Consider the following 101,530-nt stretch of genomic DNA (forward strand, 5'->3'; position numbering starts at 1 on the left):
GCAATGCATCGCGTGGTTGCAAGAATATTCACCACACATGATTACGCCTCTCTACCAGCCACCACAAATTCACACCTGGCAAAGATAAGCTCCTCCGACCCATCACATTAACCCAAAAGATAACAAAAATCGATGCCAACCATTAAAAAATAAAAAACAAAAGATAACCATCATATGAAAGTGCACTCACCCATTCATTGCTTGAATCTTGGAGCAAGCAATATCATCCTTGTTGGGAGGAACAACATACCTCTCAGATCTAGAACATTTGGATAATTGGATTTCTCATCAAGGCATTTGTCCATCTACGATGCGGAGGCAAGGGATTGCAGGGGGAGCAAACGTGGAGGAGTAGGCTGTGGTGGGGTGACATGGCAATAAACTTTTGTCATCATTTTTTTAATAGCCTGTCTTCTTCTTATTGGGCCAGAATAAAAGGTCAGCTTGCTGACCTTGTAGTCTAGGACTACCTAATAATTTTTCTTAATTGTGATATCATTATAAACACTATTTTCATATTAGTTTGATAGGGACACAAAATAAATCAAATAATTTTTGACATATCAAAAAAATCTCATTGCCAATTACATGACTTACGGGGGATTGAGCATGTCAAGGAAATCCCATTAGCAATTATCAAAATTTAACGAATTATTTTGCTTAATTTTTTAATTAAGGAAATAAATTAGTAGATAAAATCATGGTTCATCAAATAAATCAATATTAAACTTGAAAATCATATGCAAAATAATTTCTTCGAACTAAATATTGAATGAATCATCATCAAAAACAAACATAGAATGCAAATTTTAAAAGATTGTCATTAAAAGAAAAAAAAATAATTATTAACCTATTATTATTATAATTAACATAATCGCTAAAGTATAATAGTAACTCTCGGTTTTGTATAACATAATATTTATTACAAGTATGTTGTATTATTCTTTCTATGGTATAATAATGAAAAAAAAAAAAAAACTTTCGGAATGCATCAATATCTTTTCAAGAAAAGCTAGAATCACAATATTTTGTGCCACAACTCTAGCAAGTGACCTATAGAAAAGTTCTTTGATCCTCATACCACAAATGCTTTCTTCTACAAGATTCCAATTCTTAGGGCTAACCAGAGAAACCAATTCTTTTTGGCTTTCTTTAGTTGGTGGGGTTACACGAATGCTTTTCAACCTAAGTAGCAACTAGCAACAAGCAAGGAAGAAAACTCTTTAATCATTTCTTCTTTATTTTTTTTCAACATGCAAGGAAGTAATATGTTTTTACCATTTCTTTCTTTTTTAATGAATAGTTCATTTTCTTTTATAATTTCTTTTGAATAAATAGTTGAGCAATGCAAATGGCTCACACTTCATCGGTATAAAATTTGAATAGTGTGATTGTTTGGGCTTTGTTTATAGATTTTCAATCCATATGATATGGGTCCTTAGTATGAAGTTTTTGATGAAGAATGATTTTAAGTAGATGATTTACCCTGTTATAACATTGTATTGTTATAACCAAATACAAGCATTGACGGACTTTTTTTGCATGAATCTTTTGTTGCTGCTTTATGCCACTATTGTCAAATTATATCAAGTTAAAAATATAATGAATAGAGAAGATTTGTGCAGTATAAACACTTTTTTGGAGATGCCGTGTGAGGTTGATGTGTGTAATGTGGAGGCATTGGTGTTTAGCGGCAGCGAATAGCAAGTTACTATTGACACTCCAGAGTACATGTTATTTTATAATTATACTATGAAAACAATGTACCGAGGGGCTATATACACGAGCACAACTTCAGTGTCATATATAGGGGTTGGTTTTGTTGATAGAAATGTATAGGGGTTGATTAATATTGCTTTTCCCATATGTTGTGGTAATTAAATCCCAAACTAGTCATTAATCCGTACGATACATGGGATAGTTGAATGAAAGTTATACACATTCACCTTTATTGGTACAATCATTTGAAACAATTCAAATTTGATAATTCTAATTCAAAATAATTGTTGAAGATATGTATAAATATATTAGTCAAATAAACAACATTCATCTAAAAGCCACAATGATATGGTTCAAGCATGTTCCAATAAAAAACCATTTCAAATAATTACAATATATCAATTTCTAGAAAGAAACCGCATCCCCAAGAATAATGAGCTATCCACATCAAACATTGTATTACTTTCTCTTTTTTAAATTTTCCACATAAAAAAATAAATAAATAAGTAGACTCCATACTACCTAGAGATCATCAACAATTATCACAATAAAAAATGATAGGACTGAAAATAAATGTGGATAAATACTAACAAAAATATATAATTCACAACAATGAGCTATTATACATTTATAGGATTTGAATACCACATGATTTAAAAAGAGGTGGAGCTTAAGAGTAAAATGGTGATCCTAGACCAATTAAATATTTTATTAAGCCACTCTACCACTCTCTATGTCCTTAACTTACAAACAAAGTCCATTAAGCGCACTCAATTCAAATTCACTAATTCCAAAGAATTTCCAAATATTATTTTCGATACTAGAAGCAACATATAACGCCTTACCTACTTTTGACTTCCATCAAGTGTAACAATTTATATTTTAATAATTACTAAACAAATGCAAGAGAATAGAATTTTACAAAATATTTCTGCTTGATAAATCTATTGATATTTTTCACTTTTAAAAAATATGAACTATGCAAAAAACTAATCAATTTATACAATGCAAACTATTGGGCTCTCTTAATAGTTAGACAATAAGCTCGCATTTAACTTGTGTAAAGATTCTAATCCCAATCAACATGTGTTTGTTTAAATTATAGACAACTTTCAGCTTATGAACAAGACATCACCTATTCTCATCCCAAACAATATATACGTCCGTAGTCTTGGCATAAATTACAGACAACTTTTAGCCTTTGAACACATCATCATTTAATGTTAGTTGGTATGAGAAAAGTTTTTTGCTTCAAGAATTAAAATCGACCCAAAAAAATTCCCACAAAAAGCATAAATCTAGAAATAATCAAATGATCTACATGAATGTCATATTCCCATTTTCCTTGCCTCTTTGTTTTTCTCTTGTCAACTATGAACTATCATTTGGCCGTACCCTTGCAATTTGAATTACTTCTCTAGTCACCCCTTTCTCTTTTATCATAGTTTAATATAAAGATTATATAATATTTATAATGAGAAAAAAATAAAGATTATATAATATTTACAAAGGAAAAAAAATTAAAGACTATATAATATTTACAAAGGGGAAAAAAATCATATAATGAGCCAATGAGCTTTAGGCTTTAGCTCAAATGACACTTCCTCTTACTGTTAAAGCAAGGTGATGAGTAATTTACCAATTAAAAAAATGCAAATGGAAATTAAATAAAGAACTTGAAAAATATTGATTATTTTTTTGAAGAGAAATTTGTTCATTTATGTTAAATAGAGTTCAATACAACAGTGGCAGTTGGCGTTGTGAGAATGGTGGACTGTGACCAATCCAAAAATTCCTATCAACCAAGTGAACTAAAAATATAGGTAAAGAATGTGATGCTATGCTTGCAGCTCCATGAAAAAAACTTAAACTTTAACTATCTAAACTTCTCAGCTCTCTCTTTATGTCCTCTATAATTGTGTCCCCAATGGGCCATTGAAGCTTATGAATATTTTACAAAGTCGATTACAATTGTCATCCCCTTCAAGTATCACTTGAAATCATCACATATCTCTGGCTAACCTTATAGCTTCCATGGCTGCCATTAATACCTCTATCGTGGTTGAATCCTTATCGTAACACTTATGCTTACTCGGTGTTGCTACTGTTGCTCCCCTTGCATCTCGGATGATTACTCCAAGGCTTCCTTAAAGAGCACTGCACATTAAAGTTTACCTTTACATACTACATTGAATTTATAAGGTTTCCAACTCAAATGGAATTCAATTTTTAAATGTATAATACTATTGATATATAAGAAATTAGACATTACGTGATTTCATTTTTGTGAAGTGTGAAACTGCCTGAAAAATATCTATACCATTTAATCATCTGTTTTAATAAAATTTAGATAGTTAGAAAAATAAAAAAAAATAAAAGGAAGCATTTTTAGAAGGGTTTTTTTTTTTTTTTTTCACTTTCTTTGAATCAATAACCTATTGCCTTATACCACAAAACAACAAAGGCAAAATCATAATAAATAAAGTAAGAATAGCTACAAACATTGAGAGAAAATATGAGTTTCAATTTTAATATATATTTTTCAAGATTGTAGTTTTACTGTTTTAAACAACGCTAATGAGCTAAATCATATAATAACAGGCATAATGCATAACCTAGTAATTGTCAACATTATATTAAAATTAATAAAATATTTAATTAGGATGGATAAAGGAAGCTTGACTAAGTTCCACCTGAAAGCTCTCTCTAGCTTCAAATTGTACATGCCAATTCAGGAAGAGAAATGAATGAGTTGATAGAATAACAAATAATCAAGTCAACCCATCAATTGACTTCAAGTGGGAAAAAAAAAAAAAGATTGAAGAATTGGAGTTTAATAACATATAATGAGAAATATTGCTCACAAAACTATTAAATAATGATCATTTGAAACGCAACTCCTACAAAATGATACTAACTCAACAAAGCAATTAAAGTTTTACTTTTAGTAATATCAGAATTGATGCACAGTTCAAAAGAGTAGCATATATTCTTTTCAATAAGCATGGAGGTGAAAGCTTCCAACTACATACTATATTAAACCTAATTTATAGAAAATAATAGATTTTTATTATGTAAACAACAATGTACAATGGTTCAACAAATGTGCTAAGAAAGGAGGGCAACCCATCCAAACACCCTCCACTTTATCAGCCATATTTGCACTTGACCTAATGATGTATACAAAAGAAATAGTTCTAAACTGAAAATTGAAAGAGTGAATTCACCAACCAAACCAAGGTAAGTGAGAGTCGGGAGATTGCTATCAAAAGCCTAGACTGCTCTTTGATTATCACCTTTACAATAATGTTCCTTAGCCCAGTCTTGATTGCCAATTGAGCTACTCCCCACATCACCCACCCAGCTACCATCATTGCGTCTATTTTAACTGGAAGAGCTTTGTTCATGGGAAATAAAACACACCCAGAGTGATCCCTGGCCATGGTTCCTTTTCTAGTTTATTTTTACCACATTAGCGACACAGCAGAAAGACATATCTAACGATTCCAATATTCTGATAGGTCCTTAGAGTCTGTAGGGGTCATTTCATTGCTGGCTGTAGGTCAACACCCTTCCCCTGCATATGCAGAGATGCAAAGTTTTTTTTTTTTTTTTCTTAAATCTAGAACACCTATAGCAGAAAATTTTATGGGAGAAGAAAACCTAGGAATTTCATCTGACCAACAAAAAGGGAAAGTGCACTCACCCATTCATTGCTTGAATCTTGGAGCAAGCAATATCATCCTTGTTGGGAGGAACAACATACCTCTCAGATCCAGAACATTTGGATAATTGGATTTCTCATCAAGGCATTTGTCTATCTACGATGCGGAGGCAAGGGATTTTGCAGGGGGAGCAAACGTGGAGGAGTAGGCTGTGGTGGGGTGACATGGCAATAAACTTTTGTCATCAGTTTTTTAATAGCCTGTCTTCTTCTTATTGGGCCAGAATAAAAGGTCAGCTTGCTGACCTTGTAGTCTAGGACTACCTAATAATTTTTCTTAATTGTGATATCATTATAAACACTATTTTCATATTAGTTTGATAGAGACACAAAATAAATCAAATAATTTTTGATATATCAAAAAAATCTCATTGCCAATTACATGACTTACGGGGGATTGAGCATGTCAAGGAAATCCCATTAGCAATTATCAAAATTTGACGAATTATTTTGCTTAATTTTTTAATTAAGAAAATAAATTTGCAGATAAAATCATGGTTCATCAAACAAATCAATATTAAATTTGAAAATCATTTGCAAAATAATTTCTTCGAACTAAATATTGAATGAATCATCATCAAAAACAAACATAGAATGCAAATTTTAAAAGATTGTCATTAAAAGAAAAAATAAATAATTATTAACCTATTATTATTATAATTAACATAATCGCTAAAGTATAATAGTAACTCTCGGTTTTGTATAACATAATATTTATTACAAGTATGTTGTATTATTCTTTCTATGATATAATAATGGAAAAAAAAAAAAAAAAACTTTCGGAATGCATCAATATCTTTTCAAGAAAAGCTAGAATCACAATATTTTGTGCCACAACTCTAGCAAGTGACCTATAGAAATGTTCTTTGATCCTCATACCACAAATGCTTTCTTCTACAAGATTCCAATTCTTAGGGCTAACTAGAGAAACCAATTCTTTTTGGCTTTCTTTGGTTGGTGGGGTTACACGAACGCTTTTCAACCTTAGTAGCAACTAGCAACAAGCAAGGAAGAAAACTCTTTAATCATTTCTTCTTTATTTTTCTTCAACATGCAAGGAAGTAATATGTTTTTACCATTTCTTTCTTTTTTACTGAATAGTTCATTTGCTTTTATAATTTCTTTTGAATAAATAGTTGAGCAATGCAAATGGCTCACACTTCATTGGTATAAAATTTGAATAGTGTGATTGTTTGGGCTTTGTTTATAGATTTTCAATCCATATGATATGGGTTCTTAGTATGAAGTTTTTGATGAAGAATGATTTTAAGTAGATGATTTACCCTGTGATAACATTGTATCGTTATAACCAAATACAAGCATTGACGGACTTTTTCTGCATGAATCTTTTGGTGCTACTTTATGTCACTGTTGTCAAATTATATCAAGTTAAAAATATAATGAATAGAGAAGATTTGTGTAGTATAAACACTTTTTTGGAGATGCCGTGTGAATTTGATGTGTGTGATGTGGAGGCATTGGTGTTTAGCAGCAGCCAGAATAGCAAGTTACTATTGCCACTCCAGAGTACATGTTATATTATAATTATACTATGAAAACAATGTACTGAGGGGCTATATACACGAGCACAACTTCAATGTCATATATAGGGGTTGGTTTTGTTGATAGAAATGTATAGGGGTTGATTAATATTGCTTTTCCCATATATTGTGGTAATTAAATCCCAAACTAGTCATTAATCCGTACGATACATGGGATAGTTGAATGAAAGTTATACACATTCACCTTTATTGGTACAATCATTTGAAACAATTCAAATTTGATAATTCAAATTCAAAATAATTGTTGAAAATATGTATAAATATATTAGTCAAATAAACAACATTCATCTAAAAGCCAAAATGATATGGTTCAAGCATGTTCCAATAAAAAACCATTTCAAATAATTACAATATATCAATTTCTAGAAAGAAACCGCATCCCCAAGAATAATGAGCTATCCACATCAAACATTGTATTACTTTCTCTTTTTTAAATTTTCCACATAAAAAAATAAATAAATAAGTAGAGTCCATACTACCTAGAGATCATCACCAATTATCACAATAAAAAATGATATGACTGAAAATAAAGGTGGTTAAATACTAACAAAATTATATAAATCATAACAATGGGCTATTATACATTTATAGGATTTGAATACCACATGATTTAAAAAGAGGTGGAGCTTAAGAGTAAAATGGTGATCCTAGACCAATTAAATATTTTATTAAGCCACTCTACCACTCTCTATGTCCTTAAATTACAAACAAAGTCCATTAAGCGCACTCAATTCAAATTTACTAATTCCAAAGAATTTCCAAATATTATTTTTGATACTAGAAGCAACATATAACGCCTTATCTACTTTTGACTTCCATCAAGTGTAACAATTTATATTTTAATAATTACTAAACAAATGCAAGAGAATAGAATTTTACAAAATATTTCTGCTTGATAAATCTATTGATATTTTTCACTTTTAAAAAATATGAACTATGCAAAAAACTAATCAATTTATACAATGCAAACTATTGGGCTCTCTTAATAGTTAGACAATAAGCTCGCATTTAACTTGTGTAAAGATTCTAATCCCAACCAACATGTGTTTGTTTAAATTATAGACAACTTTCAGCTTATGAACAGGACATCACCTATTCTCATCCCAAACAATATATACGTCCGTAGTCTTGGCATAAATTACAGACAACTTTTAGCCTTTGAACACATCATCATTTAATGTTAGTTGGTATGAGAAAAGTTTTTTGCTTCAAGAATTAAAATCGACCCAAAAAAATTCCCACAAAAAGCATAAGTCTAGAAATAATCAAATGATCTACATGAATGTCATATTCCCATTTTCCTTGTCTCTTTGTTTTTCTCTTGTCAACTATGAACTATCATTTGGCCGTACCCTTGCAATTTGAATTACTTCTCTAGTCACCCCTTTCTCTTTTATCATAGTTTAATATAAAGATTATATAATATTTATAATGAGAAAAAAAATAAAGATTATATAATATTTACAAAGGAAAAAAAAAAATTAAAGACTATATAATATTTACAAAGGGGAAAAAAATCATATAATGAGCCAATGAGCTTTAGGCTTTAGCTCAAATGACACTTCCTCTTCCTGTTAAAGCAAGGTGATGAGTAATTTACCAATTAAAAAAATGCAAATGGAAATTAAATAAAGAACTTGAAAAATATTGATTATTTTTTTAAAGAGAAATTTGTTCATCTATGTTAAATAGAGTTCAATACAACAGTGGCAGTTGGGGTTGTGAGAATGGTGGACTGTGACCAATCCAAAAATTCCTATCAACCAAGTGAACTAAAAATATAGGTAAAGAATGTGATGCTATGCTTGCAGCTCCATGAAAAAAACTTAACTTTAACTATCTAAACTTCTCAGCTCTCTCTTTATGTCCTCTATAATTGTGTCCTCAGTGTGCCATTGAAGCTTATGAATATTTTACAAAGTCGATTACAATTGTCATCCCCTTCAAGTATCACTTGAAATCATCACATATCTCTGGCTAACCTTATAGCTTCCATGGCTGCCATTAATACCTCTATCGTGGTTGAATCCTTATCGTAACACTTATGCTTACTCGGTGTTGCTACTGTTGCTCCCCTTGCATCTCGGATGATTACTCCAAGGTTTCCTTAAAGAGCACTGCACATTAAAGTTTACCTTTACATACTACATTGAATTTATAAGGTTTCCAACTCAAATGGAATTCAATTTTTAAATGTATAATACTATTGATATATTAGAAATTAGACATTACGTGATTTCATTCTTGTGAAGTGTGAAACTGCCTGAAAAATATCTATACCATTTAATCATCTGTTTTAATAAAATTTAGATAGTTAGAAAAATAAAAAATAAAAAATAAAAGGAAGCATTTTTGGAAGGGTTTTTTTTTTCTTTTTCTTTTTTTCACTTTCTTTGAATCAATAACCTATTGCCTTATACCACAAAACAACAAAGGCAAAATCATAATAAATAAAGTAAGAATAGCTACAAACATTGAGAGAAAATATAAGTTTCAATTTTAATATATATTTTTCAAGATTGTAGTTTTACTGTTTTAAACAACGCTAATGAGCTAAATCATATAATAACAGGCATAATGCATAACCTAGTAAGTGTCAACATTATATTAAAATTAATAAAATATTTAATTAGGATGGATAAAGGAAGCTTGACTAAGTTCCACCTGAAAGCTCTCTCTAGCTTCAAATTGTACATGCCAATTCAGGAAGAGAAATGAATGAGTTGATAGAATAACAAATAATCAAGTGAACCCATCAATTGACTTCAAGTGGGAAAAAAAAATAAAAGATTGAAGAATTGGAGTTTAATAACATATAATGAGAAATATTGCTCACAAAACTATTAAAGAATGATCATTTGAAACACAACTCCTACAAAATGATATTAACTCAACGAAGCAATTAAAGATTTACTTTTAGTAATATCAGAATTGATGCACAGTTCAAAAGAGTAGCATATATTCTTTTTAATAAGCATGGAGGTGAAAGCTTCCAACTACATACTATATTAAACCTAATTTATAGAAAATAATAGATTTTTATTATGTAAACAACAATGTACAATGGTTCAAACAAATGTGCTAAGAAAGGAGGGCAACCCATCCAAACACCCTCCACTTTATCAGCCATATTTGCACTTGACCTAATGATGTATACAAAAGAAATGGTTCTAAACTGAAAATTGAAAGAGTGAATTCACCAACCAAACCAAGGTAAGTGAGAGTCGGGAGATTGCTATCAAAAGCCTAGACTGCTCTTTGACTATCACCTTTACAATAATGTTCCTTAGCCCAGTCTTGATTGCCAATTGAGCTACTCCCTACATCACCCACCCAGCTACCATCATTGCTTCTATTTTAACTGGAAGAGCTTTGTTCATGGGAAATAAAACACACCCAGAGTGATCCCTGGCCATGGTTTCTTTTCTAGTTTATTTTTACCACATTAGCGACACAGCAGAAAGACATATCTAACGATTCCAATATTCTGATAGGTCCTTAGAGTCTGTAGGGGTCATTTCATTGCTGGCTGTAGGTCAACACCCTTCCCTTGCATATGCAGAGATGCAAAGTTTTTTTTTTATTTTATTTTTTTCTTAAATCAATCTGGAGGCAGATGTTCATATCTATATAGATATAACAACTATCATCAATTAACCAAATCAACTAACATGTGTAACCCAATTCACAAAGGCCCCTTGCTCATGAAAAAGGTGGGGATGAATACCTTATCTTCTTGCAATAATTGTTTCCCTAGTGAATTAGTGATTCAATTGGAACAATTTATTTATTTCAATACCTTATCTTCCATGCTTAATTTATTTCAATATGAAAAAATTGTATTTTGAGAAAATGAAAAAAAGAAAGAAACAAAAAACAGAGGAAATCTTACTACACAAATGGTGGTAAGCTTTTCACACCCTGCAAATCTCTTAGAGGCATTTGGTCGAACACCTAGCAGATATAGCCATTTCATTTTCTGCACATAATCTTTCTACACAAACGGGTTAAGTTTTTAACACCTGCAATCCATGAACCATAGCATTACAATTAAATGCAAAAGGTTAAATGATAAGATTAAAAAAAAAAAAAAAAAAAATGATGTTTGGAGTTTTATACAACAAATTGAACCTTAAGTTGTAAGTCTTCTCTGGCATGCCACTCCAAATTCCCAACCGCTGTCTTTAAGCTTCTCTTGTCCAACATTATGTGTTGTTCTTCCTGAGCAATTCCACCCACTTCTCTCCATGAACTTGAGCTCAACATGCTTATAAATATAATATGCCAGTTGAAAGTGGAACAATACCATGTTTGTGCTGCAATTATGGGAGATGGGTACAAACTGACTAACTGTCATTTGAATCTCCTTGTCATAACATTGAATTTTCTATGGTTCTACACTTTCAATCCGATTTATTTAATAATAGAAATTTAAGGGCAAATATCAGGACAGGGAAGGACACTGAAAAGGCACAATTAATACTAAATAGAGAGATAAAGAAAGACAGTTACACTGTGGACTTTAAAATGAAGAAAGAAAATAAAAGGTCCAAGTTGAATTTGAGGTAAAGAAAATGGGAAAAAATGAAAAAAGAAAAAAGAAAAAAAGAAGTATGACATGGCCACTGATGTGGCTTAATAGGAGCATAGCAACAATAAATGCTTCGTTTCAGTTTTTAGATATATATATATATATATATATATATATATATATATATATAGATTATAGTATGGTGGGTGCACATAGGCAGTATTGTTATATTGTAAGGTATTTTGTTAATTCAGATTGATAATCAGTACTAAATGGCTTCTCCTTTGCCTTTCATAAACAAGGGGGGATGTTGAAATCATGGGTTTAATATGAATTGTGCAAATGATCTATGTTTTTACCAATTAAAACAGTTATGTGATTTGCTGAATTCTTTTCATGAAAAAAGGGATGGGGAAACTAAGATAGGAAGCTCTATGTTTCAATGGCTACTTGTTAATGTTTAGCCCTTGAGCGCCACTGCTCTGGAAGAGCCAACAAGATGCTTGATGTGAGCCTTATTTTTTTGTATATTTTCTTTTAGCTTTTGGCCATGTGAACCTTTATTTCATATCCTACTTTGGAAGAATTTATGTAGAAGACTGCGTTAGTGAGCTTTATGTTATTTTCAAGTCACCTGGTTACTTTTATACCTAACTAATTTTATACGCTATAAAAAAATGTTGATCATCTTTCATTAGTAAGAATTTGAAGAAAAAGAGCGTTCCACAGAATTTGAGTTTCATGACAACAAATTTACGGCTTTGCTATTCCTGAACTTGAGTCATCCAGCTACTTATATATCAAACTAATTGTGTATTCATGAACCTGCTTCTTGCATCTGAAAACATTTTACAATGAAACAAATGAAGCCTTTTTTCTTTTTTCTTTTTTCCTTTTTTTTTTTTTTTGAGAAAGAACAAATGGAGCCTTAAACAATGTTGTATTGATTTTATAAATAAATAAAAAATTCATAAAGAAAATATTGCTTATGGTCCAATATTTGGAATGATAGGAAACAATAGATTTCTTTGGTAAATTTCGGCCTACCATACTAGTAAGTATTGAATAGTAATGAAAACTTTGATTAAGATCCAATCAATTTTAGACCCACGACAAGCTCTCAAGGAATTTTTTTGTTCGTCTTGCCCTTTTAATAGTAGGATTATAATTCGTTCATATAATGTGGTGTAAGATTTGAGGGCTGAGAGGCTAGAAAAGCAATGCTTTCTGTTAACAAATTTGCTCAATCAAGTGTTGGGTGAACATTAGGCGAAACATTCAAACCAACAACTTTTTGAATATGCTTGATTTCGTTCAATTGATCCTCACTTCTTGACCATTAAACTTGCACGGTGAACAATTTTCTTGAGACTTCAACCTTCTTACTCCAAATTATTACAATGATCTTGAAAAACAATTACAAAGAAACTTTTTCCTTACAAAGAAAATTTTGTCATAAAATTTAGCCAACACCTAAAATCTTAACAAACAAATATCATTGATTATATAAGATTCATGTGCCTCTCAATGATCCAAAGCTTATATAAGAATAAACTACTCCACTATACATTAACTAAACTGAAGATTTAAATTCACGTAATTGAGAATTCATTGCAACATAAAAATATACACTTAATAATGATGCACAATTATAAAGTCATCTTATTGATGCCCAAATTAACCTCATCTTTTAGTATAACAATTATTTTTACTTAGAACATCTATGTTGCAATTAGGAGTGTGCATGGGTCGGGTTGAGAGAATTTTTTGACCCAACCCACCATGGTGGGTCAAAAAAAAATTCGACTCAACCCAACCCATCACATATGTCCAACCCAACCCACGTGGGTCGGGTTGGGTCGAGTTGAACCCATGGGTTGAACATTTTTTTTAAATATTAAATTGAACCCATATTTTTTTTTATTAATTATATAATATATTTAAATATATATTAAAGAAAGTAATATGATTTTATATTATATATGTTTGTAGGAATTGATGATGTGCTCTACAGTTGGGTTTTAACTTAAAAAAAATATTTATTAAATATATAATATATTTTAAATATATATTAAAATATGGGTGGGTGGATCGGGTCGGGTTTGGCGGGTTTGTAATTTTATAACCAAAACCCAATCCGACCCGCTACAAAAAAAAAAATTATAACCCAACCTAACCCGCCAAGCCCTAAAAATCGACCCAACCTGGCGGGTTGGGTTGGATTTGGCGAGTCGGTGGGTTTTCTGCACACTCCTAGTTTGGGTTGGGTCGAATTTGGCGGATCGGTGGGTTTTTTGCACACTCCTAGTTGCAATGTTGCGTGCCATACAAAATGGTATTTCTATATAGTACGTAAAGTACCACCTTCATCCATCTATAAATTTTTATAAGCTCTATTTATACCATAAACAGTTCCTTTTGGATTGGACTTTGGAGCCAGTTCTGAACACGAACCACGGTACTGTCTCTAGGTTTCTGAGGCCCACAAGGCTAAACAATATTGGACCCATCAAGTCCAGTATGTCCTACCACGTCCCTCATTGCATACCTATTGTTGGGGCGATTTGTTTAGCCCTCCAATATTGACTCAGAAATAAGTAATAACAATGAATAAAAAAATGAAACAAGATAAATAAAATTAAAAAATAAATATAAAAGATTTAGAAAATAAATAAAATAAAAATACATATAGTATATGTGCAACATATGTTGGGGATTTCAATTTTAAGGAGTAACAATGAAAGAAAAAAATGAACACAACAAGTAAATAGAAATTATGATTGACATGGAGGCACAATTGAATATTATTCATAGACAATATTTGTCCCCATACACAAGTTGCTAAAGGGTTACTATAAATTTGTCTCCAAGAAATACCAAGTTTATTAGGTTCCTACAAATAGCAATTTTGAAAAACATTCACAAAATTTCTTGTATATTGTTAGGTTTTAAGTTTGTAGTGTTGGCAAACCATGACAAAAAGTAAGTATTATTGAGTTAGAATGGTGTACTTTCAAGTCTAAGACAAAAAACTCAAGTTCAAGATAGAAAAAAAAAATTGAGTTGCAATCTGGTCATCTCGATTCCTATTCAATTGTTGTTCAATTCCTTTCGATTGATCGGAAGTCGCATATCAGCAAAAAATTAACAAACGTAAAAAGCCCATAACTTGTCCATTTAAAGCCCAAATTACAATATATTTTTTTAATATTTAAAGGACATTACAAGCTAACCTTAGATAGGGTTTCTAGAGATTTTTAGAGAGAAAAGAGTGTATCTTGTGCCTCCAATTGTAAATCTAGGGTTTTTGTACCCAAAGCTCTCTAAAGTCTTCTATCGGCAATATTCCTTAAAGAATCTCAAGATTCGGTGTTGTAGAAGTTGCTGCTACAAAAATCAACAAGTGAAGGTGATCTGAAACCTTTGAGTAGGATCTCAAAGTCACAAGTAAGGGTGTTTGTGCTAGTGTAAATCCAAGAAGAGAATGAGTTTGTAAATTCGGAGCTTGCACTTGGTCGTGTCAGTAAGTTACTACACGAGGTAGCAATAGATTTATGGTTAAATCTGATTGTAAAAACTTCAATTCTCTTATAGCAGATTTGATTTGCCTTAAGGATACCAATGTTAAATCCTCTCCAGGTTTTTACCTTGAAACGATTTGTTTCATTGGTTTTCTTGGGTCATCATATGGTGGTGTTATTTACTTTTCCGCATCTTTGTATGATATGATTTATTTGTGTTTAACCTAGATCTAAAAATGAATATAAGTATTCACTTGGTTAATATATTAGGTTAAACAATTTGGTTTAAGAGGTCTAAATGAACATACATGTTTCTTGTAAACTAACTATTTGAGGGAGAGAAAAGAATTAGTCATTAAATGAACATGAACCACTTTTTATACCCATAGGGTTATAATCCTTCAAAAGGTACCAATAAAAAGTTACATATTTTATAAAATTGTTCACAAGGCTCAAAACATTTTCAAATGTTCAGAATAGTAACTAGAAATTCTGCAGAAATTCAATTTTCACGTGTCTCGATCAATCGAGAGGAATTGAGTATTAATCAAAAGTTCTTTTCGATTGATCCAACAGGAATCGAACATCGATCGAGTCAAGTAGAAGCTCCAGGATTATTTTCCTTATCACTTCGATCAATCAAGCAAAAATTTTGACTGATCGAAAAACCTGAATTTCAAATTTTCACTTAGAAAATTTCAGAACTTAAATATTCACTTTATCACTTAACACAAATGAAATACTCTTCAAATTTAGATTATTATTACAACCTATCCTTATATACCTATATATACAACATTTATAGGGAGTATTTTAGGTTTTGATTCTTTCACTCTGATTCTCACACAAAAATCAGACAAAAGCTAATTATTATTATTAATATTATTGTTGTTGTTGTTGTTGTTATTATTATTATTATTATTGTAAGTTGTAATATTAGAATAAAATTTATGATTTATAGTTAGAAAATATCTTAAGGGCTTATGTGTTTTGGGCTTATTCAAAATTTGTGTTTGTTGGAATTCGTTGTTTTTGGTTGGAGATTTTTGTTCCATATGTTTTTTCTGGTCCTTGGGCTTATTTGAGATTTTCTTCCATATATTTCGTGGGTAACTGAAGAGCATAGTCGGGGGTGTGTTTGGACCAGTCCACCTGATCAATGGGTAAACCTTATTTTGTCTCTGTGGCAAGATGCTGTGTAACAGGCTTAAATACACTTTTAAACCTTACATTTTAAGATCATTTCTATTTTGATCTCTATATATTTATTCTACCACTTTTAATCTCTAAAACTAAAAACGTATATCATTTTGGTTCTTACCGTCACTCACTTAAGAGAAATATCTTACGTAGCAAATGGAGTGTATCATTTTCGAGCTCTACCTCCTTGCTCATCGCTACCGCCACCACCACGACCACAACTAGTTGTAGTGCTTTTTTTTCTTTCTCTTACTGACCCATTCTCTTTATCTCTTGATTTTGCTCAAACCCAAACCCAAATGCCTCAAGCTCCTCACTCAGATCGGTGCTTTGCTCTCTCTCTCTCTCTGTGGCTCAGATCGATGTCTTTCACTCTCGGTGGGTCTCTCTGTCTCAGACCGGTGTCCCTCCCTCCCCGATTCCCCTTTCTGCTCGCCCCTCCTTGTTTCCTCCCCTCTCCACAACCTTCCATAGCTTTGATCTGGGTTTAAAGAGAGGCTGAGATCGGTGTGGTGGACAATGAATATATTAAATCCGAAATTTCACTGCAATAGAACCACCAAGGGCTTAAAAAACCCAACTTTCCACCCACTTCATGAAACAAACCCCATTTTCTCAGCTTCCAAAGTGAATTTCTCTAGAACATTGAGGACCCACTTCAGCAAAACCTTAAAAACTGAGAAAACAAAGGAAGTAGAACAAAATGTGCAAAAGCAAAGAACCCTTATTTTCCACAAAAAACCCTAACCTTGTGGTCTTGAACAGAGTAAAACAGAGCAACCTTTTTTCCAAGCCCCCCAAAAAAGCAGATGGGTTCTTCTGGCCATAGCCTTGTAAAATGGGCCAAAACAAAGAAACATGTCAGCTATGCTATGGAAGATTCTCGATTCAACTACAAAGTAACATGCCAAGGTACTATTATTACATTTAAGATCCTTCTCCCTCTAAATTAATTGGTTCATTCATGTGATTGGGTACAAATCCAATTTTAAAGGACATTTATGTAAACAAAATCTGAATGAATGAATGAAATTAGTTTCTTTAAGATTAGTTGATTTTTTTTAATGTACATTCTTTATTAATTGGTTGAGTGTTATACCTTAATGAGATAGGGAAACCAAATGTTATGGGATTTGAATACTCTTTCATTGAGCTCTTTCAGTTAATATCGTTCTGTATAGTTTCGCCGTGCCAATTGGTTTTATTATGACTTTTGTTATTCCAATTGGGGAAAGCTAATAATACTCGGTTAAATAGGAGAGGAGGTGTAATGCTTCTGTTAAAGCCGTATGAATAGAAGAAAAAGTTGTAGATATTATTATTAGGCTTAAAATTGAATTTTGAAGAAAGACCTTTGGGTGTCTCTATAGTTGGCCTAATATGCATATGTGGTGCAGTTTATTTAATGTAGCCAAGTAATCTGTAGGATAATGAATTATAAACAAATAAAAATCTTGATTTTGGGTGCTTAATATTCTATAATCAATTACTTTTTATAATATATGCCATAGCCAACTTAGACATGATGAGAAGCATGTCTTATTTTGCAATAGATTCAGTAATTTATCTTTTCTTTGTTGTAATGGTGTCTAATTTTTTCATCATATGGGTAAATTTTAGATTCCCTTTTAGTATATACTTGTAATTTATTGTACATTGAATTAAAAGAGATACTTGTAATTATCACTTCATGTTTATTCTCTTTTCCCTGCTTGTGTGTGTCTTGTGTGCCATTTGTATATACGTTGTTGCAGATTCTTATTTAGTTTAATGGCCTCAGGAGCTAGCTAATCCGATATGTTACGTTAGCCGCTGGTAGCTTGAGTATGGAACAGGATATTGCAGCTATTACAAAGTTGGCTATTAGCTATGAAGCACGGGTGCGTTTCGGGATTCGGGTGCGGGTGCGGGACTCGGGCAATTTTTGAAAAAGTAGGGTGCGGATGCGGGTGCGGCGATTAAAAATATTTTTATTTATATTTTTAATATATTGCTAAACATACTTTTTTCACATTATATAAATATATACCAAATTTAGAGCAATGGTAAATAATAACTAGAATACAGAGAATAGGAGAGAGCCTAGCTGAAGAGTGAAGGTAGAGAGTGGGAGAGAGGCGCAAGAAAAATGAAGAGGGAGAGGGTTGGGTCTTGGTTTTTTTCCAAACGGTGCGTTTGCACCTGTTTTTTTTTTTTTTTTTGAATTTCGGCTGGCATCGGCAGATTTCGGCCGGTATCGGCTGGACTGATTTCACCCGATACGGACCAATTCTGGCCGAATCGGCGCGAATTGGCCCGATTTTGCGCGCGTCGGCCCGAATCGGTGCGAATCGCGCCGAAAAAACTAATTTTTTTAATGCCCGACGCGGCACGAACGCGTAGGCAGCGGCGTCGCTTGCGTGTCCCCGCGTCAGACGCGGGTGCGGCGGCCCAAACGCCACACCCGTGCTTCCCAGGCTATTAGGGAGTGTCTCCAGTATGCAAGTAATTGATGCCATCTACTTATCTTATAAATAATTTATGCATCTACTTTTTGGGTGCATGATGATGCACCTTGTTGTTAGTTCTTCACTGTTTTATGTGTAATTATAACGGTGCTTCAACTTCTCAAAGTGTGGATAGAAGCAGGATCCAGCAAATTTAATAGCTGACATATAAACTTGAGATTTCTTATTTTTTTTTTGAATAAATTAGAAACAACTTATGAAAAGGTATCAAGTCTTCTAGGCTAAGATTTGTAGGCACTAATATGAACCTTGAGTATCAACAGGGACATAATGTCTAACGAGGCAATTTGGAAAAATTAAGATGCCATGGTGCATTCATATAAAAAGGACGTCTTTTACTATCATGAGCAAGGAATTTTCTTTTAGATGTCCAATAGTGTAAATAAGAAAATGCTATTGTTATAAGCCTATTCATATCTGTCCCAAAAAATTACATCAATAATCTGGGAAGTCTAGGGTATGACAAATATAGAGGCAATTGTATTTGCTATAATAGCTACCATGTAGTTCTTTTTTCATGTTAATCAGAAAGTTCTTTGGATATGGAGACCATTTGCTCCTTTATAAATGCAAAGGCTTTCGTTTTAGTATAATATTGTCTCTCCAAATTTTTTTTTCTTTTAAAGAGCTTTCATCTAGTGTTTGATGACCCATTAGGCTGCTTCAACCAAAAAAACATTCTGAAGATATTTCATTAAGCTTGTTCAGTGTCTCTTCCTCCAATGTGTGCATTGTGTGAAGGCTCATTTTCTTGCATGTCATATCATAAATTTTTTGCTTATGTGCAGTTTGGTAAGCTTTTTTACATCATTAATGGGTACTCTATGTGTTGTTTTAAGTCTTTTTTATTTGACAAATAATTATTTTATTGATTGTTCATTTTGTACAATTTGAATAGGTATGCATCTCAAAGTTCCATTATTTTTTCTGCATTATCTCAAATGCTGGTTCTTGTATTTTCTACCTTTTCCTTTATTATGTGATTCTTATATTTCTAAACCTTTTTTAAATTGTTTTATGGCAAATCTGATTTAGACCCGTGTTGTTGTATTCTCTCCAAAAAAATTTATTAGTGCTTCATGACTCGCTAGATATTAGACTGCTTCAATAATAAATAAATAAAAATTGAAGACATTTCAATAGGCTTGTTCAGTGTCTTCCCCTATTGCATTGTGTGAAAGATTTTTTTTTTTTTTTAATGTGTAACCATATAGTAAATTTTTTGCTTATGTGCAGTTTGGTAAGCTTTTTTACATCAGTAATCAGTACTCTGTGTTGGTTTAAGTCTTTTTCATGTGACAAACAATTATTTTATTGATTTTCATTTTTGTACAATTTGAATATGTTCGCATATCAAAGTTCCCATATCTTTTCTGCATTATCTCAAATTCTGCTACTGGTGTGTTCTACTTTTTCCTTTATCAAGTGATTTATTTCTAGCATTTTTTCAATTGCTTTATGACAAATCTGATTTGTACCCCTATGTTGTAGTAGTATTGTCTCTCCAAAATTTGATTCAGGAGGTCAAGGCCTGTGCTTATGGCCTAAGTGGAACCTTCATTGGCTGGGGTATCAGAATTAAAATCTTCTAGAGTTGAGAAATCCTCGTTTACCACATCAAGGTACATGTCCAGATCGTTGGCAGTAATTGTATCAATAACTTGTGTAACATCATGCCAACCCTAAGATAGCATTTTATTTATTTATTTATATATACAAGTACAAACCTTGGATTAACATAAATGGCATCTCCCGCTTTATTAAATCATTAACTAGCAAACAATGATGGAGGTGAAATGTTTAAAAGATCAAGTATACTTGATGGAGATTTGTAATTGAGGATAGTATAAGGACTGATTCAACTGAAAATCTCCAACTCTTCAATACTAAATGCTCCACATGAACTTTGATACAATTTATATGCCCTGCAATGAGTCATTGTCTTAAAGCATAACCCACTCATCTTAAAGCATAACCCTGTGCATTGCAATTATATTATCAATTATTTTGCCACGGATATATTTGTTATGCTATATATTTGAGATTGTTATATTTATTTTAAGTTGAGGATTGAACTGTCACTAATGATATTGATAACTTTCACTTATGTAATCCACTATATATGTAGAGTTGCATCCTTGAGGCACAGGCAATATAACTTTCATTTGACAAAAATAGGGTTGCAATGGCATTGTAACCTACCCCATCTGTAAGTTTACATGGGTAATTGTGTAACATGTTAACTGTTTCAATTATAGTTCCAATTTCCAAAAGCTCGGATTCTAGATAATTAGGATTTCCAGTGAACTATACTTGGCATGTTGTCAAAGGATTATTGATGTCATTAAGGGGTTAATGTAGATGTTCTTATCATGTGTCTCAATCCACACTATATCCTACTTGTTGCTAACTGAAAGGACAAAGTGTTTCACTTTTGAATTTTATACTGTTGATGGTACATCAGGTTGGGACATAGTTTGCATATATTACTACACTAGATACACCTACACCCATGGAACATGCACAAACTCATGCCATATATGCTCTATATTTTGTCTCTTATTATGTGCAACATTGTTCGGCCCTTCCAACCTAAAAGAAATCTAAATCTCCCATGTTGTGTAAATTTCATTAGGGTTTAATTAGATCTGAATCATATCTTACTATTCCGTAGGTGCTTGCAGCTTTTGCATGTTTTGATCTCTTTATGTTATTAGATCTTGACACTATGGTTGATATTAACACTTCCCCTCTTTGTTCAAGATTATTCGTGATCAAAATGGCTTTTTTAAAAAAAAAAAATTGTATCTATTTCTTTGATGATTGCAATTTAGTTTGAAAAACTTGGAGTTCTCTATAAAAAATTTTATTTCTCTTTTGTTGAATACTTTTATGATATATGGGTTTTATTCTTTAGGTGGAGAAATATATTTCAAATCTGAATTAATGGTTAATTTTTTGTCATGATGTGAAATTTGACTTGTTTATCTATGAAGTTGCAGTTTGAGATATGGTTTATCCTATTGGATTAGTCTAAGGAACATTGGGAATATGTGACTACAAAATTTTTCAGTAATATGCAAAGATTCTGGACTTTAAAATGAGGCACAAAGATTGTAAACTTTGAAAATGAGAAATAGATTGAAGACAGTAATCTTTTCTAGTGCTCATTTCTATCCAAAAATGGGTTGGGTAGAACAGGCTATTTGAATAAGTCATTTTTTATTGCCAACCTAGGTTGTTAGGTTACTAGAAGCTTGGATGCATTGAGAAACTTACTTGATTTTAAGATATAAGAAAAAAATTTTGGGGTATGAACATAGGTTATTTGATTTGTCTCACTCTTTCTCATATCATGACTCTAACATCTATTCCATCAAAAAAAAAAAAAAAAGACTTAACATTTATTAGATTGCTATGTTCTTTTTCTTGGTCATTTAAATTCTGTTAGCCTTTATGGTTTACTTCTTTGACCTTTTTATCATCCTCTGGTCCTTCCACTTTAACCTCTATTCTGGGTTTAAGTTCTTTGTGTATAAGGTTGAATTTTGTACTTCAATTAAATGATACAAGTATACGGAGTCTGATATGGCCAGAGTGGCAGGAGGTTTTGTAGAGAATTCATTAACCATGGAGACCATGATTTAATAGTCAAATATGAGCAGTTGGGTTAAGTGGGTTAATTCTGATCCACCTTCAACCATATTGCACCTGGTGGTGCAGGTGCAATGTTGGGAACTTGAGGTAACCCTTCTTTCTAAACTTTCCTTCCAAGTGGAAAGTTGATGGTCTTCTCAAGAAGATAGTGAGAGCTTCTTTAATGCATGATCATGTGATGTAGCTTAGCTTGGTTACCGGAAGAGAATAAAATTTGAAGTTGATTTGGAATAAATGCGTACATCGCGATCATCTTGTAGTTCTTTTGCGATAAGCTTGTTGTGAGCAGTCATCTTATCAAGCGGAGGATTAGGTGCAATGCAGCGGTATGTCCTCATGTTCATGTAATACTTTTTATTTTTAACTTTTTAAATAATAATTGCCCCCAAAAATTTAGGATTTATCTTTGCTTATTTTTTATGATTAAATGTGATTATTGAAGAAAAAGAATGGTAGGGACAAGGTTGGATTTAGGAGTTTCCTTACTATGTAGAGTGGGAACATAGCTGGATTTATATTAGATGATCAGCTACTTTTAAATTTCTTTATGGTTTAAATCTACTGGGCCGGAGTAACCTGGCTTTGGCAGACAACTTTGCAAATGAAAATCTAAAGTGGCATGGAACTTGTTTTATTTGTAAATCTAGAGATTGGTGAAAAGTACTTGCTGGTTGTTAGCATTGGCTTAGTACTACTGCTATTAGTCTTTCCATTTAAGGAGGCCTTTTTAAATGTGGTACAAATAGGGTGCTGGTGATTTTGTTCTTCACAAGTAGCGCAGCTGTATCGAATTTTTTGCTAGGAAAGAGCGTATTGGTTGGAAGCATCAGCAGGTTGATAAGTTTTTGCATCAAACAGGAGGATAGGAGGTTGTCTCTCGAGCAGCAGTCACACAAATATGAAAGCTTGACTAGTTTTTTTTTTCCCCTGATTTTGGTTGGATTGATGTACCTGGATTTTTCCATTTAATTTTTTTTAGTACTCACAGAACAGTAGATTTACTTTTTCAGAGTTTGGTTGGCTCTAAATATGTTTATGGAGTTTATGTGAGATGCAGTTGCTTGTTCTGAGTAGTCGTCTAATCAAGTAGAGGCTTTGCCTACCCAAAAATAATCCAAGCTAGCTTAATCTTGTTATATATGTTGCAGTTCTTACAATAGTTGATGATTCAATTTGAAGTAATGACTCAACCCACGAGAAGATAGTGCTATTTGATTGGCGAGAACCCTCTGGCTTTTTGTAATAATGAATTGATAATAGAAGACATTGCAATGATCGCCTGGAAGCTGGATCATCAGGCCCATCTAACACTTTTCAATTTTAGGCCCACGACATCTCCTATTTTAGGCCTAAAACATATGTTAACAGGTCATCTAGAAGCAGATTATTATTTTGTAGGCAAGGCACACTTTCCTGAATCAGAGTTAAACGAAGAAATTTCTTCCTACTTTCCTCAGGGAATAATTTACCATGGAGTCAAAGATTCTCTTTCTTATTTAATTGGAAGGAAATTGCTTTTCCTTTGCTTTGGAAATGAGTCAGAACGCTACATTAAAAAATAAGCGTGTACCAAGAAAGTGTGAGAGTGAATCAGTATGGAAAGACCTTGGTTACCCAACAACCAGTCTTCTCAGCTTGGACGACCAGTCTTCTCAGCTTCCGCGTTTGGGCCGCTAACTATGAAATTGTATTCTCTAAAAAAGTTAATCAGACTACAAATATTATTTTCACAGTTGACTATTATATAGTCTTCTTGGCCTCAAAACAACAACTAACAGTCAATTTCTTCACTTTGCCATTCTCATTCTCTCTCAAAAATCCATTCAGAAAAACCTCTTATTTTAATTTTCATTCACTTTCCTTTGCCTAATTTTTTCAAGCTTTCTTTCTCCTCTTCCTTTTAGATCTTCTCAAACGTACCATTTCACTATGGCTTTTTTGACAAACAAACGAGCCTCCTCTTCCTTCATCACCCACCAATACAAATATGATGTGTTCTTGAGTTTCAGAGGGGAAGATACCCGCATGGATTTTACAAGCCATTTGAATGGCATTTTGAAGTTGAAGGGTATTCACACCTTCATCGATGATGAACTCCCAAGGGGAGAAGAAATTTCTACTGAACTTCTTGAAGCTATTAGAAGTTCAAGGAGTTCCATAATTGTATTCTCTAAGAACTATGCATCTTCTAGATGGTGCTTGGATGAACTTGTAGAAATTCTTGAGTGTAAGGAGAATGGACAAATGGTGCTACCGGTGTTTTATAAGGTGGATCCCTCGGAAGTACATAACCAAAAGGGAAAATTTGGCGAAACTTTAGCAAAACATGAAGTAAATAATATAAAGAAGGTGCAAAGATGGAGGGAAGCTCTAAACAAAGTTGGTAGCATATCTGGTTTGACCTACAAGGACGGGTATTTAATTACTACCCTTTCACTTTATTTATTTATTTATTTTATTGTTATAATTTTCAATTGTGTGTCTAGTCACTAAATTTTAATTAAATTAACACTAGTTACCACTAATTTTTTTCATTGATGGCTTTATTTTTTTTTTTTGGGTCAAATTATGATAGTATTAATTTTTAATTGCTAATCTAGTTGCTACAAAGATCAATGACAGAAAAATAAGAATATACAATCAAGATAATCTTACCAATTAATTAGGACTTTCTTCTGCAATATTTAGAAAGTTTTCGAAAAAGTACTTAATAATTTTGTAAAAACATCAAAAGTAGGTCCCTTATAACTTGTTTCCTCACATATATAAAATTTATGTAATTTACTTTTTTTTTTTTTTGAGGGTGTAATTTACTTTTATTAACAACTAGTGTTATGCATGTGTGATGCAAGGTATAATAAAAAATCATATTTAAACTAAAAAAAATACTTCAATAATATTTTTAAAAGTGAATTATAAATTAGATAATAAAAATTTACTTAAGTTACATGGTGAATACACACCATGTAAAACCAAGTTTAAGATAGATTATAAAATCATTTAAAATAAATAATGAAATGCGTTCTAAATTTCTTGAAATTTATAATTGACTTTTTATCATAATATTATTTTATATTTTTAAATATTTTGTACTATGGTTTTACTTAAAAGTAAACTATGTTAATAATTTTAATTTATTTATAATAAGCGAAAGGGTGGAATTATATTATGCTACATAGTGCAAACATGACTTGTATAATTAAACTTTTATTATTAAACCAAAAATTTGTGGTAGGCCATTAACATAATATAAAATAAATAATGAAATTTCTTCAAAATTTGAAAAACTCTTCAGAGTAGAATTTTATTTTTTGATAAGTTCGGAGTAGAATTTTAATTGGGTAACTTTTATTTTAATTTTTTTGAAACATTGACGATAGAGTTCAACTTAGAGCAACTATGAAATTGTTATAATTTACTTATAATACACCAAATGATCTAAAGAGAAAAAAAGAAAAAGAAAAATATAAACCAAATAAATAAAGAGGAGGGCATCCACTTAGCACAACTACAATGTAGGATACAATTTTTATTAGTATATAGTAAATGGTATGATATAATTTGGACATATATTATAATTTTTACTTTATTGCAAATTTTTTGGTGACAATAATTACTTGATTGATTATTTTATCATTTTAAAAAATTTATATAGTGTACTAAAGGTTTTATAATTTCACTAACAACATAAATTATACAATTTAATTTTTAATTTATAATTAACTATTTTTTTTTACGAAAATTAACCAAAACTTTTAAAGGCATAGGAACTTGGCTCAACGAGAGTATGTCACATGTTGTAACCACAACTTTTAGGGTTTCAACTTTTGTTATTTACAAGTCATTGATTTGCACAATGCGCATAGAAACAACATTTTTGTTATCAGATGAAATTTTTTTTTATCGAGAACTTAAAAGGTAAAGCATAAAAATAACCATTTCCATATATTATTTACAATATAGTTAGCTATGTTAGAAATTTGACAAATTTTCTCAATATCCAAACTTTATCTCCCTAATATCAAATTTACGGAAAATGTATCTAAAAAATTTATAAGTTAGACAATAACAAAAAAAAAATGTTCAGGACCTAAAATACATCAAAATCTTGATTAAGGGAAAAAAAGTCACCTCTGATACCTAAAATGTAGAAAACTTATCTCAAAATTTTATAAATAAAATAATGTAAATAGCATAAAAAAAATTCCAAAACCAAACCCTTACAAAAACATGATTCAAAACCTAAAAGGACCAAACATATATATATATATATATATATATATATATATATATATATATATATATATATATATATATATAAATTGTTTCTACCTTCCGTCAAAAAAAAAAAAAAAGTGTACATATACAAACACTTTCAAGATCTAAAGTCCAAATAAAAAAAAATTAAAAAATTAAAAAAATCACTTCAACAACCAAATTGCTCTTCAATTTTTCGCCACATGTCCATCTAAGTTTTTAATTTTTGTGACAAGTGAATTATTAGGTATAAAAACCGAAGAGTTTAAAACCAATTAAATTCAAAATTATATATATAAAGCTAATACAATGTAATCTCTTCTAAAAATAATGTATAATTTGAACTGTATAATTGTGATTTTTTAAAACTGTACCCATATATATGCACGGGCTATACACTAGTTAATAATTAAAGCTAACAAAAGCTACAGTAATTGAGGCCATTTTTAAGTTATAAAAAAAAATTGTGGCCATTTTGAGTGTGTATGTATTGTAATTTGTAAGTATTTAAAGAATTTTATTCTCTCTACTTTTAGTTACCACCTTAGTCTCTTGTTTTAATCTTACCAAAAACCAAATATGGATAAAATAATATTAGTAGTAAATAAACATAAATTAATTTGAATATGATAGCTAGGTAACATTATATCGCTAAAACTTAACTTGGAAACTTTTCGGCCATAAGCATAACATTGCTAACATAAATGAGATGTGACAATCAAATCAGCAATAACAAAGAATTTGCAAGCAAAACATAGAATGAATAGAGGGGAGAGATACAAAAGGGGCAATAAGAAATTTAAATGAAAATTTAAAACAATTGAGGAATGGTTGTAGGAAGAATAACGAACTAGAGTTTACAATGAGAAGAGGAAAGGTTAAAAAATAATGTGATGCTAGAATTTAAGAGATAATGCAGGTAAATATTGATTAAAAAATTATAGAGATATAAGTTTTTTTTTTTTTTTTGAGAGAGTATAGAGATATAAGTTGAGAAGTCATATATTGCCAAAAGATATATGGTTTTATTATGATTGATAAGTTACAATGAGATTAGAGAATGTGTAAAGTCATGGTGTACTATTGAATATATATATATATATATGTGTGTGTGTGTGTGTGTGTGTGTGTAAAATGGTGGCGTGGTTGATGATGTAATTTTAACATGAGCATAGAAAAATTAAATTGTACGCTTTGAATTTTATATATTATTATTATATAGATATAGATATAGATATAGATTATATGATATTTTAGTTGTAGTGCACAGACGAAACATCTTGAAGTTAGTCCTTGTTCATGTATTTCTATTTTCTATTCTAACTTATTACATACTTTTTTTGAAACTTATTACATACTTTTTTTGTTGTGTAAATGACAATTGCAGCTGCTGTCAATTTGAATTTATTGAAGAAATTTTCAAAGAGATCTCAAGTGCTCAATTAAATCACATGAAATTATCTGTTGCAAAATATCTTGTTGGAATAGACACTTGTGTAAATGACGTCATAAATCGGTTAATAGATATTAAATCAAATGATGTTCGCATTGTAGGGATCTTTGGCCTTCCCGAAGTGGGTAAGACAACAATTGCAAAAGTTATTTTTAACAAAATTCATTATTGTTTTGATGGAAGCAGCTTTCTAGATAATGTTAGTGAAAAATCAAGGACAAATGATGGTGTAATTCAATTACAAGAGACACTTTGTTATGAGATCTTAGGGTATCAAAATTTGAAGGTGGGGAGTATATCTAAGGGAATCAATGTGACAATTGAAAGGCTTCATCATAAAAGGATTCTTATAGTTCTTGATAATGTTGAAGAATTGAATGAGATAGAATTTTTTCTTGAAAATTGTGATAGGTTTACTTCTGGGAGTAGAATCATTATAACCACAAGAGACAAACATTTGCTTGATACTCTTACAAAAAATAATCATGTAATGTACTACATGGTGAAGGAGTTAAATAAACATGAAGCTCATAAACTCTTTTGTCACGAGGCCTTTGGAAGAAACAATTTCGAGGAAGATTATTCAGAACTGGTCAACCAATTTATAGATTATGCCAAAGGTCTTCCATTAGTTCTAAAAATAATTGGCGCAGATTTGTATGGAAGTACTAAACATGAATTGGAAAGTGCGCTAGACAAATACAAAAGAATTCCCAAGGGAAATATTCAAAAAATACTCAAAATAAGCTATGATGGATTGGACCAAACTCAACAGGGAATTTTCCTTGATATTGCTTGTTTTCTTAAAGGATTCTACAAAGATAAAGTTGTAGATGTACTAAGAAGCATCAATAACCATGATCTGTATTATGATATTAAAAGACTTATTGATAAGTGTCTTATAATTGTTACTGAAGATAACAAATTATCGATGCATGACTTGATTCAACAAATGGGTTGGGAAATTGTTCGACAAGAATCACCAGAAGTGATCGAGAAGCGTAGTAGGCTATTGTGTTATGAGGATGCTCCTGAAATACTAATTGAACATACGGTATGAGTTGTTTTGATTTACTTTTTTCTATTTATTCACAAGGGGATTTAGTCATTTTTATTCCTTTTATTTTTTTTTAATGTTTAAGAAAATATAATTTTATTAGCGTGGCTTTTGTTTGAAGTTTAACAATCTATTATTTTTTGGTGAATTATTTTTACATTGTGGTTTACTTAATGTTGTGTTCAATTAGGGGTCAAATGAAATTCGAGGCATAACAGTGTGCTTGCCTAAACCAAAAAACATGAAGTTGAATCTTGGAAAGATGAGGAATCTCAAATATTTGAAAGTTCGCAATGTAATTTGTGAAGACCTTGGATCTCTTCCCAATGGATTGAGGTTACTTGATTGGAATGAATTTCCTTTATATTCCTTGCCATCAGCCTTTGAGCCTAAAAACCTCGTTGTACTCAATATGCGACATAGCCTCATAAAATTGGACGAGCATTTCGAGGTATGATCATTAGCATTTATAAATTCTTATTAGGATTTTGTTAATGAGTGCTCTTAGGGAACAAGTTAAGGTGCATTTTTTTTTTTTTTTGTGGTTAAAACTAAACCATGCATTTAATACGAAATTAAATAATATTTCTATACATTTCCGATGAACAAAATCAATTTGTGCACTTAAAAAAAGAGTAATCTTACATGCACTACAAGTTTTACTATATTGAGTGAACAAATTGATTAAATTGATGTGTTACCAATCATAAAGAGACAATTCAAATATTTATTTATGAGTTAGTTGAAGCCCAACATTTACATTCATTATTACATTAGTTTGTAAATTTTATTTTGTAATACTTGTAGTATCTTTAGCATTTTAAAAAAAAAATGTTTACAATAATTTGTAATTGAACATGGAGAATTTCTTAATCTATCCTCTTAGCCTATCATTTTTTTTTCTTTTTACTAATAAATTTCAAAAAAATATTTCTTCTTTCTACAGAGGTGTCGATTCAGAACATTGATATATATGGATTTGTCGTATTGTAAAAATATTACAAAGGTACCCGACTTATCACTGATTTCCCCAAACATAAAGGAATTGGACTTTGAAGCATGCATAAATTTAGTTGAGGTTCATCAGTCTGTTGGACTTCTTGAAGAGCTTATATCCTGGGATCTGTCCGGATGCCAAAATCTTAGAATTATACCAAGAAACCTCAAGTTGAAATCTCTTAAAACTTTTTATTTCGACCATTGTGAAAGTCTTGAGCAAGGAACGGAAGCGTTGTTTTCATCAACAGGATATCTCATTGCCCTTCAGACGTTAGTTATAAGTTTAAAAAACGTGAAAGAGGTTCCAAGTAGCATCTCTGATTTAAAAAATCTTCGCAATCTCTATATGGATTATTGTGACAATTTTCCAAAAGCCATGGATACTCCTGATTGTTTCCCCAAATTAGAATATTTAGGTTTCCGTTACAGCAACATTACTACCCTCCCTGAAATCAATATCAGATTTCCGAAATTAAAAGTTCTTTTCTTTCACCACTACTGGAACCTTCGGGAAATTCCAATGCCTCCACCACATCTAGAAGCTTTATATATAGAAGGGTGCGGTTCCTTGGATTCACAATCAAGAAGAAGATTATTGAGTCAGGTCTCTCCCTTTCTCATAGAAAGAAACAGTTTTGTTTTACTTTCCCAAATATAATATATTACTAAATTTGCTAAACTGAAGTTTCTTAAATTTGCATCAGCTTGGAGAAACGTTTGGGCTTCCACAAAATATGGTATGTTCAAGGGGATCATTGCATCAGGACTCTGTTCTTGAAAAGTGTGGGGCACCTGACCTTGCTGATGATGGATTTCAGTTTGACCTTATCCTTCCAGGAACTAAGATTTCAAAATGGTTCAACCATCAAAGTGTTGGAAGCTCCGTATCATTCTCGGTCAGTTCGGAATCTCTAGCATTTGCTTTCTGTGTTGCTTTAAAAATAGAACCGAAGGATATTGTGGCAAGTCGATATGAAAATTTTCTTTCTTCTATCTACATTTTCTTCAATGGTTATAAAAAAGAGTTAGCTTCAGGTGTATTTTGGTTAGATTCATCACCTTTAACGTGGTTTCACTATCGAAGCAATAGCTCATTTGAAGGCATAGTTTTAGAGGATTGCAACAACGTTGAGCTTCTATTTGAAGTTTCAAATTATGATCCAAAAAGGGCAAAAATTACAATAGAAAGGTGTGGGGCCCATGTAGCATGCATCTGTCCTTCTCAGAATCCTGCTGTAGATAAGATGGCCTGCATAAGAATTCATGAAAGTTTAAGAGTGTCCTTTGATGAAAACTTCAAAATGTTTTTACGTAGACTCGTTAATCAAAACCTCATCAGATTCTCAAAAACCCATAATAGCTGAAGATTCCATTTTACATCTATTTCAATGTTGTCCCTATGCCAAAGGAGTGTGGTATGGTGGTAGATGGTGTTTTTGTGTCGAAATGATCCGAGCTCAAACTGTAACGGAATTTGTTGAACGTATAATTGACCCCCCAAGTGAGTTACTCGCAGAAAGAATCACCAAAGATGAGTTCACACTGCGTGCAGTAGTGGCAATGAAAATCCTTTGGATGGCACGAGAGGAAGCTTTGGTTTCAAACACTAAACCCACCATAAACCAATTAGTCCATCGTCTGAAGAAATAGTATGACTTTTACTTGAGACCACTCACCAAAGGGCAAAACAGGGGAAGTGCTTGGACCAAACCACTTGATCAATTGGTGAAGCTTAATTTCGATGCATCATGTGATCAAAACAATGTAGGCTTGGCTGTGATTCTCAAAGGTCAAGACGGGAATGGGAGAGCTATTGGACGTGGCATAAACATCAACAGCAAGATGGGAATGCCATTGGTCAAAGAGGAGCGCAAATTGTGGTAGAGGGTACAAAGGTAAGCATTCCATGTATTTGATAAAATGTTACTATGGGCTGAATGAATGAACTCACCTCTTATTTTTCCAGAGAGGAGTTTCAGTGTGTGTGTGTGTATATATAGATATGGTAAGGATTAAACAATTGGATTGCTATTTCTCTTTCTTTTTTGTAGTCGGATGAATCTCCTCTAGAGATACTCTTTATTTTGTTAGCTTGTTGTTGAGTATTTATCTTCTAGATTGCTCTGTTTGAATTGTAGAAAACTTCATTGTAAATCCAGCTTGCAAGCCAAATTCTGCTTTGGCTTTGGTTTATTCTTCATTTGGTAATCTGGTTAGATCAAGAACATTTGGGGCTTTTTCTTAGGAAGTACATTCTCTCATTGCTTCTTTACCGAGCCAAATTTTGTTAGCTTCATCTCATGTGCTGTCCGCTGGCTGTTTTGTGAGTGCAGATTTTTTTGTGGCTGAGTCCATTGTGTCACGAGCAAAAGATTCATGATCCAGGGTGTGATCAGCCATCAAGCACTTTGTAGAATATGCCAAATGTCAGATTAACAGCTAGAGGCAAACCTTTGCCACTACCGATTGTGACTGCTTTAGTGACACGCATGATCAGCCATCCTGCACTTCATCTCTAAAACTTTGTGTTTAAAATATGTCTGAGTAAGAAGATTTAGAGTATCAGAGCAACAAATGTTCCATCATTTCATTTATTAAAAATTGCATGCTGTGGTTTTTTCAATTTAATTTTCTGTTCATTTCTTTTTACATAATGTCTATGATTTCAACCAAAATCAATGGATAGTGGTTAGCTTAAAAAAAATATTGTTGATTTAAGTCATACTTAAGTATAAACAATTGGTAAAATATGGTAAAGATTAAACAATTGGATTGCTATTTCTCTTTATTTTTGTGGTCAGATGAATCTCCTCTAGAGATACTCTTTATTTTGCTAGCTTGTTGTTGAGTATTTATCTTTTAGATTGTTTTGAATTGCAGAAAACTTCCTTGTAAATCCAGCTTGCAAGCCAAATTCTGCTTTGGCTTTGGCTTATTCTTCATTTGGAAATCTGGTTAGATCAAAAAAATTTGATGCTTTTTCTTGGGAAGTACATTCCAAGCCAAACTCTGTTAGCTTCATCTCATGTGCTGTCAGGTGCCTATTTTGTGAGTGTAGATTTTTTTGTGGCTGAGTCCATTGTGTCATGAGCAAAAGATTCATAAACCAGGTGTGATCAGCCATCAAGCACTTTGTAGAATATGCCAAATGTCAGACTAACAACTGGAGGCAGACCTTCTGGAATTGCCACTACCGATTGTGACTGCTTCAGTCCATCTTCATTTAGTTTAGTCCATCTTTATTGCTAACATTGGGTGATAAATAGAAACTTGTCAAAGTTGAGCTGAACCTTTTATGTATAACGACAAACCCCATGCACTTGTTTTATGGAAGTGGCTATATGGGCTGGCAATTTGAAATTTGAGTTTAGAAGAAGTCAGTAACCCTTGGCCTGCTCTGATTACATTAGACAAGAGTATGGCATTGCACAAGAATCTTTATGATCCAGCTAGCTGGTGGTCCTCTCAAATTCCCTTTTTTCATCAACAGTAAGGGTGGATTCTAAGGTTGATGTTATTTAAAAATGTTTTTCAATTGTCAAGGCACTCTACGATGTTTAGGTGTTTCAGGTCTTGTGATAAGAATTTACTCAGAAACCATACATTTTTATAATTATTATCATTCTCCTGTTGTTTTCTCTAAAGGGTTAGTTTCTATTGTTTTTTTTGTTATCATATCTATTTTGGCTTGCATTGACTGATGACTACCTATGCTTTTGTTCTTTTTCAGTCTAGTATCTCTGTCATCTCTTTGCGTTATTTTACTTTTTCTATTTAATTAGTAATTGTTCTATACTATACTAATCTCATGATGCCATGTTCAAAGTCTAATATGGGAATGGTATCTTATTAAATATTCTCAGCTAGTCAGCTTGAATAACTCTAGTTAATTAATTTTTTTTTGAAAATTAAATAAGTCTATTCAATAATGGTAAGACTATCTCTTGGCAAGGGCCTCTTGTTTGGTAGATGCTATGGAATGACTTAGGGGTTTGTTGCATAAAGTAGCACCTATATCTGGTTTTAGTATGACTCAAAGGATATTATCATCTAATTTTATGTTTTGTACTGTTTTAAGTTTTAACTTTTTTAAGGGCTGGTGTTTAGATCAATTGCTTGGGAATTCAATAAATGTGTCCAGTAGAGTAGCTTGAGGAAATGTATGTTTTCTTTGATAGTGTCATCATCTTTGTTAATGTTGCTTACAAGTTACTACCAAAGCCATTGCCCCCAATTGGTGAGCTTCCTAATGGCTACCTACACTGTGGTCTTCCATTAATCAATGGAGGCATATGTTACATGCTATTGCGCCCTTTTCATCTGTAGCCTTTTACCTTTTCATGCTTGTATTCCAATTGCCACTTTATAGTTTCTTCTTTCTCAAAGTTGGTACCTGTAAGCCATACTGCTCTTCCAAAATTCTATAGGATAAGGCAATTGCAGTCTGTATCTTTTTATGTTTGTGACTGTACTTCTGAATTTTTGTTGTGTTTAAGCTCTATTTGCATCCCAGAATATTAAATTACTCAAGTGATATGAGACTAATGAGTTCACCATGAAACCTTTCTCTTAGTTTCCTATTAGTTTGTATGGCTTCCTATATATGTTAGCAAAAACGTTATGGCTGAGCAAGTGGGTTGATAACCTTTCAGAGTCACTCGTGATTCATGATGCAACCATTATCCCTGAAAGAGAAGAATCAGCATTAGAAAAATGTTAGCATTGCCATTTGACTCAGTTCATCTGAGCTTGATCTCATGATCAGTTCCTTAAATGTTGTTCTTCCCTTTCCCACTATCATTTTATATATGCATCTCATTTCTTATATAATCTGTTCTGGCCCTTTCCATCCTAAATCTTGGGATGCATACATCATGTAGAGCAATACATGTGCTTGCAATATCTGTTCTAGTTCTTCTTTTTATTCTGTATAGCTTAGCATAGTTGCTGAACACAAAAGAAATAAATTGTAAATGTGGCTTATATGCTGGTATCTTGTGTTGGCCCTTTAATGGGGTGTTTTTGATTCCTCAAATCATCAATATATATATAAAAGCAGAGACCTCATGCGGGACTGCATGAGGTCCTGCCATGTGGCGCTCTATTAGAGCTCTATTAGTGTAATTATTGCATTTGACCTTTCACTTTACCTCCTCTTAAAAAGTTAATTCTTACATGCATTTAGAAATAGAAACAATGCAAGTTATTAATTGCTTCAGCAAAAACAGTTCATCTCTTTCTCTTTCTTAACTCTTCAATTCCCCCTTTATATTTAATGCACACTAACGTGTTTCTTTTGAAATCAGTATCTATATCTATCTATAGCCTTTACAACTTGCAAGACACCAAGGAAAATGAATTGGTGTAACACTTCTTTGGAGAATAACCAAAATCCTATTAGATACCTCTATCCTTTCTTCCTCCATTGATGCCAATTTGCTTCAAGTGTTATATCTCCTTCTTAGAGCTATGCTTCGGGTCCTAAATTGAATCATAAGTTAATTCTTCCAATAAAAGATGGGTATATAATCTCTAGAATCTCTCTTAAATCTTTGCTTTATTATTTTGATCTCTTTAAGTTTTGCTTTACTATTTGGTTTGGACTCATGCAACTACATTTTTGTTACGTGCACGCAAGTTGTTTGATAAAATAGCCGAGTGTTTTGTTGTAGACAACAATTAATGTAGAAGCAATTGCTGATCCTATGAACCACATGCCTTTGATGGCCTTGATTGCCGCTGACCTTCTTCTAGGTCTCAATAGGGAAAGGTAAAGGTTCCACTTCAATCTTTGAATTAATATTTTAATTTATTCTCAACACATTTTTCTTTCTTTTTATTTTCTAATTTTAGTTTTAATTTATGATTATATGTAGCTTAGACAAGTAGTGGATAATGTTGGGAAATGAGTAATGTATGGTTGTTGCCTAGAAATGTCTTACGATAGACTAAAACAACACCATACGTATGAAATTATTGGTCTTCATGGATTATACAAATATCGTCAAAATATTGTTGGAAACCACACAAATTGGTTTGCATTTGTCCAAATACAAGTTTTGGTATGAATTTAAAAAATGATCAGCTTATATAAATTTAATTTTAAGACTGTCAACTTTCCTAGAAGTTGATGCCCACTTATGTTAATAGACTATAATTTACTTTTCAGACTTGAGGAAAATTAATCTTTAATTTCATTAATCTAGATTTTGTTGTCTTAAGTAGCATGGGCTCAATGAGGTTCTCAGAGGAATCCAAACATTTTACAAGATTCCACTCAAAGGCATTATTTAAACTTTGCTCTTTGAACATTATTACGTATGATTTGCATTTCCTATTGCATACTAAAGTTAAGGACACTATGCTTTGCATATGAGATTGACCACCTCATATGTTCCGAAAATAAAAACACAAGAACATGATTTGATTGTTATAGTTGCTTTTATTAGTTTAAATTTTAAAGATTATTCTCCATGCTATTACTTTTTGGCTTTTATTATACTTTTATAGAAGTTATTATATTCAGCTGTAGTGACCATGCTAGCTAAATCTGGTACAAATATTTCAAATATGTGATAGAAATTATCATATACAAGGTACTTTCTCCTTTTCTTTTCTTTTCCTTTTCATTTTTCTTTTTATTTTTTAAAATTTAGTGCACATGTCAGGTCTTCATGATATTTAAAATTGCTATATATTTTCTTAGTTCATACTCTGTTAAGAGCATTCCCAACCGCTTATGCAAAAAAGAAAAGAAAGTGTTGTCTCAACAAAAGGCCATTTGATTTATATTACATTACTACTCTTGCAACAGACCTTACATCACATTCTTTATTTTACAATACACCATATTAAAATAAATTTTTACACCTAACACAGGTCATGTGTGTTTGAGTGGCAAAAAAAGAATAAAAAAGGATTGTGTATGTTTGAGAGAAATATAAAGTAAGAGAGAGAATAAAAAAAGGAAAAAAAAAGAAAAGAAAGAAGAATGCATAGGTTATATAGTATCATCTAAAAATACATGATACTATAACAATGTTTTAAAATTTGCTATAGGAATGAGAGACCGGTTATGTAAGGCTCCTTTTTCCTTTTTCTTTTTTTAATGAAAATCCTTACATACTTTGCATTTCATCCGGTTTTAAAGGACCAGATGAGAATGCTTTAATATTCTCTTTATTAAACTATTATTATGTACTGGTAAGAGTGAAATTGTCGTGTCTTGAAGATTTCAATTTAAAATTCTAATCATCTATCATTCTATACCAACTCCACAAACCAATTTGGTTCAAATCAGATAGATGAAAATCAGGATGGTTATCTAGGAAAAAATAATTATTGATATGTTGAATTTTTCACTTCCTTATGGACATTTTTAAGCATGCATTATTGACATAAAATATTGCATTTATATCTTTTTATACTTACAAACATGTCAATATTTTTTTAAGGTTGAAGGATTTCCTGAAAAGCCAAATGAAGAGTATGGTACTTGGATTCTTGACTCATAGAAGTGGGGATGTTTAAGGGACTTTTGGTTCTTGATTGGGTAAGGCTTCATTGTCCATAAGATGTAACTGAAAGCATATGGGTTTAAATAGAAATAATGATTGTAAAAGGTGTGTAGAGGTTTATGCTTTTCTATGGACAAATTGATGTCTGGTTTTGCTATAGGACTTGAAGGCCTTACATGGAACTTTTGGTTTAACTATATTTTCTTGCAAGATATTCACACAATATAAAATTTTTCATGCCTATTTCAATCAAGTGTTCTTTCTCCTTTGATTTTAACTTAGCTCTTTATCAATGTTGATTCTTTGTCGTTTTTTTGGGAGATGCCTTTCATTCCAAAAAAGGAAAAAAAGATATTAATCTTTTCATTCTTGATCAGTTTTGAATGTTATTTGGATGTAGTTAAGCATCAGGGAACTAGGGGAGTAGACCTCATTTTAGTTCATGTGGTTATTAATGAACTTAGTGTAAGACAATGAGTTAAAAGGTCTAAGTTTACATATGCTGAAGAAGAAATTTATACAATCTTCCTTAGAAGGTGGAGCATTCAAACAATGATGCTATAGTACTATAAAGATTGAAAATTTGCTTTTTTAATTAATAATAACGTATAGTTTTAAGGCAAGTACATGCTTATATTTGGCAAGTTGTTAAAGTACAAAATGTTCTATGTATGATGAAAATTTGAAAGTTTTATTGGGGGATCCAAATATATGTGTTTTGGAATCACTTTTCAACCATTGTGGATTCAGTTTGTTAAATGTGCATATTGCAAAAGGCCATATTCATATTAGTTTGGGAGACTTACAAAAAAAAAAAAACATAGTGTTGCCAAATTTGAATTTGGCACTAACTGTAGTCCTAGAAAAATTTATTAATTTTGAGCTTTAATAGGATTTGATCAAACATTGAAATGTGGAGGACAGTGGTACTTTTTTTTAATGCTGATTTCTTTAATTTCTTAGAGATTGTAAATATATGTCTCATTACCCTTCTACAATTCATGATAAAAACACTACACAACAAATGATACCCAACTTTGGAATAAAAAACACGGCTAGAGACTAAGGTTTAGTTTGAATTTAGTTTTACTAGCAAGCTTGGTAGATTAACTATTATGTTAAGGTTAGACGTTTTGAACTTGTGAGTTTTGTAAAGATTGTGATTAACTATGAGTGTTTGAGATGTGTTTTTTTTTGTTTTAGAATTAAGAAGAAAGAGAAAGACACATTTTATATCAACCGTTATTCTACAATATTCCTCTAAAGTTTTTTTCTTATTTCTCATTAATTATAATGAATATGTGTATGCAATGTATAATTATTGCTTCTTATGACGAACTCATTACTAACAAAATTCTATAATAATTATGTCATATAATATATGTACAGCATTCTCTAAAGCCTTCTTACATAAAACATTACAACATTATCCGTGCTTTGCACGGGCAATTTACTAGTTTCTTTAATTGTTGATTTTGCAAATAGTAAAGCTGCAATTATGCACTAATAAAGATATTACAGAAAAATGGGAAAGAAAAATGCCACACCATGCCTAAGAGGAAGCATTGGATTACCAATTAACTGAAAACAATGCTATTCCCATCAAAGGACACAGATTATTTAAAAACCTTTACAAGCTGGTTGTACCATGCCCATCTTTCGTAAGATCTGACCACCCTCAACTTTGGAAACCTCCAAATTCATATTCTTAGAATTTCTGTAGAGAATAGACTTCATAAAATATTTTAAATTTGTGTACCTTATAACATTTCATTCTTTGTTTTCCCTTACAAAGTCTTTGCTTTAAAATGAGGTGAGAGAAATCTCAAACCCTGGGAGTCACCTTGTCTCTCCATGGTTAGTCCTGTTGTTAAAGCTTGTTGAGCCACTTTCCTGGCCCTGCTAGGTTGGCAATTTTACATCATGCTTCACTTCTAGAGCCCAAAATCTTATTGTTGGGCTACAATACCAACCATGTCAATGAATTCCTAATTTATTTTCACACATTGAGGTCAAAATTTCAATGAAGTTACATTGTCTTTAACTATTTTTGCAATTTAGTTTAGTGGCAAGGACATGCAGGGGAAAAAAGGACGATATAGAACTTGCTACCATTTGGATTTGGAAAAGTTATTATAAGAGTTCAAATTTTGTTTCAATATCTTGTGTATTAGAGCAACAAATGGTTTTGTACAAGGCAGTACTAGATGAAATGAGAGAACATTTGTTATATTGAGAGTAACATTTGTCATGAACACATCATATTTGTACAAAACCATTTGAGAGAACACTTGTACAAAACCTATTTTTGGAGGACAAATGTTCTCTCATTTCACCTATTTTTGGAGGACAAATGTTCTCTCATTTCACCTATTTTTGTGTATTAGAGTATTAGAGCAACAAATGTTCTCTCATTCATCTATTAAAAATTGCATGTTGTGGTTTTTTTCAGTTTGATTTTCTGTTCATTTCTTTTTACATAATGTCTATAATTTCAACCAACATCAATGGATAGTGGTTAGCTTAAAAGAAATATTGTTGCTTTAAGTCGGTGGATATTTTTATAAAAGGTTGATGATACATTCTTAAATTACTCTCTTCTTGGTTAGCTGCCTTATTGAGGCCAATTATTTGCATATTTCCAGCCTCTCTAATGAATAAACTTTTTTTTTTCTTATTTTTGTTTATAATATAACTTGGAATTTTTTTTAGGGGGACAATAACTTCTTTATTTGAGGAAAATATATGCATATATTAAATAAGGTATGTCAAAAAATATATTTTATAAGGAAAGTAAAAATTCTCTGATAAAGACCAATCATTTTTCTGTTGTATTATTCATTTTATGTTAATACTATCAAAACCTGTGACTTTTGAATGGAATTAAGTGTTTGTGATATTTGCAAAAACTAAGGGGACTGTTGTATTAAATTAGAAGAATTGGGATGTACAACACAAAGGATTATCTATATACATATAAGAAATATAAAAAATTTCAAACCCATGGGAGGCAACAGCCACCTTGGCCTCCCTTTGCTTAACTTGTATTGCCCCTATTGCCTCAAATAAGGTGTACAGGTTGGGACACATGTAATTTCAATTTTTTTTTAATATTCTACTTAGGAAGAAATAAATCTTCATCTTCCTTTTGGGGTACTGTTGTTCTCTTGCCAGATACTATTCTATCTAGATGTAATATGACCTGAGCATTGTAACAAAACCTTGGGAATTGAGAACTTTGATAATTTCTTCTTGTTTCAGTCTGGTTTATTGACAATCAATCATCTTTCTATACCAATTATGCAACTGATGAAAAGATGGCAGACAATTTCCTATGAAACAAAATAATGTGTTTCTTGTAACTTTTGCATGTAACTGTTTAGTGTGTGCTTTCCCTAAATTTTGGTTATTTGTTGGTTTTGTAATTTGGTTTTGATCATATGGGAGTAATCAAGTGGTCACTTTGCTCCAAGTTTGGTTTACATTTTCTTCATTGTGATTTTAGTTAGTATGATTTAAGGCTCTCCATATTGCTGATTTGTTACATATGACAACATATAAGTAAGATCAAATGTAGACTAATATTATGGTTAGTCAAGTTGGAGCAAGTTCTCTGATTTTCTAAAGTTTGAGTTTCGTAATGAACTTCTCAAACTAATGATATTTATTACTTCTTATCTAGTTGAATCTATGAATTTTATACTCGATCATGTTTATCTTTTATTTCTTCAACTGTATGCCTAAGAAAGTTCAAGGAAGAATGACTTTACCTTTGAACTTTAGTATCACTTCATACTTGGTAAAACAAATAATTACTTCGGAGTAAGTAATTAATTTTTCATAGGGTTGGTCTTATTTAATGAATTGAGCAGGGGATAACTTTTCTTTCTACCATCATGTCATGTTAAAGGCTAGCTCAAATCAGTTTCTTGAATTTATATCCCTTAGTCTTTGGAGCTCCCGTGTAGAAGTATCAAATAGCCTTCTCACTCTTCCTCTTCACCAAAACTCCACTTCTGTTTTCCTCTAAATTCTTTGACTTAAAGTCTTCAACATGGATTATAGATTTCATTGATATTCATATCAAAAACAGCAAGGGCTCCCAGAAATCTTCACAAGCGATTGAGAATTTATATTTTAAATATTACTTGGCTTCCCTCATTGCTTATTTAAAGGCAAAATCCTGTTACATTGGTCTCATTTAATGTAAGGGTGCCTGTTTTGTCAGTGCAGATTGTTATGTTCGACCCAGATTGTGACTAGCCAACACATAATCAACATGCACTTCATAGAATAAGCCAAAGTACAGTAACAACCAGTGACAATATCAACAAGTGCATTCAAATATGTTGGTGCTGCCCATCCCTCAATACATCCACCCTGACAGAATAAGCCAAAGTACAGTAACAACCAATGACAATACCAACAAGTGCATTCAAATATGTTGGTGTTGCCCATCCCTCAATACATCCACCCTGATGTCTCTACTCGCTGGGAGAGCTTCTCAAATTGCCTGGATTGCTTGAAGTTACAAACAGCAGAAACAGCAACAACCAGAATGGCAGCAACGATAATACTCCCACTATGATACTACCCATATTTCTAGCCATGATGTTTGACACCTAAGGCAGAGAGAGTATAGCACAGGTCGAAAGTAAAATAACAGTGGTGTTCTCAAACGCATCAAAGATATAATTGAGGAGCTTTCTACAGGTGCCATTTGGTACTTATTTGCCACAAAAACATTCTTTCTATGAATAAGATTAGCCATATTATCACTAATATCTCCCTTTATATCTGTTTCAAGAATCACAGCCAGTGCTTTTACTCTACCAGAGTGACTCAAAGCCTGAGAGTTCTCATTCCTCACAACGTCACAGAGCCATTTCAGATCAACAATGAGAGAGGAAATAGGTTTGTCATGCAAGGGCTTCTTTGCGTCTCATAAACAAGGGATGGATGTTGAAGTCGTGGGTCTAATCTGAAGTGTCAACAGTTAGTATTTACCAATCAAAATAGCAATGTGACCGCTGAACTCTGTTTATGAAGCAAGGGCTAGGGAAACTAAGATAGGGATCTTTGTTTTATGATGGTTCTTATGATGTTTGGCCCTAGGGTGACACTGTTCTGGACAAGTTAACAAGATGTTTAGTGTGGGCCTCTCTTTATGTGTTCTTTCATTTTTTGGCCATAAGTAGATTTTTATTTGATATCCTACTTTGGAAAAAATTAAACTGCAGATTGTGTTATTGTGCCTTGGGTTATTTTCAGGTTGTCTGGATACTTTTGTACTATATTAATGGTATTCTTATCTAATCCTTGATTCTGTTTGAAAATAGGCTATACAGGAATGTTATTAACCATTTATTTGTAAAAGTTGAAGAAAAAGAGAAAGTGCCCCCATATGGCTTGAGTCAATGAACTCTTAGTCTTACCTTTTTTAAATATCAAATTAATTGCGTACTATTGAAACTTGATACTAAATAAAAAAAGGCTTCTAAACTTGATCTTCATGGCTTGCAGCATTCCTTATGCAGCTTGTTGCATTGTTGGTCTATTGATACCTACAGTGTTAGAGGTTGCTCAATGTGTAGATTCACCTATTTTGCTATCTTGTGGGTTTATCCGAAAGAATCATAATCATCAAATTGTGCTCCGAATTGGTTGTTGAGGTGTCTTATACTTCCATGAATACTATTATATGTTTGACAATGTGGTTGGGGGAAGATTTAATAGTTTTTTTAGGCATGTATTAGAATAAATACTTGGTTATGTGTGCAGGTTTGTTACTCCAAATGTGGCTCAGATTAATGCACCATGGTTTGAATTAATATTCAAGGAAGGCTAAAGCAAGTTGTTTGACTCGTCTTGTTCCAGACTTCTATGATAATTGGGTTGTGCTTCTTCTCAGTCCTTGGGAAATCAAGACCATTGGTCACAAATTTTTACTAGGCAAGCAGATTTTCCTTTGGATTATGCAAAATGATAATCAAATGTAGTTTGCTACAGTTTCCTTTGTAGCCTTGCTATACATATGTGGAATATGAAATATTGCACATGACTTAATTACATTTTCTTTTCTTTCATTACCATAACATCAAAATTTTTGAATTTGCCTTTGCTGTGATCCTTTATGATGATTGGCTTATGACATCTCTATAAAGATTCCTAGCAGTCTATTTGGAGCAGATGTGGTTTAAAATTACTTCATTTTCATCTACTTTCATTTTTTTGGCTCTTCTAGCATTGAACAGAATTCTTAGCCCACTTTGGGGCCATTTGATTTTATTATACAGGTGATAATGACCCAGTGGAAATTATTCCATTTTAAGTGATTATTTTTCAATAAAATCTGTCTCTATAGAATATGCAAGCTTTAGATTTTGAGCACTCCTCTTCTTTAACAAAATTCATTATTTACTTCTTAAAAAATGTGTTTGATTGTTCACTTCCTATGGCTACTCCCGTGGTAAAACAGTTGAGATGAACAAAGAGCATTGTCTTAGACAGGAGTGACTCCTCATCAATTTGAGAAAATGATTGATGTAGTAGACTTTCGAAGTTTTATTGATTTGAGTCTTTTTAAGTTCCTGAAATTGGGTTGATTTTGCATGGCTTAGTTTAACAAAAGTATGTGGAAGATAGATAGCTATTGAGTTAACCTGTGTGGTGCAAGTTTGAGCTTTGTTGGGTTAACTTGTCAGGAGAGCTAGGCCCTTGTTAGAAAGAATCTGATGGAGGATTGCTAGGCTCAACTCTCGCCACATGGGGGGTCGCGGACTTTGGACTCTAGCTTTGTTGGGCCAAGCCCACTGGGTTAGCCTCACAATTTCCTTCTTCAAAAGGCCATTAATTCATTTTTATTATTCGAGATTCTTCTTCAACGTGCAAGGAAGTAATAACTTTTTATCATAATTTCTGTACAGTATAGACTTCTGAATTTTTGTACCTTGTAACATTTCATTCTTTGTTTTCCCTTACAAAGTTATTGGTTTAAAATGAGGTGAGAGAAATCTCAAATCCTTGGAGTCACCTTGTCTCTCCATGGTTAGTCCTGTTGTTAAAGCTTGTTGAGCCACTTTCTTGTTGAGCCATTCAATGAAGTTGCATTGTCTTTAACTAGTCTTTGCAATTTAGTTTAGTAGCAAGAACATGGAGGTGAGAAAAGGATGATATAGAACTTGCTACTGTTTGGGTTTGGAAAAGTTATTATGAGAGTTCAAATTTTGTTTCAATATCTTATGTTCCAGGCTTTGAAATGGAGCATAAATTTCACAAAACTTGTGCATGAGGATTAATGCTCCTTTGTCCTCCAAAAATAGGTTTTGTACAAGGCAGTACTAGTGTTGTATGTTGTGTACTTATATATTTTCTTTTGTTGAGTGTCGTTAGGTGTTTGAGAATTCCCATACATAAAAAACAATGGGGATATTAAAATTTATAACACTAACACTTGAAAAGATGCTATTCTCATTGTTGTCTACCTTGCCTAATTGCTATGAAATGCATCACTTTACAAATAACTCTTTTTCTGCATGAAGATCCATGGCTCTTGGCAGAACCTTACTCTTTCTTTCCATTAGCACTATCAGAAGCTTTCTTTTCACTGTTTACTATCATACATCATGTCCCATCTAGGTGACTGGAGCATTAGATGGAAGCAAACTTTGTCTATATTGAATCATTAGTAGAGCCTCTCGCATGTACTAGGCTCACATGTTTGTAGATCCATTTTCTGAGTATAATTTTTTTGTATGAGAGAATTTCCTCTGTATTGAATGGATTAAGGACAAATTTTGTGTGTTTAAAATCAATTAATAATATTTTATCAAATTAATCAAGTAGATGAGGTGGAAGCAGTAGCTACTGCCTGAGCCTTGGAGTTTTCCCTGGAAGTTGGTATTAACCAAGGTATTTTGCAAGGTGATTCCAAGGTGGTCATGAAATCTCTTGCAGATGAGGCGCAACCATTGGCTTCCTTTGTACTGTTATTAATGCTTATTTGGATTGAGGGGTAGGGACCGAGAGTATACATATATATCGGCCAATAAGTCACATGGTTGAATTTAATTGTCATTGGAAAAGATAACATTGTTTGTACTAAATTGAAATCTTCAATGCAACATGTAATTGATATCTTTTTTTTGGTGAGATAAACATAGAAACGACATGTAGTTGAACTTCAGGTACAACACCTAAGTAATTGTATTTGTACCTAAATTTTGCCCATTATAAAACAATGATATTCCCCATTAAAGGAAAAAGATCATTTAGTAATCCGGAAAGCTGATTGTACCATACCCATTTTTCATAAGATTTGACTAGCTCCTCAACTTTGGAGAACTCCAAATTGATATTCTTAGAATTTTTGGACAGTACAGACCACAATTTTTTTTTTTTTTTTTTTACTTTTGTTCCTTAAAACCTTCCCCCCCCCCCCCCCCCCCACAAAGTATTTTATTGGTTTTAAAATGAGTTGAGAGAAATCTCAAATTTCCATGCTTGGTCCTGTTGTTGAAGCTTGTTGGGCCACTTCCCGGGGCCTGATAAGATGGCAATTTTACACCATGCCCTGCTTCTGGAGCCTAAAGTCTTATAGTTGGGCTACAATACCTAGCATGCCAATGAACTCCTAATGTTTCTTCACACACTGAGGTAAAAATTTGATTAAACTAATCTTTGCAGCTTAGTTTAGTAGCAAGGACAGGAAGGGGGGAAATGGACAATATACAATCTGCTACTACTTGGGTTTGGAAAAGTTGTTATAAGAGTTCAAGTTTTGTTTCAATAACTTTTGTACTAGGCTTTGAGATGGAGCATACATTTCAAAATACCTGTAAATCAGGAATGATGTTCCTCTGTCCTCCAAAATGCCTTGTACAAGGTAGTACTGATGTTGTATTTTGTGTATCTACATGTTTTCTTCTGTTAAGAGTAACCATTAGGTCCTCAAGAACTTTATTAATCAAAGCATGGGGACACTAAAATGAATCACACACTAATAGCACTTGAAAATATGCTATTTTTGTTGTTGTCTACTAGGCCAAATTGCTATTCAAATGGATAACTTGACAAATAACCACATGTAGAGAATTCTTCATTACGTTTCTTGCACTAGCAGAAAGGATTCTTTTCACTGCTTACTATTATAACATGGACTAGGACCATGTTTGGAAATTATTTCATCCTTACAATTATTTGTTTTCTTACTATCTTATAGATTTTATCTCATGTATCAGGTTGAGAATTGAGTGAGACTGGTGATACTTTTTGGTTTTTAGTGAGCTCAATTTTTCTTCTGGATCAAAAATGGTAGATTCTATGTTGATGTGCCAAAATTGTGATCAATTTAGTAGTTATATTTATAAGAAAAGAGAACATTTGTATGTTAACACTCTTAGATTCTGTCCATGTGATAATTTTTTTTTTGTGGATAGGGACCATGTGATAAAAATGTACTATTATAAACTTTAAGCTAGTAATATTGAGAGGAGTGGAAGTATGCTTTTCTTTTCTTTTTTTCTTTTTTGGTTAAAAAAGTATGCATTTCTTTTCTTTTTTCTTTTTGGTTAAAAAGTATGCTTTTCACCATTGCTGTGAGTGGTATATATCCTTTCTGTTTGTTTTCTTGAAATGACACGACAATACATACATTTTTATTTGTGAAAAGCTAAGTAATAGGTCCTATGCAAAATGCTTTTAATGACAGTCAATCTCAATGTTAAAACTTTTCTTTTTTATCTGTATTTGATAACGACACACCATGATATCAAAGATTAATTGCTGAAATCATAATATTACTGGCCCCATCTTTGTACTAAAGAAAGAGGCAGTAGGGCACTTGGATGTGAGAGTCTATTTTGTTATGACTCTATGACCACTTTACAACCCAATTCAGTTCTTTCTTCAAACTTATCTCATTCCTTATTTATTTCATCTTAAATGTTCTTTCCCTCTGCACACCTAATCTTGGTCTGCAAGTCTAAATGCCCTAAAATCATGGATACATATCAGGGAGAGTGGGGTCATTGTGATAATAGATATTTTTTAAGTCTCTTGTCCTTTCATTGTTGTTATTTGGACCTCTCATGGCTTGGCCTACCCAATTATTTCCTTTACATATTGGGAGCTTTAATTTCCTTTTCTCACTCTTTGAATCTCAACCAACAATTAATCTTTTTTCAAAGCTAGAGCTTGGTCCTTGGAATCAATCTGTTGAGCAGCCAATCATGTACAAATAATACGAGTGCTATGTACTCAGTAACTGTATGTCACAAAACAAACTTTATTATGTAATGATGACTTTATTATTTTTATGGTTCGGTTGAATGCTATGCTGACTATTAACTTTTCTTTTATGTAATAAGACCAGCTTTCATTGTCTTCCACCTATGCAACAAAGGTTACATCAACTTGGATAATTAGAAGGATTACATCCACTGGGATTCTGAAGAAGTGATAAAAAATAAGAGGACAATACACGAAATTACAAAATTTCTTGAGCAATCAAAATCCCAGGTAAGTTAAAAATCTAAATAAGTATTTGATTAATGACAAAGTTTCATGTAATATACTAATAAAAAAAATTACTTAGGAAGCGATTTTCTATTGTATGGCTGTCGTGAAAAAGGTAAATGCTAAGAATGGATGACATTATATTTCATGCACTGATTGTCATAAAAAGGCTAAAACAATTGGATCTACATTTTGGTGTGAAAGTTGCAAGAAAGAATTTTCTTTTCTAACAATAAGGTTAGTTCTAGTTTATGAAAAAGATTAAAATATATTACATATAAAATATATATTGTAGAAACTTACACATTTGCCGAAAACTTCAGGTACAGGCTAGAATTACATGTCAAGGATGAAAGTGACAGCACAATATTTGTGGTATTTGACAAGGAAGCAGAGAAAATTGTTCGTATTCCTGCTACACAAGTCTGTACTATAGAAATAAAGGTATAATATTTATAGCTTCATGAAGTTAATGAACTTATCATGATCTTTAAGATTTCCATACATCTTTTGAACATTTGGTATTACGAAAGAATCTTTTGATTATTTTTATGTTGGACTTGGCTTTTAGGCCAATGATGTTTTGTTTCTAGTTTTTATATTAGATTTTATATTGGCTTTTCATAATATGGATATGAAGTTAGTTTGCCTTCCTTTCTGGTTCGGTTACATGTATAATTATTTTTTCTTGAGGTCTTTTTTTGGCGATGATATGGATCCTAGTTCAGTAATATTTGCTTAGATCCATAATTAGTTTGGATTCAGATCCTAGTTTTTTTTAATGCTCAAACCTTTGAATACCGGAAGATCTTATGTACAGTGGTTTGATCAGTACTGTTCTTTCTTTTACCTCAGGTAGTATTAATGGTTAGTTGTCTGTCTGTTACCTTAGGAAAATGCCTCTATTGTAAGAAACGTTATTGGGCTCTTGTGTTTGCAGTTTGCACAATAACTGGGTAACATGTTATTATTGATCAGTCATGATTTATAAGTTGCTTTTTAATTTTTTGGATAGAATTCAAATTAGGGTCTTAGATCTGTTGTTAGAATTTTTCTCATTGGGTGAGCATAGGGATACTGTTAAGAGTTTTGATATGAAGTTGGAAGATTCACTAGCATCAGTGTTACGTTAAGGCTCACGGGTTTGGAAGATTCAGATGTTTGTGTAAAATGCTGCCTGTGAGGAGAATACCAGGAGACAATGCTTGTGTTGCTAAAAAAGACTAGGAGCAGTTAACTGTATGCTCCTTTTGAACCTTAAAGTGAGAGGTGTATCAAAACAGTGAGGAAAAGGGATGCTTATAATGCTGAACTAGTTAGGATTAAGCTGAAAAGGGTGAAGAAGAGTTTGGACGAATGTTCCATGATGATTAATCATGTGTCAAGGGAAAAAAATCAACCAAGAAAGCTTAACAACTAGCTTCAGCCTGTTTAAAACATAAATCAATCTAGCTGGAACAAAATATTGAGCTTGGTGTGACGTTTTGTTTGGGATAAGATCCCTCTTCCATTGATTCCTCTAATAATTCTTCAATTTTGATTTAGATGCAAGACAATGATAGGGAATTGGAGGGGTTTCTCGATAATCTGAGTAGATGTTTGAAAGCAATCACCGGGTGCAACGCTTTAGGTGCTGCACTTTAAGGCTCTAATTTGTACACTTAAAAAATATGCAATGAGCGTGAGGGACAGCAGCCAACACTTACATTGCTTATAATACAATGAAATCAATATGAGAAGGGAAAAACTTGCTTATAATTTCTTAAGTTAACAATAATTATACAACAAAATCAAAATTGCGCCTTTGATTCCAATTCCAAGGCTTCAATTCCAAGAATATTATGTACACCTAAACACCACCTAAATAATGATAGCATGTAATACATGATTCAGAAGTCAGCTTCATCTTCCCCTCTTCCTGCCTTTTCCTAATTGTCCAGATTTTATACCATGTTCCTGTTCTTGAAGGAAAGCTAATGCCTTCTCATACTTCTCTGCTCTTTCTTTTTCCCATAGTGCTCTTTCTTTTTCCTTAACCTCAAGTAAGAAAAATGCGTCTTTCCGCAACTCACGAGCTGCCCCCTTAGCTTCATGTCTTACTTGTTTCAGCAACTTTCTCTTCACAGCCTGTTCACGATCTGGATCATAATCTCTACCCTTAACAAAGCTGCAAGACGACATGACAAATTCTCAGTTCCAACCAGTTATTGTAAGTAACACTATCTATTGGAACAAATTTTTAACACGTGGTTAAGAGCAAGGGAAAGAAAATTACTTCACCTCAAATTTCAGATTCAGCATTTTGATAGGCACTGGCTTTTACTTCTGCATTAGAAATTGCTACCCATTTGAAATTGCTGTCCATTTGAACAAAAAAAATTCTCATTGTTTTGCTTTCCCAACCAGCATCAGCATGAAAAAATAGCCCCTGATCAATACGAATGTCACAATCAATACAAAGACAATCAAATGATGCCATGCAGCTACATATGTAATAAAAATAGACTTCAAAGTTGACTGCAAATACAGATATATAAGATAGTATAATTCAGCCCCTGTTCTCAAAAAAATTAAAATAAAGAGAAACAAACTCCACCATAAACACACTAAAAGTTCCAATAGCAAAGTCCCAAACAACAAAAGGCCCTGCAAACCGAATAAATAACCCAAAATTCCAATCCAGCAATGGCAAGAAAAATCCAAAAAGAGAGAGAGAAAAAGAGCCATAGAGAAGAGAAATACCCTAACTGTTGGCTTGGCCGTACCCGTCGCCGCCACTGTTGCCACCTTGGAGCTAACCTGGAGCCTTTGATGAACTTACTCACGTCTGGGATCACGATGCAAGAGCTGGTTGCAGAGCCGATGTGGTGGTTTGGGTTCATAAGGGTTAGAAAGGCAAGGTTGGGTTCGTGGGTTAGGGAGCTAAGGGCTGGGATCATGGGTTTAGTTTAGGAAATTGAGATTTTCTGTTTGGTGGGGAAACGGTGTCCTAGCATATTTTGTTTGATTTCTCTGTGGGCAAAACGGTGCTGTTTAGCATGTGCCAAGTCATCACTTCATTTCCATTGCAACTGTGTCATTTTGAGCTTATTTGGCCACCCAAAAAAAAAAAATGTCAGCAAGGTGACATGGCAGTTAACAGCAAAAACTAATTGGGGTGATTTACTAACGGGACCAAACGTTGGGGTGTAAAATCAAAGTTTCGAAACGTTGGGGTGTAAAATCCAATCACCCCCAAACGTTAGGGGTGTACTTAGCAATTTACCTTCTTTTTTTTTTTTTTTTTTCTTTTTTTTGAGGGAGAAAAGTAAGAACTTTATTAAATACACTAGAATAGGAAATGAACATTTAATTGTAGGAAAATTATTGTGTAGTCCTAGCCAATAGCATGCCACCAAATCTAATTGTTGCTCTCCTAACATCTGCTAACGTCCTAAAGGTCTATGCACATTTGAAATTTGAAATTAAATTATTTAAACAAATTTTTGAGGTTTGTTCCTTCACCTCTTCACTTCACCCACAAGTTCAGACGTCCACAAAGAAAAGAAGCTCCATGTCCTAAGTCCTAACCCACGAGTTCCTCTATAGTCTATTCCTCTCTCATGAACGGTGGCTCAAGCACTCTATTCCTCTCTCCCTCTCTCATCTCTGTTAACATTGCAGTCGATTGCTATGCGGCCACCTTGTTATTGCCACCTTCGGTTTGGCTTGTTCTCTGATGCCGTTTTGGTTATTATTTAAAACAAAAACCGATCTAGCCCAGGCCGTGTGGTCCGACTTCTTTTTTGAGTCCTGAGTCTCAACAACAACATCTCGCTTTGTGGTCCAACTCGAGACCTCTCCATACTCTTTCTCTATGTGTTTTTTCCTCATCTAATCCATAGCTACAGGCCCCATTGGTGAATGCAATATTTTTTTTTTTTATATTTGTAGAAATTTCATATATACATTACAAGAAAATCATTGTTAATGATTTGAATTGCATATTTTTGTGTTTGAATATACTGTTTGGGGTTTAGGTTGCAATGTGATTTTGATTTGCAATTTTTTTCCTTATTGGGTCTTGCAGTTACTGTTTTGTTTTGATACCACAATTTAGATAGATCTCATTACCCGCACCCTTGTCGTACAGACCTTGTCCAACTTTCTGAGACAAACCAATAAACACATACATTGGTTGGATTGTAAAATTTTTTGTTTCTTTGAGTGAACTAGTGAAGTATTTGTTGGTTTTTAGTGAATCTATTATTGCTTTAGTAGCTTCTTTTTATTTAAAGCATTTCTATACTTGTGAGATTATTACTGGAATTAGCAAGTTGATATTCCACACACGTAAAATATCAAAAGGAGTTGTCATGTTAGGATGATCTTAATCAAAAACAAATTTCATGAATCTTTATTTTATTTTTGGCCGAATAAAAAATGCAGTAATTCTTGAAGATCCCGGCAGGTAGGTGTACAAGCTGTAATTTAGTCTAAACTTCTTGTGGCTTTTGTATTCATGTTAATGTGATGCTGAAATAAGTTGATGGAATGTATTATTCTATATTATGTCAATTAAACATTATTTTTCACTTTTCTTTTCGTCATTTCTGTTTGGATTGTGTTTTATGCTATCAATCTTCCTGGAGACTAGTCTATACTCTCTAAAGCTATTACAACCCCCCCCCCCCCCCGCCCCCTTTTTTTTTTTTTTTTAATCACTATTGCAGCTTATCTTTGTTTTGAGATTTTGATAGCACTCTATGGATGATTCATTCCTGACCAATTATGTGCACTTGCACTAAGTGGTTGGCTTCTATTATGATTTGTGATTTATGATTCAAACAAGTGGTTGTATGCAACAACAGGGGTACTCCATTCTAGCTAAGAATGATGATGAGGATAAATAACATCAATTTTGTGGATGGCGCTTGCAGCAAAAGATGTATATGACTAGCAACGTGGATAAGCATAAAAAGTTACTGTTGGAGTGGTTCCTTATCCAAGGGAGGTGTTGGATTAATATAAGAGTTCAGCCAATAAATTCCTAGTTTTTAGGAAGAGTTACCAGATTAAGTTATCAAGATTATTATATGTCCAGTTATTTTATTTTATTTTTGTCATTGTAATTAAGTTGATAATTAGCTTGTAACATTGTTTTTTAACAATGAGATTTGAATTCTTGTAATTTCAAAATACATATGTAATGTGAATTTGTGTTTTTATTGCCCACTATTATTGAATTTAAATAACACAATAATTCCCTTGTTCATGACTATGAAACAAGACCATTAACCATAATAAAAAGCTGAGGTAGGTTAATTTTAAGCTTCATTGCTACACTGCAATTCTCACCTTTGCTTTCTATACCATTATAAAAAAAAATGCTTTATATACCATTATTGAAAAGAAAAAAAAAATCACCGAATTCAACAAATCTTCTAAATGTATTTGAAGGTTATCATACTAAAATTAAACCATTTCACACCAAGTGTTAATAAACTTAATATGCATTTCCACTAAATGCTTTCAAATTCAAAGAAACTAAATTAAGATAGGGCATCTTTCTTTTCGTTCAAAAAACCTATACACTACAAGATCATCAAAGCTTTTCTTTGGAACGTAAGCATATAAAATTAGTACATAACTTTCAATGGGCTCCAAGTCAAAATGATTACAAAGAGAATAAATATAATAGAAAGTATCATGACAGTTTATTGTTGACACCGTAACTTTCCATGGGCTCTTAAGTAAAATTTGAATAAGTCTGTTAGTACAAAGAGTAGTTTCTTTCAAACTAAAGCTGTCTAAAAACAAATTCACTTTGATAGAAGAAAACCAAAAAGTAAAACAAAGGACTCCTAAAAGAAAGCTAGGCAGCAAGGCTTCAATGTAGAAAGTATAATTGTTTCCACAAATGAAAGCATCATCAGACATATTTTTCAGCTATCCATTGAAATTTCCTTCTGGATTTTTGTAGTTTTGAGACCTTTCTCTCCACCCCTGCTCATTTTGCTTCTCTTAAGTCTGAACTTATTCTGCATGATGATAGAATATCAATACTAAATAATGTATGAATGTATGTACATATATCACACGATTAAAACAAAATAGCATAATTGAAATTTACAGTTATTAATAAACATCACAAGTGAACTCCAAAATGTCTAAGAACTATCAACAACACGTCCAAGAATGAGTCTTGATGATTAAATTAAGCTTTTCTCACGGTAATAAGCAAGTTTCATTAAAGGTCTATACCAAAATTCTTTAAAAATGACATTGTCTTTACATTGGGGAATTTTATCAAACAATTGAGTACAGAATGAACCAGAGTTGTAAAATCCGTTGGCCATGAATTCCAAAATAGCCAGTACAAAAATAATTCATGACACATCGTTCCATCAAATACTAACCATAATCATCAAAGAGATCAACATGGGTATCAAAGGAAATCAAAGAAAAGCAAATACAAAAATTAAATAAATAAATAAATAAATCTAGAACACCTATAGCAGAAAATTTTATGGGAGAAGAAAACCTAGGAATTTCATCTGACCAACAAAAAGGGAAAGTGCACTCACCCATTCATTGCTTGAATCTTGGAGCAAGCAATATCATCCTTGTTGGGAGGAACAACATACCTCTCAGATCCAGAACATTTGGATAATTGGATTTCTCATCAAGGCATTTGTCTATCTACGATGCGGAGGCAAGGGATTTTGCAGGGGGAGCAAACGTGGAGGAGTAGGCTGTGGTGGGGTGACATGGCAATAAACTTTTGTCATCAGTTTTTTAATAGCCTGTCTTCTTCTTATTGGGCCAGAATAAAAGGTCAGCTTGCTGACCTTGTAGTCTAGGACTACCTAATAATTTTTCTTAATTGTGATATCATTATAAACACTATTTTCATATTAGTTTGATAGAGACACAAAATAAATCAAATAATTTTTGACATATCAAAAAAATCTCATTGCCAATTACATGACTTACGGGGGATTGAGCATGTCAAGGAAATCCCATTAGCAATTATCAAAATTTGACGAATTATTTTGCTTAATTTTTTAATTAAGGAAATAAATTAGCAGATAAAATCATGGTTCATCAAACAAATCAATATTAAATTTGAAAATCATTTGCAAAATAATTTCTTCGAACTAAATATTGAATGAATCATCATCAAAAACAAACATAGAATGCAAATTTTAAAAGATTGTCATTAAAAGAAAAAATAAATAATTATTAACCTATTATTATTATAATTAACATAATCGCTAAAGTATAATAGTAACTCTCGGTTTTGTATAACATAATATTTATTACAAGTATGTTGTATTATTCTTTCTATGGTATAATAATGAAAAAAAAAAAAAACTTTCGGAATGCATCACTATCTTTTCAAGAAAAGCTAGAATTACAATATTTTGTGCCATAACTCTAGCAAGTGACCTATAGAAAAGTTCTTTGATCCTCATACCACAAATGCTTTCTTCTACAAGATTCCAATTCTTAGGGCTAACCAGAGAAACCAATTCTTTTTGGCTTTCTTCAGTTGGTGGGGTTACACAAATGCTTTTCAACCTTAGTAGCAACTAGCAACAAGCAAGGAAGAAAACTCTTTAATCATTTCTTCTTTATTTTTTTTCAACATGCAAGGAAGTAATATGTTTTTACCATTTCTTTCTTTTTTAATGAATAGTTCATTTTCTTTTATAATTTCTTTTGAATAAATAGTTGAGCAATGCAAATGGCTCACACTTCATCGGTATAAAATTTGAATAGTGTGATTGTTTGGGCTTTGTTTATAGATTTTCAATCCATATGATATGGGTCCTTAGTATGAAGTTTTTGATGAAGAATGATTTTAAGTAGATGATTTACCCTGTTATAACATTGTATTGTTATAACCAAATACAAGCATTGACGGACTTTTTTTGCATGAATCTTTTGTTGCTGCTTTATGCCACTATTGTCAAATTATATCAAGTTAAAAATATAATGAATAGAGAAGATTTGTGCAGTATAAACACTTTTTTGGAGATGCCGTGTGAGGTTGATGTGTGTAATGTGGAGGCATTGGTGTTTAGCAGCAGCCAGAATAGCAAGTTACTATTGACACTCCAGAGTACATGTTATTTTATAATTATACTATGAAAACAATGTACTGAGGGGCTATATACACGAGCACAACTTCAGTGTCATATATAGGGGTTGGTTTTGTTGATAGAAATGTATAGGGGTTGATTAATATTGCTTTTCCCATATGTTGTGGTAATTAAATCCCAAACTAGTCATTAATCCGTACGATACATGGGATAGTTGAATGAAAGTTATACACATTCACCTTTATTGGTACAATCATTTGAAACAATTCAAATTTGATAATTCTAATTCAAAATAATTGTTGAAGATATGTATAAATATATTAGTCAAATAAACAACATTCATCTAAAAGCCACAATGATATGGTTCAAGCATGTTCCAATAAAAAACCATTTCAAATAATTACAATATATCAATTTCTAGAAAGAAACCGCATCCCCAAGAATAATGAGCTATCCACATCAAACATTGTATTACTTTCTCTTTTTTAAATTTTCCACATAAAAAAATAAATAAATAAGTAGACTCCATACTACCTAGAGATCATCAACAATTATCACAATAAAAAATGATAGGACTGAAAATAAATGTGGATAAATACTAACAAAAATATATAATTCACAACAATGAGCTATTATACATTTATAGGATTTGAATACCACATGATTTAAAAAGAGGTGGAGCTTAAGAGTAAAATGGTGATCCTAGACCAATTAAATATTTTATTAAGCCACTCTACCACTCTCTATGTCCTTAACTTACAAACAAAGTCCATTAAGCGCACTCAATTCAAATTCACTAATTCCAAAGAATTTCCAAATATTATTTTCGATACTAGAAGCAACATATAACGCCTTACCTACTTTTGACTTCCATCAAGTGTAACAATTTATATTTTAATAATTACTAAACAAATGCAAGAGAATAGAATTTTACAAAATATTTCTGCTTGATAAATCTATTGATATTTTTCACTTTTAAAAAATATGAACTATGCAAAAAACTAATCAATTTATACAATGCAAACTATTGGGCTCTCTTAATAGTTAGACAATAAGCTCGCATTTAACTTGTGTAAAGATTCTAATCCCAATCAACATGTGTTTGTTTAAATTATAGACAACTTTCAGCTTATGAACAAGACATCACCTATTCTCATCCCAAACAATATATACGTCCGTAGTCTTGGCATAAATTACAGACAACTTTTAGCCTTTGAACACATCATCATTTAATGTTAGTTGGTATGAGAAAAGTTTTTTGCTTCAAGAATTAAAATCGACCCAAAAAAATTCCCACAAAAAGCATAAATCTAGAAATAATCAAATGATCTACATGAATGTCATATTCCCATTTTCCTTGCCTCTTTGTTTTTCTCTTGTCAACTATGAACTATCATTTGGCCGTACCCTTGCAATTTGAATTACTTCTCTAGTCACCCCTTTCTCTTTTATCATAGTTTAATATAAAGATTATATAATATTTATAATGAGAAAAAAATAAAGATTATATAATATTTACAAAGGAAAAAAAATTAAAGACTATATAATATTTACAAAGGGGAAAAAAATCATATAATGAGCCAATGAGCTTTAGGCTTTAGCTCAAATGACACTTCCTCTTACTGTTAAAGCAAGGTGATGAGTAATTTACCAATTAAAAAAATGCAAATGGAAATTAAATAAAGAACTTGAAAAATATTGATTATTTTTTTGAAGAGAAATTTGTTCATTTATGTTAAATAGAGTTCAATACAACAGTGGCAGTTGGCGTTGTGAGAATGGTGGACTGTGACCAATCCAAAAATTCCTATCAACCAAGTGAACTAAAAATATAGGTAAAGAATGTGATGCTATGCTTGCAGCTCCATGAAAAAAACTTAAACTTTAACTATCTAAACTTCTCAGCTCTCTCTTTATGTCCTCTATAATTGTGTCCCCAATGGGCCATTGAAGCTTATGAATATTTTACAAAGTCGATTACAATTGTCATCCCCTTCAAGTATCACTTGAAATCATCACATATCTCTGGCTAACCTTATAGCTTCCATGGCTGCCATTAATACCTCTATCGTGGTTGAATCCTTATCGTAACACTTATGCTTACTCGGTGTTGCTACTGTTGCTCCCCTTGCATCTCGGATGATTACTCCAAGGCTTCCTTAAAGAGCACTGCACATTAAAGTTTACCTTTACATACTACATTGAATTTATAAGGTTTCCAACTCAAATGGAATTCAATTTTTAAATGTATAATACTATTGATATATTAGAAATTAGACATTACGTGATTTCATTTTTGTGAAGTGTGAAACTGCCTGAAAAATATCTATACCATTTAATCATCTGTTTTAATAAAATTTAGATAGTTAGAAAAATAAAAAAAAATAAAAGGAAGCATTTTTAGAAGGGTTTTTTTTTTTTTTTTTTCACTTTCTTTGAATCAATAACCTATTGCCTTATACCACAAAACAACAAAGGCAAAATCATAATAAATAAAGTAAGAATAGCTACAAACATTGAGAGAAAATATGAGTTTCAATTTTAATATATATTTTTCAAGATTGTAGTTTTACTGTTTTAAACAACGCTAATGAGCTAAATCATATAATAACAGGCATAATGCATAACCTAGTAATTGTCAACATTATATTAAAATTAATAAAATATTTAATTAGGATGGATAAAGGAAGCTTGACTAAGTTCCACCTGAAAGCTCTCTCTAGCTTCAAATTGTACATGCCAATTCAGGAAGAGAAATGAATGAGTTGATAGAATAACAAATAATCAAGTCAACCCATCAATTGACTTCAAGTGGGAAAAAAAAAAAAAGATTGAAGAATTGGAGTTTAATAACATATAATGAGAAATATTGCTCACAAAACTATTAAATAATGATCATTTGAAACGCAACTCCTACAAAATGATACTAACTCAACAAAGCAATTAAAGTTTTACTTTTAGTAATATCAGAATTGATGCACAGTTCAAAAGAGTAGCATATATTCTTTTCAATAAGCATGGAGGTGAAAGCTTCCAACTACATACTATATTAAACCTAATTTATAGAAAATAATAGATTTTTATTATGTAAACAACAATGTACAATGGTTCAACAAATGTGCTAAGAAAGGAGGGCAACCCATCCAAACACCCTCCACTTTATCAGCCATATTTGCACTTGACCTAATGATGTATACAAAAGAAATAGTTCTAAACTGAAAATTGAAAGAGTGAATTCACCAACCAAACCAAGGTAAGTGAGAGTCGGGAGATTGCTATCAAAAGCCTAGACTGCTCTTTGATTATCACCTTTACAATAATGTTCCTTAGCCCAGTCTTGATTGCCAATTGAGCTACTCCCCACATCACCCACCCAGCTACCATCATTGCGTCTATTTTAACTGGAAGAGCTTTGTTCATGGGAAATAAAACACACCCAGAGTGATCCCTGGCCATGGTTCCTTTTCTAGTTTATTTTTACCACATTAGCGACACAGCAGAAAGACATATCTAACGATTCCAATATTCTGATAGGTCCTTAGAGTCTGTAGGGGTCATTTCATTGCTGGCTGTAGGTCAACACCCTTCCCCTGCATATGCAGAGATGCAAAGTTTTTTTTTTTTTTTTTCTTAAATCAATCTGGAGGCAAATGTTCATATCTATATAGATATAACAACCATCATCAATTAACCAAATCAACTAACATGTGTAACCCAATTCACGAAGGCCCCTTGCTCATGAAAAAGGTGGGGATGAATACCTTATCTTCTTGCAATAATTGTTTCCCTAGTGAATTAGTGATTCAATTGGAACAATTTATTTATTTCAATACCTTATCTTCCATGCTTAATTTATTTCAATATGAAAAAATTGTATTTTGGGAAAATGAAAAAAAGAAAGAAACAAAAAACAGAGGAAATCTTACTACACAAATGGTGGTAAGCTTTTCACACCCTGCAAATCTCTTAGAGGCATTTGGTCGAACACCTAGCAGATATAGCCATTTGATTTTCCGCACATAATCTTTCTACACAAATGGGTTAAGTTTTTAACACCTGCAATCCATGAACCATAGCATTACAATTAAATGCAAAAGGTTAAATTATAAGATTAAAAAAAAAAAAAAAAAACAATGATGTTTGGAGTTTTATACAACAAATTGAACCTTAAGTTGTAAGTCTTCTCTGGCATGCCACTCCAAATTCCCAACCGCTGTCTTTAAGTTCTCTTGTCCAACATTATGTGTTGTTCTTCCTGAGCAATTCCACCCACTTCTCTCCATGAACTTGAGTTCAACTTGCTTCTAATTATAATATGCCAGTTGAAAGTGGAACAATACCACATTTGTGCTTCAATTATGGGAGATGAACACAAACTGACTGACTGTCACCTGAAACCCCTTGTCATAACATTGAATTTTCTATGGTTATACACTTTCAATCCGATTTATTTAGTAACAGAAACTTAAGGGCAAACATTAGGATAGGGAAGAACACTGAAAAGGCACAATCAATACTAATTAGAGAGACAAAGAAAGACAGTTACGCTGTGGACTTTAAAATGAAGAAATAAAATAAAAGGTCCAAGTTGAATTTGAGGTAAAGAAAATGGGAAAAAAAGAAAAAAGAAAAAAAGAAGTATGACATGGCCGCTGATGTGGCTCAACAAAAGTGTAGCAACAATAAATGTTTCGCTTCAGTTTTTAGATATATATAGATATAGATTATAGTATGGTGGGTGCACATAGGCAGTATTGTTATATTGTAAGGTATTTTGTTAATTCAGATTGATAATCAGTACTAAATGGCTTCTCCTTTGCCTTTCATAAACAAGGGGGGATGTTGAAATCATGGGTTTAATATGAATTGTGCAAATGATCTATGTTTTTACCAATTAAAACAGTTATGTGATTTGCTGAATTCTTTTCATGAAAAAAGGGATGGGGAAACTAAGATAGGAAGCTCTATGTTTCAATGGCTACTTGTTAATGTTTAGCCCTTGAGCGCCACTGTTCTGGAAGAGCCAACAAGATGCTTGGTGTGAGCCTTATTTTTTTGTACATTTTCTTTTAGCTTTTGGCCATGTGAACCTTTATTTCATATCCTACTTTGGAAGAATTTATGTAGAAGACTGTGTTAGTGAGCTTGATGTTATTTTCAAGTCACCTGGTTACTTTTATATCTTACTAATTTTATACGCTATAAACAAATGTTGATCATCTTTCATTAGTAAGAATTTGAAGAAAAAGAGCGTTCCACAGAATTTGAGTTTCATGACAACAAATTTACGGCTTTGCTATTCCTGAACTTGAGTCATCCAGCTACTTATATATCCAATTAATTGTGTATTCATGAACCTGCTTCTTGCATCTGAAAACATTTTACAATGAAACAAATGAAGCCTTTTTTTTTTTTTTTTGAGAAAGAACAAATGGAGCCTTAAACCATGTTGTATTGATTTTACAAATAGATTTCTTTGGTAAATATCGGCCTACCATACTAGTAAGTATTGAATAGTAATGAAAACTTTGATTAAGATCCAATCAATTTTAGACCCACGACAAGCTCTCAAGGAATTTTTTTGTTCGTCTTGCCCTTTTAATAGTAGGATTATAATTCGTTTATATAATGTGGTGTAAGATTTGAGGGCTGAGAGGCTAGAAAAGCAATGTTTTCCGTTAACAAATTTGCTCAATCAAGTGTTGGGTGAACATTAGGCGAAACATTCAAACCAACAATTTTTTGAATATGCTTGATTTCGTTCAATTGATCTTCACTTCTTGACCGTTAAACTCGCACGGTGAACAATTTTCTTCAGACTTCAACCTTCTTACTCCAAATTATTACAATGATCTTGAAAAACAATTACAAAGAAACTTTTTCCTTACAAAGAAAATTTTGTCATAAAATTTAGCCAACACCTAAAATCTTAACAAACAAATATCATTGATTATAAAAGATTCACGTGCCTCTCAATGATCCAAAGCTTATATAAGAATAAACTACTCCACTATACATTAACTAAACTGAAGATTTAAATTCACGTAATTGAGAATTCATTGCAACATAAAAATATACACTTAATAATGATGCACAATTATAAAGTCATCTTATTGATGCCCAAATTAACCTCATCTTTTAGTATAACAATTATTTTTACTTAGAACATCTATGTTGCAATTAGAAGTGTGCATGGGTCGGGTTGAGGGAATTTTTTGACCCAACCCACCATGGTGGGTCAAAAAAAATTCGACCCAACCCAACCCATCACATATGTCCAACCCAACCCACGTGGGTCGGGTTGGGTCGAGTTGAACCCATGGGTTGAACATTTTTTTTATTAATATTAAATTGAACCCATTTTTTATTATTAATTATATAATATATTTAAATATATATTAAAGAAAGTAATATGATTTTATATTATATATGTTTGTAGAAATTGATGAAGTGCTCTACAGTTGGGTTTTAACTTAAAAAAAATATTTATTAAATATATAATATATTTTAAATATATATATTAAAATATGGGTGGGTGGATCGGGTCGGGTTTGGCAGGTTTGTAATTTTATGACCAAAACCCAACCCGACCCGCTACAAAAAAAAATTTATAACCCAACCTAACCCACCAAGCCCTAAAAACCGACCCAACTTGGCGGGTTGGGTCGGATTTGGCGGGTCGGTGGGTTTTCTGCACACTCCTAGTTCGGGTTGGGTCGAATTTAGCGGGTCGGTGGGTTTTCTGCACACTCCTAGTTGCAATGTTGCGTGCCATACAAAATGGTATTGCTATATAGTACGTAAAGTACCACCTTCATTCATCTATAAATTTTTATAAGCTCTATTTATACCATAAACAGTTCCTTTTGGATTGGACTTTGGAGCCAGTTCTGAACATGAACCACGATACTGTCTCTAGGTTTCTGAGGCCCACAAGGCTAAGCAATATTGGACCAATCAAGTCCAATATGTCCTACCACGTCCCTCATTGCATACCTATTGTTGGGGTGATTTGTTTAGCCCTCCAATATTGACTCAGAAATAAGTAATAACAACGAATAAAAAAATGAAACAAGATAAATAAAATTAAAAAATAAATATAAAAGATTTAGAAAATAAATAAAATAAAAATACATATAGTATATGTGCAACATATGTTGGGGATTTCAATTTTAAGGAGTAACAATGAAAGAAAAAAATGAACACAACAAGTAAATAGAAATTATGATTGACTTGGAGGCACAATTGAATATTATTCATAGACAATATTTGTCCCCATACACAAGTTGCTAAAGGGTTACTATAAATTTGTCTCCAAGAAATAACCAAGTTTATTAGGTTCCTACAAATAGCAATTTTGGAAAACATTCACAAGATTTCTTGTATTTTGTTAGGTTTTAAGTTTGTAGTGTTGGCAAACCATGACAAAAAGTAAGTATTATTGAGTTAGAATGGTGTACTTTCAAGTCTAAGACAAAAAACTCAAGTTCAAGATAGAAAAAAAAAATTGAGTTGCAATCTGGTCATCTCGATTCCTATTCAATTGTTGTTCGATTCCTTTCGATTGGTCGGAAGTCGCATATCAGTAAAAAATCAACAAACATAAAAGCCCATAACCTGTCCATTTAAAGCCTAAATTGCGATTTATTTTTTCTATATTTAAAGGACATTATAAGCTAACCTTAGATAGGGTTTCTAGAGATTTTTAGAGAGAAAATAGTGCATCTTGTGCCTCCAATTGTAGATCTAGGGTTTTTGTACCCAAAGCTCTCTAAAGTCTTCTACCGGCAATATTCCTTAAAGAATCTCAAGATCCAGTGTTGTAGAAGTTGCTGCTACAAAAATCAACAAGTGAAGGTGATCTGAAACCTTTGAGTAGGATCTCAAAGTCACAAGTAAGGGTGCTTGTGCTAGTGTAAATCCAAGAAGAGAATGAGTTCGTAAATTCGGAGCTTGCACTTGGTCGTGTCAGTAAGTTACTATATGAGGTAGCAGTAGATTTATGGTTAAATCTGATTGTAAAAACTTTAATTCTCTTATAGCGGATTTGGTTTGCCTTAAGGATACCAATGTTAAATCCTCTCCAGGTTTTTACCTTGAAACGGTTTGTTTTATTGGTTTTCTTAGGTCATCATATGATGGTGTTATTTACTTTGCCGCATCTTTGTATGATATGATTTATTTGTGTTTAACCTAGATCTAAAAATGAATATAAGTAATCACTTGGTTAATATATTAGGTTAAACAATTTGGTTTAAGAGGTCTAAACGAACATACATGTTTCTTATAAACTATTTGAGGGAGAGAAAAAAATTAGTCATTAAATGAACATGAACCACTTTTTATACCCATAGGGTTATAATCCTTCAAAAGGTACCAATAAAGAGTTACATATTTTATAAAACTGTTCACAAGGCTCAAAACCTTTTCAAATGTTCAGAATAGTAACTAGAAATTCTGCAGAAATTCAATTTTCATGTGTCTCGATCAATCGAGAGGAATTGAGTATTAATCAAAAGTTCTTTTCGATTGATCCAACAGGAATCGAACATCGATCGAGTCAAGCAGAAGCTCCAGGATTATTTTCCTTATCACTTCAATCAATCAAGCAAAAATTTTGACTGATCGAAAAACCTGAATTTCAAATTTTCACTTAAAAAATTTTAGAACTTAAATATTCACTTTATCACTTAACACAAATGAAATACTCTTCAAATTTAGATTATTATTACAACCTATCCTTATATACCTATATATACAACATGTATAGGAGTATTTTAGGTTTTGATTCTTTCACTCTGATTCTCACACAAAAATCAGACAAAAGCTAATTATTATTATTAATATTATTGTTGTTGTTGTTATTATTAGTATTATTGTAAGTTGTAATATTAGAATAAAATTTACGATTTATAGTTAGAAAATATCTTAAGGGCTTATGTGTTTTGGGCTTATTCAAAATTTGTGTTTGTCGGAATTCGTTGTGTTTGGTTGGAAATTTTTGTTCCATATGTTTTGTCTGGTCCTTAGGCTTATTTGAGATTTTCTTCCATATATTTCGTGGGTAACTGAAGAGCATAGTCGGGGTGTGTTTGGACTAGTCCACCTGATCAATGGGTAAACCTTATTTTGTCTCTGTGGCAAGATGCTGTGTAACAGGCTTAAATGTACTTTTAAACCTTACATTTTAAGATCATTTCTATTTTGATCTCTATATATTTATTCTACCATTTTTAATCTCTAAAACTAAAAACGTGTATCATTTTGGTTCTTAGTGTCACTCACTTAAGAAAAATATCTTACGTAGCAAATGGAATACACTGTTGACACAATAAATGCTAACGTGACGAATAAAATAATAATAAAAAATTTTATTTGTTATTTAATAAATGTCAAGTTAGCATAAAATAGTAATTAAAAAAAAAAACATTTTCATGTTTTTTTTTAAAATTCTTTTAAAATAAAATAGGATAATTAAATTTAAAAAAATTTAATGCAAAGCCTTCTAAAACATTCTCCAAGCTTCCTCTCTCTTCCAAAACTCAAAGCTTCCTCTCTCTCTCTTTCAAAAAAGGTGTTCTCGCTCTTCCAAAACACGTTCATGGCCAAAAGCTTCGAGCTCTACCTCCTTGCTCATCGCTACCGCCGCCACCACCACCACCACCACAACTGGTTGTAGTGCTTTTTTTTCTTTCTCTGACTGACCCATTCTCTTTATCTCTTGATTTTGCTCAAACCCAAACCCAAATGCCTCAAGCTCCTCGCTCAGATTGGTGCTTGGTCTCTCTCTGTGGCTCAGATCGATGTCTTTCACTCTCGGTGGGTCTCTCTGTCTCAGACCGGTGTCCCTCCCTCCCCGATTCCCCTTTCTACTCGCCCCTCCTTGTTTCCTCCGCTCTCCACAACCTTCCATAGCTTTGATCTGGGTTTAGAGAGAGGCTGAGATCGGTGTGGTGGACAATGAATATATTAAATCCGAAATTTTACTGCAATAGAACCACCAAGGGCTTAAAAAACCCAACTTTCCACCCACTTCATGAAACAAACCCCATTTTCTCAGCTTCCAAAGTGAATTTCTCTAGAACATTGAGGACCCATTTCAGCAGAACCTTAAAAACTGAGAAAACAAAGGAAGTAGAACAAAATGTGCAAAAGCAAAGAACCCTTATTTTCCACAAAAACCCTAACCTTGTGGTCTTGAACAGAGTAAAACAGAGCAACCTTTTTTCCAAGCCCCCCAAAAAAGCAGATGGGTTCTTCTGGCCATAGCCTTGTAAAATGGGCCAAAACAAAGAAACATGTCAGCTATGCTATGGAAGATTCTCGATTCAACTACAAAGTAACATGCCAAGGTACTATTATTACATTTAAGATCCTTCTCCCTCTTAATTAATTGATTCATTCATGTGATTGGGTACAAATCCAATTTTAAAGGACATTCATGTAAACAAAATCTGAATGAATGAATGAAATTAGTTTCTTTAAGATTAGTTGATTTTTTTTTTTAATGTACATTCTTTATTAATTGGTTGAGTGTTATACCTTAATGAGATAGGGAAACCAAATGTTATGGGATTTGAATACTCTTTCATTGAGCTCCTTCAGTTAATATCGTTCTGTATAGTTTCGCCGTGCCAATTGGTTTTATTATGACTTTTATTATTCCAATTGGGGAAAGCTAATAATACTCGGTTAAATAGGAGAGGAGGTGTAATGCTTCTGTTAAAGCCGTATGAATAGAAGAAAAGGTTGTAGATATTATTATTAGGCTTAAAATTGAATTTTGAAGAAAGACCTTTGGGTGTCTCTATAGTTGGCCTAATATGCATATGTGGTGCTGTTTATTTAATGTAGCCAAGTAATCTGTAGGATAATGAATTATAAACAAATAAAAATCTTGATTTTGGGTGCTTAATATTCTATAATCAATTACTTTTTATAATATATGCCATAGCCAACTTTGACATGATGAGAAGCATGTCTTATTTTGCAATAGATTCAGTAATTTATCTTTTCTTTGTTGTAATGGTGTCTAATTTTTTCATCATATGGGTAAATTTTAGATTCCCTTTTAGTATATACTTGTAATTTGTTGTACATTGAATTAAAAGAGATACTTGTAATTATCACTTCATGTTTATTCTCTTTTACCTGCTTGTGTGTGTCTTGTGTGCCATTTGTATATACGTTGTTGCAGATTCTTATTTAGTTTAATGGCCTCAGGGGCCAGCTAATCTGATATGTTACGTTAGCTGCTGGTAGCTTGAGCATTAATGGCAACAGGATATTGCAGCTATTACAAAGTTGGCTATGAGGGAGCGTCTCCAGTATGCAAGTAATTGATGCCATCTACTTATCTTATAAATAATTTATGCCATCTACTGTTTTATGTGTAATTATAATGGTCCTTCAGCTTCTCAAAGTGTGGATGGAAGTAGGATCCAGCATATTTAGTAGCTGACATATAAACTTGAGATTTCTTAATTTTGTTTGAATAAATTAGAAACAATTTATGAAAAGGCATCAAGTCTTCTAGGCTAAGATTTGTTGGCACTAATATGAACCTTGAGTATCAACAGGGACATAATGTCTAACGAGGCAATTTGGAAAAATTAAGATGTCATGGTGCATTCATATAAAAAAGACGTCTTTTACTATCATGAGCAAGGAATCTTCTTTTAGATGTCTAACAGTGTAAATAAGAAAATGCTACTGTTTTAAGCCTATTCATATCAGTCCCAAAACATTACATCAATAATCTGGGAAGTCTAGGGTATGACAAATATAGAGGCAATTGTATTTGCTATAATAGCTACCATGTAGTTCTTTTTTCATGTTAATCAGAAAGTTCTTTGGATATGGAGACCATTTGCTCCTTTATAAATGCAAAGCCTTTCATTTTAGCATAATATTGTCTCTCCAAATTTTTTTTTCCTTTTAAAGAGCTTTCATCTAGTGCTTCATGACCCATTAGGCTGCTTTAACCAAAAAAACATTCTGAAGATATTTCATTCAGCTTGTTCAGTGTCTCTTCCTCCAATGTGCGCATTGTGTGAAGGCTTATTTTCTTAAATGTAATCATATCATAAATTTTTTGCTTATGTGCAGTTTGGTAAGTTTACATGGGTAATTGTGTAACATGTTAACTGTTTCAATTATAGTTCCAATTTCCAAAAGCTCGGATTCTAGATAATTAGGATTTCCAGTGAACTATACTTGGCATGTTGTTGGAGGATTATTGATGTCATTAAGGGGTTACAGTAGATGTTCTTATCAATGTGTCTCAATCCACACTATATCCTACTTGTTGCTAACTGAAAGGACTAAGTGTTTCACTTTTGGATTTTATACTGTTGATGGTACATCAGGTTGGGGCATAGTTTGCATATATTACTGCACTAAATGCACCTACACCCATGGAACATGCACAAACTTATGCCATATATGCTCTATATTTTGTCTCTTATTATGTGCAACATTGTTCAGCCCTTCCAACCTGAAAGAAACCTAAATCTCCCATGTTGTGTAAATTTCATTAGGGTTTAGTTAGATCTGAAATGTATCTTACTATTCCATAGGTGCTTGCAGCTTTTGCATGTTTTGATCTCTTTATGTTATTAGAACTTGACACTATGGTTGATATTAACACTTCCCCTCTTTGTTCAAAATTATTCGTGATCAAAATGCCTTTTTTTAAATAAAAAAAAAAAAATTGTCTCTATTTCTCTGATGATTGCAATTTAGTTTGAAAAACTGGGAGTTCTCTATAAAAAAATTTATTTCTCTTTTGTTGAATACTTTTATGATATATGGGTTTTATTCTTTAGGTGGAGAAATATATTTCAAATCTGAATTAATGGTTAATTTTTTGTTATGATGTGAAATTTGACTTGTTTATCTATGAAGTTGCAGTTTGAGATATCGGTTTTTATCCTATTGGATTAGTCTATGGAACATTGGGAATATGTGTCTATAAAATTTTTCAGTAATATGCAAAGATTCTGGACTTTAATACAAGGCACAAAGATTGTAAATTTTGAAAATGAGATATAGATTGAAGACAGTAATCTTTTCTAGTGCTCGTTTCTATCCAAAAATGGGTTGGGTGGAACAGGCTATCTGAATGTCATTTTACTGCCAATCTAGGTGGTTAGGTTATTAGAAGCTTGGATGCATTGAGAAACTTAATTGATTTTAAGCTATAAAAAAGAATTTTTGGGGTATGAACATAGGTTATTTGATCTCTCTCGCTCTCTCATATCATGACTCTAACATCTATTCCATCAAAAAAAAGACTTCAACATTTATTAGATTACTATTTTCGTTTTCTTGGTCATTTAAATTCTGTTAGCCTTTATGGTTTACTTCTTTGACCTTTTTATCATCCTCTGCTCCTTCCACTCTAACCTCTAGTCTAGGTTTAAGTTCTTTGTGCATAAGGTTGAATTTTGTACTTCAATTAAATGATATAAGTATACAGAGTCTGATATGGCCAGAGTGGCAGGAGGTTTTGCAAAGAGTTCATTAAACCATGGAGACCATGATTCAATAGTCAAATATGAGCAGTTGGGTTAAGTGGGTTAATTCTGATCCACCTTCAACCATATTGCACCTGGTGGTGTAATGTCGGGAACTTGAGGTAACCCTTCTTTCTTAACTTCCCTTCCAAGTGGAAAGTTGATGGTCTTCTCAAGAAGATAGTGAGAGCTTCTTTAATGCATGATCATGTGATGTAGCTTAGCTTGGTGATAAGCTTGTTGTGAGCAGTCCTCTTATCAAGCGGAGGATTAGGTGCAATGCAGCGGTATGTCCTCATGTTTGTGTAATACTTTTTATTTTTAACTTTTTAAATAATAAATGCCCCAAAAAATCTAGGATTTATCTTTGCTTATTTTTAATGATTAAATGTGATTATTGAAGAAAAAAGAATGTAGGGACAAGGTTGGATTTATGAGTTTCCTTACTATGTAGAGTGGGAACATAGCTGGATTTATATTAGATGATCAGCTCCTTTTAAATTTCTTTATGGTTTAAATCTATTTTGCAGGAGCAGCCTGGCTTTGGCAGACAACTTTGCAAATGAAAATCTAAAGTGGCATGGAACTTGTTTTATTTGTAAATCTAGAGATTGGTGAAAGGTACTCGCTGGTTGTTAGCATTGGCTTGGTACTACTGCTATTAGTCTTTCCATTCAAGGAGGCCTTTTTAAATGTGGTACAAATGGGGTGCTGGTGATTTTGTTCTTCACAAGTAGCACAGCTGTATCGATTTTTTTGCTCAGGAACGACCATATTGGTTGGACTCATATTGGTTGGAATTGACTATTATAACGTTCATTGGAAGCATCAGCAGCAGGTTGACAAGTTTTTGCATCAAACAGGAAGGTAGGAGGTTGTCTTTCGAGCAACAGTCACACAAAGATGAAAGCTTGACTGCTTGTTTCTTTTTTTTCCACTGGTTTTGGTTGGATTATGTACCTGGATTTTTCTACGTAATTTTTTATAGTACTCACAGAACTGTAGATTTACTTTTTTTGGAGTTTGGTTGGCTCTAAATATGTTTATAGAGTTTATGTGAGATGCAGTAACTTATTCTGAGTAGTTGTCTAATCAAGTAGAGGCTCTGCCTAGCCAAAAAAAATCCAAGCTAGCTTAATCTTGTTATATATGTTGCAGTTATAATAGTCGATGATTGAATTTGAAGTAATGACTCAACCCATGAGAACATAGTGCTATTTGATTGGAGAGAATCCTCTGGCTTTTTGTAATGATGAACTGATAATAGAAGACGTTGCAATGATCGCCTGGAAGCTGTATTAGACTGAGATAGATTACAATGAAATGGATCATTAGGCCCATCTAACACTTTTCAATTTTAGGCCCACGACATCTCTTATTTTAGGCCTAAAACATACGTTAACAGGTCATCTAGAAGCTGATTATTATTTTGTAGGCAATATACACTTTCCTGGATCAGAGTTAAACGAAGAAATTTCTTCCTACTTTCCTCAGGGAATAATTTATCATGGAGTCAAAGATTCCCTTTCTTATTTAATTGGAAGGAAATTGCTTTTCCTTTGCTTTGGAAATGAGTCAGAAAGCTACATTAAAAAATAAGCATGTAGCTAAGAAAGTGTGAAAGTGAATCAGTATGGAAAGACCTTGGTTACCAACAACCAGTCTTCTCAGCTTCAGCGTTTGGGCCGCCAACTATGAAATTGTATTCTCTAAAAAAGTTAATCAGACTACAAGTATTATTTCCACAGTTGACTATTATATAGTCTTCTCGGCCTCAAAACAACAACTAACATTCAATTTCTTCACTTTGCCATTCTCATTCTCTCTCAAAAATCCATTCAGAAAAACCTCTTATTTTAATTTTCATTCACTTTCCTTTGCCTAATTTCTTCAAGCTTTCTTTCTCCTCTTCCTTTTAGATCTTCTCAAACGTACCATTTCACTATGGCTTTTTTGACAAACAAACGATCCTCCTCTTCTTCCATCACCCACCAATACAAATATGATGTGTTCTTGAGTTTCAGAGGGGAAGATACTCGCATGGATTTTACGAGCCATTTGAATGGCATTTTGAAGTTGAAGGGTATTCACACCTTCATCGATGATGAACTCCCAAGGGGAGAAGAAATTTCTACTGAACTTCTTGAAGCTATCAGAAGTTCAAGGAGTTCCATAATTGTATTCTCTAAGAACTATGCATCTTCTAGATGGTGCTTGGATGAACTTGTCGAAATTCTTGAGTGTAAGGAGAATGGACAAATGGTGCTACCGGTGTTTTATAAGGTGGATCCCTCGGAAGTATGTAACCAAAAGGGAAAATTTGGAGAAGCTTTAGCAAAACATGAAGTAAATAATATAAAGAAGGTGCAAAGATGGAGGGAAGCTCTAAACAAAGTTGGTAGCATATCTGGTTTGACCTACAAGGACGGGTATTTAATTACTATCTTTTCACTTTATTTATTTATTTATTTATTTTATTGTTATAATTTTCAATTGTGTGTCTAGTCACTAAATTTTAATTAAATTAACACTAGTTACCACTAATTTTTTTCATTGATGGCTTTATTTTCTTTTTGGGTCAAATTATGATAGTATTAATTTTTAATTGCTAATCTAGTTGCTACAAAGATCAATGACAAAAACATAAGAATATACAATCAAGATAATCTTACCAATTAATTAGGACTTTCTTCTGCAATATTTAGAAAGTTTTCGAAAAAGTACTTCATAATTTTGTAAAAACATCAAAAGTAGGTCCCTTATAACTTGTTTCCTCACATATATAAAATTTATGTAATTTACTTTTTTTTTTGAGGGTGTAATTTACTTTTATTAACAACTAGTGTTATGCATGTGTGATGCAAGGTATAATAAAAAATCATATTTAATCTAAAAAAAAAATACTTCAATAATATTGTTAAAAGTGAATTATAAATTAGATAATAAAAATTTACTTAAGTTACATGGTGAATACACACCATGTAAAACCAAGTTTAAGATAGATTATAAAATCATTTAAAATAAATAATGAAATGCGTTCTAAATTTCTTGAAATTTATAATTGACTTTTTATCATAATATTATTTTATATTTTTAAATATTTTGTACTACGGTTTTACTTAAAAGTAAACTATGTTAATAATTTTAATTTATTTATAATAAGCGAAAGGGTGGAATTATATTATGCTACATAGTGCAAACATGACTTGTATAATTAAACTTTTATTATTAAACCAAAAATTTGTGGTAGGCCATTAACATAATATAAAATAAATAATGAAATTTCTTCAAAATTTGAAAAACTCTTCGGAGTAGAATTTTATTTTTTGATAAGTTCGGAGTAGAATTTTAATTGGGTAACTTTTATTTTAAATTTTTTGAAACATTGACGATAGAGTTCAACTTAGAGCAACTATGAAATTGTTATAATTTACTTATAATACACCAAATGATCTAAAGAGAAAACAAGAAAAAGAAAAATATAAACCAAATAAATAAAGAGGAGGGCATCCACTTGGCACAACTACAATGTAGGATACAATTTTTATTAGTATATAGTAAATGGTATGATATAATTTGGACATAAATTATAATTTTTACTTTATTGCAAATTTTTTGGTGACAATAATTACTTGATTGATTATTTTATCATTTTAAAAACTTTATATAGTGTACTAAAGGTTTTATAATTTCACTAACAACATAAATTATACAATTTAATTTATAATTTATAATTAACTATTTTTTTTTAATGAAAATTAACCAAAACTTTTAAAGGCATAGGAACTTGGCTCAACGAGAGTATGTCACATGTTGTAACCACAACTTTTAGGGTTTCAACTTTTGTTATTTACGAGTCGTTGATTTGCACAATGCACATAGAAACAACATTTTTGTTATCAGATGAAATTTTTTTTTTATCGAGAACTTAAAAGGTAAAGCATAAAAATAACCATTTCCGTATATTATTTACAATATAGTTAGCTATGTTAGAAATTTGACAAATTTTCTCAATATCCAAACTTTATCTCCCTATTATCAAATCCACGGAAAATGTATCTAAAAAATTTATAAGTTAGACAATAACAAAAAAAAAAAAAAAATGAAACAACTACTTTCAGGACCTAAATTACATCAAAACCTTGATTAAGGGAAAAAAAAGTCACCTCTGATACCTAAAATGTAGAAAACTTATCTCAAAATTTTATAAATAAAATAATGTAAATAGCATTAAAAAAATTTCAAAACCAAACCCTTACAAAAACATGATTCAAAACCTAAAAGGACCAAACATATATATATAAATTGTTTCTACCTTCCGTCAAAAAAAAAAAAGTGTACATATACAAACACTTTCAAGATCTAAAGTCCAAATAAAAAAAAAAAAATCACATCAACAACCAAATTGCTCTTCAATTTTTTGCTACATGTCCATCTAAGTTTTTAATTTTTGTGGCAAGTGAATTATTAGGTACAAAAACCAAAGAGTATAAAACCAATTAAATTCAAAATTATATATATATATCTAATATATATATATATATATATATATATATATATATATATATCTAATACCATGTAATATCTTCTAAAAACAATGTATAATTTGAACCATTTAATTGTGATTTTTAAAAATTGTACCCATATATATGCACGGGATATACACTAGTTAATAATTAAAGCTAACAAAAGATATAGTAATTGAGGCCATTTTTAAGTTTCAAAAAAAAAAAAAAAATTGTGGCCATTTTGAGTGTGTATGTATTGTAATTTGTAAGTATTTAAAAGAATTTTATTCTATCTACTTTTAGTTACCACCTTAGTCTCTTGTTTTAATCTTACCAAAAACCAAATATGGATAAAATAATATTAGTAGTAAATAAACATAAATTAATTTGAATATGATAGCTGGGTAACATTATATCGCTAACACTTAACTTGGAAACTTTTCGGCCATAAGCATAACATTGCTAACATAAATGAGATGTGACAATCAAATCAACAATAACAAAGAATTTGCAAGCAAAACATTGAATGAATAGAGGGGAGAGATACAAAAGGGGCAATATGAAATTTAAATGAAAATTTAAAACAATTGAGGAATGGTTGTAGGATGAATAAGGTTAGAGTGGGATATAATGGAGGGAGAAGTAGAGTTTACAATGAGAAGAGGAAAGGTTAAAAAATAAAGTAATGCTAGAATTTAAGAGATAATGCAGGTAAATATTGATTAAAGAATTATAGAGATATAATTTTTTTTTGGAGGGAATATAGAGATATAAGTTGAGAAGTCATATATTGCCAAAAGATATATGGTTTTATTATGATTGATAAGTTACAATGAGATTAGAGAATGTGTAAAGTCATGGTGTACTATTGAATATATATATATATATATATATATGTGTGTGTGTGTGTGTGTGTGTGTGTGTGTGTGTGTGTGTGTGTGTGTGTGTAAAATGGTGGCGTGGCTCATGATGTAATTTTAACATGAGCATAGCAAAATTAAATTGTACGCTTTGAATTTTATATATTGATATTATATAGATATAGATATAGATTCTATGATATTTTAGTTGTAGTGCACAGACGAAACATCTTAAAGTTAGTTCTTGTTCATGTATTTCTATTTTCTATTCTAACTTATTACATACTTTTTTTGAAACTTATTACATACTTTTTTTGTTGTGTAAATGACAATTGCAGCTGCTGTCAATTTGAATTTATTGAAGAAATTTTTAAAGAGATCTCAAGTGCTCAATTAAATCACATGAAATTATTTGTTGCAAAATATCTTGTTGGAATAGACACTCGTGTAAATGACATCATAAATCAGTGTTTAGATATTAAATCAAGTGATGTCCGCATTGTAGGGATCTTTGGCCTTCCCGGAGTGGGTAAGACAACAATTGCAAAAGTTATTTTTAACAAAATTCATTATTGTTTTGATGGAAGCAGCTTTCTAGATAATGTTAGTGAAAAATCAAGGACAAATGATGGTGTAATTCAATTACAAGAGACACTTTGTTATGAGATCTTAGGGTATCAAAATTTGAAGGTGGGGAGTATATCTAAAGGAATCAATGTGACAATTGAAAGGCTTCATCGTAAAAAGATTCTTATAGTTCTTGATAATGTTGAAGAATTGAATGAGATAGAATTTTTTCTTGAAAATTGTGATAGGTTTACTTCTGGAAGTAGAATCATTATAACCACAAGAGACAAACACTTGCTTGATACTCTTACAAAAAATAATCATGTAATGTACTATGAGGTGAAGGAGTTAAATAAACATGAAGCTCATAAACTCTTTTGTCATGAGGCCTTTGGAAGAAACAATTTCGAGGAAGATTATTCAGAACTGGTCAACCAATTTATAGATTATGCCAAAGGTCTTCCATTAGTTCTAAAAATAATTGGCGCAGATCTCTATGGAAGTATTAAACATGAATGGGAAAGTGCGCTAGACAAATACAAAAGAATTCCCAAGGGAGACATTCAAAAAATACTCAAAATAAGCTATGATGGATTGGACCAAACTCAACAGGGAATTTTCCTTGATATTGCTTGTTTTCTTAAAGGATTCTACAAAAATGAAGCTGTAGATATACTAAGAAGCATCAATAACCATGATCCATATTATGATATTAAAAGACTTATTGATAAGTGTCTTATAATTGTTACTGAAGATAACAAATTATCGATGCATGACTTGATTCAACAAATGGGTTGGGAAATTGTTCGACAAGAATCACCAGAAGTGATCGAGAAGCGTAGTAGACTAATGTGTTATGAGGATGCTCCTGAAATACTAATTGAAAATACGGTATGAGTTGTTTTGATTTACTTTTTTCTATTTATTCACAAGGAGATTTAGTCATTTTTATTCCCTTTATTTTTTTTAATGTTTAAGAAAATATAATTTTATTAGCGTGGCTTTTGTTTGAAGTTTAACAATTTATTTATTTTGGTGAATTATTTTTACATTGTGGTTTACTTAATGTTGTGTTCAATTAGGGGTCAAATGAAATTCGAGGCATAACAGTGTGCTTGCCTAAACGAAAAAACATGAAGTTGAATCTTGAAAAGATGAGGAATCTCAAATATTTGAAAGTTCGCAATGTAATTTGTGAAGGCCTTATATCTCTTCCCAATGGGTTGAGGTTACTTGATTGGGATGGATTTCCTTTATCTTCCTTGCCATCAGCCTTTGAGCCTAAAAACCTCGTTGTACTCAATATGCAACAAAGCCTCATAAAATTGGACGAGCATTTCGAGGTATGATCATTAGCATTTATAAATTCTTATTAGGATTTTGTTAATGAGTACTCTTAGGGAACAAGTTAAGGTGCATTTTTTTTTTTGGTGGTTAAAACTAAACCATGCATTTAATACGAAATTAAATAATATTTCTATACATTTCCGATGAACAAAATCAATTTGTGCACTTAAAAAAAGAGTAATGTTACATGCACTGCAAGTTTTACTATATTAAGTGTACAAATTGATGTGTTACCAAGTATAAAGAGATAATTCAAATATTTATTTATGAGTTAGTTGAAGCCCAACATTTATGTTCATTATTAGATTAGTTTGTAAATTCTATTTTGTAATACTTATAGTAATTTTAGCATTTTTTTAAAAAATGTTTACAATAATTTGTAATTGAACATGTAGTATTTCTTAATCTATCCTCTTAGTGTATCATATTAATTTTTTTTTCTTTTTACTAATAAATTTCAAAAAAATATTTCTTCTTCCTACAGAGGTGTCGATTCAAAACATTGAGATATATGCATTTGTCGTATTGTAAAAATATTACAAAGGTGCCCGACTTATCACTGATTTCCCCAAACATAAAGGAATTGGAGCTTGCTGCATGCATAAATTTAGTTGAGGTTCATCAGTCCGTTGGACTTCTTGAAGAGCTTTACTTCTGGGATCTGACCAGATGCCAAAATCTTAGAATTATACCAAGAAACCTCAAGTTGAAATCTCTTAAAACTTTTTATTTCGACCATTGTGAAAGTCTTGAGCAAGGAACGGAAGCGTTGTTTTCATCAACAGGATATCTCATTGCCCTTCAGACGTTAGTTATAAGTTTAAAAAACGTGAAAGAGGTTCCAAGTAGCATCTCTGATTTAAAAAATCTTCGCAATCTCTATATGGATTATTGTGACAATTTTCCAAAAGCCATGGATACTCCTGATTGTTTCCCCAAATTAAAAACTTTAGGTTTCTGTTACAGCAACATTACTACCCTCCCTGAAATCAATATCAGATTTCCGAAATTAAAAATGCTTTTCTTTCAACACTGCTGGAACCTTCGGGAAATTCCAATGCGTCCACCACATCTAGAAGATTTACATATAGAAGGGTGTAGTTCCTTGGATTCACAATTAAGAAGAAGATTATTGAGTCAGGTCTCTCCCTTTCTCATAGAAAGAAACGATTTTGTTTTACTTTCCCAAATATAATATATTACTAAATTTGCTAAACTGAAGTTTCTTAAATTCGCATCAGCTTGGAGAAACGTTTGGGCTTCCACAAAATATGGTATGTTCAAGGGGATCATTGCATCAGGACTCTGTTCTTGAAAAGTGTTGGGCACCTGACCTTGCTGATGATGGATTTCACTTTAACCTTGTCCTTCCAGGAACTAAGATTCCAAAGTGGTTCAACCATCAAAGTGTTGGAAGCTCCATATCATTCTCGGTCAGTTCGGAATCTCTAGCATTTTCTTTTTGCGTTGCTTTAAAAGTAGAACTGAAGGATATTGTGGCAAATCGATATGAAGGTTTTCTTTCTTCTATCTACATTTTGCTCAATGGTTATAAAAAAAAGATAGTTTCAAGAGCATTTTGGTTAGATTCATTATCTTTTATGTGGTTTCACTATAGAGGCAATAGCTCATTTGACGGCATAGTTTCAGAGGATTGCAACAACGTTAAGCTTCTATTTGTAGTTTCGCATTATGATCCAAAAAAGGCAAAACTTACAATAGAAAGGTGTGGGGCCCATGTAGCATGCATCCGTCCTTCTCGAGAATCTTGCCGTAGATAAGATGGCCTGCATAAGAATTCATGAAAGTTTAAGAGGGTCCTTTGATGAAAACTTAAAAATGTTTTTACGTAGAGTCGCTACTCAAAACCTCATCAGATTCTCAAAAACTCATTGCCCTCTCTGTGAAATAGCTGAAGATTCCCTTTTACATCTATTTCAATGTTGTCCCTATGCCAAAGGAGTGTGGTATGGTGGTAGATGGGGTTTTCGTGTCGAAATGATCCGAGCTCAAACTATAATGGAATTTGTTGAACGTATAATTGACCCCCCAAGTGAGTTACTCACAGAAAGAATCACCAAAGACGAGTTCACACTGCATGCAGCAGTGGCAATGAAAATCCTTTGGATGGCACGAGAGGAAGCTTTGGTTTCAAATACTAAACCCACCATAAACCAATTAGTCCATCGTCTGAACAAACAGTATGACTTTTACTTGAGACCACTAACCAAAGGGCAAAACAGGGGAAGTGCTTGGACCAAACCAATTGATCAATTGGTGAAGCTTAATTTCGATGCATCATGTGATCAAAACAATGTAGGCTTGGCAGTGATTCTCAAAGATCGAGACGGGAATGGGAGAGCTATCGGACGTGGCATAAACATCAACAGCAAGATGGGAATGCCATTGGTCAAAGAGGAGCGCAAATTGTGGTAGAGGGTACAAAGGTAAGCATTCCATGTATTTGATAAAATGTTACTATGGGCTGAATGAATGAACTCACCTCTTATTTTTCCAGAGAGGAGTTTCAGTGTGTGTGTGTGTGTGTGTGTGTATAGATATGGTAAGGATTAAACAATTGGATTGCTATTTCTCTTTCTTTTTTGTAGTCGGATGAATCTCCTCTAGAGATACTCTTTATTTTGTTAGCTTGTTGTTGAGTATTTATCTTCTAGATTGCTCTGTTTGAATTGTAGAAAACTTCATTGTAAATCCAGCTTGCAAGCCAAATTCTGCTTTGGCTTTGGTTTCTTCTTCATTTGGTAATCTGGTTAGATCAAGAACATTTGGGGCTTTTTCTTAGGAAGTACATTCTCTCATTGCTTCTTTACCGAGCCAAATTTTGTTAGCTTCATCTCATGTGCTGTCCGCTGGCTGTTTTGTGAGTGCAGATTTTTTTGTGGCTGAGTCCATTGTGTCACGAGCAGAAGATTCATGATCCAGGGTGTGATCAGCCATCAAGCACTTTGTAGAATATGCCAAATGTCAGATTAACATCTAGAGGCAGACCTTCTGGAATTGCCACTATCAATTGTGACTGCTTCAGTGACATGCATGATCAGCCATCCTGCTCTTCATCTCTAATACTTTGAGTTTAAAATATGTCTGAGTAAGAAGATTTAGAGTATCAGAGCAACAAATGTTCTCTCATTTCATCTATTAAAAATTGCATGCTGTGGTTTTTTCAGTTTAATTTTCTGTTCATTTCTTTTTACATAATGTCTATGATTTCAACCAACATCAATGGATAGTGGTTAGCTTAAAAAAAATATTGTTGCTTTAAGTCATACTTAAGTATAACCAATTGGTAAAATATGGTAAAGATTAAACAATTGGATTGCTATTTCTCTTTATTTTTTGTGGTCAGATGAATCTCCTCTAGAGATACTCTTTATTTTGCTAGCTTGTTGTTGAGTATTTATCTTTTAGATTGTTTTGAATTGCAGAAAACTTCCTTGTAAATCCAGCTTGCAAGCCAAATTCTGCTTTGGCTTTGGCTTCTTCTTCATTTGGAAATCTGGTTAGATCAAGAACATTTGATGCTTTTTCTTGGGAAGTACATTCCAAGCCAAACTCTGTTAGCTTCATCTCATGTGCTGTCAGGTGCCTGTTTTGTGAGTGTAGATTTTTTTGTGGCTGAGTCCATTGTGTCACGAGCAGAAGATTCATAAACCAGGTGTGATCAGCCATCAAGCACTTTGTAGAATATGCCAAATGTCAGACTAACAACTAGAGGCAGACCTTCTGGAATTGCCACTACTGATTGTGACTACTTCAGTCCATCTTCATTTAGTTTAGTCCATCTCTATTGCTCACATTGGGTGATGAATAGAAACTTGTCAAAGTTGAGCTGAACCTTTTATGTATAACGACAAACCCCATGCACTTGTTTTATGGAGGTGGCTATATGGGCTGGCAATTTGAAATTTGAGTTTAGAAGAAGTCAGTAACCCTTGGCCTGCTCTGATTACATTAGACAAGAGTATGGCATTGCACAAGAATCTTTATGATCCAGCTAGCTGGTGGTCCTCTCAAATTCCCATTTTTCATCAACAGTAAGGGTGGATTCTAAGGTTGATGTTATTTAAAAATGTGTTTCAATTGTCAAGGCACTCTACGATGTTTAGGTGTTTCAGGTCTTGTGATAAGAATTTACTCAGAAACCATACATTTTTATAATTATTATCATTCTCTTGTTGTTTTCTCTAAAGGGTTAGTTTCTATTGTTTTTTTTTGTTATCATATCTATTTTGACTTGCATTGACTGATGACTACCTATGCTTTTGTTCTTTTTCAGTCTAGTATCTCTGTCATCTCTTTGCATTATTTTACTTTTTCTATTTAATTAGTAATTGTTCTGTACTATACTAATCCCATGATGCCATGTTCAAAGTCTAATATGGGAATGGTATCTTATTAAAGATTCTCAGCTAGTCAGCTTGAATAACTCTAGTTAATTAATTTTTTTTTGAAAATTAAATAAGTCTATTCAATAATGGTAAGACTATCTCTTGGCAAGGGCCTCTTGTTTGGTAGATGCTATGGAATGGCTTGGGGGTTTGTTGCATAAAGTAGCACCTAGACCTGGTTTCAGTATGACTCAAAGGATATTATCATCTAATTTTTATGTTTTGTACTATTTTAAGTTTTAAATTTTTTAAGGGCTGGTGTTTAGATCAATTGCTTGGGAATTCAATAAATGGGTCCAGTAGAGTAGCTTAAGGGAATGTATGTTTTCTTTGATAGTGTCATCACCTTTGTTAATGTTGCTTACAAGTTACTACCAAAGCCATTGCCCCCAATTGGTGAGCTTCCTAATGGTTACCTACACTGGGGTCTTCCATTAATCAATGGAGGCATATGTTACATGCTATTGCGCCCTTTTCATCAGTAGCCTTTTACCTTTTCATGCTTGTATTCCAATTGCCACTTCATAGTTTCTTCTTTCTCAAAGCTGGTACCTGTAAGCCATACTGCTCTTCCAAAATTCTATAGGATAAGGCAATTGCAGTCTGTATCTTTTTATGTTTGTGACTGTACTTCTGAATTTTTGTTGTGTTTAAGCTCTATTTGCATCCCAGAATATTAAATTACTCAAGTGATATGAGACTAATGAGTTCACCATGAAACCTTTCTCTTAGTTTCCTATTAGTTTGTATGGCTTCCTATATATGTTAGCAAAAACGTTATGGCTGAGCAAGTGGGTTGATAACCTTTCAGAGTCACTCATGATTCATGATGCAACCATTATCCCTGAAAGAGAAGAATCAACATTAGAAAAATGTTAGCATTGCCATTTGACTCAGTTCATCTGAGCTTGATCTCATGATCAGTTCCTTAAATGTTGTTCTTCCCTTTCCCACTACCATTTTATATATTCATCTCATTTCTTATATAATCTGTTCTGGTCCTTTCCATCCTAAATCTTGGGATGCATACATCATGTAGAGCAATACATGTACTTGCAATACATCATGTAGAGCAATACATGTGCTTGCAATATCTGTTCTAGTTTTTCTTTTTATTCTGTATAGCTTAGCATAGTTGCTGAACACAAAAGAAATAAACTGTAAATGTGGCTCATATCCTGGTGTCTTGTGTTGGCCCTTTAATGGGTTGTTTTTGATTCCTCAAATTTCTTTAATTGTTGATTTTTCAAATCGTAAAGCTGCAATTATGCAATAATAAAGATATTACAGAAAAATGGGAAAGAAAAATGCCACACCATGCCTGAGAGGAAGCATTGGATTACCAATTAACTGAAAACAATGCTATTCCCATCAAAGGACACAGATTATTTAAAAACCTTTACAAGCTGGTTGTACCATGCCCATCTTTCATAAGATCTGACCGCCCTCAACTTTGGAAACCTCCAAATTCATATTCCTAGAATTTCTGTAGAGAATAGACTTCACAAAATATGTTAAATTTGTGTACCTTATAGCATTTCATTCTTTGTTTTCCCTTACAAAGTTTTTGCTTTAAAATGAGGTGAGAGAAATCTCAAACCCTGGGAGTCACCTTGTCTCTCCATGGTTAGTCCTGTTGTTAAAGCTTGTTGAGCCACTTTCCTGGCCCTGCTAGGTTGGCAATTTTACATCATGCACCACTTCTAGAGCCCAAAATCTTATTGTTGGGCTACAATACCAACCATGTCAATGAATTCCTAATTTTTTTCACACATTGAGGTCAAAAGTTCAATGAAGTTACATTGTCTTTAACTAGTCTTTGCAATTTAGTTTAGTGGCAAGGACATGCAGGGGAAAAAAGGACGAAATAGAACTTGCTACCATTTGGATTTGGAAAAGTTATTATAAGAGTTCAAATTTTGTTTCAATATCTTGTGTATTAGAGCAACAAATGGTTTTGTACAAGGCAGTACTAGATGAAATGAGAGAACACTTGTCATGAACACATCATATTTGTACAAAACCATTTGAGAGAACACTTGTACAAAACCTATTTTTGGAGGACAAATGTTCTCTCATTTCACCTATTTTTGTGTATTAGAGTAAGAAGATTTAGAGTATTAGAGCAACAAATGTTCTCTCATTTCATCTATTAAAAATTGCATGCTGTGGTTTTTTCAGTTTAATTTTCTGTTCATTTCTTTTTACATAATGTCTATAATTTCAACCAACATCAATGGATAGTGGTTAGCTTAAAAGAAATATTGTTGCTTTAAGTTAGTGGAATATTTTTATAAAAGGTTGATGATACATTCTTAAATTACTCTCTTCTTGGTTAGCCGCCTTATTGAGCCCAATTTTATGCATATTGCCTTCCTCTGTAATGAATAAACTTTTTTTTCTTTTTTCTTTTTTGTTTATAATATAACCTGGGGTCTTTTTTTGGGGGGACAATAACTTCTCTATTTGAAGGAAACGATATGTATATTTTAAATAAGGTATGTCTAAAAATATATTTTATAAAGAAAGTAAAAATTCTCTAATAAAGACCAATCATTTTTCTGTTGTATTATTCATTTTATGTTAATACTATCAAAACCTATGACTTTTGAATGGAATTAAGTGTTTGTGATATTTGCAAAAACTAAGGGGACCGTTGTATTAAATTAGAAGAATTGGGATGTACAACACAAAGGATTATCTATATACATATAAGAAATATAAAAAACTTCAAACCCATGGGAGGCAACAGCCACCTTGGCCTCCCTTTGCTTAACTTGTATTGCCCATATTGCCTCAAATAAGGTGTTCAGGATGGGACACATGTAATTTCAATTTTTTTTTAATATTCTACTTAGGAAGAAATAAATCTTCATCTTCCTTTTGGGGTACTGTTGTTCTCTTGCCAGATACTATTCTATCTAGATGTAATATGACCTGAGCATTGTTACAAAACCTTGGGAACTGAGAACTCTGATAATTTCTTCTTGTTACAGTCTGGTTTATTGACAATCAATCATCTTTCTATACCAATTATGCAACTGATGAAAAGACGGCAGACAATTTCCTATGAAATAAAATAATGTGTTTCTTGTAACTTTTGCATGTAACTGTTTAGTGTGTGTTTTCCCTAAATTTTGGTTATTGTTGGTTTTGTAATTTGGTTTTGATCATATGGGAGTAATCAAGTGGTCACTTTGCTCCAAGTTTGGTTTACATTTTCTTCATTGTGATTTTAGTTAGTATGATTTAAGGCTCTCCATATTGCTGATTTGTTACATATGACAACATATAAGTAAGATCAAATGTAGACTAATATTATGGTTAGTCAAGTTGGAGCAAGTTCTCTGATTTTCTAAAGTTTGAGTTTCGTAATGAACTTCTCAAACTAATGATATTTATTACTTCTTGTCTAGTTGAATCTATGAATTCTATACTCGATCATGTTTATCTTTTATTTCTTCAACTGTATGCCTAAGAAAGTTCAAGGAAGAATGACTTTACCTTTGAACTTTAGTATCACTTCATACTTGGTAAAACAAATAATTACTTTGGAGTAGGTAATTAATTTTTCATAGGGTTGGTCTTATTTAATGAATTGAGCAGGGGATAACTTTTCTTTCTACCATCATGTCATGTTAAGGGCTAGCTCAAATCAGTTTCTTGAATTTATATCCCTTAGTCTTTGGAGCTTCCGTGTAGAAGTATCAAATAGCCTTCTCACTCTTCCTCTTTACCAAAACTCCACTTCTGTTTTCCTCTAAGTTCTTTGACTTAAAATCTTCAACATGGATTATAGATTTCATTGATATTCATATCAAAAACAGCAAGGGCTCCCAGAAATCTTCACAAGCGATTGAGAATCTATATTTTAAATATTACTTGGCTTCCCTCATTGCTTATTTAAAGGCAAAATCCTGTTACATTGGTCTCGTTTAATGTAAGGGTGCCTATTTTGTCAGTGCAGATTGTTATGTCCGACCCAGATTGTGACTAGCCAACACATAATCAACATGCACTTCACAGAATAAGCCAAAGTACAGTCACAACCAGTGACAATACCAACAAGTGCATTAAAATATGTTGGTGCTGCCCATCCCTCAATACATCCACCCTGATGTCTCTACTCGTTGGGAGAGCTTCTCAAATTGCCTGGATTGCTTGAAGTTACAAACAGCAGAAACAACAACAACCAGAATGGCAGCAACGATAATACTCCCACTACGATACTACCCATCTTTCCAGCCATGATGTTTGACACCTAAGGCAGAGAGAGCATAGCACAGGTTGAAAGTAAAATAACAGTGGTGTCCTTGAACGCTTCAAAGACATAACTGAGGAGCTTTTTGCAGATGCCTTTTGGTACTTACTGGCAACATAAACATTCTTTCTATGAATAAAATCAGCCATATTATCACTAATATCTCCCTTTATGTCTGTTTCAAGAATCACTGCCAGTGCTTTTACTCTACCAGAGTGACTCAAAGCTTGAGAGTTCTCATTCCTCACAATGTCAAAGAACCTTTTTAGATCAACAATGAGAGAGGAAATAGGTTTGTCATGCAAGGGCTTCTTTGCGTCTCATAAACAAGGGATGGATGCTGAAGTTATGGGTCTAATCTGAAGTGTAAACAATTAGTATTTACCAATCAAAATAGCAATGTGACCGCTGAAATATGTTTATGAAGCAAGGGCTAGGGAAACTAAGATAGGGATCTTTGTTTTATGATGGTTCTTATGATGTTTAGCCCTAGGGTGACACTGTTCTGGACAAGTTAACAAGATGTTTAGTGTGGGCCTCTCTTTATGTGTTCTTTCATTTTTTGGCCATAAGTAGATTTTTATTTGATATCCTACTTTGGAAAAAATTAAACTGCAGATTGTGTTACTGTGCCTTTGGTTATTTTCAGGTCGTCTGGATACTTTTGTACTATATTAATGGTATTCTTATCTAATCCTTGATTTTGTTTGAAAATAGGCTATAAAGGAATGTTATTAACCATTTATTTGTAAAAGTTAAAGAAAAAGAGGAAGTGCCCCCGTATGGCTTGTGTCAATGAACTCTTAGTCTTACCTTTTTTAAATATCAAATTAATTGAGTACTATTGAAACTTGATACTAAATAAAAATGGCTTCTAAACTTGATCTTCATGGCTTGCAGCATTCCTTATGCAGCCTGTTGCATTGTTGGTCTATTGATACCTACAGTGTTAGAGGTTGCTCAATGTGTAGATTCACCTATTTTGCTATCTTGTGGGTTTATCCGAAAGAATCATAATCATCAAATTGTGCTCCGAATTGGTTGTTGAGGTGTCTTATACTTCCATGAATGCTATTATATGTTTGACAATGTGGTTGGGGGAAGATTTAATAGTTTTTTTAGGCATGTATTAGAATAAATTCTTGGTTATGTGTGCAGGTTTGTTACTCCAAATGTGGCTCAGATTAATGCACCATGGTTTGGATGAAAAGCAAGTTGTTTGACTCGTCTTGTTCCAGACTTCTATGATAATTGGGTTGTGCTTCTTCTCAGTCCTTGGGAAATCAAGACCATTGGTCACAAATTTTTACTAGGCAAGCAGATTGTCCTCTGGATTATGCAAAATGATAATCAAATGTAGTTTGTTATAGTTTCCATTGTAGCCTTGCTATACATATGTGGAATATGAAATATTGCACATGACTTAATTACATTTTCTTTTCTTTCATTACCATAACATCAAAATTTTTGAATTTGCCTTTGCTGTGATCCTTTATGATGATTGGCTTATGACATCTCTATAAAGATTCCTAGCAGTCTATTTGGAGCAGATGTGGTTTAAAATTACTTCATTTTCATTTACTTTCATTTTTTTGGCTCTTCTAGCATTGAACAGAATTCTTAGCCCACTTTGGGGCCATTTGATTTTATTATACGGGTGATAATGACCCAGTGGAAATTATTCCATTTTAAGTGATATTTTCCAATAAAATCTGTCTTTATAGAATATGCAAGCTCTAGATTTTGAGCACTCCTCATCTTTAACAAAATTCATTATTTACTTCTTAAAAAATGTGTTTGATTGTTCACTTCCTTTGGCTACTCCCGTGGTAAAACAGTTGAGATGAACAAAGAGTATTGTCTTAGACAGGAGTGACTCCTCATTGATTTGAGAAAATGATTGATGTAGTAGACTTTCGAAGTTTTATTGATTTGAGTCTTTTTAAGTTCCTGAAATTGGGTTGATTTTGCATGGCTTAGTTTAACAAAAGTATGTGGAAGATAGATAGCTATTGATTTAACCTGTGTGGTGCAAGTTTGAGCTTTGTTTGGTTAACTTGTCAGGAAAGCTAGGCCCTTGTTAGAAAGAATCTGATGGAGGATTGCTAGGCTCAACTCGCGCCACATGGGGGGTCGCGGACTTTGGACTCTAGCTTTGTTGGGCCAAGTCCACTGGGTTAGCCTCACAATTTCCTTCTTCAAAAGGCCATTAATTCATTTTTATTATTAGAGATTCTTCTTCAACGTGCAAGGAAGTAATAACTTTTTATCATAATTTCTGTACAGCATAGACTTCTAAATTTTTGTACCTTGTAACATTTCATTCTTTGTTTTCCCTTACAAAGTTATTGGCATAAATGAGGTGAGTGAAATCTCAAATCCTTGGAGTCACCTTGTCTCTCCATGGTTAGTCCTGTTGTTAAAGCTTGTTGAGCCACTTTCTTGTTGAGCCATTCAATGAAGTTACGTTGTCTTTAACTAGTCTTTGCAATTTAGTTTAGTAGCAAGAACATGGAGGTGAGAAAAGGATGATATAGAACTTGCTACTGTTTGGGTTTGGAAAAGTTATTATGAGAGTTCAAATTTTGTTTCAATATCTTATGTTCCAGGCTTTGAAATGGAGCATAAATTTCACAAAACCTATGCATGAGGATTAATGCTCCTTTGTCCTCCAAAAATAGTTTTTGTACAAGGCAGTACTAGTGTTGTATGTTGTGTAGTTATATATTTTCTTCTATTGAGAGTTGTTAGGTGTTTGAGAATTCCTATACATAAAAAAAAAATGGGGATATTAAAATTTATAACACTAACACTTGAAAAGATGCTATTCTCATTGTTGTCTACCTTGCCTAATTGCTATGAAATGCATCACTTTACAAATAACTCTTTTTCTGCATGAAGATCCCTGGCTCTTGGCAGAACCTTACTCTTTCTTTCCATCAGCACTATCAGAAGCTTTCTTTTCACTGTTTACTATCATACATCATGTCCCATCTAGGTGACTGGAGCATTAGATGGAAGCAAACTTTGTCTATATTGAATCATTAGTAGAGCCTCTCGCATGTACTAGGCTCACATGTTTGTAGATCCCTTTTCTGAGTATAATTTTTTTGTATGAGATAATTTCCTCTGTATTGAATGGATTAAGGACAAATTTTGTGTTTAAAATCAATTAATAATATTTTATCAAATTAATCAAGTAGATGAGGTGGAAGTAGTAGCTACTGCCTGAGCCTTGGAGTTTTCCCTAGAAGTTGGTATTTTGCAAGGTGATTCCAAAGTGGTCATGAAATCTCTTGCAGATGAGGCGCAACCATTGGCTTCCTTTGTACTGTTATTAATGCTTACTTGGATTGAGGGGTAGGGACCGGGAGTATACATATATATCGGCCAATAAGTCACATGGTTGAATTTAATTGTCATTGGAAAAGATAATATTGTTTGTACTAAATTGAAATCTTCAATGCAACATGTAATTGATTTCTTTTTTTTGGTGAGATAAACATAGAAACGACATGTAGTTGAACTTCAGGTACAACACCTAAGTAATTGTATTTGTACCTAAATTTTGCCCATTATAAAACAATGATATTCCCCATTAAAGGAAAAAGATCATTTAGTAATCCGGAAAGCTGATTGTACCATACCCATTTTTCATAAGATTTGACTAGCTCCTCAACTTTGGAGAACTCCAAATTGATATTCTTAGAATTTCTGGACAGTACAGACCACAATTTTTTTTTAACTTTTGTTCCTTATAACCTTCCCCCCCCCCCCCACAAAGTATTTTATTGGTTTTAAAATGAGTTGAGAGAAATCTCAAATTTCCATGCTTGGTCCTGTTATTGAAGCTTGTTGGGCCACTTCCCGATGCCCGATATGATTGCAATTTTACACCATGCCCTGCTTCTAGAGCCTAAAGTCTTATAGTTGGGCTACAATACCTAGCATGCCAATGAACTCCTAATGTTTCTTCTCACACTGAGGTAATAATTTGATTAAACTAATCTTTGCAGCTTAGTTTAGTAGCAAGGACAGGAAGGGGGGAAATGGACAATATACAATCTGCTACTACTTGGGTTTAGAAAAGTTGTTATAAGAGTTCAAGTTTTGTTTCAATAACTTTTGTACTAGGCTTTGAGATGGAGCATACATTTCAAAATACCTGTAAATCAGGAATGATGTTCCTCTGTCCTCCAAAATGCCTTGTACAAGGCAATACTGATGCTGTATTATGTGTATGTACATGTTTTCTTCTGTTAAGAGCTGGGAAGCACGGGTGCGGCATTTGGGCCGCCGCACCCGTGTCCAACGCGGGGACGCGCAGGCGACGCCGCTGCCTGCGCGTCCGTGCCGCGTCGGGCATTAAAAAAATCATTTTTTTGGCGCGATTCGCTCCGATTCACGCTGATACGGTGCCGATTCGGGCCGACGCGCGCTGATTCGGCCCGAATCGGTCCGTATCGAGCGCAAACCGATACCGGCAAATTGGCCGATACCGGCCGAAATATGCCGATACCGGCCGAAATATGCCGATACCGGACGAAATCGGCCGATACCGGCTGAAATATGCTGGTACCGGCCGAAATTCAAAAAAAAAAAAGTGTAGTAGAGAGAATAGGTGCTGTTGAATGGCTCTGGAGCATGTTGTTGGACTTGGATTGGCGGGAAGTATTTCTTCAACTTGCAATCTTAAATTTGATCAATCTTAAATTTGAGCAATCTTCCACTTCCATATCCTATTGTTCTTAAATTTGGTATATATTTATATAATGTGAAAAAATTATGTTTAGCAATATATTAAAAATATAAATAAAAATATTTTTAATAATTTTTTAATCGCCGCACCCTACTTTTTAAAAAATTGCCGAGTCCCGCACCCACTCCTGCACCTGCACCCGAATCCCGAAACGCACCCGTGCTTCATAGGTTAAGAGTAACCGTTAGGTCCTCAAGAACTTTATTGATCAAAGCATGGGGACACTAAAATGAATCACACACTAATAACACTTGAAAATATGCTATTTTTGTTGTTGTCTACTAGGCCAAATTGCCATTCAAATGGATAATTTAACAAATAACCACATGTAGAGAATTCTTCATTACGTTTCTTGCACTAGCAGAACCCTACTCTTTCTATCAGCACTAGCAGAAAGGATTCTTTTCACTGCTTACTATTATAACATGGACTGGGACCATGTTTGGAAATTATTTCATCCTTACAATTATTTGTTTTCTTACCATCTTATAGATTTTATCTCATGTATCAGGTTGAGAATTGAGTGAGACTGGTGATACTTTTTGGTTTTTAGTGAGCTCAATTTTTCTTCTGGATCAAAAATGGTAGATTCTATGTTGATGTGCCAAAATTGTGATCAATTTAGTGGTTATATTTATAAGAAAAGAGAACATTTGTATGTTAACACTCTTAGATTCTGTCCATGTGATAATTTTTTTTCTTTGGATAGGGAGCATGTGATAAAAATGTACTGTTATAAACTTTAAGCTAGTAATATTGAGAGGAGTGGAAGTATGATTTTCTTTTCTTTTTTTCTTTTTTGGTTAAAAAAGTATGCTTGTCTTTTCTTTTTTCTTTTTGGTTAAAAAGTATGCTTTTCACCATTGCTGTGAGTGGCATATATCCTTTCTATTAGTTTTCTTGAAATGACGTGGCATTATATACATTTTTATTTGTGAAACACAAAGTAATAGGTCCTATGCAGAATGCTTTTAATGACAATCAATCTCAAGGTTAAAACTTTTCTTTTTTATCTGTATTTGATAACGACACACCATGATATCAAAGATTAATTGCTGAAATCATAATATTACTGGCCCCATCTTTGTACTAAAGAAAGAGGCAGTAGGGCAATTGGATGTGAGAGTCTATTTTGTTATGACTCTATGACCACTTTACAACCCAATTCAGTTCTTTCTTCAAACTTATCTCATTCCTTATTTATTTCATCTTAAATGTTCTTTCCCTCTGCACACCTAATCTTGGTCTGCAAGTCTAAATGCCCTAAAATCATGGATACATATCAGGGAGAGTGGGGTCATTGTGATAATAGATATTGTTTAAGTCTCTTGTCCTTTCATTGTTGTTATTTGGACCTCTCATGGCTTGGCCTACCCAATTATTTCCTTTACATATTGGGAGCTTTAATTTCCTTTTCTCACTCTTTGAATCTCAACCAACAATTAATCTTTTTTCAAAGCTGGAGCTTGGTCCTTGGAATCAATCTGTTGAGCAGCCAATCATGTACAAATAATACGAGTGCTATGTACTCAGTAACTGTATGTCACAAAACAAACTTTATTATGTAATGATGACTTTATTATTTTTATGGTTCGGTTAAATGCTATGCTGACTATTAACTTTTCTTTTATGTAATAAGACCAGCTTTCATTGTCTTCCACCTATGCAACAAAGGTTTACATCAACTTGGATAATCAGAAGGATTACATCCACTGGGATTCTGAAGAAGTGATAAAAAATAAGAGGACAATACACGAAATTATAAAATTTCTTGAGCAATCAAAATCCCAGGTAAGTTAAAAATCTAAATAAGTATTTGATTAATGACAAAGTTTCATGTAATATACTAATAAAAAAATTACTTAGGAAGCGATTTTCTATTGTATGGCTGTCGTGAAAAAGGTAAATGCTAAAAATGGATGACATTATATTTCATGCACTGATTGTCATAAAAAGGCTAAAACAATTGGATCTACATTTTGGTGTGAAAGTTGCAAGAAAGAATTTTCTTTTCTAACAATAAGGTTAGTTCTAGTTTATGAAAAAGATTAAAATATATTACATATAAAATATATATTGTAGAAACTTACACATTTGCCAAAAACTTCAGGTACAAACTAGAATTACATGTCAAGGATGAAAGTGACAGCACAATATTTGTGGTATTTGACAAGGAAGCAGAGAAAATTGTTCGTATTCCTGCTACACAAGTCTGTACTATAGAAATAAAGGTATAATATTTATAGCTTCATGAAGTTAATGAACTTATCATGATCTTTAAGATTTCCATACATCTTTTGAATAATATTTGGTATTACGAATGAATCTTTTGATTATTTTTATGTTGGACTTGGCTTTTAGGCCAATGATGTTTTGTTTCTAGTTTTTATATTAGATTTTATATTGGCTTTTCATAATAGGGATATGAAGTTAGTTTGCCTTCTTTTCTGGTTTGGTTACATATATAATTATTTTTTCTTGAGGTCTTTTTTTGGCGATGATATGGATCCTAGTTCAGTAATATTTGCTTAGATCCATAATTAGTTTGGATTCAGATCCTAGTTTTTTTTTATGCTCAAACCTTTGAATACCGGAAGATCTTATGTACAGTGGTTTGATCAGTACTGTTCTTTCTTTTACCTCAGGTAGTATTAATGGTTAGTTGTCTGTCTGTTACCTCAGGAAAATGCCTCTATTGTAAGAAAAGTTATTGGGCTCTTGTGTTTGCAGTTTGCACAATAACTGGGTAACATGTTATTATTGATCAGTCATGATTTATAAGTTGCTTTTTAATTTTTTGGATAGAATTCAAATTAGGGTCTTAGATCTGTTGTTAGAATTTTTCTCATTGGGTGAGCATAGGGATACTGTTAAGAGTTTTGATATGAAGTTGGAAGATTCACTAGCATCAATGTTACGTTAAGGCTCACGGGTTTGGAAGATTCAGATGTTTGTGTAAAATGCTGCCTGTGAGGAGAATACCAGGAGACCAATGCTTGTGTTGCTGAAAAAGACTAGGAGCAGTTAACTGTATGCTCCTTTTAAACCTTAAAGTGAGACGTGTATCAAAACAGTGAGGAAAAGGGATGCTTATAATGCTGAACTAGTTAGGATTAAGCTGAAAAGGGTGAAGAAGAGTTTGGACGAATGTTCTATGATGATTAATCATGTGTCAAGGGAAAAAAATCAACCAAGAAAGCTTAACAACTAGCTTCAGCCTGTTTAAAACATAAATCAATCTAGCTGGAACAAAATATTGAGCTTGGTGTGATGTTTTGTTTGGGATAAGATCCCTCTTCCATTGATTCCTCTAATAATTCTTCAATTTTGATTTAGATGCAAGACAATGATAGGGAATTGGAGGGGTTTCTCGATAATCTGAGTAGATGTTTGAAAGCAATCACCGGATGCGTTGCTTTAGGTGCTGCACTTTAAGGCTCTAATTTGTACACTTAAAAAATATGCAATGAGCGTGAGGGACAGCAGCCAACACTTACGTTGCTTATAATACAATGAAATCAATATGAGAAGGGAAAAACTTGCTTATAATTTCTTAAGTTAACAATAATTATACAACAAACCTTGTCCAACTTTCTGAGACAAACCAATAAACACATACATTGGTTGGATTGTAAAATTTTTTGTTTCTTTGAGTGAACTAGTGAAGTATTTGTTGGTTTTTAGTGAATCTATTATCGCTTTAGTAGCTTCTTTTTATTTAAAGCATTTCTGTACTTGTGAGATTATTACTGGAATTAGCAAGTTGATATTCCACACACGTAAAATATCAAAAGGAGTTGTCATGTTAGGATGATCTTAATCAAAAACAAATTTCACGAATCTTTATTTTATTTTTGGCCGAATAAAAAATGCAGTAATTCTTGAAGATCCCGGCAGGTAGGTGTACAAGCTGCAATTTAGTCTAAACTTCTTGTGGCTTTTGTATTCATGTTAATGTGATGCTGAAATAAGTTGATGGAATGTATTATTCTATATTATGTAAATTAAACATTATTTTTCACTTTTCTTTTCGTCATTTCTGTTTGGATTGTGTTTTATGCTATCAATCTTCCTAGAGACTAGTCTATACTCTCTAAAGCTATTACAACCCCCCCCCCCCCCCCGGCCCCCTTTTTTTTTTTTTTTAATCACTATTGCAGCTTATCTTTGTTTTGAGATTTTGATAGCACCCTATGGATGATTCATACCTGACCAATTATGTGCACTTGCACTAAGTGGTTGGCTTCTATTATGATTTGTGATTTATGATTCAAACAAGTGGTTGTATGCAACAACAGGGGTACTCCATTCTAGCTAAGAATGATGATGAGGATAAATAACATCAATTTTGTGGATGGCGCTTGCAGCAAAAGATGTATATGACTAGCAACGTGGATAAGCATAAAAAGTTACTGTTGGAGTGGTTCCTTATCCAAGGGAGGTGTTGGATTAATATAAGAGTTCAGCCAATAAATTCCTAGTTTTTAGGAAGAGTTACCAGATTAAGTTATTAAGATTATTATATGTCCAGTTATTTTATTTATTTTTGTCATTGTAATTATGTTGATAATTAGCTTGTAACATTGTTTTTTAACAATGAGATTTGAATTCTTGTAATTTCAAAATACATATGTAATGTGAATTTGTGTTTTTATTGCCCACTATTACTGAATTTAAATTACACAGTAATTCCCTTGTTCATAACTATGAAACAAGACCATTAACTATAATAAAAAGCTGAGGTAGGTTAATTTTAAGCTTCATTGCTACACTGCAATTCTCACCTTTGCTTTCTATACCATTATTAAAAAAAATGCTTCATATACCATTATTGAAAAGAAAAAAATCACAGAATTCAACAAATCTTCTAAATGTATTTGAAGGTTATCATACTAAAATTGAACCATTTCACACCAAGTGTTAATATGCATTTCCACTAAATGCTTTCAAATTCAAAGAAACTAAATTAAGATAGGGCATCTTTCTTTTAGTTCAAAAAACCTATACATTACAAGATCATTAAAGCTTTTCTTTGGAATGTAAGCATATAAAATTAGTACATAACTTTCAATGGGCTCCAAGTCAAAATGATTACAAAGAGAATAAATATAATAGAAAGTATCATGACAGTTTTTTGTTGACACTGTAACTTTCCATGGGCTCTTAAGTAAAATTTGAATAAGTCTGTTAATACAAAGAGTAGTTTCTTTCAAACTAAAGCTGTCTAAAAACAAATTCACTTTGGTAGAAGAAAACCAAAAAGTAAAACAAAGGACTCCTAAAAGAAAGCTAGGCAGCAAGGCTTCAATGTAGAAAGTATAATTGTTTCCACAAATGAAAGCATCATCAGACATATTTTTCAGCTATCCATTGAAATTTCCTTCTGAATTTTTGTAGTTTTGAGACCTTTCTCTCCACCTCTGCTCATTTTGCTTCTCTAAAGTCTGAACTTCTTCTGCATGATGATAGAATATCAATACTAAATAATGTATGAATATATGTATATATATCACACGATTAATACAAAATAGCATAATTGAAATTTACAGTTATTAATATACATCACAAGTGAACTCCAAAATGTGTAAGAACTATCAACAACACGTCCAAGAATGAGTCTTGATGATTAAATTAAGCTTTTCTCACGGCAATAAGCAAGTTTCATGAAAGGTCTATACCAAAATTCTTTAAAAATGACATTGTCTTTACATTGGGGAATTTTATCAAACAATTGGAGTACAGAATGAACCAGAGTTGTAAAATCAATTGGCTATGAATTCCAAAATAGCCAGAACAAAAATACTTCATAACACATCATTCTATCAAATACTAACCATAATCATCAAAGAGATCAACATGAGTATCAAAGGAAATCAAAGAAAAGCAAATACAAAAATTTAAAAATCTAGAACACCTATAGCAGAAAATTTTATGGGAAAAGAAAACCTGGGAATTTCATCTGACCAACAGAAAGGGAAAGTGCACTCACCCATTCATTGCTTGAATCTTGGACTGCGGCAATGAGCGGGGCAGTGGTGAAGTTTCCATCGCTGCCGAGTGGGAAGTTGGAAAATGGAGACGATGACCCAAATTCGGCAGGAAAACAATTTCTTTGGCGTGGGGGAAATGACCAACGACCCATGGAAGACATTTTGAATCTTTGATATTACTTCATAAAACAAAGTTTGGAAAGGTTTCAGGTGCGAAAATTTCAGTTCCCGCCCATTCACGTCTGAAATTTGAACTCTCTCTCAAAAAGGAAAATTTTGAATCCTGATGTCAAAAGTCAGAATTGATTGGGTTAAAGGGTCTGAGTAGTAAGCTGTGGTGGGGTGACATGGCAATAAACTTATGTCATCAATTTTTTAATGACCTGTCTTCTTCTTATTGGGCCAGAGTACAAGGTCAACAAGCCGATAATATTTTAGACTACTTAATAATTTATGAGATGGGTTCAAATTACACTTAGTGTAACTCTTAAGTTACACCTAGTGTAACTCTTAAGTTACACCTAGTGTAACTCTTAAGTTACACATTTTTTGTACCATAAATTTTTAATATATTCAACGGTTGAAAAAATAGTATTAAATGATTGAGGATTTCCACCTTATTTACCGAATTAATATCAGATTATCGTCGCACACCCTTGGTGTGATAGTCACTCCAAAAGTATAAATGCTTGTGAGATGTGAGGGGCAAAGGCCGAGGTTTAAGTCTCCAGGATGAAACTTCACACACATATACACTTAAATTAGGCTAGGGTATAAATTTTATCTTGTATAAATATATATATATATATCAGATTTTCTCTATCCTCATTTACTACTTTCCATAGACCTTATTGAGTATTGTTTAATTGTGTCCCTTTCATACTAAAAAAAAAATTGCAAGCTTAGTAATGAAAAATATTTTTAGTATAGAACACACTTTTGACACTCTACCACCTTCTTTCATTGATTGACACTCCACAAGATCCAATGCTTTCTTTACATAAACACTCCTCTTGTCCTACTCCCATCTTTATTTTATTTTTTGATCTCAAATCCGCCCTATCTTCAACTATAACAGCTTTAACTGAACCCATAGATATATATATATATATATATATATATATATATATAGTGAATGGATTGATGAACGTGAGTGGGTCAACAACCTTGAAGATGATGGTGCGTAGGAAGTCATTAAGATGTTTCTCTGTTGGAAGAGAAAGAGCAAACCAAAAAGTACGTAGCTATTGTGTCTAGGTGTGTTGAGAGGACCTCGTTGGTGAGGTCTCCATATATCTGAATTCAATGTAGAACTTCTCCATATATAGTAAGTTTGTAATACTTTAGACGAAAGTTTGGTAAATATGTGGATCTTAACTTAATCGAGTTGTTTGATGATAATGCCCTTATTGGGTAAAAGATTAAAAAAAAATTTAAAAAAAAAAGGGAAGAAAAGGATACAGTTAAACAACACCTAATGAGTAGGGGTGTCAATTCGGGTTAGCGTGTCGGGTTCGTATCGTGTTGAGGTATGGGTATTCGGCTAAATGGCTCAACCCTAACCCGACCCATTTAATAATCGTGTCATGATCCTTCGACCTTAACCTGACCTGTTAATAAGGCAAGTTGACCTGACCCAACCCATTTGACACGCCTAATAAACGAGTTGTGTTGGGTTGACACGAATGTAATAAAACCCATTTCAACCTACATAACATTAAATATAACATCCATCTAGAAATAATTTTTTTTACATCCCAAAAGTAGTGCATATACTTCAAGTCTTCAACCCACATTTTAAATAATATAGTTCAACGAAAATATAACATTTATCCAGAAATAAGTTCTTTACACTCCAAAAGAAGTGCATACACTTCAAAGAGAGAGAGAGAGAGAGAGAGAGAGAGAGCAATAACCAGTTTGAGAGTTGACACTTTAAGTTTTAGAATTAGGTGTGAGAAGAGTAGTACGGCTGAAAAAAAAAAAAAAAAAAAAAAAAAAAAAAAAAAAAAAAAAAAAAAAAAAAAAAAAAAAAAAAAATTTATAAGAAGGTTTAGAGATTTAGGGTTTGTAGGGTTTAGAGATCTAGGGTTTGCAAAGTTTCAATTTTCAATTATATCTCTTGTAAATTTTTGTAATTACTCACTTTTCTTTTTAAATTTAAAATATGTACTGGATATAAAAGGTATTTGACAACTATAAAATAAAATGAACATTTATTTGTCATACGAGTTAAATAGGTTGTGTTAAGTGGGTCATTTTGGGTTGACACAAATAAATTGGCATGTCAAACGTATCTATTGCGAGTTACACGAGTTGACCTGCTTATGACACATTTCTTATCGTGTCATTTTTGGGTCAATCCATTTATGACCCAAACCCATTAAAGCCCAACCTTAACCCGAAAAAACTCGTGTCGGGTTCGTTTCGTGTTTGCGGGTTGGGTCGAACATTAACACCCCTACCAATGAGGTCTATGGAAAGTAGTAAACGAGGATAGAGAAAATCTATTATTAATTAGGTAAATAATGTGGAAAGTACTAATCATTTAATGCTATTTTTTCAACCATTAAATTTATTAGAAATCTACGGTACAAAAAATGTGTAACTCTTAAGGAGTTACACTAGGTGTAATTTGAACCAATCTCATAATATATATATATATATATATATATATATATATATATATATATATATATATATAATAAGTAAAATTGAAAGAAAATCTAATTAGATTTCAAATTGAAATTTAATTAGAGTATAATTTTGCACCACGTGTCCCATCTAATCTAAGTTTTTAAATTTTTGTGCCAAATGAGTTAATTTAATGTAAAAATTAGATTTCAATTAGAGTTTGATTTTGCGACATGTGTCCCATTTAATCTTTTTTTTTTTAATTTTTATGTCAAATGAGTTAATTTAGTGTAAAAAACAAAGAGTCCAATATAAGTAAACCATAAAAAAAAAAAACATGATTTTTGAATTATTTTATATTTATGAGCTTTTTTTTTTATAGAACTAAAAACAGTTCAAATTTATAAGATATATATATATATATATATATATATATATATATATATATATATATATATATATATATATATGTCCCATCTAATCAAATTTTTTTAATTTTTGAGTCAAATGAGTTAATTTAGTGTAGAAAACGAATAATCCTAAATCATAAAAAAAAACATAATCATATATCTAACACTATATATAAAATTAAAGGAAGAGAGAGTTTGAATGATTTTATATTTATAAGCATTTTTTTGTATAACTAAAAACAATTCAAATTTATAAGTCATCTATATATATATATATATATATTAATAGGTAAAGTTTAGAGAAAATCCAATTAAATTCTACAATTGAAATCCAGTTTTGCGTCATAAATTATTTATTTTTAGAGAGGTTTTTATTTCTTAATTTTGGAATCAAATATGGGACCATATCATAAATTTCCATTTGAGTGAGTTATTGAATACAAAAACCAAAGAGTCTAGAATTAATGAACATAAAAATATTTTTAAAATGGACAATTTACATTTTCTATCTAATAACATTCTTACAAGACTTTTTAAAGAGTTAAAAAAATATAAGAATGATTATCAATAATATTTAAATTATATATGTAAGATTTATACTATGTATTTTAATGTGTATCTTTTAAGAATATTCATGCATATGCATTGGGTTACAAGCTAGTTTCCATTAATTATGATATCATTAAACACTGTTTTCATATTAGTTTGATAGGGACACAAAATAAATCAAATAATTTTTGACATATCAAAAAAATCCCATTGCCAATTACATGACTTACAGGGATTGAGCATGTCAAGGAAATCCCATTAGCGGCTATCAAAATTTAACAAATTATTTTGCTTAATTTTTTTAATTAAGGAAATAAATTAGCAGATAAAATCATGGTTCATAAAATAAATCAATATTAAATTTGAAAATCATATGCAAAATAATTTCTTCGAACTAAAAATTGAATGAATCATCATCAAAAAACAAACATAGAATGCAAATTTTAAAAGATTGTCATAAAAAGAAAAAACAAATAATTATTAACCTATTATTATTATAATTAACATGATCACTAAAGTATAATAGCAACTCTCGGTTTTGTATAACATAATATTTATTACAAGTATGTTGTATTATTCTTTCTATTGTATACTAATGAAAAAAAAAAAAAAAAAAACTTTCGGAGTGCATCAATATCTTTTCAAGAAAATCTAGAATCACAGTATTTTGTGCCATAACTCTAGCAAGTGACCTATAGAAAAGTTCTTTGATCCTCATACCACAAATGCTTTCTTCTACAAGATTCCAATTCTGTAGGGCTGAGCAAAGAGACCAATTATTTTTGGCTTTCTTCAATTGGTGGGGTTACACGAACGCTTTTCAACCTTAGTAGCAACTAGCAACAAGAAAGGAAGAAAACTATTTAATCATTTCTTCTTTATTTTTTTTCCACATGCAAGGAAGTAATATGTTTTTACCATTTCTTTCTTTTTTTAATGAATAGTTCCTTTGCTTTTATAATTTCTTTTGAATAAATAATAGTTGAGCAATGCAAATGGCTCACACTTCACCGGTATAAAATTTGAATAGTGTGATTGTTTGGGCTTTGTTTATAGATTTCCAATACATATGATTCAGGGACAGAAATACCTTGGGGCTGAGGGGGGCCACCTCCCCCCCTCCCCCAAGCCTTTGAAAAAAAAAATTAGCGTAAAAAAATACTTTTAGCTCTAAAATTAATTTACTTGGCCCCCTCTCTCAAAAAATTTACAAGCTGACCCATGAAGCCAAAAAAAAAAAAAATTAAATCATGCCTTGTTTGGTTGTCCCAAGAATATCAAGAAAAACATTTAGCTAAACGTTTGGACAATTTACAAATCCAGACAACAAGGAAAATATACAAAACAATTCACATATTCAAATTAAAAAAAAAATTGGACATGGTCTAAGTAAAAAACAATTATAACAAAAAA

The 101,530-nt window shown here is 32.4% G+C and overlaps 2 protein-coding genes and 6 long non-coding RNA genes across 12 annotated transcripts; 5 read left to right on the top strand and 3 right to left on the bottom strand.

Moving 5' to 3' along the window:
• Positions 1 to 8,699: 8,699 nt before the first annotated feature.
• On the bottom strand, positions 8,700 to 60,314 carry LOC142631332 (uncharacterized). Of its 2 annotated transcripts, none has more exons than XR_012843592.1 (3): positions 60,233 to 60,314; positions 10,898 to 11,027; positions 8,700 to 9,122 (listed from the first exon to the last, which is right to left on the bottom strand). It is a non-coding gene; the product is annotated as an uncharacterized LOC142631332 (long non-coding RNA). The 2 variants fall into 2 exon arrangements; XR_012843593.1 differs by lacking the exon at positions 60,233 to 60,314 and adding an exon at positions 11,137 to 11,223.
• On the top strand, positions 24,198 to 32,218 carry LOC142631359 (TMV resistance protein N-like). Its single transcript, XM_075805499.1, has 5 exons — positions 24,198 to 24,835; positions 28,066 to 29,185; positions 29,379 to 29,639; positions 30,135 to 30,791; positions 30,892 to 32,218. The coding sequence occupies exons 1-5, from the start codon at positions 24,351 to 24,353 to the stop codon at positions 31,549 to 31,551; spliced, it is 3,183 nt and encodes a 1,060-aa protein (XP_075661614.1). The 5' UTR covers positions 24,198 to 24,350; the 3' UTR covers positions 31,552 to 32,218.
• LOC142632274 (uncharacterized) lies at positions 49,951 to 51,191 on the bottom strand. The gene is made up of 3 exons (XR_012843771.1): positions 50,962 to 51,191; positions 50,500 to 50,647; positions 49,951 to 50,386 (listed from the first exon to the last, which is right to left on the bottom strand). It is a non-coding gene; the product is annotated as an uncharacterized LOC142632274 (long non-coding RNA).
• LOC142631330 (uncharacterized) lies at positions 51,726 to 53,428 on the top strand. Its single transcript, XR_012843590.1, has 2 exons — positions 51,726 to 52,118; positions 53,070 to 53,428. It is a non-coding gene; the product is annotated as an uncharacterized LOC142631330 (long non-coding RNA).
• Positions 60,315 to 68,410: 8,096 nt separating the features above from the next.
• LOC142631325 (uncharacterized) lies at positions 68,411 to 70,969 on the top strand. Of its 3 annotated transcripts, none has more exons than XR_012843584.1 (3): positions 69,713 to 69,945; positions 70,043 to 70,110; positions 70,354 to 70,969. It is a non-coding gene; the product is annotated as an uncharacterized LOC142631325 (long non-coding RNA). The 3 variants fall into 3 exon arrangements; XR_012843585.1 differs by having other exon boundaries at positions 70,048 to 70,110; XR_012843583.1 differs by having other exon boundaries at positions 68,411 to 70,110.
• A 643-nt stretch (positions 70,970 to 71,612) lies between these two features.
• LOC142633048 (disease resistance protein RUN1-like) lies at positions 71,613 to 77,917 on the top strand. Its single transcript, XM_075807329.1, has 5 exons — positions 71,613 to 72,252; positions 75,530 to 76,649; positions 76,841 to 77,101; positions 77,590 to 77,810; positions 77,911 to 77,917. The coding sequence occupies exons 1-5, from the start codon at positions 71,768 to 71,770 to the stop codon at positions 77,915 to 77,917; spliced, it is 2,094 nt and encodes a 697-aa protein (XP_075663444.1). The 5' UTR covers positions 71,613 to 71,767.
• A 13,142-nt stretch (positions 77,918 to 91,059) lies between these two features.
• On the top strand, positions 91,060 to 95,151 carry LOC142631323 (uncharacterized). 2 transcript variants are annotated; one of them, XR_012843581.1, is made up of 4 exons: positions 91,060 to 92,072; positions 92,179 to 92,325; positions 92,645 to 92,765; positions 94,833 to 95,151. It is a non-coding gene; the product is annotated as an uncharacterized LOC142631323 (long non-coding RNA). The 2 variants fall into 2 exon arrangements; XR_012843580.1 differs by having other exon boundaries at positions 91,435 to 92,072; positions 92,174 to 92,325; positions 94,833 to 95,053.
• A 455-nt stretch (positions 95,152 to 95,606) lies between these two features.
• Positions 95,607 to 96,809, bottom strand: LOC142631327 (uncharacterized). Its single transcript, XR_012843587.1, has 2 exons — positions 96,524 to 96,809; positions 95,607 to 95,989 (listed from the first exon to the last, which is right to left on the bottom strand). It is a non-coding gene; the product is annotated as an uncharacterized LOC142631327 (long non-coding RNA).
• Between the last annotated feature and the right edge of the window lie 4,721 nt (positions 96,810 to 101,530).

Source organism: Castanea sativa, chromosome 4 (assembly GCF_040712315.1).
Source record: "Castanea sativa cultivar Marrone di Chiusa Pesio chromosome 4, ASM4071231v1".
Classification (NCBI taxonomy): Eukaryota; Viridiplantae; Streptophyta; class Magnoliopsida; order Fagales; family Fagaceae; genus Castanea; species Castanea sativa.

Coding starts and splice junctions, on each gene's coding strand:
- LOC142633048 (XM_075807329.1), top strand. CDS start 71,768: ATGGCTTTTTTGACAAACAAACGATCCTCCTCTTCTTCCATCACCCAC. Junction 76,650..76,840: donor AAATACTAATTGAAAATACG/GTATGAGTTGTT, acceptor GTGTTCAATTAG/GGGTCAAATGAAATTCGAGG. Junction 77,102..77,589: donor AATTGGACGAGCATTTCGAG/GTATGATCATTA, acceptor TTCTTCCTACAG/AGGTGTCGATTCAAAACATT.
- LOC142631359 (XM_075805499.1), top strand. CDS start 24,351: ATGGCTTTTTTGACAAACAAACGAGCCTCCTCTTCCTTCATCACCCAC. Junction 29,186..29,378: donor AAATACTAATTGAACATACG/GTATGAGTTGTT, acceptor GTGTTCAATTAG/GGGTCAAATGAAATTCGAGG. Junction 30,792..30,891: donor GAAGAAGATTATTGAGTCAG/GTCTCTCCCTTT, acceptor AATTTGCATCAG/CTTGGAGAAACGTTTGGGCT.